This window comes from Setaria viridis, chromosome 5, assembly GCF_005286985.2.
Source record: "Setaria viridis chromosome 5, Setaria_viridis_v4.0, whole genome shotgun sequence".
NCBI classification, from domain to species: domain Eukaryota; kingdom Viridiplantae; phylum Streptophyta; class Magnoliopsida; order Poales; family Poaceae; genus Setaria; species Setaria viridis.
In genome coordinates, this window is record NC_048267.2 from 11,803,306 (window position 1) to 11,943,393 (window position 140,088).

At 46.6% G+C, this 140,088-nt stretch overlaps 13 protein-coding genes and 5 pseudogenes across 14 annotated transcripts; 9 read left to right on the forward strand and 9 right to left on the reverse strand.

Annotated features, from left to right (window-relative positions):
• Positions 1-3,698: 3,698 nt before the first annotated feature.
• LOC117858298 (uncharacterized) lies at positions 3,699-4,995 on the reverse strand. Its single transcript, XM_034741344.2, has one exon. It carries the CDS (start codon positions 4,467-4,469, stop codon positions 3,888-3,890), a length of 582 nt encoding a protein of 193 aa, XP_034597235.1. The 5' UTR covers positions 4,470-4,995; the 3' UTR covers positions 3,699-3,887.
• Positions 4,996-7,567: 2,572 nt separating this feature from the next.
• Positions 7,568-13,385, forward strand: LOC140222784 (uncharacterized; annotated as a pseudogene).
• A 45-nt stretch (positions 13,386-13,430) lies between these two features.
• On the reverse strand, positions 13,431-15,807 carry LOC140222785 (zinc finger BED domain-containing protein RICESLEEPER 1-like). Its single transcript, XM_072293919.1, has 5 exons — positions 15,756-15,807; positions 15,409-15,637; positions 14,853-14,988; positions 14,523-14,561; positions 13,431-14,376 (listed from the first exon to the last, which is right to left on the reverse strand). The coding sequence occupies exons 1-5, from the start codon at positions 15,805-15,807 to the stop codon at positions 13,501-13,503; spliced, it is 1,332 nt and encodes a 443-aa protein (XP_072150020.1). The 3' UTR covers positions 13,431-13,500.
• Positions 15,808-19,619: 3,812 nt separating this feature from the next.
• Positions 19,620-30,487, forward strand: LOC117857790 (phosphoribosylaminoimidazole carboxylase, chloroplastic). Its single transcript, XM_034740648.2, has 16 exons — positions 19,620-19,947; positions 20,038-20,253; positions 20,349-20,460; positions 20,791-20,853; positions 20,933-21,071; positions 21,262-21,317; positions 21,803-21,876; positions 21,987-22,134; positions 22,222-22,395; positions 22,576-22,663; positions 22,768-22,881; positions 28,359-28,456; positions 28,555-28,672; positions 29,040-29,134; positions 29,794-29,900; positions 30,130-30,487. Exons 1-16 carry the CDS (start codon positions 19,766-19,768, stop codon positions 30,218-30,220), a joined length of 1,875 nt encoding a protein of 624 aa, XP_034596539.1. The 5' UTR covers positions 19,620-19,765; the 3' UTR covers positions 30,221-30,487.
• Positions 30,488-34,200: 3,713 nt separating this feature from the next.
• LOC140222786 (uncharacterized) lies at positions 34,201-34,777 on the forward strand. Its single transcript, XM_072293920.1, has one exon. The coding sequence runs from the start codon at positions 34,214-34,216 to the stop codon at positions 34,775-34,777; it is 564 nt and encodes a 187-aa protein (XP_072150021.1). The 5' UTR covers positions 34,201-34,213.
• Positions 34,778-42,956: 8,179 nt separating this feature from the next.
• LOC117856221 (clavaminate synthase-like protein At3g21360) lies at positions 42,957-44,971 on the reverse strand (annotated as a pseudogene).
• An 897-nt stretch (positions 44,972-45,868) lies between these two features.
• LOC117857377 (homeobox-leucine zipper protein HOX29) lies at positions 45,869-54,850 on the reverse strand. Of its 2 annotated transcripts, none has more exons than XM_034740014.2 (17): positions 54,714-54,850; positions 49,909-52,225; positions 49,445-49,810; positions 49,234-49,324; positions 49,042-49,137; positions 48,843-48,956; positions 48,657-48,740; positions 48,403-48,558; positions 48,240-48,314; positions 48,048-48,154; positions 47,766-47,958; positions 47,481-47,666; positions 47,310-47,387; positions 47,025-47,159; positions 46,572-46,924; positions 46,391-46,499; positions 45,869-46,304 (listed from the first exon to the last, which is right to left on the reverse strand). In XM_034740014.2, exons 2-17 carry the CDS (start codon positions 50,112-50,114, stop codon positions 45,999-46,001), a joined length of 2,655 nt encoding a protein of 884 aa, XP_034595905.1. In that variant the 5' UTR covers positions 50,115-52,225; positions 54,714-54,850; the 3' UTR covers positions 45,869-45,998. The 2 variants fall into 2 exon arrangements, with proteins under 2 accessions (XP_034595905.1, XP_072150206.1); XM_072294105.1 differs by lacking the exon at positions 54,714-54,850 and having other exon boundaries at positions 49,445-49,563; positions 49,651-49,810; positions 49,909-52,490.
• Positions 54,774-60,792, reverse strand: LOC117857378 (uncharacterized). Its single transcript, XM_034740017.2, has 11 exons — positions 60,533-60,792; positions 60,382-60,426; positions 59,683-59,739; positions 59,430-59,499; positions 58,479-58,520; positions 57,389-57,462; positions 56,773-56,843; positions 56,119-56,204; positions 55,862-55,962; positions 55,149-55,206; positions 54,774-55,064 (listed from the first exon to the last, which is right to left on the reverse strand). Coding segments are annotated over exons 1-11 (816 nt in total). The 5' UTR covers positions 60,743-60,792; the 3' UTR covers positions 54,774-55,062.
• Positions 60,793-60,962: 170 nt separating this feature from the next.
• Positions 60,963-64,615, forward strand: LOC117858284 (nuclear pore complex protein NUP35). Its single transcript, XM_034741325.2, has 3 exons — positions 60,963-61,603; positions 63,001-63,112; positions 63,889-64,615. Exons 1-3 carry the CDS (start codon positions 61,074-61,076, stop codon positions 64,216-64,218), a joined length of 972 nt encoding a protein of 323 aa, XP_034597216.1. The 5' UTR covers positions 60,963-61,073; the 3' UTR covers positions 64,219-64,615.
• A 6,994-nt stretch (positions 64,616-71,609) lies between these two features.
• On the reverse strand, positions 71,610-72,749 carry LOC117856223 (uncharacterized). The gene has a single exon (XM_034738631.2). The coding sequence runs from the start codon at positions 72,629-72,631 to the stop codon at positions 71,915-71,917; it is 717 nt and encodes a 238-aa protein (XP_034594522.2). The 5' UTR covers positions 72,632-72,749; the 3' UTR covers positions 71,610-71,914.
• A 3,450-nt stretch (positions 72,750-76,199) lies between these two features.
• Positions 76,200-82,629, reverse strand: LOC117857726 (probable phosphoribosylformylglycinamidine synthase, chloroplastic/mitochondrial; annotated as a pseudogene).
• Positions 82,630-97,883: 15,254 nt separating this feature from the next.
• Positions 97,884-98,557, forward strand: LOC117856224 (uncharacterized; annotated as a pseudogene).
• Positions 98,558-99,041: 484 nt separating this feature from the next.
• LOC117854660 (metallothionein-like protein 3A) lies at positions 99,042-99,882 on the forward strand. The gene is made up of 3 exons (XM_034736887.2): positions 99,042-99,191; positions 99,303-99,347; positions 99,467-99,882. Exons 1-3 carry the CDS (start codon positions 99,091-99,093, stop codon positions 99,573-99,575), a joined length of 255 nt encoding a protein of 84 aa, XP_034592778.1. The 5' UTR covers positions 99,042-99,090; the 3' UTR covers positions 99,576-99,882.
• A 567-nt stretch (positions 99,883-100,449) lies between these two features.
• On the reverse strand, positions 100,450-103,447 carry LOC117854656 (PTI1-like tyrosine-protein kinase At3g15890). Its single transcript, XM_072294107.1, has 6 exons — positions 103,223-103,447; positions 102,813-102,957; positions 102,052-102,281; positions 101,799-101,938; positions 101,118-101,158; positions 100,450-100,718 (listed from the first exon to the last, which is right to left on the reverse strand). Exons 3-6 carry the CDS (start codon positions 102,144-102,146, stop codon positions 100,656-100,658), a joined length of 339 nt encoding a protein of 112 aa, XP_072150208.1. The 5' UTR covers positions 102,147-102,281; positions 102,813-102,957; positions 103,223-103,447; the 3' UTR covers positions 100,450-100,655.
• Positions 103,448-108,604: 5,157 nt separating this feature from the next.
• LOC140222787 (protein BIIDXI-like) lies at positions 108,605-109,529 on the forward strand (annotated as a pseudogene).
• Positions 109,530-112,278: 2,749 nt separating this feature from the next.
• On the forward strand, positions 112,279-117,730 carry LOC117854657 (probable serine/threonine-protein kinase At1g54610). The gene is made up of 8 exons (XM_034736884.2): positions 112,279-112,874; positions 113,708-113,992; positions 114,392-114,709; positions 114,817-115,044; positions 115,468-115,568; positions 116,254-116,365; positions 116,536-116,973; positions 117,188-117,730. Exons 1-8 carry the CDS (start codon positions 112,530-112,532, stop codon positions 117,431-117,433), a joined length of 2,073 nt encoding a protein of 690 aa, XP_034592775.1. The 5' UTR covers positions 112,279-112,529; the 3' UTR covers positions 117,434-117,730.
• A 1,789-nt stretch (positions 117,731-119,519) lies between these two features.
• Positions 119,520-122,404, forward strand: LOC117854659 (beta-glucuronosyltransferase GlcAT14B). The gene is made up of 3 exons (XM_034736886.2): positions 119,520-121,022; positions 121,236-121,311; positions 121,406-122,404. Exons 1-3 carry the CDS (start codon positions 120,281-120,283, stop codon positions 122,082-122,084), a joined length of 1,497 nt encoding a protein of 498 aa, XP_034592777.1. The 5' UTR covers positions 119,520-120,280; the 3' UTR covers positions 122,085-122,404.
• A 1,000-nt stretch (positions 122,405-123,404) lies between these two features.
• Positions 123,405-127,785, reverse strand: LOC117854658 (serine/threonine-protein kinase STY13). The gene is made up of 4 exons (XM_034736885.2): positions 127,169-127,785; positions 124,917-126,261; positions 124,013-124,468; positions 123,405-123,908 (listed from the first exon to the last, which is right to left on the reverse strand). The coding sequence occupies exons 2-4, from the start codon at positions 126,009-126,011 to the stop codon at positions 123,666-123,668; spliced, it is 1,794 nt and encodes a 597-aa protein (XP_034592776.1). The 5' UTR covers positions 126,012-126,261; positions 127,169-127,785; the 3' UTR covers positions 123,405-123,665.
• Between the last annotated feature and the right edge of the window lie 12,303 nt (positions 127,786-140,088).

The window sequence follows — 140,088 nt, forward strand, 5'->3', positions numbered from 1 at the left end:
CTAGGCATGTGCGACGCGAGGGCGCGTGACGTCGGCAGACGACGACGGCACATGAATTAAAGCCAGTAGCCAGACAGACCCGTCCGGTGTTGCAACTCGCCAACTCGGTAGCCGGCCGGTGGCGTGCCGGGTCCGGTCACTCGGCTAAAAGGAACACAGTGACAATAGATCAGCTGGGTTGGATGGGCTTCGTTCACAGAATACTAACCTGCTCTTTGATCTTTCCAGTCCCTCAAAAAAAAAAAGACGAAGAAGAAGAGGAAGGAAACAAAGAAAAAGTAAGGTGGCTGCCCTCTTGTTGAAGGAAAATCTGGCTCGCGACTACTTGTGCTGTAATAAAAAAGCGTGTCCAGGAGATAAGGTTCAGACAATATTCAGGTCGTCGCGCTCGAGGAGGATTCTGAAGATCCCGGGAGCTCAACGCATGTCAATCACGTCGGCCGACGTGGTTGGCCGATGCACACTAGCCGGCCGACGAATCCGGCGGGTCGTCGGTCCGATGATGTCCCCTCACATGGACGTGGTTGCAGACCCACACGTCCTACATACCCGTCTCTCCGTCAGTTGTCAGATAAACAAACTCTACTACTAGTATAGTATATGGTAGTAATAAACTTTGTACTAGGTGTAGTATGTACAGTATATGAATTGAGGTGTGGACTGTCATAAACTACACGGTTCAAGTTCGTCTCGAATAATAATCAGCGGCGAATTCATATAATTTGAACGCCGTCAGGCAGAAAAAAAGGTCAGAGAGGATTAGGTAGTTGTACCAATTCAGGGGAGCTGCCTCCTGTCTGCATCTGCTCGTGGATCGGATACGGTCGCCCATGTTCCCTTGGCTTGGCTCAGCAACCACGGGCGGACCTCGTGGATTCAATCGGAGCACCTTTATCCAAAAAAAAAAAACCCCTCAATCGGAGCAGCAGAGCAGGGCAAACAAGGCCAACGCCGACCGCCGAGAGTCTCCTCCTCTCTCCTGAGTCCTGACGTAGGTAGGAGCCTAGGACCCATGGGCCAACGGCCTAGCTGGCCAACTCTCTCCACCAGAACAAAAAGCCCACAAGCTTTGCGTACATCTAGGCATTTCAGCGTCCATTTGATTTTCAGGCCCACGACCAAACCAGCCGAATCACTGGTCTTGATCGGCTCCGGCCATGAGCCCAGAGGAGCTTTATGTGCTACCTCTGGTGGTGAAAGGACATAATTTATGAACACCTTGGCATCGCGTTCTTCCAAATATTCCATAGAATTGCAGTGACAGGCCATTTCTAGCGGGGCACGGCTGGGCGGCCCACGCTATGTTCGAGAACCAAAGCTATTGAATGAAATGCCAAACCGCCATGACTTGATTAGAGTGTAGAAACAGTACTCTTGCATCTCCAACAGAGAGCAGAAAGCGCAATGTGACGGTGATGCAGGAGTGCATGAGTGGGTAGTTGCTGACGATAGATGAGCCATGGAAAATATGGACACTTTGGTGGCACCACTGTGGCCAGATGGACGATGCTAGGGAAGATTATTCTACTTTCTAGTCAATTAGGTTGTTTGTGTACAAATGTAATTTTTAAATAAAGAAGACTAAACATAACTTTTTACTCGTCTTATTATTTGTATATTTGTGTATACAGAGAATTGAGGGGCATTGGCCCCCTACTACTATCTACTATTTACCTCCAGTTTATATAGTTGTACGTGCAACCGAAGAATTCTCTATATGTGAATGATACTGTCTCCTTCCTTGCTTATATAGTTTTACCTGCACATGTAATAGCGACTAATTCACCTTACTTATTACTGAGGGCATTGAGTTTGTTAATTTGTACGAGAACGATGCAACCCATCAACGTGGTAAGATACCATAGAATAGCAAAACTGGAGTTACTAAGGCATGAATATATATTGGCTGGTTCGGAATTACATAACTTGTTGTCTTCTTTCAACACGCTAGGGAGCAAGATTGCAATGAGCGTGGGGATTATCCATAAAAAGCTTAATGATGTGCATGGAATGTTGGTAAATTCAGACTTCACATTGTGGCAACATCAGAACAACACCGGCATGGAAAGCTGCGATGCAGCCTACGTGGATTGAATCCGGTAAGAATTTGCTATTTACATACCACCTATTTACATAACTTGCGATTTTGAACACTTGATTTGTCCTAAAGTCCCTCTCCTCTATGTCCGACAACCTCCATTAGCTGGGTTAGCGAGTTAGAGGTTGGGAATGAGAGCAGTCGGATGTAGAGGTTGCTAGCTCGATGTCGGGTAGGACGACAAGGCGTTGTCACCGCAAGATGATAACAGTTAACGAGGCATTGTTGTTACTATGGTTGAGTTATGCACTCATGGGAGGCCTTCTCTCCCTCTCTCTACCTCCCCACGTTCCTTCACAATATCATCAAAAAAAAGGATCTCGTGGAGGAACGGTGGGAGGTGAAGGAAGGGCCGCAGTGAACAAATTCTCCTACTGGTACTGGAACGGCAAATAAGAGGTGACGGATAAAGAGCCCAAGGTAGGAAGGAGGCGTTGCAAGAATGAGAAACCATTAGGGTTTGAGCGTCTCTTATATAAAAGCACTGACACCGTCATTAAAGATCTACGGGTTTCTATTCGATCATTTTTTGCCCCATAATTTATTAATAGATAACTAACACACACAATAAAGGGAAAATTGGTTCAGTACTATTGAAAGATCACGACTTCTGAAAAAATACCACTGAAAGAGTTTGTCCCGTAAAATAACATTGAAAGTTAGTAACGTTAACTAAAAGTAGTATTCCATTATATTTGTTCACTGAGAATATCTTTTCACCACATGGACATGAAATGACATTTCTACCCCTAGGTTCCAAAGACCAACAAAAATCCTCCCAAAATCCTACCGTGGGCGCATCTCGATCCTCCTCACGCGTGGGCCAAGACGCCGCCGTCCCTTCGCCCGACAGCCCTACCGTGCGACGGCGCCATCTGCAACCGTGACGTTGGCTCTTCTCCAACGGCGTCGCCGGACCTCCGGTCCTCTACTAGGCGTGGTGCCGTGCCGTCCCTGCTGTGGGAGCGAAGATCCGCCTGAGCAAGATCTGGTCTGGTTACCTTCTAGTGTCGTCAGTGATCCTTGCTTGCCTGCACGAATCACTTCTGATATCACGTGGAAGAACTAACTGTAGAGGCTAAAAGCCATGTTGGCTTACCTGTTGTGCTTGCAATTTGCTGGAGCATGAATCGAGAAGAGAGATCGAGTCTCAACTCTCAAGGGAAGTGGTTCTATCACTGTCACAGATAAGCATTCAGTCAGCTGAATTAGTCTTTCTGTGTCGCCTATTCCAGATTTAAGGTATGCTGAAATAGATGGTGGAAGAGAGATAATTTTTCTGTTGAAAGTGTCATCGTTTATGTCCTACTACGGGTGAAACGTAAGGTCAGGGGTATTTTTATCCCAACTAACACCTTTTGTGCCAAAATCTAACAGAATGCTAATTTCAGTTACTGTTTCAATCTTTCAGTGGTAGTTTATGGGGACAAACTCTTTCAATGTTATTTTTCGAAAGTCGCAATCTTTCAATACTATAGAACTAATTTTCCCGAGTAATAATATATGCCTCTATATATGATGCTCTGAACAAATTGGATATTCACAACTTTTTGTCAGTATTCATGTGCGTAGTACAACTAAAACGTAGCACACAACCAAGAAAAAAATTTGCTCTCTTAATGAAAAACTGGACGACATCCAACAAAATGCTACAAATTACAAACTTAACTATCATGTCGACACTCGACACATACTACTACAAAAGATACATGCCCAGCCGTGATCACCCATGCCGAGCTAGCTAATGAAGCTGAAGCTTTTATGCGCCCCAAGAAGCAGCAACAGCAGCTCAGTTGAAGTCTCTGGTAATGGCCGGGATGCAGCTGGAGCTCCTGGCGAGGGCGCCGCCCGGGCCGTGGTCCCTGGGGCTGTTGGACCTGGACCTCTTCCTCAGGATCTCCCGCATGGCCTCCGTCTGCATGAGCACGGGGTTGGCGCGCCCCACGCGGTTGAAGCGGCCGCACACGGCCATGTGCGCCACCAGCGCCTCCTCCGTGCGTCCACCGTGGCGGCTGTCGGCCTCGCCGCTGACGGCCGCCGCGCACAGCCCGCACACCCAACGCCCGCAGTAGCGCTCCCGGACGCGGCGCACGTACTCGGGCGTGCACTCCTCCTGCATGCCGCAGCACTCGCACCGCGCGTCCTCCACCTGCTCCGTGATCGCCGGCAGCTGCTGCTGCTGCTGCGGCGGCGGCGGCGTGGCCCTGGCAGCGTCGGCGGCTTTCCTGTCCCTGGCCAGCTCCAGGGCCAGGTCGGACATGGCGCGCTGGAGCCCCTCCATCGAGATCCTCCTCGGCTTCGACTGCCGCCGCGCCGCCTTGGGCGCCGGCGCCGGTGCGGCCGCGACCGCTGCGTCTCCGTTTGGCGCCATTGGTCGATCTGGATCACGCACCAAATCAAAGATTACTCTTATCGAAAGTGGTAGCTAACGATCTCTAAGTATCAGTACAGATCGAGGAAGAAGTTGCCAATGATTAGCAGTTCAGTATGATTGGCTTTGCTCGAACGTAATTTGGATTATGGCAGTGTACAGAAGCGATCTTTATATACAGCCGAGCCGAGGCTACGCAGTATGAGTACGTCATGTCACTGCCGTGCGCAGAAAAAGCAATAGATTAGTGGAGGAGATGCGTCGTTAGCTCGTGACACGATCGATCTGGAAAAAAAAGGCGAGGGGAAGGAGAGGGAACGAGGACGCCTGAAAGCCCTAGATCACTCGGGATCTGCGGCTGGGATCGAATTGGCTGGCGAGATGGTACGCAATCTCATGCCCATCTCATCAGTGCGCTCGTGAGCCAGATGGTAATGTTTCTTGTTGCTCGATTTTTCCAGTCCGTGAGTAATAGTAATATATAATCCTGCTGAGATGAATTCGTGGGAAAAAACATTGATTAACTGTATCGCAAAGGAAAAACGAAGTGCAAGTTGCAACTACGCAACACATCTTCTCTCTTGAAAATGAATGCAAATGATTGCCTGCTTCTTGCCTTCTTCAGGATCACGAACAGCAGAAAGACATGAATATACTTAGCAAACTGAAAAATAAGAGAAATTTTAGAGTGCTTGAAAAAAATAAGAGACGTCCATCCGATGAAATCGAATGGTGGAAACAAAGTAAGTACCATGAAGTACCTACAGAGAAGTACGAAGAAGTACCAATTTGGTGGAACCAAGTAATAAAAATAGTGAAAAATTACTATAATATCCTTTTAATTATGTGTAAATTTATTTAATTTTTTTGGCAAGAAGGATAAGAAAGGAAAGTACCTGCAAGTACCATTGGTACTTTGAAAGCATTGTAACAAAGCAATAAAGCTACTTTGTTCGTTCTGCAAATTGAATGTAACCGCAATTTTGTTTACGCAAATTGGAAGTTTAAAAACCAGCATCTAAAGAAACTGAAAGTAGAGAGAATCAAAGCCATTGCAACTGAGCTCAAGCAGAAAGGCGGCCAATTACACACAAACAAAATTTGCTTTCGTTTTTGTCCCCCCTTGTTAAAACATCGTAGCTTGGCTCAAAATGACCAGACACATGAACGTGCGGTTAAAATCGCAGGGTCCGGGAGAAAAAAAAAAGGCAAAGATCTCCGGGGCGGAGCCCGGGCAATCACGGGCGCTGCTGCTGCGTCCATATGCCGTGGCACCGTACGTGCAACGAGATCCACAAGCTTCTGCGGCGGGTGACTCGGCGGCAAGCCGGCCGGCAAGTGCCCCGCGCCGCATCATTGCGTTGCCTGCGCGAAAGAGACGGCGAGGGAGGGAGGCTCACGGGAAGTTTGGGCGAGGCCTTGATTGGGGATCATTGCCGGGATCGGGATGTGCCGCCCGTGCCTTTTCTTCCTCTCTTTTGGCAGGAAGGGTCACTGCACTTTTCACTGTGCAGCTTCGTGGCCTCGCCTCGTCCCTCTCACCTGATTGATTGCTGCTGCGCATCATCATTTGCGAGCTCAACTTGTGAATTGTGATGGTTACTTGTTGGTTAAGTAGGGTCTTAGCGTAGGCCCTGGGGAGAATTCTCTGGCGGGCCGAGCCACCGAGGACCAGCAGCAGAATTCTCATGCAGCCTAGCTGGGCCGAGACCGGTGCTATTTGAGGCCCGCCCGTATGGCCTCTACTCTCTCTGATAATCTGATTCCATGAACGAGATCAATCAAAACGAGATGAAGAGTTAATGCAGTTTTTTAAAAAATTAATTCGAGATAAAGCAGAGCATAGATAGATTAACCAGGAGTTTAAGTGTCCCACCGCAAATTTCTTTCCAACTGTAAAAACATCACCTCCCGGAAGCCCTGACTTTTTTTTATTTTAGCCCTTTTCGCGAAATTTTTTCACAAATACGCCCCTAGCAGAACTAATTCAAAAAATGGACCTATAGCTTGGCGCTAAGGTGGCTGGCGCCAAGCTAACATGTCTTGGCGCCAGCCTCCATGGCACCAAGGTCCAACCCCTAGATCTTACGTGGCAAGCTGCTGACGGCTTACATGGCGAAGCCTTGGCGCCATAGATCTTGGCGCCAAGGCTTGGCAGCCTGGTGCCAAGCCTGCTACCGCAGGAATGCCACCTCTTTCTTTTCTTGCTTCTTCATTCCAACTTTTCTTGCTATCTTGCTCCTCCATCGCCGCCGCCACCCTCCACACGCGCCGCCCCTCGCCGCCGTTTGTTGGGGCCGGCGGCCCGCCCCTGAGTGCCCGTCCCCGTCCCTGGGTGCCCGGCCCCGCCCCTGGCCGCCGGTGGATGCCGTGTGCGCCATCCCCTACAGTGAGTTAGGTAAGAATAGTTAGTTAGTAGAATAGTTAGGTAGTTAGTAGAATAGTTAGATAGATTGATTAGTTAGTTAGATAAATAGATAAGAAGATAGAATAGTTAGGTATAATTTAGATAGTTAGGTAGAATTGTTAGATAAAATAGTTAGATAGATAACTTGATAGTTAGATAGAATTGATTAGTTAGATAGATAAACCCTAGGTAAGAAGATAGAATCGTTAGGTATAGTTTAGATAAGTAGGTAGAATTGTTAGATAAAATAGTTAGATAGATAAATTGATAGTTAGATAGAATTGTTAGATATGAAAACTAATTTAATTTGGTAGATTTTGTGTATGAATTGCAACGATAGAAGGAATACAGAATACTCATGACACTATTTAGCTAGGTGGATGTGCTTATAGATAGATAACTAGATAAGAAGATAGAATTGTTAGTTAGAGAAATAGATAGTTAGATAGAATTTTCTTCGTATGTAATTTTGTTTATGTAGTTAGATATATAGTTAGTTACATAGTAATATAGTTATTACGATATTTAGTTAAGTAGTTATATATACATATTAGGTGACATAGTTAGTTAGTAGTATTTAGTAGTTAGTAATGAATTGATAGTATCTCATTTCATACTAGAGACTTTGTACTTAGAATGCTTCATTTATTATGGACTAAATGAATGGTGCGTCGTTATGTTTATGTACTAGATGGACAACGTGGTGAGCATATATCATGGAGGCACCATGGAAAGGGATAACTATGGATGTGTTAAGTTTGTTGCCATGCAATGCGAGGTTGTGATATTCGATGAGAAGCCCTCGTTTAGTGAGTTGGTTGCAAGGGCTCGGGAGGAGCTACATTGTCATGGAGATCATGACATCGCAATCAAGGGCATACTTCACCTAGGTTCCCCTCTCAACATTCAAAAGAAGATGGTCCTAATTCGGTGTGCAGACCAGTGGGAGAAATATGTGAGAACGGTTATGAACGGCCATTCCCCAAGTATGGAAGTGGTTGTTCGTCGGGTGTTAGTTGATCCAATTCCTCGTCGGTTTTCCCGACCAATGGGTTAGCGGGCACACTTCGACCCTCCCATCCCGGACCTGTTATGGACGTGGAGGTTGCACCTACGGTTCCCGATGCTGAATCTGCCCCCAATAAGGTAGTTGGAGATGTTTGTCGGACTGTTGATGATGTGACAGATTCTCCTCATGAGATTCTTTTGACATAGAATCATCCTAGTAAGTGTCTTATCAGTTTCTCTTGTTGGCAGCTAACCCCCTTCATTCCATCAATTTGTTCTTTACTCATATTTCTACTTATGTTGCAGCAGACATTCCTGAAAATGTGGATGTGCCTCCAGTTGCTGCGCAAGTGCAATGTGGAGATGGATTGCGTGGCTCCAATAGTGTTGAAATTATGAATGATGAAGATGCATATGAGATGGGAGTGGATCTTGATTCTGATGATGATCGTCCTATTGGAGAGATGACAGAGAGTGATGTTGAGATGTTCAAGCATATCTTCCCCGGCCGCCGTGATCCGAGAGTTCACGAGTTCAGCAATCTTACCCATTCCGATCAGACGTTTGCAGAAAGACGTGATGATGAGCTCCTAGAAGCTCCTGAGACCGGCCCTAGTATGGTGATTGAGGAGGGTAGGGTATTCAAGGACCTCCCCGAAATTGAAGAGGTGGTTGCAGGCGTTTGCTGTGATACGGAAGAGACCTTACAAGATCTTGCATTCATATGCGCAACGTCGTTACAGAGTTGTGTGTGATAAGAAATGGTGCCCATGGAGGGTTTGTGCAAGGAAGCAAAATATCACCAGGAAGTGGAAGATCACAAAAGTTATTGATCCACACAATTGTGCTGACCATGAGCTTACAGTAAGACATCGGCAGTTGACATCTACCCTAATTGTGAAACGGATGATGGGAATATTGCAGGAACAACTCAACATGAAAGTTAGGACAATTATCAGAACCGTTGCGGAAATTTATGGAGGTTATGTGATAACTTATGGTAAAGCTTGGAGGGCTAAGCAGCAAGCGTGGCAGATGATATATGGGGACTGGGAGTCTAGGTATGAGCACCTGCTAGTGCTTTTCAATGCAATCAAAGCGGTGAATCCAGGCATGCATTATGAGTACATCCCAAAACCAAATGCTTGGAAGGATGGGAGGCAGATATTCGGGCGTGCGTTCTGGTGCTTCACTTAGTGTGTCGAGGCCTTTAGGCACTGTCATCACGTCTTCTCTATTGATTGTACATTTTTGATTGGCAAATATAGGGGCACACTTCTTATAGCCATATCTTGTGATGCAAACAACATGTTGGTTCCTTTTGTATTTGCATTGGTTGAGAGGGAGAACAATGACAGTTGGGGATGGTTCTTGAGACTAGTCCGAATACATGTGGTTGGACCTGGCAGGGAGGTTGGTGTCATATCTGATAGGCACCAGGGCATACTTAATGCCGTGCAAGAGCAGATAGAGGGGTATGCACCTTTGCATCATCGTTGGTGTACTCGGTACCTTGCCGAGAACCTACTTCAGAAGGATGGTGTGAAGGATAATTTTGAGCTGTTTCAGGTTGCTGCTCGTCAGCTTGAGGACTATTACTTTCAACGCAAGTTGGAGCAGGTCAGGTCCGCAACAAATGCAGAAGGTAGACAATGGCTCGCAGGTTTGATGAAGGATTTGGATAAGTGGACTAGATCTCACGACGCTGGTGGATTGAGGTACGAGTTTCAGTGCAGCAATGTGGCGAAGTCATTCAATAAGTTGCTATTGGGGATACGTGGTATGCCCGTGAACGCAATCGTTCAATTCACCTTCTACAGGCTTGTTGCGTGGTTCAATGAAAGACACGCCTAAGCAGAAGCGTTGCAGAGTGTTGGGGAGAGATGGGCTGAAAAACCAAAGAGACACCTAAGCATTGCAAATGAATGGGTTGCCACACATGAGGTTCAATGTTTTGACCTCGCCACATGGACTTATCAGGTGGAGCATAGGGGTGGGACAACGTCCGACAGCGAGATCCGAGAGTCGAGGATACATGTGGTAGTCCTCCGAGATTTCAAGTGCACTTGTGGTAAGCCAAGGCAGTACCACTTCGTATGTTCTCATTTGGTGGCAGCAACTAGGCATCGCAACTTTGATATCGAGAGCATGATACCTCATGAGTTTAGTGTAGACACGCTTGTGCGCACATGGAGCCCCCGCTTCGTGCCTTTTCGGGATCCTAGAGAGTGGCCTTCATATGATGGGCTAAAATACATTGCGGATCCAGCTTACCGTTGGAACAAGCGTGGATCAAGGAAGAGGACGAGGCACAAGATGACTATGGATCAGGTTTCCAGAAGAACGAGGCATGGTAGAGCAACACCATTTCTTACTGACCCCGAGCAGAACGAGTGCGGCAAGTGCGGTAGACTGGGTCATAATTCACGCACTTGCCATTGGCAGATTAGTGAGGTGCGACTAATGGTTCTTTTGATTATTTCATATGTATCTTCTTCATTCAATGAATTATGTGTGTATTAATTTATGATTGTAATTGTGTCATTTACTTGTACATCTCTAATTTTATGTTTCATTGTTTACTAATTTTATATGTCATTGACTTTTTCTAGGATGACACAATTCCACCTACTTGACCAGGCGTACAACCAGACCCACCGAGGACGTCTCATAACAGGGGGGAGGTAATAATCTACACATATTGATCTAATTTTTGTAAGCGTACACGTGTTGTTCCTCAAATAACGGAAGACTTTATTTGTTTGCATGCAGGTCCTTCCGCTCCTTCGCTCTAGAGCCCACGATAGGTTTTTGGCAGTGCAGTACGACAACGTCTACACTCCTTTACTGGAGATGGCGGGCCTAGATGTCATCTCATTTCAGGTTCGTAGTGGGTTGCCCAAGTTTAACTCAGCGGCTATAACTGCGTTGGTTGACAGGTATTATCTTGCGTCTAGTGCCTCCGTTCATGTTCAATTTTTTGGTGTCCTTACCTATTTGACAAGTAATATTTGTCTACAATGTAGGTGGCGGCCCGAGACTCACAGCTTTCACCTACCTTTTGGAGAGATGATAGTGACGCTACAGGACTGCCAGAAGATGTTGGGTCTGTCGATTCGCGGCAACCCAGTGACTGGGCCGTGCGTGTCAGAGGGTTGGAGAGCACGAGTAGCGGCCTTCCTTGGTCGTGAGGTTGAGGATCAAGGGGCTCGCACATCTGGAGTACTAATCTCCTAATTGCGAGAACACTTCGGACATTGCCCCCAGGACGCGGATGAGGAGACAGTTGGGCACTACTGCAGGGCGTGGATCATGCACCTGTTTGCCTGCGTTCTTTTCCCAGACGCCATGGGTGACACTGCGTCTTGAATGTGGATCCATTGCCTCACTGACTAGCAGTAGGCGGGTTAGTACAGTTGGGGCTCAGCTGTGCTGTGTTTCCTTTACCGGCAGCTGTGCAAGGCGTGCCGTCGGACTTCGACCTCATCATCAGTTGGTGGGTGCGTGTGTACCTATTGCGGTTGTGGATGTGGGCCCGTCTACTAGCTGCTCATCCCGAGGTTATGGGTCGTCGACCGTGGTTCCCAGGTCAGCCACCGAGACGGCAGCCGACGTGGGCGTACCTTTGGGACCAGGTTAAGGTTGGCCACACGAGGTTGGAGCGGGCATACCTAGATTACATCAACGAGCTAGATACGCTCACAACTTATAGTGTAAGTAAATTTTATTTCTAATGATGCTTTCTATTATTTTAGTATAACAGCTAACATCTTGTTTCAACATGTTGCAGGTAGAATGGCAGCCGTACGAAGGAGAGGGGGCACTTGCTTTTGCTGTGAGTGTCATGTGTGTGAGCGACGACGATTTATACAGGATGAAGTGCACTTTGGTATGTTTCTATGCTGTTGAGTTCCACATGCCTAATCGAGTAGCACGTCAGTTTGGGATAAGGCAGATTTGACCAACTCCTGCGATCTCGACTAGAGTGGAGTTACATAAGTAGGTGCTTTGCTATTTCAATTATCTCGTGATGGTCCATTACCATTAAGTAAAGTTTGGCAACTCATAACATCTAACGTGACGTGCAGGGTGGATCGTAAGAAGAAGAGGAAGGTCTCTGAGTGGCACGAGTTCCACCAAGCTTACATTGAGCAATGGGATTAGTTCCACGACAATGTGGACGAGAACAACGACCCGCACACAAACAGTGAGTACAGGCGATACCAGACTTGGTACCAAGGTGCGACGCGTAGCAGGCTGAGGGTACAATGGACACAATATGACTACGCCGACATCATGTCGTCCGACGATGAAGACACGGTGTACGACCAAAGTACTCGTGCAGGAAGGCAGGTATAGACATGACCAATCTTGGATAGGGTGGTAAGTCAATTGCCTTACTTTTCTATGTTAAGTTACTTAGTGATTAAGTGAGTTAGTTAGTTAGTTAGTGACTTAGTGCCAGTCATCATTTATTGATTTAGTAGTTTAGTGGCTTAGTGACTTAATCATTTAGTGAGTTAGTGAGTTAGTAAGTTAGTGACTTAATTATTTAGTGGTTTAGTGACTTAGTGACTTCATCATTTAGTAGCTTAGTGACTTAGTGACTTCATCATTTAGTGGCTTTGTGACTTAATGAGTTAGTGACTTAGTGAGTTAGTAAGTTAGTGACTTAATCATTTAGTGGTTTAGTGACTTAATGGGTTAGTGACTTAATCATTTAGTGGTTTAATGACTTAGTAAATTAGTGACTTGATCATTTAGTTATTTAGTGACATAGTGACTTAATCATTTTGGAAATTTGTTGCAGGGCCGTACCCTCCAAATATAGATGTCCATTCGGGCCGCCCGGCCCGGTCCAGCACGGGCCCGGCATGGCCCGTTCGTTTTCGTGCCGGGCCTGGCCCGTCACGGTAACACCGTCGTGCTGGGCCGGGCCAGCCCACGGGCCGTGGGGGCGGCCCATGCACGGGCCCGTGAGGTCTTTTTCGTGCTGGGCTGGCCCGAAGGGCCTGTCCTTTTTTACGGGTCGGGCCAGCCCACAACCCGTATTCGAATGTTGGCATTAAAAAATCACAGACACAATCACAATTCATTAGAGCTGTTAACATGGAATCACAGACACAATCACAAAATCACAGACACCATCACAAAATCACAGACATTCATCACATGGAATTATTAGAGCTGTTTAACACTTGATCTGTGTGATCAAGTGTTGGCTGCCTCATTAAAAACCTTCCTAGGTAAAAACTCACCCTTGTGAGAAAACCCTAGGAAGGGAAAAAGAGTACAGCCAGCTCATTGTTTCAATTCAACATTACAAAGAGTTTGCGACACACCCACAGACTGACAGACACATAACATATTAACATCTAATGAACAACTAGGCAACTGGCCAAGCTCCAACAGGCATTCAAAGTCAAGTCTCCAAGTCTCCAAGTCCAACAGGCAACAGGCAACAGGCTTCAGCCTTCAGCTTGCTCCTGGTCCTGGGGTAGGCCTAGAGGTGCACAAGCACAATAGGGCAACAGGCCAACAGGCAACAGCATTAGTTGATTAGTGTTTGCAATTCAAAGTATTTAACAAATGAACAAGATGAGTAATGAGTTGTACTTACTGACTAGCTTGGCCTTCATCCATGTCTGGGTAGGGGCTTTTGTAAGTTTCCTCCAGTTCATTGACCTCCTTCTCAACATCATGTTGGGCCCTTGCATCTCCCAACTCCCAATCCTTGAGGCAGGTCAGCATCTCCACCGTCTCAGGCAACAACCGTCGGCGCCGCTCCTCAATCACCCTGCCAGTTAGACTAAAACAAGATTCCGAAGAAACAGTGGAAACTGGAACAGACATAACATCTTTAGCAAGTATGGACAAAATAGGATAGGATAGCTTGTGCTCATGCCACCAACTAAGTATGTTGAAGTCATCGTCATAGCAAGAAATAGTATCACTGTCCAAGTAGGATGACAGCTCTGAAGCAGGAGATATAGGAGGTGTAGATGAAAAAACAGGAGAACCACATGTACCAGGACCACCAAAGATCTTACCCCATGCTGTTCTTTTCTTACCAGTAGCAGCTGAAGGTTGAGCGGGCCTTTGCGATCGAACTGCACCAAACTTGTTTTCATACTTGTTAAACAACTTATGTAATTGAGTTCTTACCTCAGTGAAATAAGAAGAGTAATCAACACCAACTGTTTGAGAAAGAAGTTGGAGAACATTATGAAAACCTCTCACCTTGGCTCTAGGATCCAAAATGAATGCAAAGGAATACAACAGAGGTATGTTCTGCCAATACTTGAGAAACTTAAGCTTCATAGGAACAACAATATTTCTGAGCAATGGATCAGAATCTTGACCATGCAAATGGCCAGCAATATCAATAATATGATGCAACATCAAAGGACTTGTAGGATAGTAAACACCAGATAAAGCAACAGTGGAATCATAAAATATTTCAAGGAACAACAAAATTTTCTCAGCAATTACCTAATGGTTTTCAGTCAGAAGTGGCTGGCCATTGTGCACATAATGAGCAGAAATAAAGACAGAAAAGACATTCTTATATGGTAGTAGATGTTTGAGCATGAGATATGTAGAATTCCATCTCACATCCATATCTAAACCAAACTTACGAGGGCGTACCCCCTTGAGAATGCAGAAGTTATGGAAAGCTGCAATGCGTTGATTAGAAGAGTTCAAAAAAGAGATTGCAGTCCTAAAAGCCTCAAGATAAGCCTTGATCCTCTTCAAACCAGACTTGACTATGAGATTGATAATATGACATGCACAACGTTGATGCAAAAGACCAACAAGTGCTTTATCAGAATCAGAATCAGAATCAAGAGGTTCAGGATCTGGACCTAGATAACCAACAAATTTGGGAATAAGTGTGGACATGGCAGAAGTATTAGCACAAGTGTGATAGAGAAAATTTTATCCTGTAAACCAAACTCAGAAACAACTTGTTCAATACGCTCAGTAATGTTAACACCAGAATGGGAGCAATCAATCAACCTAAGAGCAATGACTCTCTTCTCTAATTCCCAATCAGCAGAAACAAAATGTGCACCAACACTAAGGTAGTCCTCCTTGGCATTCCTTGACCAAATATCAGAAGTAAGACAAACAGAAGAAACATGAGACTTCAAAGTATCAACAAGAGAAAGACGACGCTCGGTAAAGAACTTGGCAAGATCTCTAGAAGTGGTCTGTCTAGAAACTTTAGCAAAACGAGGGTTATGAGCATGCTGGATGTACTCCACAAATGCCTCTGTCTCACCAAAGCCTAGGGGAAGATCAAGTCTAGCAATCAACCGGCACAATTCTTTGCGAGCAAGATCGGGCTTGTATTCCCAATTAATAATTGAGCCATCAGAATGGAATTGTAGTTGCGACTGAACAAGAGAAGAATGGTTTTGTTTAGCCAAGCACATCTTCTGGTGCCGGAGCAAATGGCCAGTACCAGCACAAGACCGGCCAGTAAGAATGTGAGAACAATGACGGCACTTGGCAGCGTACCTTACCTTCTTCCCGTTGGCGCCTTCCTGGAACAACTCCTCAAAGTCATTCCAGGCAGCAGACCGCCGCTTCCCCTTGCGGACATTGGTGCCCGTTGATGTAGTTGGGGTAGAAGATGGGGTAGAAGGTGGAATGGTACCTCTGGCACCGGCAGCATCCACATTGACGGGAGCAGCAGAGCTACCGACGAGTGGCACGGCTCCGGCAGCCACGTCGTCCTCATCGTCGCCTGGTAGAACAGAACAAGAAGAGGAACAGGAAGACAGGAACAAGAAGAGGATCAGGAAGACAGGAACAAGAAGATGATCAGGAGAATAAGAACAAGAAGAGGATCAGCAAGATGTTACCTGGCAGGCCACAGGCCCTTAGGTCGTCGTTGATGGTGTAGTTCTTGTCCATCACGACAACCTCCTGGGGCAAGCGGCAGCCGGGGCCGGGGCGTCCCTCAGGTCTCACTGTCTCAGGCCTCAACCGCTCCGTCGCTCAACGGCGCGCGGCACCCGACGGGGCGACGGATACCTGCGACGCCGGAGCCCGGAGAAGGAGAAGAAGACAGTTACCTGCAAGAAGAGGATCAGGACAACAAGAACACGATCAGGAGGATCTACATCAGGAGAACAAGAAATGGATCAGGGGGATCTACTCATGTACATACCTGCGACGCCTCAGCGGCTCAGCCCGGGCTGGAGAGGACGACAGGAACAAGATCAGGAGAACAAGAAGAGGATCAGGAGGATCTAGATCTAAGGATCAGGAGGATCTAGATGTAGATCCAGATCTAGGGAGGCGGGACGAGAGGAGTAAAGGAGCGGGGAACGGAGGAGTCGAGGCGAGGAGGCGGTGTGCCGGTGCCGGTGGCAAGCCGGCAAGGCAGAAGGCACCAGGGAGGCAGTCAGGGAGGCAGGCAGGCGCCAGGCGGTCAGGAGGTGAGCCGGGAGCCGGGAGGCGGGAGCGGAGGACAGGAGGAGTCGAGGCGAGGAGGCGGCGCGCCGGTCGCCGTCGGCCGTCGCCGACTCGCCGGGACAGGAGGAGCTGAGGAGGCGAGGAGCCTGGAGGCTGGAGCGCGAGCGCAGCGCGCAGCGGAGGAGACGAGGAGGCGGCGGGCGGAGGGGAGAAATGGGGGTAGGGTTTGCGAAGGGGGGGGGCGTCGCCGGCCGCGAGGGCTTATATATGCTCCCCCTTCCGACCGTTGCTGGGCCGGCCTGCTGGGCCGCTGCTCGTTTGACGGGCCGGCAACGGGCCGGAAATCATTTTCGTGCCGGGCCGTGTCGCCCGTCGGGCCGAGGAGATGGCCCACGCCCGGCACGATGCTGCGGGCCGGGCCAGCCCGAGTCCGAAGAATTACGGGCCGGGCCGGGTTAGGTACGGGCTAAAAAAACGTGCTCCGTGCCGGGCTCTCGGGCTGCGGGCTGCATGGCCAGATATACCTCCAAAGCTCGATTAGAGACATTGAGCATTTCCGTCCTAGAGTTACGGACCACGAGACGTGAAGTTTTCTAGGCGTAAAATTCAAAATATTCTTTCAAATACTTTGTTAGTATGTTACATTCTTTCATTTAACTAGTTTTTGCACAACAGCGACTGTCAAGTCGGCTTCGTCATGCGGCTGCTCGTTGTGGTTGCAGGACAACCATGATGCTAGACGTGCACGTTCCATCCCTACACGGAGGAGACGTTGGTTCGTCTAGGCAAGGCCCGTCAGGGTCCAGAGCAACTGCGTCCGAGGATGAGGATGACGACGATGATGACGACAACGACAACGGGGACTAGAGGAGCTTGACCCGTCTTAGCTCCAGGACGCTCCCTTGACTCAGCCTACACAGGTTGTAGGCACTAGACTACGTCGCCCACGTTCTCCTTACACTCTAGGCATCAACGCTCTTGGTCACAAGGGTAAGGGTAAGACTAGGAGGCGGTGAGGGTACTATTGTTGACTTTGTGGTAGATGCTAGTGTACTATTATGGACTTTATGGTAGATGCTACTGTATTATTATGGACTTTCATTATAGTTTTTATGGACTTTCATTATTGAGTGTTTGGAACTTTCATGGACTTTGTGGACTTTTATTATGGACTATTGTGTATATGTTGTGGACTTTTATTATGGACTACTGTGTATATGGACTTTCATGTTTGACTATTGTGTGTATGAACTATTGGGGACTTTGATTATGAATTTTATGGATGTTCATTATGAACGGACGTTAATTGTTAACTATTCTGGACTTTCTCGTTGTGAACTATTGTGTATATGGACTTTCGTTGTGAACTATTGTGGATTTTTATTATGAATGTGGCATATGCTTGTATGTTTGTATCTAGGTTAAGTATTCATCTCATAATTGTGTATGGGTTGCATCAAAAAAAATAGGGGAAATTCTGCCAAAATTTCACTAAAAAGTACCTTTTTCATTTTTTGCGAAAATTTCACTAAAGAGTACAACTTTAAAGTGCATTACGTCGCAAAATAAACATACATCGTCTACCACTTGCATGCCCATACTTAACGTGCATTACATGACAACATAATAAAAAGTCCCACAGTAGACAATATTATTGATAAATAAACCATAGAACTAGAAACTAATGAAGACTACTTGAGTGCAACGAGCCCACTTTCCTTTTCTCAAGGCATCGGGATTCTCCTTAATCGCTGCTTTCGCTCAGCGCGCACGCTCAAACTTTCTCTCCCTGTCTTCCCTTTCCGCAACAACACACCTCCTTTCCTCCTCTTCCTTGTACTCCTTTTCTGCAGCCTACTCTCTGAGACTCTTCTCCATCATCTCCTTCCTCTATGCATCCTAGCGCAACATATCCTCCGTCTCCTCCTTGTCTTCAGGATTGATCTCAGTGTTGATCCACTGCTCAAAATCACAGAGCGGTGGAGGGGTCTGCAACAAATGCAATTGTTAGAAAAAAATATGGAAAATAATTATAACACAACAACAATTCCTTACCAACTTGTTAATGCGGCGCTGACGAAGTGTAGGCTCAAACTTAAAGTTGGAACACATCCAATACCTCTGCCTATACATGTCATGTTCATCGAACTTGGCTACCTTGTAAGGATCGACGCAAAAGCACATAGGCACTGGAACACCACTAGGCCGAGGCAATGGGTCGAAGGCATTTCCGGTCAGCTTGTTGCCATAACTACAATTTAATTTATTATGTTGTAAGAACCAAAAACAATTAACAATAAACCTACAATTAGGGTTTTCCATTTGATCCACAACAATGAACACATAACATAACTACGTGCGTTGAGGTTACCTTAGTTTCCTAGCTTTTCCACACCTCGGCATCCTACGGTTGCATGAAACCCTAAGTTCAAAAATCCAACTAATATATAGCAAATCGATGTGGAAAAAAGCTATTAGGGAGAAAGGATACCTTGCTCTTTAAGATCCACGGACCAAATCAAAGTTTTTTAGATCAAATATGCCGATTCGTAGTATAGGACGAAGTGGGGAGAGAAAAAATCCGAGAGGGAGAAGAAATAGGAGGAAGAAGGGTCGGGCAGGAAGAAGGGACGCGGCCCTTATGTTCGAAGCTTGGCGCCAGCCAACCTGGCGCAAGCCTCCACCACGTCAGATGCCCCGTCAGTCGCGACGGCTGGACCTTAGCGCCATGGAGGCTGGCGCCAAGATGTGTTAGCTTGGCACCAGCCACCCTGATGTCAAACTATGGGTTCATTTTTTGAATTAGTTCCGCCAAGAACGTATTTGTGAAATTTTTTTGCGAAAAGGGCTAAAATAAAAAAGTCTGCTCGGAAGCCTCATTGTATACTCTCTCCGTTTATATGTATAAGGTATCTTTGACCAACAAATTTTTATTTTTATGATGTAAACTTGGAATGGTTGAATTTTTAATGTGTACTTTTCAATATTTAAATCTATAACCATAATTAATATATTATAAGATAAATTAATGATCAAAATGTAATTTAGGAGATCGTGCTATGTCACGTCACGTCCTATAGAAATAAACGGAGGGAGTATTTTATTTTATAAAAAAAAGTTAGAAGGCTCTATCTTGAAACAGAATCATCCAGAAATTTATCTTTTGAATAAAGATCCGGAAATTTATCAAGAACAGCCTTTCTTTTTGTTGAAATTCAGGCACAAAGATTCTGCGTTGCAACTTGCAAGGCGGAATCCAGCCGTATAGGGCGAACGCGGAAAAGCGGATGCCCATGGCGTTACCGGAGATAAAAGCAGCCTATCGCTTTCCGCGCCGCCGCCACCGCGCCCGCGACCGACCGTCCCTAACCTCTCGCCCCCGAGGCCCGAACCTGCCCCCCTACTAAACCCCCTGCTTGAACCCTATCCACCGACCCCTCCTCCGCCAGGGAGCATGCACGCCAGGCTCCTCAGCGCGCCGTCCCCTGTCTCCACCGCCTCCTCCTCCTCCTCCCTCCCCTCCGCGGGCGCCCGCCCGCGCCGCGCGTCCTGGAAGCCCCGGGGCTCCGCCTCCGCGCCGCCGCTCTCGCTGCGGGCCCGAGCCTCCATGCAGGCCGCCGCGCCCCTGCCGCAAGGGTGAGTGGAGTCTCTCCGTATCGCACCAATTCGCGCCGATTGGCGATGCCTAGCGGGGTGTGTGATGCTGATGCTTGTGTTGTGTTCCAGGCAGGGCGGCCCGCCGGTGCACGGCGTCTCCAACACGGTCGTCGGGGTGCTGGGCGGCGGCCAGCTGGGGAAGATGCTCTGCCAGGCCGCGAGCCAGATGGGGATTAAGATTGTCATCCTGGACCCCCTTCAGGACTGCCCGGCCAGCTCTGTTTGCCACGAGCACGTCGTGGGGAGCTTCAACGACGGTGACACGGTCCGGGAGTTTGCGAAGAGGTAGGTGAATTTGCAATCCTATCGCGCTTGTTTGGAGGTCGTATCTATGCAATGTTGGTGGTCTGGTGTGATTTCATCCTTTTTAATTCTGATAGGTGTGGGGTCCTAACAGTGGAGATTGAACATGTTGATGCTGTCACCCTTGAGAAGCTGGAAAAACAGGGTGTCGACTGCGAGCCTAAAGCCTCCACGATAATGATTATTCAGGCAAACTTTTCCTGCTTGTGCCAACCATCTGTTCATTTTTACTGCTTTGAAATTTAAACGCAAATTCATGAAGTGCTGCATCTAGCTCACCGGGGATGAAAGATCTAATTGCAGCTGCACATTCAACTGATTTTTGCTATGCTTCTCTTGCAAATTATCTATGGTTCAATCTCTTGATCCTGCAGAATCAGTTGTATACTTTGTTTAGTTGTAAGTTCAGTTCTTGTTTAGTAGATTATTTCTCCTGGAATATCCTTTTCAACAACTTCATTTATCTGAACATGCAGTTTGATTTACTGATAGTTCTTGTGCATTGACACTCAATTGCAGGACAAATACAGGCAGAAAAATCATTTCTCAAAATTTGGGATCCCTTTGCCTGACTTCATGGAAGTAATGCACAAACTCCTAACCAGTTGATATTATTGGAGTTTCGACTGTCACTAGATAATTTCATAGTTTTGATTTGCAGGTAGATACTTTACACAGTATAGAGGAAGCAGGGGAAAGGTTTGGCTATCCTCTAATGGTAAAAAGCAAGAGGTTAGCATATGATGGTCGAGGCAATGCTGTTGCCCAAAACAAAGAGGAGCTATCTTCTGTTGTTGCTTGTAAGTAGACAAGTATTTTATTTAGATTTCTTCTTTGGATTCTTAAAACTGCACTGCTTATTCGGATTAAACTGTTTACTAGTTTTGAAAATTAGCTTAATAGGATGCTATTGCTGGCTATTTTGTTAGCCATCATTCCGAGGTCCATACTTTTATATTTAATGTTTCTTGGCATCCTTACTTTTTGCAGCGTTGGGTGGGTTTGAGCGTGGCTTGTATGTTGAACGGTGGGCTCCTTTCATAAAGGTTAGTTGAATTCAGTTTTATTTGGTTAAGTAGAAAATTGAAACTCTTTAGGTTGTCAATATTTTGATCATATCCTGCAGCTATTTTGATTATTTTATCCTGCTTGATCTCAATGATGCAACTCATCTGTATGTTCTGTAAAATTGAACCTCTTATTATTTGGCCCTGTTTTTGTATTGAAAAAAAAAATCCTCATAGCTATTTTTCAAGCCATGCTAACTCCCTGGTACCACCACTGTGGTTCCCGCATATGTGCATTATTCTTGGTCCTTGTCCTCACAGTACCATACTGATGACATGAATATAGGATGTGTTCTGCAAGTTAGCTGGATGATATATTTTTTCTTTTTTAAAAAATAAAATGTGTTAAAGGATGTCATCTTAGTATAAGAATGACTGGTGTAATCACAACCTTGTTGTTTTTTCAGCACCATAAGGTACTTATGCTAATTATCGTTTATTGGATTTGTTGTCCTTTCGTTTAGGAGCTCTCTGTAATTGTGGCAAGGAGCAGAGACGGTTCTACAGTCTGCTATCCTGTTGTTGAAACCATACACAAGTAAGACGTTCTTTTTTATAATGATAATTCTCCATGTTTCCTTGCTTCCTTTTCTTTGCAGTTTGCTGTCCTTTGGAAATTTTCAAAATACAACATGTTTGAAATTACAGGGATAACATCTGTCATGTTGTCGAAGCTCCTGCTGATGTATCTGAAAAAATAAAGAAGTCAGCTACTGGTGTGGCTGAAAAAGCTATCAAATCATTAGAAGGAGCTGGTGTTTTTGCTGTAGAGTTATTTTTAACAGAAAATGATCAGGTTTGTCGGATCACCTACCTTTTATTTTATAATTTAATCCTCCTGGAGTAATATTGACATTATTCTCCTCATGTTGACATTCACTAGATTTTATTGAACGAGGTTGCCCCTAGGCCTCACAACAGTGGGCATCAAACAATTGAGTCATGTTACACCTCACAATACGAGCAGCACTTACGTGCCATTCTTGGAATTCCCCTTGGCGATCCATCGATGAAAACACCTGCTGCATTAATGTACAACATTCTGGGAGAGGATGAGGTAGATATGATTCCATATTCTTTTGTGTTCACTTATCATCACATTTTGGACTATATTTAACATTAATTAGGTTACCATTGGGCTGCCTTGGCAGGTCTCCATGTTCTTATTGTAATTATTGTAGTAATTAAGTAATCTAGTAATCTTTTAATATGTTTGATGACTTTGGTTGTACTGTAGGGTGAAGCAGGATTCTTATTGGCTCATCAGCTAATTGGTAGGGCATTAAATATTCCAGGTGCATCAGTTCATTGGTATGCAAAACCAGGTTAGTTCAATCCACACACTGTCTGTTGATACTTTACACAGTTAACAAGTCTACATGCTTCTTTCCCATGTCCGAAAGTGATGTTTAGAAATTTATTCTTTCAGAGATGCGAAAGCAAAGAAAGATGGGTCATATTACAATTGTGGGGCCTTCTAAGATGAGTGTAAAATCACGCCTGGACAAGTTGCTGCAAAGCGACACATATGACCCCAAGAAAGGTATTGTATTCACTATTAACAAATATCATGTCCTGCCCATTAGGGCCCATGTGATGTAGGAAGAATCAGCACCAAACCTCCCAACTGCTGGCCCACTGTTCACACGAGATACTGTTTACCTAAGTTGTACCACATCACTGTTTGTGCCAGGCGCCGGGTGGGTTTGTTACGTTAGAGATTATATTTTATCAGATTGATTTGTTATTCCCTTAATTCTAGAGATAGGTTTCTTATGGGTAAATCCCTTTGCTGACGTTTCAGTTTCCCCTAACCCCTCATTTGGCACTGTCAGTGACATGCGTACCACTGAGAAAGCGGTGTTTACCTAAGTTGTACCACATCACTGTTTGTGCCCATTCGTGCATGGATGGGCTCTGATCCACACCACTTTCATTAGGCAATATCAATGTTCCCAGGAGTTGCTCCTCTAGTCCTCTATCCCTTCAATTGTGGTGCAGCCTTTGTTAGTCAGCATGGTCGCATTGCTTGGGTAGGCGATCTTAGTATGCCCATGATCCAAAGAACTCATTTGAATTAGGGGGTGTTTGGATAGCAAGGGCTAAAGTTTAGCCCTGTCACATCGAATGTTCGGATGCTAATTAGGATGACTAAATATAAGCTAATTATAAAACTAATAGCAGAACCCCTAGGCTAAATCGCGAGACATTGGAACATGAAGGACTTGGACCTGTCCCAGGTGACCTTCTCGCGGATGAAGTGGATGTCAATCTCAATATGCTTCGTGTGTCGATGATGAACCGGATTGGCTGTCATGTAGACAGCACTCACATTATCACAGTAGACAACGGTGGCCGAAGCAAGGGGAACGTGGAGCTCCTGAAGAAACTGTTGAAGCCAACAACACTCTGCAACAGCGTGAGCCACAACCTGGTATTTAGCCTCAACATTGGACCGGGACACTGTGCTCTAGTGCTTGGAGGACCAAGACACCAGGTTGACCCCAAGATAGATGCAGAAGCCGAAGGTGGAGCGTCGAGAGTCCGGGCAACCAGCCCAGTCCGCATCGGAGTAGGCGGTCAGGGACTGGACAGGGCCGGTGCTGATGTGGAGCTCGGAGGAAAGAGTGCCCGTCACGTAGCGTAGCATGCATTTGATCAGTGAGAGGTGAGGCTCGCGGGGATCATGCATGAAGAGACACACCTGCTGGACTGCATACGCCAGGTCAGGTCGAGTCAGGGTGAGGTACTGGAGGGCCCCTGCAAGACTGCTATACTCAGAGCTATCCTTGAGCTTGACACCATTGGTTGCCAAGAGCTTGGCCTGAGTGTCAACAGGAGTCGCCGTAGAGTGACACTCAGCCATGCCGGCGCGTTGGAGAAGGTCCAGGGTGTACTTTCGTTGGGACAGGAACAGTCCGTCGGGGGAGTGCGTGACGGAGATGCCGAGGAAGTGGTGAAGATCGCCGAGGTCCGTCATGGCGAACTTAAAGTGAAGATGAGCCATGATGTGCTGGAGGAATGCGAGAGCAGTGAGGACAATGTTGTCGATGTAGAGCAGCAGGTAGGCGAGGCTCGCTCCCTCATTGTAAACAAAGATGGAGGTGTCAACAAGGAGGGAGGTGTCCAAGGTGGAGGTGATGAATCCGAGTTGTCTGATGAAGGAGGCAAACCGTTGGTACCAAGCTCGGGGAGCATGCTTTAGGCCATACAATGATTTCTGTAACAAACAGACATGGTCAAGGACGGCAGGGTCGACGAAGCTGGGAGGCTGCTGGCAGTAGACGGTCTCCTCGAGATGGCCGTGAAGAAATGCGTTCTTCACGTCCAGCTGGTGAATCACCTAGACACGGGAAGTGGCGATGCTGAGGACGGTCTGTATCGTCGCCGGTTTGACAACTGGGCTGAACGTCTCGTCGTAGTCGATGCCGTGTCGCTAGGAGAAGCCGCGGACCACCCAGCGCGCCTTGTGACGAGCAAGAGACCCATCGGAGTGGAACTTGTGTTTGAAGATCCACTTGCCCGTCACAATATTGGCGCTAGGGGGCCGCGGGACGAGGCGCCAGGTGTTGTTGTCAAGTAGCGCCTGTAACTCATCAGCCATGGCTACACGCTAGTTAGGATCGGCCAAACCGCTGCGGTAGTTCGTCGGAATGGGTGAGGGCGATGTCGAAGAAGTTGTGGCTGTGAGGTTCCTGTACTGCACCCGATGGATGGCCCCGGTAGCTGAGCGAGTGACAGGGTGGTGCGGCACAGGAGCTAGTGCAGGGGCTTGCATAGGCGTAGGCGCAGGAGCTGGTGGGGCCGGCGCAGGAACAGGCGCAGGAGCTGACTGAGGAGGCTGACGACTGTAGATGAGGTGAAAGTCGCGCCGTAGGGGAGGAAGCACCCGCTGGTGCACCCCAGTGGAGGGAGCTGGCCCGCCGCGGCAGGTGGTGACGCCGGCCGGTGTTGAGCTGCTCAGCTCGGCAACAGACCCGCCTGGTCTGAGCTGGGGTGGGGCAGTCCGGGGCGGGGGGCGCACAACCGGGCCGCGGACTAAAATGGCAGGGTCGTTGTCGGTGATCTCCTGCAAAATAGTGGGTGAGGGCCGCGGCTGCTTAACGTCCGGGGACGGAGCGATCGAGGCAGCAGTAGGAAGACTGAAGGGGCTCGACAAGAGAAAATCTAGCTGAGACGGGGGAGTGGGGTGGGAGGAGAAGGGAAAAGATGACTCATCAAAGAACATGCCGGGAGATGATGATGTGGCGAGTGGTCAGGTCGAGGCAGCGATACCCCTTGTGAGAGGCCAGATGGCCAAGGAAAACACAGGCGGTGGAGCGAGGAACAAGCTTGTGACGTGCCGTGGCAGAAAGGTTGGGATAGCATAAACACCCAAAGATGTGCTGGTGGGATTAGTCGGTGGAGGGGGGCTGTGCATGGAGGAGGCGAAAGGGAATGTCATTCTGAATCTGCTTGCTCGGTGCCTATTGAGCAAATATGTGGCGGTGGCTAGGGCTTCGGCCCAATAGGTGGCGGCCATGTAGGAGTGAATCAGCAAGGTGCGAGTTACATTATTTAGGGTGCGGAGGACACGTTCAGCTTTCCCATTCCGTGGAGACGTGTATTGGCACAAGAGGCGCAGGTGAATACCCTGAGAAGTCAAGAAAGATGTGAGTCTTGTTGACAAACTCGGTCCTGTTGTCGGCTTGGATGCTCCTAATGAGTAGGCTGAACTGCGTGTGGGCATAGACAAAGAAGGTGGTAATATGCATGGCGACTTCGGACTTGTGAGCTAGGGGAAAAGTCCAACAGAAGTGCGATTAATCGTCCAGAATGACGAGGTAGTAGCAATAACCAGATATGCTAGCTACAGGAGAAGTCCAAACATCGCAATGCACTAGCTCAAAAGGTGTAGAACTGCGGGAGCTAGAATGGGAAAAAGGTAACTGCACATGTTTGCCTAACTGACACGAATGGCACAAAGTATGAGTCCTTTATTACAAATAATGGAGGAATTTTGTCTAAGTGTGTCGATGGTAGCGGGACCAGGATGACCAAGACGAAGATGCCACAGGTTGGAGGAGATGGCGAGGTCGGCATGGGGTGCTGTGGTGCTGGCGGCTGAAGGTATGGTGTAAAGGTCGCCGGCACTATTGCAGCGAATAATCACACGTCTGTCCCTAGTAAACTGACGAACAGAAATCAGGTTACGGATTAAGGATGGAACAATAAGAACATTGTTAAGGTGAAAGTGGGAGGTGGGGGTGGTAAGGGTGGAGTTGCCACGACACATGATGGGTAGGGTTTGACCATTGCCGACTGATGGAGGAATGAGAGGAGGGGGGGAGGCGGGAAAGGAGAATACCATCCGAGGATGCCATGTGGTCGGAAGCATAGGAGTCAACCACCCAGCCACTGTTCTGCAGCACCGTCTGGTTGAGGGCAGCAAGCAGCCTGGCTTGGTCCCATGTTGGAGCCAGAGGGGATGCCTGGAGGGGAGCGAATGCCGTGTGAGCCTGAGGAGGTGGTCCGAGGAGGCCATGGGCAGAGGCATGCCAGCCCCTACCGCCACTCGTCGGGTACTAACCGCTAGCCTGCTGGTGGCCCGGATTGCCATAGGGGCTAGCCCCTAGGCTGAAGCAGAACCATGGGCCGGTGGGGCGCGAGGGGCCACCGCTGGCGGGCGTTTGGTAACCGCTGCCGCCCTTCTTCTGCTGCCACCACTTCTTGCTGCCGTTGCTGCCACCCTTCTTCTGCTGGAAGCCGCCACCGCCGATCTGGACAGGACCAGAGGCCGGGCGGCACCCGCTCGTGCAGCCGGAGGACGAAGACGATGAACCGGTCCTGGCAAGAAGGACGGTGGTGTTGGAGACCTTCTCCTCGTTGGCGAGGCGAAGCTCCTTCATGGCGAGCATGACGCGGGCTTAGGTGAAGGTTGGGAAGCCGGTGGTGGAGTTGGCGATGTCGTCGGCGGTGTTGGAGTGGCGCAGGTTGAGGCCGCGGAGGAGGTTCGGGACCAGCTAGGAGTCCTGGACGGGGTGACCAATGTCATGGAGAGCGTCGACGAGGTTCTTCATGCGCTGGCAGTACTCCGAGATGGAGGAGTCCCCCTAGGTCATGGAGTGGAAGTCGTGGCTGAGGAAGATCACCCGGGATTGCTTGTTAGCGCGGAAGAGACCGTCAATGGAGAGCCAGAGAGCCCGGGTGGTCTGCTCGTCATCCTCCATGGTGAGATCGAGAGAGTCGTCGACGGAGCCGAAAATCCAAGAGCGGATGCAGCAGTCCGCTTGATCCCAATCAGGGTCGTCAGGGCGTGGTGTGACGGTGCTGTCAATGTGCGACTTGAGGCCGAACTTGCCGCACATGGACTTGAAGAAGGAAGCCCACTTGGAGTAGCTGAAGGCCTTCATCGTCAGCGTCATGGGGACATGGGACTTGACGGAGATGGTGGCGTAGGGGTGGACGACGGCCGACGGCGTCGGGTAGAGGAAGGGGCCGCCGCCGTTGCCTGGCGTCGTGCCATCGCCCACGCCAGGGAAGGAGCTAGAGCCAAGCACAGGCTCAGGGCCAGCGCCTGTGGCGGGCGTGGTGGCGGCGCTAGAGGCCGGCAGGGTGCCAGCGCCGGTTGCCGGTGGGTAGGAGGCCGCCCTACATGGAGGACTCAGCAGAGGAATCCTGGGCCATGGAAGCAGCACAGGGGAGGGAGAGGGGTGCCGGCGCACAGGAGGTGGCCGCTGCACAGGGGAGAGGTGCCGCCTAGGGTTAGGCGCGCCTAGGAGGTGGAGAGGAGCGGAAGGAAAGTCCCAAGACAGATTGATCCCGGTCTCGTGATACCATATAGAGAGATAGAATATGGAGAAATACCACACACCCTAACGAGGGGGGTGGCCTTTAATATGGCTTGGTATACAAGAAATACAATCAACTACAGCTATACACGGCTATACATTGCCTAATACTTTGTTTTGAAACAATCCTTCACATTTTCATTCCAGTTGATTGAAGGAGTGCTGAAACAATGTAACCTTATTTTTGCAGCTAGCCCTCGTGTTTCTATAATAATGGGGTCTGATTCTGATCTTGATGTAATGAAAGATGCTGAGAAGATATTAAAAAAATTTAACATACCCGTTGAGGTTTGATTTCTGAAACTACTCTCTTTCCAAGATAACATGCTTGCATACATAGTCAAGTTTGGTGAAAATGTAATATGATGGATATCTGAATATTGCAGACTACGATTGTTTCAGCACATCGTACACCAGAGCGGATGTATGATTTTGCCAAGTCTGCGAAGGATAGGGGTGTGGAGGTCATAATTGCTGGCGCAGGCGGAGCAGCTCACTTACCAGGCAAGTATCAGTTGACAAAAACACACCCATGAATTCACTATGATATTTTATTTTAACTTTCGAGATCAAATCCTGTGTGTGCTGGTATACTTCTTTTTCTTATTGTGGCAATTTAGCTATAAGCAATATTTTAATTGTTCAGTATTCTGCTGCATTTTCTTACAACTAAGTAAGGTGGAAGGGTGGTATAGAGTCGGAGCACTCATTATTTTATATTCCACCAATTATCAGTTATGTTGTGTGTTGGAGAGTCTGAAACAGGGTAGTATTTCTAGATGAAATGGGTTCAACATTAAACTGTTGACCTCCATAGCATAAAACACGGTTTGTCATTATAAATCAGATAACGTCAACTGTGTTGTTGCAGGGATGGTAGCTTCATTGACTTCTCTTCCAGTAATCGGAGTACCCATCAAGACTCAGTCACTTCTTGGACTTGATTCCCTCCTATCTATTGTGCAAGTTAGTGTGTTAACAGTTCTTTCATTTAAGATTCAAATTGAAGTAAATGCCATAGAGATTTGATAATTGTAGCTGTTTTTCAGCGCGCACTCTTATACGTTCAGATTCTTTTTGTTTGCATTTCTTATTGTCTGATTTTTTTCCCTTTAAGAGCAGATCATTGGGGGTTTTAGTTTCTCATTTCTCATTTCACAACACCGCCCCAAATTTTGTGTTTCGATGCTATCATAGAATGTTGGCTGTTGCATTCTTAAACATGCCTGTCTAGTTGGACCTCACGATGATAGGCATTAAAGTTTTCAAGCCTGATACTTTCTTTTGTAGACTTCATTGAATAGCACCATTTACTTTTATTGCAGTGTTTAGCGAGTGATGTTTGACATTACGCAGTTAGGTGCTCACCAGGGCCTCACTAGCGCAAATGACATTCATCGCTACTTGAATGATAACCACCTAAGGGTGTTCGCATGTTTTGCTAATAACAGCATACCAGAGCTCCCAGATCAATGAATCACAACTTTTAGTTAATTTACTATTAATTATTTAGTTCTATAGAATGATTGGTTTTGTCACCATCTTTGTACATGGTTGTCCTTTATTTTTCACCACTAATTTATTATGGACGAAGTTGATTGTTGATATTCTTTCCACTTCCACAGATGCCAAAAGGTATTCCTGTTGCGACTGTTGCTATTGGGAATGCTGAAAATGCAGGTCTGCTGGCAGTTAGGATGCTGGCGTCAAGGGATCCTGAGCTTTACGACAGGTATGGTTCTTTGCTAGTATTGTTTTTTGCATGCAAAATTTGTAGTTCTGAATGGTGCCAGTGCAAGTAATATCTGCCCTGATTGGAATTTGCATCGCGAGCCTGTGTTGGGTCGGCCTTGCATACATTAATTCTTCAAATCTTACCTGTTGTGTGGGAGTAGCACTCATTTCTCTAGTAAGTTTTGATGCTGATACACTATACCATTCTAACATCATATTTCTTTCAGGGCAATTAAATACCAGGACGATCTGAGGGACATGGTCTTGGAGAAAGCAGAAAGGCTTGAGAACATAGGTTGGGAGGAATATCTGAAGTGAAAGGCTTGAGGACCAGCAGTTCTGTTTCCGGTGGCATTCTTTCACATCCAATTTTGATGGGGGTGCAATCTAGTCCAAGTTGGGGGAGATAATAAAAATCCTGAAGTCTGCCCTGCATTTCTCTTGCTAACTGTGCTATCTTCAGAAGCTGTGACTTGGCTTTAGAGGAAAAACGATTAGGGTGATTGGGTGAAGCTCAAATCCTTCCAGTATGGAAGATAAGAGTATAAAGGTTTCGTTCGTATAACATGCCCGGGGATTTTCGCATCGTGTTCGTGCGGGGAGGGACCCAGGGAGCCGTCGGTGCTGCGCCTTGCTGCTGCGCGGCGTCGTCGGCCTCGTGCGGCGCCGGGGAAACCCATCGTCATCGTGTGCTCGCTTGATGATCTTTTTCTTTTTTAAAAAAAGGGAAACCAGTTGTGCACGCGCCTAGCAAAATATATCAAGCTAATCATAGATCTGATGTCAATCTCTCCGTCCGTATCCGTATCAGTGAAAGCAGGTAGCTCGTGAATTGGTCTTCGTAAAGCGTAGACGGTCGGTTTTGACGCGTGGCATCATTCAGGAAATGAGATAACAAAAACAGGGACGATCAGCAGTGCAACCCACACTGCCAGCAGCCTATTACTGTAGCCTATTACAAGTAATATGGACTATGAGATCCTGTTTATTTGAGCTTCTGCAAACAATGAACTTCTCGTGTAGCTTAGCTTTGTAAAAGTTGGAAGTCCAGAAAAAGTTGAGTTTGTATGGAAAGTTGGAAGTCCAGAAAAGCTGAGTTTGTATGGAAAACTGGAAAACTTAGTTTTATGCTTCGGAGCTTAGAAAGTTAAACATATCTTCTAAAAACTAGTGTTGGCTTTTTAGAATAAAAAAAAAACTAGCAACAGCGTTCCGAAAAACTCAAAAGCTAAACGAGCAGGGCATCAGACGTATTGGCCGAAGAACAGTACTAGTACAATAATACTGCTACTATAGAAAACAAAACTTGCCCGAAATGTTCAGACAGGAATCTCGACGGGTCCTTCATGCTGGATAATGTCGTGAAAAAGCTGTCTGCTGCGCTGCGCAGGAGCCATTTTTGTTGAAATGAGAACAACAAAAATACATGGACGGTTCATTTCAAGACATCGCTATCCTGATCCACCGAGCTAGACGTATGTGTTTGCACACTTGCAGCCTATATCAGTGATGCAATTAGGCTACTAGATTATACTTTTGCGCTTTTGTAGTATTACTTTCCAACTGCTGGCCCGCGCGCTGCGTTAACGTTGGGGTTATCTAGAATGTCCGGACAGTGCTTGTAACTGGCCACTTGATGCCTGTCATGATGATAGAGAGGCAAGTGCGTTGGATAGAGAGGCTACACGAGTACGTCTGCACACGAGCTTAACTAATTTCACGCAAAAGTCTGGTTATGAACCTCGAACTTTACCATACAATATTTGGCATTAAACTTTAGAAAGTACTCGTCAGTTTCAAATTGTAGATCATTTTAATTTTTTTAAATTTATAGATGCTTGTATGCATCTAGACATACATTATATTTAGATGCATAGTAATATCTATGCATCTAAAAAAGTCAAAACGACCTACAATTTGGGACGGATCGTTTTGACTTTTCTAGGTGCATTGATGTTTGTATGCATCTAAATATAGTGTATGTCTAGATGCATTATAATATCTATGAACCTAAAAATAACTTACAATTTGGAACGGAGTGAGTGCACTAGTTTATTGCTGAGTGTTGGCTTTGACACCGTACCAGTTAGCTGGACACAATGTATGGAGTTGATTATTAACTAGGAGTTATATCATTTGCACAATACACCTACCAGCTATATATGTAATATACATCTATATATGTCAAACGGGACTATATCCATTCGCATAAAGTGAGATTAGGTGTAAGTTCACGGGGACGGTATATGCATGCATGGCCTCTGCCCCCTTGTGCTTATTACTTGCTCTGGGGATTTAGCTACCTTTGCTAGCTGCTGCATTCGCATGCATTATTGTGAGGGAAGTGCACGTGTTATGGCGTGCCTGACATTACTTTACTATGTACCACTGCCTCCCATTCCATCGAGTGATCGCGTGTGGACGCGACCTTTACATCTTAGCAAGCACGGGATCGGAGCATCGTGCATTGCTGCTTGCCCCATTTGAGCACTTCATTTACTCTCTGACAATGATTGATTAGATCGATCGAAAAAGGGACCAGCAAAAGAGTGCATAGATGGCGAGCTCAGTCGGTTAGGATTTTTTTTAACGGTGGAAACTGTCCACTTTGATTTATCATCTAAGCACGTGTGCTCGTAATTTTTCGACTTGGTACATGTGTATTTTTTTAGATTTATTTTAAAATTCAATGGTATTTTTTTAATGGTTTGTAACATGACTATCGACAACGAGACGCGTGTGGTGACTTTATCAATCCCGGCTTAGTCATTTAAAGATATTTATAGAGATAGTATTGCATTTGCATGTATGTATTTGTAATGTGAGTGCACGTGCGTGCATGCAAGCTTCTACTCGTTTTGGGGAATAAAAAAGAAAGTGCATAGGTACATGCTACAAATGCACGCATATACTTCTTATGAGCAACTATATAAGTTAAAGAGTCGAAAGATATTCTTGTGATGCAAATCTTTGCCGAGCATGGACGATAGTTTAGCAATACGATTTATGCCTGAGGGCCCTGATGTGTCATCTTTAATAACCACATGGTCGATCATTTGATATTAACAACGCTTTCTTCTCCTCTTCTTTTTACGCCTTTTGCTAGATTCATGATTGCCATAACTCTAGCTAGTAGCTACTCCCTCCATTCCAAATTTTAGGTTATTTTTAACTTTTTTAGATTCGTATATATTATTATGCATCTAGATATAGTGTACATCTAGGTGCATAATAATATTTATGAACTTAGAAAAATCAAAATGATCTACAATTTGAAATGGAGGGAGTAGTGTCTAGTGTTTATGAAAACAGCAGCTGCAGGCTATAGTTTTTGTGTGGGATGCATGAATCCGATCCTGCGAACTTCGCTTTGCGGCGCCAGTTGGGGGGTGTTGTACAGTGACATACTCACGAAGTACTGGGGATGTTGCTTGTTGCTCCCCTCAACCAAAGATTTCTCTTTCACATGCAAGATGTTGCCCTGGATGAAGCTGGCCGCATCCTCATCTGCAAATTTCTTCTGTGGTGCAACTAGCTTGGAGTAAGTGTTCCCAATCTCCTGTACAAGTTGCAAAAAGGCCATGCAAGTTGTGTGCTTTCTTTGAGCACTACTTGTGAGCAAACAACCATGCATGCATGCATGCCATCTGATAGAGCCTATAAATATGATGTGGGATCGCATCCTGTCGCCATACATTGCTTCCATCCTAGAAACTTTGTGTGGCAGATAGAGAGACGCAGTAGGAAACCGCAATCATCCAGACCCAAACGAGAGCGAGCTCCCTGTGGCAAAGGTAAATTCTATCTTCATTCTTTCTTATTACTTGCCGTCATAGAATGTGCACTATGAATGAAACCTAACTTGAAGAGTGTCAAGCTAGATGAGTGATTGTCACATGAAATTGATTCCTAGCTTGTCTGTGATTCGTGAGCAAATGTACTTCCATAATATCATTATATAGTTTAATTTGTCTATAATTTGGGGCACATAAGACACAGGAGGGGAAGTATATATCAAGCAAAATTGAGTTTTCTTTTTTAAAAATATAAGACGCATGCATATGATCATTACGTTGAATAATTGCAGAGTAAATTGCTGAACTTACGAATGAAACAAGGTGAGAGCAAGCACGGCAATGATCATCAGCTTAGCCTTCCTTCGTAGTTGTAGTATGTTTCGGAGTGGCAAAATTACTAGAGTCGTTTGTGTTTGGAATTTGATGCGTTTGTTTCCTGGAATTAGGCATATATGGAATGGATAAGCACACAAAATTTGACATGTAACCTGTTCAATTTTTTGTATTTCAGACGATGGAGAGCCAAGACAACCTGCGACGGGCCTGCTCGGAAATCGCAAACAAGCTGGAGAAGTTCGTCATCATAGGCGCCGCCAGCAACCCACGCCCCGACGTCGCCGCGGCGGCCAAGAACGCCGACCAGCCGGCGGCCGCGGTGGAGACGGTGCGGTGCGCGTGCTGCAACGTGGGCGAGGACTGCACGGCGGCGTACATCCGCGGCGTCCGCGCGCGCTTCTGCGGCGACTGGCTGTGTGGGCTGTGCGCGGAGGCCGTGAAGGAGCGCGTGCGCCGCGACCCGGGCGGCTGCGTGGCGGCGGCGCTGGGCGCGCACGAGGCCGAGTGCCGGGACTTCAACGCGACGACCAGGCTGAACCCGACGCTGTCCCTGGCCGGGTCCATGCGCCGCATCGCGCGCAGGAGCCTGGACCGGAGGACGGCGTCGTGCCAGGAGCGCGGCAGCCTCGGCGGCGGCGCGCCGGCGTCCAGGGCGGCGGCGCTCGCGAGGTCCGCCAGCTGCGACCCGCGGTTCCTGGCCGACGTGGTGGACGAAGCCTCCTCCGGGGACCGGCGCAGATGATGGATCGAGCTCATCTCGGTCTTTGGCCCTTTGCTAGATACTCATTCTATAGTTTTCCTACCTTGGTTTGTATAAATTTCATGCTGATGCTTGAATGTGCTTGTGCTATGCATCTTCACTTGGTCTGTCGGTGCTCCTGAGAAGAGATAAATGCATGGTATTGTATACCACCGAATTACTCGGGCTATCACTGACACTACTGAATGTAACTCACAATTATCTTTTGTTCTATGCCTTCCAACTGCATGAAAGACAAGAGATAAAAAATCCGTGCAACGGTAACTGCAGCGATCATCTCTCTAGTGTTTGTAAATCACATGTCATCTCTCTAGCTTCTCTCTAGCTCCCGCACCCCGCCGACGGCCACCCAGCACCGGCATCCACCAACCCGCCGGCCACCGCTCCTGGCCCCAGCGTCCACCCTCGCCTCGTCAGCCGCGCCCAGCACGCATGGGCACAGCCGGATCTGAAGATGGGTGGGGCGACGCGGAGGATTTGGATCCGCCCCCTTCCCCCCGGCACCGGGCACAGCGGGACCTTCAACGGCGACGCCCTCCACAATGCGGTCGCTCTGGTCGCCTCCCCTCAATCCTCTGGCACCTCCATTTGAGCGGCGAGCTGAGGGACCACCAGGAGGGACCTTGGACTAGCTGAGGTACAACACTTCCTCTTCTTCATCTTCCTCGGATGATCCGCGGTCAAGGTCGCTTAGGAAAGATAAGGGGAAGGCAGTATCAATGGATTTCTCGCCGGCCGCCCACCCCCTTGCGCCACCTCCCGACGGATTCATGGCGGATGCCCCGCAGACGGGCCCAACATTCGCTGCCCGAGCTTGCCGCTTCTGGGAGCAAGGACGGCAGGGACAGCCGTAGCACGCACCCCCAGCCGCTCAAGGTCGCCGGATGCCCACTGTCAATGAGGAGGGCCCCTCCGAGGAAGGTTGGGTGGAGGTACGTCGCCACCGCGGGAGTCGCAGGGAGCAGGTGGGCCCGCGTCGCACCTCCCGCCCGGTTCTGGCGGATTTGGTCGGTCGCTGTTTCAACTGCTTCACTATGGACCACGTCGCCGCCGTCTGCAGGAACCGGTCCAGATGCATCCGCTGCAGACAGGAGGGTCATAGGTCGCGTCAGTGCAAGCGAGGTTACTCGCTAGCGCACCCAGCCCGCTGTCCGCCACCTCCTGTCACACGACGGCCCCTGATGGCTCAAGCTCCAGCAGCGCGGGCTCAAGCTCCGGTGGCGCGAGGTCGATCCTCTTCTTCTGATGCAACAAGGTCAGCACGCTCCCAATCGACAGGACCCACTGGCCCCCATCCACCAATCTGTGCGCCACCATCGTCGGGTTCGGAGGACATGAGCTTCTCCTCGCAGCCAGTGTCACCTAGGGCGTTTGGCCACACTGCCCGCGGCCCAAAAGCCAAAATGTGCGTGGTGCCAAGGTTGCAAAAGATGGACACTCGAGAAGCACGTCTTTCATCCTGTGCCCTGGTAGCAATGGTTGGAGGGTCGCACCCAAAAGTCTCTATCTTCTAGGTTGGGCGGCTCCTTGAGGAGTTTCTTAATCTCATACCTGAAGACTTTGAGGTGCAGGGGTCACAGCCAGATGATTTCCTGGTTCAATTCAATACATATGAGATTGCTGAACGCATTCTGCACTCACAGCTGCCAGCAGAGGTGCCGTTTCAGCTGATTTGGCGAAGGTGGCGGCGTCAATCTAGGGCCAGCCTGGCCTCAATGAGGTTTAGGGTGTTGATTGAGCTACATGGAGTCCCGGCACACGCCCGGGATTTGGAGACGGCGCAGATCATTTTGGCTTCAGCTTGCTCTGACTTGGTTGAAGCACCACCACAACTTGCGGGGGATAACAATGCGATCTGGTACCTAGCTAGCATCTCATCCCAAATGAAAAATTGATCTTCATTCCTGAGCCACCAACACCATATGTGGAATGTGGCTTATTCCTGAAACCACATGAACTCATTCACTCTAAACATGATGAGTTGTGGTACAGAGTAACCATCCGAATCGTTGGACCGACACCATATGTGGAATGTGGCTTATTCTTGAAACCACATGAGCTCATTCACTCTAAACATGATGGGTTGTGGTATAGAGTAACCATCCGAATCATTGAGGTCCAGGACTGGAATGTCTCTAATGATTCATCGGATGATGATACCCCACCAGACAATTATGACAGTACTGAAGATGAAGATTATCCGGTCTTCACACAACAGAGCAGGAAGCACCCATGGCCAAAAAGGATGCGGTTCATAGATGAGACGGGAAGCTCGGGAGGTGGCCCAGTCTTGGGCCCAGGTTGGGGACTGCCATTTTCCAAGGCAGCGATAGTGGCAAGGGAGAGCTTGAATCATCTTGCCTGGTCGTTACCCTCGCTGCTGTGCTTTGGTCGTTGGGCGCATAAAGTGGTTGGGAAGGGCCCAACACCTCCTCCACCGACAGAGACAGGCCTAGCCACCGCAAAAATAGTGGGAGGCAAGGCAGATGATGCCCAGGCAACCACCATCAACCTCCCTATTCTTGGCGACAGCGCCTATACGAGAACTGTGGACCCAATGATCACAGAGGTAGATCTGCAACTACGGAAGGGAGCATAGAACAGAAATGAGAACATAATTCTACTGAAACCTCAGGAACAAGATTGGGCGCTGCATGAACGGCCAATGGTTGAACAAGACCCAATGAGGCAAGAAGTGGAGCTGGTTTTTCTACTCACTGCAGCCCGTCCTGATCACCTGTGTCAGTCGCAGATAGCAGAAACAGCGGGGAGGCAGCAGAGACAGCAGCTTGTGCTGGATAGTAGGTCGCCTATGAATGAAAATGTCCAGGATGAAAGGCCTGAACTTCAGGCTTCACCATTGGAGTATGCTCCCAACCCCCTGCTATGGTCGCCTCCACGCCCCCTGACTCTGATCAGGCAATAGTTAACCTTGAAGCGTTATGCTTCAATGAGGTTTCAGTTTCTGGAGTTGATACCACAACACAAAACACTTTTGTGACTCTTACCAGAGGCTCCACACAAACACTACCATTCTATTTTCGATCAGAAACATCAACGTCGGTTAAGAACGCCACGATTGACTTTGTGAACTCCATTTGTAGGGTGAGGTCGCCGGCTGCCTTGCAGCAAGCAGCATCCAAGTGCAAGGCACGCACACCCCAACCTTCCACTCCAACGATTAGGAGAAACGAGAGGCTGGCCAAGAAGTCGCGACACCGCATGACCAAGCCTGCGCTGCAAGCACAGAACGTGCTCATGAAGAAACTGGGCATCACATCGTCTACAGGACCTCCGGACGTTGTGGCCTTCCAATGTTTCAGGGAGGTCTTCACAACATCCCTGCCCATTTCCCAATGTTAAGCTCTGGATGAACTCATCCCTGATGGTCGATTACTGTTAAGTGCGACGGTAGTGGAGATTGAGCCATAAGCTCCTCCCTACCTGGTTTAACACCCTTGGGTCGCAAAATTATGTAATGATGATTACTGAAAACATACTGGTGTGGAATGTTAGAGAACTTGATGCTAGAGCTAGGAGATTTGTGGTTCGTGACTTGGTCACTCAAGAACGTGTCTCACTGGTGATGCTATAGGAGACAACACTGGATGTCTGTAATAACTTGATAATTAGGGAGCTGCTTGGAGATGACTTTGATTACCTATCGTTACCTGCAATGCACACATGTGGTGGGATTATTATGGCTTGGCGCAAACAGGTCTGGACTATATCTACCCCTTTGGTAGGCGAGTTCTCAGTGACTACAAAAATACAGTATCTGGTAGGCAATGTGGATTGGTGGTTAACTTACGTGTATGGTCCCCAGACTGACACGGAAAAAATTCGGTTCCTAACCGAATTACAGGATATTAGACATGGGAGGCCTAGCTCATGGCTCATGGATGCTATGTAGGGACTTCAATCTCATCAACAAGGCCGAGGACAGGAACAACTTCTAGCTAGATCGACGAATGATGGGTCACTTCAAAAGGTGCATTGATGATTTGGAGGTCCAGGAGCTACACCTAAATGGTTGCCTGTTCACCTGGAGCAATGAGCGGCTAGACCCAACCTTGGAATGCATTGATAGGATATTTGCCTCTGAGGAATGGATGTCCATCTGCCCTGACCATAAATTGTGTGTGTTATCATCCCAATGCTCAGACCATGCTCCATTGCTCTTGCAAACAACCTGTGCCCTGGCATCTTTCAAGCGTTTCAGGTTCGGAAACATTTGGCCCAAGTATGACGGCTACTTGCAGACTGTGGAGCAAGTTTGGATCTGTCCATGGCAACACGTTGATGCTTTTCGCATATTAGATTACAAGCTTCGAAATACGGCAACCCACGTTGATGCTTTCCGCATATTAGATTACAAGGTTCGAAATACGGCAACCGCGTTAAAAAGATGAGAGCCAAGCATGTTGGGGGTGTACGGCTACAATTAGAAATAGCCAAAGAATTGGTGCTCAGATTTGATGAGGCACAAGAGAACATAACACTAGCTCACCATGAGCGGACTTTACGCAACAAAATGAAGCTCAAGTGTCTCGGCCTCGCATCCTTACTCCGGACAATCATGTGGTAGAGATCACGGATCACGTACTTAGCAGAGGGGGATGCCAACACCAAGTTCTTTCACCTTCAAGCGTGTCATCGAAGCAGAAAGAGTCATATATATTCCCTTAAGGTCGATCAGCTAGAGGTAATACATGAACAAGCCAAAGCTGAGGCTATTTTCCAGCACTTTGACACCATTCTTGGATCAGCCACCACACCAATGGTCTCTCTAGACTTTCGGCGTCTTGGCATTCCATCCTCTGATATCTCATTGATGGATTATTGCTTCTCTGAGGAAGAGGTTTGGAGAACAATTCAAGAGCTGCCACCAGACAAAGGTCCTGGACCCAATGGATTCACAGGCCTCTTCTACAAGACTGCCTAGCCGGTTATTAAAGATGATATCATGAGAGCTTTCAACGCTCTATGGAGCCTTGATAGCCGCAGCCTATACCTGGTCAACAAAGCCTACATGGTGCTAATTCGCAAGAAGCCTGATGTAGTCACAATTGGAGATTACCGTCCAATAAGTTTGATCCATAACTTCTCCAAGCTTTTCACAAGAGTTCTTGCTAACAGACTTGCACCAGAGCTTCACGACCTAATTGGTCACAATCAGAGTGCTTTCATAAAAGGTCGTTTGCTACATGATAATTTCAGGGCAGTCCAATTGTCAGCAAAGTTCCTCCATGGAAAAAATTACCGTGTGCACTGCTCAAGTTGGACATTTCAAAAGCCTTTGATTCAGTCAATTGGACTTTCTTATTAAGTCTGTTGCGGCACATGGGCTTCACAAGGTGGATCAATTGGATTAGTATGCTTTTATCCACAGCAAGTACTAAAATCATCCTGAATGGGCACCCAGGTAAAAGAATATGCCATGCTAGGGGTCTCAGGCAAGGTGATCCTCTATCACCAATGCTCTTTGTCCTAGCAACAGAAACTTTAAATGCCATGATCAGGTTGGCCGACAGGGAAGGCCTTCTGGCGCCACTAGGAGATAACATCATGCAGGATCGTGCTTATCTATATGCAGACGATGTTGTGTTGTTCTTGTCACCAATGCAAAGGGACATAGTGGCTTCGGGGGTCATTTTGGACACCTTTGGGGAAACAACTGGTATTAAAACAAACTTGGACAAATGCCTTATCTCACCAATTCAGTGTGACTTGGAACACACGGTGAGGCTACTTCAATTCTTTCTAGGCCGCCTGGAACCCCTACTACGTAGGTATTTGGGCATCCCCCTATCTGTTAAAAGGTTGCGGAGAAATGACTTAATTCCCCTTGTTGATAAGATCAGTGATGGCTTACCAACATGGAAAGGAAAGTTAATGAGCAAAGCAGGTTGGGCGGTTATAGTCAAGGTGAAGATGTCAGCCATTCCTATTCACACGGCTATCGTGGTTGCCATTTCCCCATGGGCAATCAAGAAAATTGACAGACACGGGAAAGCTTTCTTATGGAAAGGAACAAAAATGGTCTCTGGGGGTCACTGTCTACTAGCTTGGATGAAATACTGTCGACCGTATATTTTGGGAGGGCTTGGAGTTACAGACCTACACCTCATGGGCTACGCTTTGCAGATGCGTTGGTTGTGGCTCAAGAAAAGTGACACCTCGCGCCCATGGCATATATTGCCTGACTCAGTAGATCCTAAGGTCGCCCAGATGTTCTTCTATTCAACTTCTGTTCAGGTGAGTGATGCAAAAACACTCTTTTCTAGGTAGATAGATGGATTGATGGTCGCTCCATTGTGGAGATCGCTCCATATCTACTTCAGGCTGTTGGTCCCAGAATCCGCAAGAAAAGGACTGTCCAGGAAGGCTTGCAAGATAGAAAATAGGTTAGAGATATCACAGGCACCTTAACGGTTCAGGTCCTGCTTGATTATATAAGCGTCTGGAACAAGCTGTAGTTGGTCTCGCTTGATGAGCCTACCCCGGACAAGGTATTGTGGAAGTGGACATAGGATAATATTTTCTCAACGGCATCAGCATACAAGGCCTTTTTCATTGGACAATATGAGATACCCGTGGCAAAAATCCTCTGCAAGACTCGTGCACCTGCTAAATGCAATGGCTTGCTCTCCATGGGCGTTGTTGGACGGCATCAAGACACAAGAAGCACAACCTTCAGGATGACGATACCTGCATCCTCTGTGCTCAGCAACCGGAAACCATCAATCACCTAATGGTAAGTTGTGTCTATACCAGAGAGGTATGGCACCTCATTCTGTCCAAAGTCAATTGGCAAGATATCTCACTGTCGGCTTTAGAAACATCTCTTCCTGATTGGTGGATGATGACAAGGAAAACAATGGACAAAATGGCCAGAAAAACTTTTGACTCTCTGCTCGTACTGATTTCTTGGTCAATATGGCTTGAGCGTAATGCAAGAACTTTCAATAGAGTTGAAAAGACAGTGACCCTGCTGATGCAAATGATCCTGGACGACATGCATGCCTAGGTAGCAGCTCGTTTTCACAGCCTGGAGCCATTTACTGCAGCTCTTCTTTCCAATGTAGCGACTGATAATCTGGTAGCTAGGTCGCAAGATGGTGCTAGTGTAATCTTCGCTTAATTTTTCTGTTGTTTGATAGGTCATCAATCCTTGATGACACTGCGTGTTCATGTAGCCTAACTTTTCTCCTCCTCTTAATGAAATACGTGCTGAGGCATGGTCGCGAAAAAAAAAGTAACTGCATCGATCAAAATTCGTTCTTGTCTGACATAAGCCACCAATATTCACTAGTAGAGAATTGACCTTTAGTCCTGGTTGGTAGGGTGCAAATCTCCCGAAAATCCATCCGGGATAAACCAAGCGGGATAGGGGGGGGGGTCTTTTATCCCGGGTCACTCAACCGGGACTAAAGGCCCCTTTTATCCCGGTTGGTAATACCAACCGGGATAAAACGGGTCACCACGGCAGGTGCTGCAAAAAAAAAAAGAAATCCTAGGCTCCCAGGAGGCCACCCACACCACAAGTCACGCGATTTTTCACGCGAAATATGCGTGTGCGCGCTGCGTGGGATTCGAACCACAACCTCCAGCCTCGCGCGTAGCTTCCTTGCTATCCCACCTACACACCACATCTGACTATGTAGGGAATGCTATCCTTTTGTATTAACTCGTGGGGAACCGGGATAAAAGGGTTCGAGGGATTTAGTCCTCTTTCAGTCACCTCGTTGGGGACCCTTTTATTCCGGTTTGAAACACCAACCGGGATAAATGACCCCCTTTTATCCCGGTTGGTATTACAAACCGGGATAAAAGGCTCTCGACCCTTTTATCCCGGTTGGTGTTTCAAACCAGGATAAAAGGCCTCTCAGGATCTTTTTTTCCCACTATCCTTTGCAACCAGGATAAAAGGTCCCGGTTGGTGAGCCCCCCACCAGTGACCGAGCTTTAGTCCCGATTGGTGAACCTTTTGTCCCGGGCCAACTTTAAACCGGGATAAAAGGGGGCGCATCGAAAGCCAATTCTCTACTAGTGATTCAACCACCGCACACGAAACGAGTGCTACAAGCACATCTGCACTTTCCTTTTATTATCGACGTGCTGTTCGGCATTTCAAGCCTTCTCATCCCAGCGCATGAGATTATTCCCATTCCAGCTTCATGCCGAGCTTGGCAGCCCTACCGAAGAGCAGTTGAATCAAACTTTCAGTTAAGAGCAGAAGCAAGGTACTTTCAGTTCAATTTCAGTTGGCGATTCGGAAGCAGTCCGCTAGAAAATTCATTCGTTGTTTGGACTTAAGAAATGGCACGAACGCATACCTGCAGTGCCTACACCGATGTCAAAGATGAGACAGAGATATTGATTCGGTGCTTGGTATGGAGAGGCCATGATCAAAAGATTTTGAAACGACCCAAGTTGATAACGCCATTTAAGTACTTCAGTTATTATACTAGAACTAGATCGTTACATAGTACATTGGTTTAGGTCATTCATGGAATACTGATGGAATGGAATAATGATTTCAAAAAGAAAATTACATGGGAATTTTTGTATGCAGATGCTCTGAACTCATGACAAAATTATGATAATTTGGAATGGTGTTACCTTTCCTCAGCGACAGCTTTATCTTTAGTGAGAAATGTTGATTGCCATACACTGACCGGTTGGAGAAGATGGGTCGTCACCTTCTCCTAAGACCCTCGTATATATCAGTCCATCCTTCTCCGATTTCTCTACGAATTCGGGTAATTTTTCCTTCATCCTGCTGTAGACGTAATGGCTCAATACCATCGGTGTTTCCCCGCCACAGCCACTCTTCGGTTCCACTTCACAGAAGAAGAATAGCTTTGACAGAAATGTTGGAACCTAAAAACAAAGTGTGCTCTGAATCTAAAAAAAAACAAAGTGTGCTGTTCACCATAAGTCCATTGCAGTCACGAAAGTCTACTCGACTCGATTTGTAATGGCTCAAAATTCTACTCTACTCGAGCTTATGTGCTCAAAATGAAAATTTGCACTCAGTAATATTTTTAATCCTAAAATGGGAACAAAAGTACTTATAGTTGTCGGTACATCTCGTTACTGTCAAAACACTGAAGTTTCAGCATGGCAACGGAATAACAATTTGTTTATTGCTTAGCACTGACTAACTGATATTTAATTAAACGGTTTGAAGACTTCAGCTATGAAAATACTACTGTACTTCAATTATATTCCCCTACTACGTTAGTGAACCTCCAGTTACAAAGTTGCTCGTCAAAGTTGATAACTACTTTCATTTATATTTTCTAAGCTTTTACCACAGTGGAGTAGTAACAGAAGAAACTCTATTCAAATGCGATGGGCTTCAAACTGTAGGCTTGCCCCGTTTTGTGTTGCCTCCAGAATTTTCAGTTATTTTGCTGCTTGTGTTGTGCAGAAGAGGAATCCTGAATTGCATCCTGAATTTCAGTTATTCTGCTGCTAGTGGTGCGCAGAAGAGAGAATCCTCATGAATCACGATGAACTTGGCCCTGGGCCAACGGCGGCTTGATGCTGACAATCAGGTCGTACGGCCATGAATCATGATGAACTTGGGCCTGGGCCATCTCGTGGTGGAAGGGGATCTTCTGGTCGGCCGGCGGCGACTCGTTGGCGGTGAACACCCGCCCCACCACGTTGGTCACCGGCGCGGCGGCGCCGACGTACGGCAGCTCCTCGTACCCTACAGCGCCGTCGAAGTCCGACGTCGTCCGCGCCGGAAACTCCCGCAGCAGCAGCGCCCCCGCGTCCCGCACCAGCGGCTCCAGCCGGGACGCCCGCTCCGACCGTACGGCCGCCGGGAACTCGTCGACGTCGCCGGTGGCGACGGACGCCGGGGCGCTCGGGACGAGCACCGCAGGGAAAGCAACGCCCTCGACGACGCGCTGCTGCGGGAGGCGCGCGTCCTGGAAGAAGCTCGCCATCCCGGTTTCCTCCGTTGGCGGGCGCGTGAGACAGTGAGCGGCCAGCGAGAGCGGTGACGAGGACGATGGACGCGTGATGAGCTCGACCTTGAGGTCTGGCTGTCGCTGCTCCTTGCGGTTGCGCGCGCGGCACAGCGCCCGCCTAGAGAGCGCTCCTCGTCCGCTGCCGCCGCCGCCGCCGCCATGGGACCCCTCCTCCCATCTCGTCTCCTACTTCCTCTGCTTCTCGTCGTTTGGGTGCGCGGAGCGGCGAGCGGAGCGCCGTGTACTGCAGGCGGGGGGCACGGGGTGGATGCTGTCCGAGCACGGAGCCGGGATCCTCAGTCCTCGGCGGTGGGTGGCCGGATTAGAGCCGCCATGGCCGGTGAGGTCGTGGCCGTGCGCGTCGGAGGGGCGGGGCGACGTGACCTTTTCAGAGACCCCCTAAGTATTTTCATAAACCCCCCTGATTTTGATCGCGACTATTAATCACGATCCGGTATTTTACATAAACATCTCTACTTTGGATCGCGATTATTAATCGCGATCCGATATTTTACATAAACACCCCTAATTTGGATCGCGATTATTAATTGCGATCCGCTTTTTTTGCATAAAACCCCTAATTTGCGCTCGCCATTTCCTCCCCCAATGGCTCCGGCGACGGTCGGCTGGTCGCCCGGGCGGCGAATGCACTTCCAGTTCCAGCTCTCGGCTCCCCCTTCACCGTCGGACGTCGCCCCCTCCTGCTCCGCCCACCTCAGCGGTGGTCGGACTTGGGTCGCAGGCGGCAGCCTGCCCTGGCGGCGGCGGTTTTCTCGCAGAGGAGCGGTGGTGGGCTGGCCTGAGGCCGGGGGGACGGGACGGGAGATAACCGAAGCCGTGCTCGTCAGGCGGATCCTGCTACTGCCAGCTCCTCTCCGCCACGCCTAGTCTGAATCTCACTCTGCTCAGTGCTCCTCCATCGATCTCACCATCCACTCCCAATCTCCCATCCTCTCTAGTTGCTGTTCTTCAGTTCCATCACCAGAATCTACAAATTTTTGACAACGCTAGTTTCATCCCTCAATCCACTGTCATATACCAGTTCCTCCAAAAGCTTAGCAAGTCCAAGAAGAAATACAAGAGATACCAAATGGTAACTGCATTGAACAGAATCCATCCTTTGTCTGACATAATCACCCGTGCAAAATACCGTACAGCACTATTTTAGATTCTCCAACCATTTTACATTCGTTTTCAAAAAGAAAAAAAACATTTTACATGGACGAGACGAAGGACCAGTTGACGAACATGAAGCAGATGCAGTGCGCGCCGCTGTCGTCGTCGAGCACCTTCCACGCCAGCGCCTTGTCGTACGACACAGGCCGGCCGAGGCCCGACACGCACAGCCCGCCGGGGATGCACGCGAACCCCTGCTCCATCACGCCGGGGAGCTCCGCGCACAGGTTCTTCCTCCCCTGGTCGTCGAACACCTTCTCCAGGGTGATGTCTTGCAGCGCCACCAGCGTCGTCTCCAGCATGTCGAGCCCCGACTGGTTCGCGAACGTGAACACCGGCATGGCCTGCATCATCGAAGACGTGTTAGTCCTTCCTTAGTCGAGAGGAGAGCAATCCGTCGAAGCAAATTTCAGATGTGGTGGAGCAAAACCTTTAACGAGCAGCAGAGTATAGCACTGGCATGATTCCAAAGGGCTTTTAGCCCAGCTTCACAGCCACCGGCGTCAGCAGATTTGATCAGCTCAGCCCCAAAATGAAATCTGCACGAGCAAGCAGCATCAGCACAAATTGAAGCGTTCAAATCTATGCATTTACAAGCACAAACCACAGACCTGTAACTCTGGCAAATCCATCTGGAGAGCGTGGCCGCCTCCGGACTAGCCGTCGCGGCGGCGGCAGGGGCGTGGCCGACGCCGACGCCGACCTGGGGGACGAGGCGCGAGGACGAGAGCGCCAGCGCGATCCTCTGAACCGACGCGATGATGCTGCGCATGTACTGCCTCGCCATGGTCGCCACGCTCTCTTGCAGGTGGCTCTCGAACGCGAACTGGAACGCGATCGTCATGACGGCCTTGGAGCCGGCGCATGCAGCGTTCCCGGAGCCGCCGACGGGCATCCTGCTCCGGGGCGTCCCGACCTCGAGGGTGGAGGCGAGGTCCAGCGTGCAGTTGGGGCTAGATGTGTCCTGGCAGAAGAATGCAGCAGGGTAAGCCAATCAAGCGGAGTTCATTGATTGGTGGTTGAAGCCGAAATGGTACTGCCTTTTTTGGGTGTTGTATACTTACAAGAGGAGAGTCGATGGGGATGATGCGGAAACCGGATGGCAGCAGTGGGGAGTCATCGCTGAATGATGCGTCTATGGGTGCAAAGATGAGCTCTGAACATGTGCCTACGGTGTTCTCGTCTACACCATTGTACATCTGCCAATCCGGTATAGAACACATTTTTACAAAGAAGCGCGAGTGTTGCAAAGTTCAATCAGGGAGATCAAGCTTTATGACTCAGGATATCTTGTTCAAGGTCAAATTAGAGTCAATCACAAAAGATGTAAAAGTGGATCTGAAAGTTACCTGCAACAGGAACAGATCGCGATGCATCAGTGCATCCTGGTAGGTACTGGCATTTCCTAATTTGATGACTTCCAGGAACTGAGATAAGAAACAACAGATCAAGCATTAAGAACAAGAACTTTGTTAAATTGGGTAGGGAGTATTGCGGTTCAAAGTAGAATAGGAGCTTACTTCTTCAGGGTCAAATGTGTGGGCTAAAGGAAGTATGACCTGACCACCAAATCCTCCAAGGCGAGACATAGGCAAGTTGCAGAAATTAGGTTTCATTGCGGAAGCAAAGAATGCATCTAAATTACTGTCAGCCCACTGCGACCGCTGTTCCCTCATAAAACGTAGTAGCGCTGGCGGAGAAACATCCTAACAAACAGTAATGCAGTTGTTGTAGAAAAATCAAAATTGGAATATCCTTATAGTTCGGAAGGAAAAACAATATCTTAACTGCAAGATGAAGCTAACCTGCAGCAGCATCGATGCCTTTGCACAGAGAACACTGCTACTGACTATGGGAAGTCCATTATTGAAAGTTGCATTGCAGTTGATCACTTTACTCGGGGATGAGTTAACTGAGATACAAACATCGTCAACTCCATCGCTTTCAATCACAGACCATCCATCATCAGCAAGCCCATTGAGAGCTTCATTGAAACCTCTGAAAAAGTGAAAAAAAAGGTAACCGTTACTAAAGAAGATTCATGACAAGAGCCATCAGCAATCCGATGTTCCAGTCAAGAACCCAACCTGGTGAGCTTTTGGCTCAGAGCCCGTAAAGCAGCAGGTTGCCGTCCCCATCCAGTTATTACAGAATGGTTATCTTCATGTGCAACCTGCCTAAGGTAGCACAAAGCCTATATTATAAAAGAATAATTAGTCCATAATTTGATCTGCTATTTACAAGAGCAGCAAGAAAGATTATAGTTCATGGTTCTGTACCGCCATAGATATCTTCTGGGCAACCATTGCAGAGGATTCATAAAGTGGACGCACTACTTCAGGCACACTCCAAGGCTGAGAACACATGAGTAGCTTAAATTTCTGCAACAGATGAACTTAACTAGGCAACTGCTATTAGTTTAATTTTTTTTAACCGTGTTACCTCTAAGTTCATATGATCAACTATGTGTATGATACTGCCTCCACCATCACTAGGCCGGATCAAGAACCCACTAGGAAGCATCTCACCCCTGATAAAAGGCTGGACAAGAGGCATGCTTGGGCCACCTTGCTTGCTACTGAGCGACCTTTCACACACCTTAAGAGCGAAAAAAAGTCAAGCAGCTGGAAGATGGATACGTACACATGTACGCACTAATTGCATATGTCTCTGTAATATGATGCTCAGAAACTCACCACTAAACTTCCGTCATCAAGAATGGAGGTGTACCGCAGCAACCAGAAGTCGCGAGCTGGTGCCAGTGTCGTGGGGGCATAGAGCTAAAGACGCCACACAAAATAAATAAATTGAAGAACATGATATTATCTAAGAACGAATTTTATCCTCTTCCAGTTAATAAATTTTGAAGAAGCAATTCGTACCTGCATGTAGAGAAGCTCAATCGTGCCATTGTTACCGGCAGGCAGAACATTCACCACTTCCATGGACCGGCAATCGCGTAGCCACAACGGTAGATCCTTGAGGATTTCAGCAACCTGAATAGAGACAGCTCCACACTGAGTTACACATACTCAGCTACAAAGGGAGATGCAGGGAAGTGAAGCAAATAAAGACGCTTACTTTCGCAGGCTCCATGCCCACGAGGCCGCAAGCTCGCGCGGCGACACCCGCGCAACCATGCGAGATGGCAATGATTCCAATGGAATCCGGACCAGGCTGCAGGTGACCATGGAAAGAAAGGCTGAGCAAAATCTCAAACTCAAAGCAAGAAGAAGAAACTAGCAAGAAGTAATTCAGAGGTAAGTAACCAACCTTCATCCCAGGCATCTGGATCCACTCGACGGCGGTCCCGGTGGCCTTGGACAGAAACTCCGTCAATGTCTCCTCCGCTATAGACATCAACCTGCACAGACATCGCAATCGCATACAGGTTGCAAGGTAGGCCAAAGCATGGCAAAGGCAAAAGGAGCACGGGCTTGCAAGCCAAAGGCTAGTTGAGCGAGCCAAAGAAAGAATCGCGTACCCGGCAGGGCTCGCGTCGCGCGGCTGAGCCTGCGGTTGCGCCGCCGCCGCCGCGACGTTCTGCTGGCCGCCGCTGGTGACGACCGACTCGCAGCTCGTGTCCGTCGTCGCCAAGCCCGCCTGCAACGGAGGGTTTGTTGGTTGGTTCGCAGTGGGTGGGAAGAGGAGGTGGTGAGGCATAATCGGAGAGTGAAGAGGGGCACGTACGCTCTGCGTCTGCTGGCGGTAGTAGCCGTTCTCGTAGACGAGCTGCGAGACCTGCTTCTGCAGGCGGTCGTTCTCCTCCATGAGCAGCTTGTTCATGGCCGTCAGCTTCCGGTTCAGCGCCTGCAGCCGCGACGACTCCTTCCGCTGCTTCTCCCGGCACCTTCCATGGCGACATGATAATATTTCGTATCAGGAACAATATATAGATCGATGGCGTCATCGATCCATCGCCATGAACGAACTAATCAATTTAATTACCTGCGGTTCTGGAACCAGACTTTGATCTGCTTGGGGTCGACGTTGGCGAGCACGGGGCAGTCGCGGACGAGCTGCTGGCGGCGCAGCGAGCTCGGCTTGGGGCACTCGTAGTAGAGCCGCTCCAGCGCCTCCACCTGCTCCGGCGTGTACCGCACGTACTTGCTCGCGTCCATGGCCGCCGCCGCCGCCTCCTTCGCCGTCACCATAGACACAAATTCTCCCTAGCACAGCTAGCTCCCCGGTCACGTACACGGCCCCGCCGGCCGCCGCAATGCCACGCCAAGAACTCAGGCACCCACCCCAACTAACCTCCTAGTCGTCCTATTAGCTAGCTCACCAACGTCTTTGCTAGAGCTATGGCGGGAGTAGAGCTTGGTAGCTTGCTAGCACTACTTGTGCTCAGAATAGTAGTCAGCTCTATCTAGTAGGTAGCCCCCGTGCGCTGGTCGTGGCACGCAAGCATTGGGGACGTGAGGTCAAGTTGGGAGCGTGTGTGGAAGAAGCAGGGAAGAAGGACGGTGCATGTGTCTGGGGCGTTGGTAGGAGTAGAAGAATGGCATGGGGTCATGGGCGGAGGGGGCGAGAGGCCATGGCCGGAGCACCGGTGCCGCTGCTTTCCTCTACCGCCCCGACATCGGCTGCAAGCACGAGGAGGATTGGTGTGCTTTTGGAAGCGGGCCGGACGGAGCTGGGGGGCTTCGCTTCGCTTCGCAGTTCGCAAGATCGAGCAGCTGCTTCGCCTTCTTTAAACGAGACGGCTGGGGAATGAATCGGCCGTGGAGCCCCGCTGCGGCTTCCGCCAATAATTTTCTCGAAAACGATGGTTCCGTGCTGCCTCCTACAACTTCAATTCTGCCGCCTGTAGGACTCTACAATTTTTTTTAAGTAATATTCGCCGAAAGCAACAATTTTTAAGTACGTGTTAATCTTTTTACTCGCCACTTCAGGTAGTTTTAAATTGCTTCATAAGACCCATTCAGAACGCAGCAATTTCACAAGAAACCATTTGAACCTTACAGCATTTTCCTTTTAAAATAATCATATGTATCCTGGAATTAAACGTAAATTCAGATAGCGGTGTTTGGACTAACTGAAGGGATCAGAGTTGAAGTGGATTTTTGGTTAGGGTTCACGCATGACAGATTAGCGAAGCGGCGAGCTGGTTTAGCACAAATAATTGAGAGCTTTCTGCACATGCTTTAGGAGAGATTCGAAGCCTTTTCTTTTCTTTTCCATTTCTTTGTTTTTCTATCGGTAGAATACAACCTGCATCTTTTCCTTTTCCCGTCACGCCGATAGAGAGAGAAGAGGAGAGAGAGGAGGGAACAAAATAAAAATAAAAATTCAGCAGCAGTGCTTAAAGGAATCCCTTTCCCTTTTTCTTTTAGCTCTCCTTTTAATATTTTTACCAGCGTTGTACTCAAGACATTCCCCCCTTACCTGACTCAGGGCGTGAATTCTCGATCCCCTAAAGATATTCCCCCCCATAGAATTTCGTGAATTCGACAATATCATATTGCCTCCTTGCACGAGCTACCCCTGAATTGACCGACGTCTTCTGTACACACACACACACACATAATACACAACTGAATTTTCTACTGTCTAAAAAAACTAAATTTTATATTACCGTTTCATAGCACGAATAATGAACTGTTTAATCATGGCTTTGTGCTGCTGATTAAGCACTTACTCTTATTTTAAATTTTAATTGTGATTTTACGAACAAACTAAGCTAGCTCAGTTGATTAGGTTCCTCATGGTAGTCTGTTAGTGGCACCGGGTTTTAAACGATTTTTTTTAAAAAAAGAAAAAAACAACTGAAAAATTGCAAACAGACCAAAGCACCCATCCCTCTTCTCCTTTCTCCCCGTGACCATTCAACGTGCCCGAACCCTCGCGCCACAGCTCAACGGCAAGAGTGATCGGGAGACCTGGGGAAGACCAGAGGATGTTCCTCGAGATTGGAGACTCTGCTGTTCTTTGCCTTGGATTTTTGAAAGGCACGAGGGGGGAGGCAGAGGCAGGTTAAAATACATCGGGTCGGGTTGCGCGGACGCAGAAGACCCGGGTGGGTGAAAGACTGAAAGCGGATTTTTCTCGGCATTTGGAGCCCGATTAAAGGACCCACCCGCCATGCAGATCCACCGCATCGCCACGCCGCCTCGGTAGAAATCCGCCCAGGCTTCTTTTCACTGACACCCAAACTACTGCCCGGCTTGGTGATTCACTTTCACAGTTTCACCTGCACAGCAGCACAGGGTGTTCGAGCGTGTCCATTCAGAGGTGTTTGGAAACACCCGCTAAAGTTTAGCACCTATCAAATCGGATATTTAGATGCCAATTAGAAGTATTAAATATATGCTAATTACAAAACTAATTGTACAGATGGAGTCTACTTGAGGAGATGAATCTATTAAGCCTAATTAGTCCATGATTTGACAATGTGATGCTACAGTAACCATTTGCTACATCCGATGTGACACTGCTAAAGTTTAGCACTAATATCCAAACACTCCCTAAGTATCCAAACACTAAAGGGGTGTTTGGATATGAGGTGCTAAACTTTAGCAGGGTCACATCGGATATTCGGATGCTAATCAGAAGAACTAGAAATGAGCTAATTACAAAACTAATTGCACAGATGGAGTCTAATTCGCAAGATGAATCTATTAAGACTAATTAATCCATCATTAGCAAATGCTTACTGTAGCACCACATTGTCAAATCATGGACTAATTAGGCTTAATAGATTTGTCTTGCAAATTAGACTCCATCTGTGTAATTAGTTTTATAATTAGACTATATTTAATACTTCTAATTAGTATCACACATCCGATGTGACATGTCCTAAAATTTAGCGGGGTATCCAAACACCCTTAGGGGCTGTTTGGGAGGCATAGGCTAAACTTTAGCCCCTGTCACATCGGATGTTTGAACACTAATTAGGAGTATTAAACATAGACTAATTACAAAACTAATTACACAAACTCTAGGCTAAATCACGAGACGAATCTATTAAGCCTAATTAGTCCATGATTTGACAATGTAGTGCTACAATAACCATTCACTAATGATGGATTAATTAGGCTTAATAGATTCATCTCACGCCTTGGAGTTCTGCTATTAGTTTTATAATTAGCTCATGTTTAGTCCTCCTAATTAGGATCCGAACATTCGATGTGACAGGGCTAAACTTTAATCTCTGCTATCCAAACACCCCCTTAAGCTCCCTCAAGCTCACATTGCCGACATCTCCATTATGAAGTGATTTGAGGAACACCCCCTTAAGCTCCCTCAAGCTCACATTGCCGACATCTCCATTATGAAGTGATTTGAGGAGTACACTGTACATTTTCCTGAAACGGACGTGATGTTTTCGTCTGTGGCACACGTGTGACATTATTTTGTAGGAAGCACGGCCCCTCCAGCATGGATCATGGATGCATGAAGATACAGAAGAATTTCATTATGAGCATGCGATTCTTTTTTTTTCCTTTGGGTATTGCATGATTCAGTGCTTGTTTTCGGCGGTTAGCTTCCTGGCCCCTCCAATACATGGGAACAGCTTAGCTTGTTGTGGCAGGCACTCGGTCACTCACTCAGGTTATGATTCTATTTCTTTTATTTGCAACTCCTGTGGCTATGATTCTAAGCCATCATTAATGTCTTTCCAAGAGTTTTTCTTAAAAAAGCTATTCTGCTGCTGGTATATCCTTTCATAAACCAAACTAATCAGTGTAAGGAACATGTATTCCATAGCTGGAAACAAAACCAAGATTCTTACAAAAAGAAAGCAACATTCTACTGGCTAAATTTCACTGGCCACCCCCCATCATATATTCATATGCAGTGCGAATATGCCCTAAATTGTTTCCCCCTTTTTGTTAGCACTCAGATCGGCGGAAAAATACAATTCTTTCGCAGCAATAAGTGTCCCTAATGATTATAATCGTCTCTAGAATTCTCGACTTAAAAAGCACTAGACATTTCTGTTTGAATCTAACAGAAAACGAATTGACAGTCATTTATTATTTTCCACCTGAACAAGTATACTTCACAATGATGAGGTATTGGTACTAGAAATACGACAACAGCATACCTACCCTACATGGTCGATCGAGCTTGGACCCTGGAAGGAGGAAAGTTGCAGGCTATCAGCCTGACAGCTGCCAGCCAACCCACTATTCAATACTGGTCCACATGGCACTTGCCAAGACCACACTTTCTCTCATATCAAAACTCAAAAAGGGATCCTCCATGTTTTTCTTTTCTGTGAGCAGGGGAGATACTCTACGCTTGCAAACATAAGAAATTGCAAAAGCTGGGCAAAGCTAAAAAGCTAGGGCTTGTCCTATCCCACTACCAACCACTTACCTGGGTCTGACGTGTCATGGCCTGGATATGCACACCTTTTGTGTTATTCTAAACCAATCACCTATCCAACCCAACCCTCCCAATTTGGCCTCCCAAGATTTGCTACACCACCCCATGGTGACCTTATCAAGGGACCCCACATGTTGAACATCCAACTAACCTAGCTTTTGCACAGTATTATTCTAAGTCCCCAACACATCACCAATCCCTCCTTTTACTGGGCAATCAAGCATTCAGACCTTCTTAACAATAGCACCAAAATCAGACTTTTCCTACACTTGATAATGGTGGCGGCCAAATCAAATGCTTTGGGTTTTTAATTAGGGTTATCAGAGAGCACTAGGCATATTTAAGGTGTAAATCAGCAAGGAAAAGCATCAGGCATGGAAGATAATGAAATGGAATGGAGGGGAGCCAGGGAGACCTACCGTGCAGGCCACTAACGAAAAGGCAGGGAGCCGAACAAATTCCGGGGCACCCCTGCTCAGTGGAAATGAACGGTGTCTGAATTGACTGCTGCTGCAGTGACAAAACATAGTCGGCAAATCATTACAGAAAATCTCTGCAGGGCAGTGAAAATTCCATAATTCAGTAGATGACTGATGGTAACTTGCAATTCGTGTTTTCCACCACAAAACAAGGCCTTGATTAAAAGGGCATAAGCAAGCCACAAGCCTCAAGATACCCTGAAGTGATTGCTGCCATACAGATGTCCGGTTCAACGACAAAAAGGGAAATGTCCCCCATCCTTTTGAGACATCTGGGATAGATGATGGATCCTGTGACAGGATGTATTTGATTAACAGGTGTTTCATAGACGGTGAAGTGAAAAGGACGGTGAAAGTCATCTCTGACTGACTTACAGGTAGATAGGTATTCAATCAATCGTCTGTCAAGATCAAAATGCTGGCAAAGAAGTTTCTGCAAGAAATACACAAGCACAGTATTAACCATCTTGCGCAAAAAGCGATACCACAAAGTAGGAACACATCAGCAAGACTTGATATAATCGAGGGTTTCATGCTGGGCTTGAGAATGACTCAATAGCTAACTGAAGAATCAGGAGTTCTATCATTGGCGCGTCAATAACTTGATCACATCAGTACTTTGATTGAAGTACAGAGCCAGATAATTAACCCAGACGTTCTATCAAAACTAAAATGAAAGTGTAACTGGAGTGTCAGACTGTATTTCTTCTTGTCTTCTTGCACACAATTCTTTAGGTAGGCCATATTTCATAACTTCACTTTCACCCATTTCTTTTGTGTTTCCTTAAGCCCCACCATCCAAACTAGCTTATCTCCCTGCTACCTTTTCTATTACAGGATCATGGTTATCTGTTATCCGTTAATTAAAATAACAAGCCGCATCAATAATATACTACTACAAAATGGATATGTACTTCAAGAGAATATATGAAAACAATATGTTTAAAGTTATGCATATAGTTGCATAAACAGTAGAGTAGCATTAAGCTCCTTATTGAAGGACATGTTGATCAAAATGACAGAATTCCAGAGCTGTGTAAAATTTTCCGAACCATAAGAACAAGAAGTGACGAGAATAAGTAAATAACCTTGGTAACTTTTGGCACAAATACTTTTGATTCACTTGTGACTTCCGGAAACCGAGCAACTTCAGTCGCCTTGTCAAACAATATGTAAGTGGGAAGATGATCTGTTCAATGAAATCCAACAGATGGAAAATGACTAAGAAAGTGCTCAGTGCATAAAGTGAAGAGTTAATGTAGCACATACGACTGGAACGCAAGCACTCTCCAAACGAACAGATAACAGTAAACAACAAAGCTGACAAGTGAACCAAAAAAATTACCCCACATGGATATGCCAAACTTTGCTGCAGCATTTGGAAAATGGCCGAGGTCAATTATTCCAAAAGAGATGTTCTTGTTGGAGTATCTGCATTAATATAATGTCAAATGCAATTACTAGAACATATGAACTGTGCTATATTCAGGACAAAAGGAAGGTATTGAATAATGTATTAAACTAATTTGCAGATATTGACTAGGAAGCATGACAGTAAAATAGTATATTTCTTTCTCAAATACTAAATCGTGTATTTCTTTCTAAAATACTAAATAGTGTATTTCAAGGGCAACTAATGGTTAGTGGCATGTTTTTTCCTCGAACTAGCAATAAAACTGCCCACCCATTTTAATAAGCAATATGTGATCCAATTACATTCAAGAAATGAACAAACAATGACCACATGGCCCCTGGACAAAAGGAAAACACGTCAATAAAGTAAGAACCACAACCCGTGAGGTAAGTCTCAAGCCAACAAATGGTTAGTGGCATGTGACTGCAAGAAAGGATGACGTGGAAGATTTAATGCTTCCAGTTGACTCTCAAACTCTCATCACACAAGGAGATTTTGCTGTAGAATCTCAGTACTACCATACAGCAAAGAATAATGTAAACTCCACAAGGAAATGGACAACCAGAAAATTCAAAGAACACTTACATATTAGAGAGTTCAGGCAGAACACTGCTTGCTTGTATACATGTTGCTGAAAACGAAGTTCGGAATTCAACCTGTTTACATTAAAATAGCAATATTCAGTCATTTACAGAAGACTCTCCACTGCTTATTTGCTGGGGCTGTAAGTGTTTAAGGTGATCAGATATCTATGCTATGGCTGTCAAAAGAACAAAAAAATATTTTTAATCATAGGTACTAAATTTATATAGCAAACAGTTGTATTTTCAAATTCAGTTGCGCGTGCACATTGACTCAAGGAATTCAACTGATTGCCATCATTCTATATGAAATTCTTCCAAGGATCCTCCTCACTTTATAAGGTGAGAGCGACGCATCTGTACTATTGTAGGTACCTACAAGCTACAAGTCTTGAGCAAAAAACAAAGCAGGAAGAATTTTGCCGATGAACGGAAGTGGTGAGATAGTGATTAATATATGAGAAACATGTAAAAAGGGGTACCAGCCAAAATTGTAACTATAGCTACCTACAGGCTACAAGTCCTGAACAAATAACAAAGCAGGAAGAAATTTGCTGGTGAATGAAAGTGGAGAGATGATAAGTTAATAACATTAGATGAGAAGCATGTAAACAAATTACCAGCCAAAATCGCGATGTTGGCTCTTCAGTTAGCAGACTTTCAAGTTGCAACGGGGTCAAGTGATTTGAATGGCCTAAGGGAAAAAGTAAAACAAAAAACAAAATCTCAGTTAACAGAAAACACAGCGTATTTGAAATTGGAGTAGAAAATGAAGGATGGAAGCAAATACTTCTGAACTAGGGAAAAAATATGGCAAGCTATTGATTTAACAGATAAAAGAATCTTTTTCGCTTTCATACTGTCATATATATTTCAGAGACTTTTAGATCAAAATAATATCTTAGAATAGATGTGTCATATATTATTACAAAGTTTATCCAACTATCAAAAAAAAACTAATACTCATAAAAATGTTAAACGAAAATAAATGCTCAAACGTAATTTCAATCATTAGTACACATGCTCGCTCTCTATTCAGCTGCACGTTTTATTTATAGTACCAAGGTTTGTGAATATTCATAATCCCATATTAAACTGAATTTATTTAGAACAATACAGTCTAGGGACTTCACATTAAAAACTGGTCAATCTAGTTGTGAACACATATGCCTTATCAATTGTACCCAAAGTTACAAAGAAGAAAGACACCATCGGCCAAAGTCCAGTCCAACCTCAATCTAGGACAGAGGACAGTGTTTCATTCAGTAAAGAGCCAGTTACCACCATTGTAAGCAATGCATTACTATGGCAGATTAGGTAACCAATTCAGGACTCCGAAATTCTTCCTTGTACTAGAAGTTCTCTGAGAAACTGGTAAATAAAATGCAGATTCAGTGATTGCCCCATGATCACTTTGCAACCTCTTACTGAATCAGATGTAAAACTTATACTGGTATTAAAGCTCATGGCCAGCCATTTAACCAATTGATTCCAGGTGGTTTAAGTCTCATGGAACAAATGAGCAAAATTTTGTTAAAAGAGCAAGTTGCAAATGACCATATCAAGGGTGCATAACAAGGATACAAACACAAATTAAAGTATAACATCCAATATTTACGAATACAGTTTTCAGCCATCAGAGAGTTACTTGATGTGAACACTCTAGTCAAATCCATAATTAATGTAGAATATGAATGTATAAAAAAATACCTAGGCCATCATAAGGTGGTTGTTGAGCTACAGCATATATAACTGCAGGAGAAAAGAAAATAAGCACAAGTTATGACAAGCTCAAAGTATAAACATTTGAAGGGGGAGAAAAAGTGAAGCAGTTGAAAACTAGATATTAGCAAGAGCATTGCAGACAAGAGGTGTCTCAAATGCTGTCAAGCAATTCTTGTATTTACATGGCATAAACTGGGCGCATAATACTATACAGTTGTAATCTCAGAACCTAACAGCAGAATATTGATAAGCCTAAAGCTGAGGAAATCGGGAAAAGTAAGGAGTGTTAGACAGGCATTATGTGCTGTATGTGTGTGTGTGTGTTAGGCCTGAGCCCAGGCGCCTAGTGCCGGTCGGCCAGGATTGGTTCGAGAGATATGAGATCTTGATTGGTGTTATTTCTATAAACCTCAAGATCTCCTCACTCCTATATATATGTACACATATCCCTCTATCAATCTAATCTACTATTCCATGCAATCTTGATTGCTTTTAAGGAGGAGCAATAAGCTAATCTGCATCCAGCACGTCCCATACTAGCTATAAGAAGGCTGTATTATTGCACCTTCTACTTTCTGGTATGCCTAGCTTAAGGGCTCATATAACAAAATCATACACTTCATATTGTGTGGCAGTAATTGACTAACTGCAAAACCAGTCTACCGACAGTGCTGTTGTACAGCAATCGGTTCAGAAGGAAATCCATAGCTTCAATATAAACAGTTTGACATGTGTATTAGATGATTAAGACAGCATACATTCCCCAAAGGAGACATCATAGGCATGAACTTGATAGATCCAGAATTCCAGTTATTCAGGACAAGATTGTAGTGCCTATGGTCTAAAAGATTCAAATTCAGATATGCTGGCTAAGGGTAATAATAGCTACATAGATCAATAAATATCATCTGTGATTCTGTGATAAACTAAACATACCAACAAATCCCAGAAAGTAGCCAAGGGTCAACCAATAGTTGATAACCAAAGTAACTGCCAACAATAAGCCCTACAGCACATGGGGAAAAGAGGGCAAGGAATCAGATAGTGAATTCAGCACCATTAACTGCAGTAATGGACCGGAATACTACAGTAACTGATTTTATTAAAGAAAACAACAAGCAAAGATTTATTTCATATGGGGTCAATGATCAATGGATACGAAACCAGGATCATCCCACTTTTAACACACCTTCGCGTAGAGCAGTGAATCAGCAAGGAATGTTTCCCATGTTTCCTCTTTCACGATCTGCCAAGCATTAACAGTTTAATTAGCAAAACAAGCATGTTCAGGAGCTTATACAGGATTCATCATCTCATATCAAGTAAAAGAATGTGCTCCCCTTTTCTTAGAAAGAAGTACAAAAATAAGAAAAAACTGCCTAGGCAAAATTATTTTCTTAGGAACCAAAGTGCAAGTTCAGCAATGAGCATTCCTATAACATGCAAATAATCCACTTCCACCAACAAAAAAGATAAGGTCCATGCAAGCCTCTTTACATATTTGCAATATGAGGAAGTATCCCACAATGAATAGTACAGCATTGTCTCTCACATCACAACCTGCAATGGTACAACTTTTATTGGCCACGTTTTCTTCAAATTTAGCACACCAAGTTCAGCACCTCAGGTTGCAGGTTAACAGATTTAAATACACAACATGTTGCCCCATTTAACATAATGCATATGAAGACACACATAACGCATTGTAATCCACGTTTGAATCACAGGGCAATTCCATCTCCCCATCTAGTGATCTCCTATGACCATCAAATTCCCATTGAGAACAGGGAAGTTTACACATATCCCCACCAATTTCATCACTAAATCCCAGCGCAGTACTCAGAAAATAAGTTTACACAGAAATCTTAGCTGGCATTAACCATCGCACCTTCACTACGAAGAGGACGAGGAACACGAGCACTGCCTGGATCTCCTGCAAAAACAAGCACACCAACAACGATTCGCATGAGCCAGCACAGCTTAATCAGCAACCAAATGACACGATCCGGATCGAGCACTCGGGGATCTCTGAAGCTTACCCGGCGGAGGAGGCGGTCGTGGAGCTCCCCTCCGTCGTCGGCGGAGAGCGCCGCGCTGCGGGCCGCGAAGTAAGAGAAGAAGGCGAGGAGGTGGAGGAAGTAGTAGGGCTCTGAGATGGCCGAGTCGAGCCACGGGAACGGGTGGTTCTGCCGCGCCGCCGCGCCGCTCGCCGCCGGCGCCGACGCCTCCGTCGCCGTCGCAACCTCCATTTTTTTCGAGCGAACGGCTTCTCTGACACTCCACGAAACGGGTCTAGGCCTCCGTTTGAAGTTTAAACCCGACAACAAATACGCCTCCGCCGCAAGCTCGCGTATTTCTTTTCTACGCCTTTTGCGTCGGATACCAACTCCACACTCCGACTTGTGGGCCCTACTAAGTTCTGGGTCCACATGTTGGTAAAACAAGCGCTCTGCTCGCCTTCACACGCTACGCTTTGCTCCATTAAACCCAAGGCGGCAGGGCACTCCGTTCCGCTCGCTCTCCTCTCTCTAGGGTTTCTCCTCGCCACCGCCGCCGCCGCTGCTCCTCCTCGTCGCCGCGATGAGCGCCGCCAGGCCGGACCACCGGCGCTACCACCCGCCGTTCCTGCGCGACCTCTCCTCCCCCATATCCTCGTCGTTGCGCTTGCCCCCAGCCTCGGTCCGGCGCGAGACACAGGCCTCCACCCCGCCGCCGCCTCCCCCGCTGCTCTCCCTCGACGACCTCTCCCACCTCTCCCCTTCCCCGCAGCCGGCCACGCCTCCTCAGGCGACGATGACCCCCTCCCCCACGCCGCCGCGTGGCGCGGGCCTCTTCGCATCCCCGCTGCGGTCCAACGGCTCGCCCGCCCCCTCGGCTTGGTGGTCCCCGTCGAGGGAGGAGAAGCCCAGGGAGGGGTCGCCGATGGATGGCGTCATGCAGAACCAGCAGCAGTCCCCAACGATGCCGTCGGGGCAGCAGTCGCAGCAGCAGCAGAAGGTTGCGCTGATCACGCTGCCCCCGCCCAGGGAGGTGGCGCGGCCGGAGATGCCCAGGGATTCGGCGCCTGCTGCTGGCCGGGTTGACGAGGAGGAGTGGGTCACCGTTTTTGGGTACGTGGCCTCGCCCCTAGCTAATTCGATGGAATGTATGTGTGAATTGTTGTATAATTTGTTGCATTGGATACTTATAGTTGCATGTTCTGTGTTGGGAATAGATTAGATATTCATTCTTAGGAACTGGTTATGACAAAGTTTATGTGGAATTGGCAATGTTTCTTCTTTAGTTGTAAGAACAAAGATGTCAGCATGAGTGTTTGTTCGAAATTCATTTGTTTTTGAGTTCAAACTCATCATATGTTGCCAGTGTGTTTCCATGTTAATAAAAACTAATAAAGATTGAAATGCAGATTTCTAAGAATTTGTACTATCAGGATGTAGACATTTGACCAAAACAACATAGCTCCAGAGAACATAGTACAGTAGGGCTGCCTACTTAGCAACATTACCTTAGCTGGAAACAAGAGATCAGTTAGAATTAATGCCACTTTGACCATTTAGGTTGGATCTTCATCATTGATGCTTGAACCACACAAGCAGTGTCAAAACATGAGATACTTTCTAGCCAACTATATCAACTAATCAGCAAGTGGCAAAGAGGAATGTTGGAATGTTTGCAGTTGGGATTTGTTAGCCATTCTGGAACATAATATACTAATACCTTCCCTCTAGCGAATTTGGAAATCAATGTGGTCTGATTTACTTTCGGTGATTTTTTAATCAAATTACAGTATAGTAATTTACGTGATTGACAAGCTCAATGGCAATTGATGGACTTTATTACATAGTTTGTGACAGTCGTGATAGCTTCATCTGTTGAAAGCTAACATGTGTCAAGAGGAATTAATATAGTTGTCTTTATGTTCAGTTTTATTCTAAGTCTACTAGTATAGTTGTAAACCAGGATGCCTTAAGTTGATCTGATGGTGTATGTTGATATACACTCCCTCAGATCATATTCTGCTAAGCCCATGTGATAGATTTAATGCCCATATCCAATGGATTGTTTCCCTCCCCCATGATGATTCTCTCCTTTTTGTTATCGTCATACTAATGAAGTTGCCTACATGTTGGTGGAAGTGGGAACATGAGTTGTTATGAATTTATGGTTTTTTAGTGCGCAATTTTGGAACTTAGGAAAGGAAGATCTCAACAAATATTGATAAAGTGTTAAAATCTCTTCCCACTGATTCAGCATGTGGTTTAATTTCTCACCTGCATTTACATGCACTTCTGCGTGATGCAGATGCCTATACTTTGGTTGATCATTTTGTTTTAAAAAATTATAGCGTACCCCTTGTGCACTTGATCCTCTGAATATTTGTTAAGCTTTCAATAGTCAGACATGTTCAGAATGTTGTATATTAAATGGCTATAGATTGTTGGATGCCAGTGTTATTAGGATTGTGATATATTTCATTTTTATTAGCCTTCCATCCTTTTTCTGCCAGATTTTCACCTGGTGATACTAACTTGGTTCTGCGAGAATTCGAGAAATGTGGGATAGTCCTGAGACATGTTCCTGGTCCAAGGGATGCGAACTGGATGCATATCTTGTATCAGGTAATCACTTGCAGCTCTGCTGTTTGAGCACAGACAACACACTGGATCTATGTTCCCTACTTTTTACTGAGTTGTCCTAGAATAAGCCTAAAATAAACCAATGGAGTAGGTGTCACTGTCAAGTGTGATGTGCTGGACTGCTAGACTTCTAAGTTTTTTTATTTGGGAAAATGTTGAATGGAAGTGATCCCTGATCAAGTTTATGGGCTATTTCGAAGTCCTGAAGATCTGTTAAGCTGCTCAAACCTATTAACTATGATTTGTGTTATCCTGTCATACTGTGTAATTATAGAGATAGGATATTAGATAATGTGATGTTAATCTGGACAGCGTAAACTTTTTTGAACTATCCCACAAATAAGTGGTGTGCCTATATACTTTCCAATGTGTAACTGTTTTCCTTTCTGTTCCTTTCGTTATCCTGATAGTTCCCTACTTTATTTCTGTGTACAAGATGGCACAAATTTCCATGTGTTGGGTGGTTTTACACTTTTACTAATATTTTCTATTTTATCAACACATGACCAGTGTTTTTTTAGATTAGATACAAATTCTGTTCTGTTATGGGGAAGTAGCAGTACCTTATGTGACGCAATAGTTTTCTGCCAACCAGTAATAATGTTCTCATGTTGGACTCGCTATATGCTTAAGATGATTCATGGACAGGAGGTTTCTCAGTGCAAAGAAATCAGCTAGATGTCCCTGTTCTAGTGTTCTATCACTTTTACTTTGCAGCTATCTTTTCTGACATGTTCTATTGTTCTTATTATGTTTAGAGCCGGCATGATGCACAGAAAGCACTTGTGAAACATGGGCAGCAGTTAAACAGTGTTCTTATTATTGGGGTGAAGCCAGTGGATGCACGGCAGCAACAGTACCTGAACGAGAGCATGAACGAGAACTATCAGGGCAGCGCAACAGTCCCATTTCTGTCACCGCCTGTAGCACCTAGCGGATTTGCCACCAGGAACGCACTAGCACCTTTGCCTAGCAACTCGATGCCAAATGGCAGCTGCAACGAGAGCAGTCGTGGCGCTTCTGGAGCCATTGCTTCACCTTCAAAATCCATCTTGTCCAAAGTTATGGACTTGATGTTTGGCCTTTAAGTTCCATCATTAAATCAAATGGTGGCAATGCGTTTGTATTCTGTTGGAAATTCTAGGCCAAAATGAGGATCATGGCGATAACATTTTTTGGTCAATGGGGTTTTCATTGGGTATCAATGCACGGATTGTGTATCATACGGCATCTGACTTTGGTGTAAACTGTAATAGGAGTCGTCCCTTGCAAAGGCTGGTGTAATTGACTCACTCGGTGGCAAATGTTCAATCACAAACTTCACCGATCTATTGTGATGATATGGATCTTTTTCCTCCAGAAAAGAAAAGTGTGGAAAGTGATATGATTGCATAGAGATTTTTAGGACGCCAGCTGAGTAGCTAAAGTCAGACGGTTGTATTTTTGCAGTGTATGTTTTGTCAGATGGGTTCTGAATTTTCAACACATCTGAGGTCCAATGATTCTGACTTTTTTTGTTAAACACGCATTGCATCCTTATATAAGGGATTTGATCCAATGGATGATGTCCTGTCTCCTAAAGTCAAACTGGGAATGGGATATGAATTGTTCCCCTCGCGGAAACAACGAATCTGGGTCATCCTTTGTTCCGCTGTTCTCTGTACCTTGCTCGAACAAAAAGATCTGTACCTTGCTCGAACAAAAAGATCTGTACCTTGCTCGAACAAAAAGAAAGAGGGTTTGACCTCTTGTTTTTGTCAGCTCGGCGTAGACTTGGGACAGACATTCTCAAATCTCGCCGCTGCATAATAAAGAAATGTGAAAAAAAATGTGAACATTAAAAAACAGCTGATAGAATTAAATTAAATGGTCAATGGTGCGTTGGGTGATCGAGAGTAAGGCTTGAAATGCTCGACGTGCATAAGTCAAATCGCCTCACTAATTAGCATTACTAGTACTAAGAACCAGTTAGAGAAAAATATATAGCACTCAATTGAGGACGCACATTGCAATTAACAAGCTCCAAGTACGTCCTTGTGCTCCCGAGTCTGAACGCCAGCACGTTGTTTGAGCAAATCAACAACAAGTAGAGTACAAAAAAATGTCAAAAGAATTCTTTTATAAAACCCAAACGCTAGCCTTTGCTGCTGCTGGAGATAAAATTAGATGTCAACGGATAATGGCCAAACGGATACCTGTTTGAACCAAAAGAAGAATATCTTTCCAAATTAAGTACGTACTAAAATCGAAGAAAAAAATAAATCCAAAGCTGGAGTACATACTTTAATCAGGAAGCCTGCCTTCTCGTCTTCAGATTCCGTACACGGCAGCTTGTATTTTTATAGATTCATATGTTTGTCTCGTTTCCAGTACATTATATGGCTTGCAATTTTTTAAACGTGTGGAAGCAGTTTGAGCACGTACTTCGATCCTTTAGTTTAGTATACCGCCAGAGAGACAAATATGTTTAAAATTATTGAAGCCTTGCTGTGACACAAACCTTCCAACAGAAATGGAAAAGGAGGCTTCAAATCACTATTTTCATATACTTCAGATTTCATCATCTCTCGCAATCAATAAGAAGTTTGCCAATTGGGAAGTGAGAGGTGGACACGTTGTCTTTCTTAATCAAGTTTGTTTGGTCGCTAAGGCTGAACAATCTTTGTCAAGCAGGGTAATTAACGACCTGATTGAAAACATAGCCATCATATAGTTTAGCTCAAATCTGCATGGCCTACAGTATTAAAAGGACACTTCAGAAACTCTTAAGGTAAAGCCAAAATTTGAGCATAATTAGATACATTTGCACACATCAAGGCCAAACAGTTGGTAGTACTATTGGAAATAAATACTTTTATGTAATCACAATCATTTAAGTTTTCTCATTGATGGGGCCGGAGTCATTTGATCGTTGCAGTTATCTATCAACATTAAATCACTGTGAAGAAAGCTAGCTATCAAAGCTGAATCAGAATATTAATTTAACATTGACATTCTTCATGACCCAAACGGAAATGCGGCTGGTGACACCATTTCTGCTCTACAGAAATAGAATAGTGCATCCATTCGCAATTAACACATTATTAGTACATACATGATGGTATGTCTTGTTATATTTTATCAAAAGCAAACTCAAATGAGCATTCCTATAACATGCAAATAATCCACTTCCACCAACAAAAAAGATAAGGTCCATGCAAGCCTCTTTGCATATTTGCAAGATGAGGAAGTATCCCACAATGAATAGTACAGCATTGTCTCTCACATCACAACCTGCAATGGTACAACTTTTACTGGCCACGTTTTCTTCAAATTTAGCACACCAAGTTCAGCACCTCAGGTTGCAGGTTAACAGATTTAAATACACAACATGTTGCCCCATTTAACATAATGCATACGAAGACACACATAACGCATTGTAATCCACGTTTGAATCACAGGGCAATTCCACAATTCCATAACTGTAAGAGACAAACCAAATCAGACCTTGAAAAATATATATAATTTTTTGGACAAGCAACATTACAATAAGTATATACTTCTGACGTACAACTTCAAGTGAGCGTGTTTCCCATCTCTTTTATTTTTCGAGCTAGCATTTAAAAATAAAACTAAATAGCTTTTCACTATGCATATATGTACAGCCTCCACTGGATACTCCTTGTTATCGTGGTTGATCGAAGCATAGTCTATATCCTAAACTCTATGAGGAGAGCAAGAGATCAATACACCAACCTCATAGACATGCTTAACAGAGTATGGGCTCGCTTCCGTCAACATCACTCAAGTGAATTCAAGGAGCAACTTCAGATCCACTCTGAATTACCGGTATGTATTGAATTTGCGCATCTCGTGTCACTTCCTTGAACACAACAAATATTTCATAACTTCTTTTGTCATATATATAGTGTTTGAGACAGAATCCGGGGAATAATTTATGCGGATACTACGTATGTGAGTTCATCCATGACTTTGTAAATCCCAAGCGTATAACAGACCACGAATTCAGAGTATATATACAAATTTCTTAATAATAAATTAGTTCTAATTATGCAGGTCCATTGATCTAATATAATAACCTTTGCATGGCATAGATGGTAGATTATGCATGAAGGAAGAACTCCTCGAGACGGAAAAAATTAGGGTAATTTAAGAACAACTTAGTGGATTTCTTTTGGACGAGGTAGTACATCCAGCGAGAGAGTTCCATAATAATGGATCAAATTTGTATCACCGTCAGAACTTGGATTCGAAATAGTTGATCCAAAATGTTAAACGTGGAAAGTTGATGCAATGTAATATTATTCATATATGTGTATGCATAATATGTGTATGTATAATATTATCTCAGATGTAATATTATACATCAAATATAATTTTATATATATTGCATATTAGAACTAGTATATGTAAAGGAAACAAATACGAAATACTAATATAGAATAAAGAAACAGAAAGAAAATGAGAGAAGAAACATCAAAGAAAAAAGAATTTAGTACCGGTTGGTAATATCAACTGGTACTAAATTAACCTCAGCCACGCGTGACGTGGCAGCCAATTTAATACTGGTTGATCTCCCCGACCGGTACTAAAGGTCCCCCACAACCGGTACTAAGAGGGGTTTGAACCCGGTACTGAAGGCGTTTTTCCCAGCACTGACACTTCAGAAACTCTAAAGGTAGAGCCAAAATTTGAGCATAATTAGATACATTTGCACACATCAAGGCCAAACAGTTGGTAGTACTATTGGAAATAAACACTTTTATGTAATCACAATCATTTAAGTTTTCTCATTGATGGGGCCGGAGTCATTTGATCGTTGCAGTTATCTATCAACATTAAATCACTGTGAAGAAAGCTAGCTATCAAAGCTGAATCAGAATATTAATTTAACATTGACATTCTTCATGACCCAAACGGAAATGCGGCTGGTGACACCACCTGTCTGATATCCCATGGCGCCAACTAAGCGTTGACCGAGTCATGGAGTCACAAAGAATGATGATGGCACGACTCGAAAATGAAAGAGGATGGGAGAAGAAATCTCTATGATCAAGCATTTTCTTTTGCAGAAATACGATCAAGCATGTTACTAGTTTGATTTTGTTAACCATGTCCTTGAGGTGAACATTTCCATTGTCGTAAATAAAACGCGCTTTGTATCACATCTAGGAGACAGACTGCTTAGAATCAACACTAAGTACATATGATTAGGTCGTCTGCGGATACTTGCACGAGCATGAGGGTGTACTATAGTATTATCTTCCCACGTCTTGTTGTTTATCTTAGTTAGCAAACCACAAATAACCATTTGATCAGTTCTCAATGCATGCCTACTTATTTACTACAGAAATAGAATAGTGCATCCATCCGCAATTAACGCATTATTAGTATCGGTTCCTAACCCTTTTAATACTAGTTGTGCAACCGATATTGCTACTTCGATACTAACCTCTTTAGTACCGGGTCAAATAACCAGTACTAAAGGGGTATTAAAAAATTAAAAAAAGAGAGAGAAATCCGCTGGCCGGAGCCCCGGTCGCACCCCGCCACCGTCCGCCAGAGAGAAAGAGGGAGGGAGAGAGGCGGCATACTTACGCTGCGCAGCCATCGCCGCCGGTTGCCGCCGCTGCCGCTCCTCAGCCCGTCGGTTGCCCCCGCCGTCGGATCTGAGGGAGAGGTGGCCGCTACTCCAAGATCCACGCGCTCCTTGCTCTGTCACGCCTGCCGCCGCTCCTTGCTCCACCACGCCCTACCGACGCTCCGCCGCCTCGCCGTGCCCTCCCTTCTTGCCTCTGCTGCTCCTTGCCCCGCCGCTTCTCCTCGCCACATGTAAGAGGTGAGGGGCGACTGGAGGGGGGAGGAGAGGGGCAATGACAGGAGGGGCGGCAAGGGGATCGATCTGTGTGGGGGGGGAGAGGGTGGGGATTCGGCTGTGGAGAGAGAGGGGATTCGGCGGGAAGAAGAAGAGAGAGAGCCGCAGGTGAGAGGCCGGATGAGAGGGACGAGCGGATAAGTACGTGTGGGGAGGTACCCCTTTAGTATCGGGTGGAGGCTTCACCCGGTACTAAAGGCCCTCAGGCACATTAGTACCGATTGGAAGCTTCAACTGGTACTAATGGATGACCTTTAGTACCGGGTGAAGCCTCCACCCGGTACTAAAGGAGATCACGGGAGGTTCCTCGGGGACTAACCGTTAGACCCGGTACTAATGCTCATATTAGTATCGGGTCAAAATGCAACCGGTACTGAGTCTCAGGACGAATACTGAGTTTTCTAGTAATGGTACGTCTTGTTATATTTTATCAAAAGCAAACTCAAATGAACATCATCCCTGTACTTGTTTTAATGTCAACCCCTTGTATTTGGACTTGGCACTTTGTCAATTTGATATTGCAAGTCAATTGCGTTGAGTTCTTCATGTAACTAGCTAGCTTCAAAGTACCATGCTAGAGCAAGAAATGAGAACTAAAACTGTTTTCTCTTAGGATTGATTTTTTGTCGATACATAAAAAGACAAGGATTTTCTAAGTATTAATAATTTGGGAAAACTTCCAAGCATTAACATCTTCGCTGTAGCTGATCTTGACTCTGTTCCCTCACAACACGTGTAACTATAGCTTGCGTTTCTCGATTCATCCAGAGCAGCAAGCAAAGAAATCATTGTAAAATGAATAGCATCATCTGCATCATCCAAAGTACTGATTTCCTGATGAGCTCTGCATCCTCTGCATCACCCCCAGAAAAAATAAAATCATAGCAAAATAGCCGCCGCCTACCATCTTTCTGAGCTGTTTCATTCATTCAGCTAGGGATATACACATTGAGACAGCCCACAAATAAAAGGGCATGACATGCAGTTAGTGGCAGTCATGTAAACAGAATCCGGGTAATCTTGATGCAATCTATGGCCGGCTTACACGTGTAGTAGTAGTGCCCAGACGGCAATGATCGATGTTCCTGTCGAGCCTACACACTGTCCCTGCACGATAGCACAGCGGTAACTCTCAAGACCGTTAACACGGAGCTGCACAGGTGTGTGGCTTGCATGTCCAGCCGGGGTCTACGCCCACGCTGCTTCGTCGCACTCGCACGACAGGCGGCGAGGCACTTGGCACCCGGCGACAGCGACCACGGCCCGTTCGGTCTAAACCAAGCCAAAATCTGGGCATGCGAAAGCACGAGGCCATGTCGAACTCGAGAACGAACACGGTAGCATCCGGATCGCGACCAATCGAAACGTCCCCCCAAACACATGAATCAACACGTAATATAACGGTTATAACCAGAGAGCTGGAGGCATTTTTTGCGTCGCGGAAAACAACACCGAGGTGAGTGAGAGAGAAAAAATCCATTTTTGTCTCGTCCGGCGACGGCGACATGTTCGGCATGGCACGGCGGCGAGGATGCACAGCTATTGCGGTTGGGATCGAGATGGGGGTAGGGCGGCGATGAGCTTGCATTGCTCCGAGTGCAACATGTATGGTTTGGCTACCTCCTGAGCACGATCGGTCTGCTGCAACGCAACGCCTCTGCACGGCGCCATTGAATCGGCCTCGCCGACTGCCCGGAACAGGCGACAGAGATGTTCGAACAGCTGGTTCACATCGCCTCAATCATGGGAGCTAAGCTAGCTTCCTTCCAGGCTCCAGCTCCTCCTGGGAGAGAGTGCATCGCATACACCACCCCTGTTCTGTTCGTGCCGCCTATGAATTTCACTCCGACCTGGAGATGGAAAGTTTATTTTATAAATAACTTTCTCTGATTCATCAATCATTCATTCACCAAATCTCCTTGGGATCTCTGGGTTGTACAAACTAATCGGTCAATGCTTGAAGGAAATTGTTTGGTTTTCAGGACCCGACCAGAATCAATGGTTCCATGGCAAACCTGTTGCTTATGATTGCTCTGCTTGCTGACAGTTTCACAAGAAGAGATTGCAAAAACAACTTGACAGATTTAAATTTTCATTGCGTGGTAAAGTTTTTGGAGAAGAGAAGATCAGAGGAGAATGGAACCGCATTGTGAATTTGGCATCCCTGCCAAAAAATTTAATGATTGGTTGGTGCTCGATTAGTCGTTTGTGTGTGTGATCATATCGGTGGCAAAAATGGATAAGTGAACCTTATCTGTACCTCGTAAAGCGACAGGAACCCACACGGATTAGTCGAAACAGATTTGAAGTAAGGAACGATCCCTCTACATACCTCCGAGTTGATGCTGTTTCTATAGCTCTGTTGGCGTCACAGTTGCACTGTGAGAAAAGTTTTCTGGCCATCAAGTCATTCTGACCAAAACACTTGTGTGAAAAAAGTCAATAACTTGTAAGGTAATGTGAACAGTTTCCTTTTCACCAGCAGAATAGCATCAACAACACACTGTGAAAATAGATGGCATGACTTCTCATGGGCATCGATGAGGAGGAGGTTAGTCACCCATGCTGGGCCAAGCAAATGTCACTTTCACATAACTGGCTGGATTATCTCTCTATGAGTAACTATTTTTCTTGAAACACCAAGGCATTGCCAAAGTCAGCAAATGTCGTATCTCCAGCCTCCTACCATCATTTTCATCGGTTGAGAGGTCATAACATCGGCAAGCGTCACTGTAAAACTCGCATTTTTTTTTTACATCAGTCTCGCACTTTCACATACTAGCTAATATACCCCACATCAACCTCGAAATCCAAAAAAATGAAATGAAAACCACACACTTGAAGCAGCACTAGTAAAAAAATCACAAGCCAAACCACAAAGGGGAAGCCCATGTACAAACAAGAGAAGCCTAGTACTCCCACAGGAGGGGCTGGAAGCCGACGGCGTCGAGCCCATCGTACGGCGTCCACGGGTGATCGGACGGCCCGAACTCCACCACGTCCTCCACCCAGAGCGGCGCCAGCTCGTCGAACACCAGCTCGGCCACCTCCACCTGCGCCGGCTGCCGCTCCTCCCGGCTCGGCTCCGGCTCCGGGTCGTCGTGACGGTGAGCAGCGGGGCCAGGTGTTCTTCGTTGGGCGTCGTCCGCCGCAGCAGCCGCAGAACCCGCGGCCGGCGCGGCGGAGGACGACGACGAGGAGGAAGAGGAGACACCGCCACCGGATTTCTGGTGCTTGTGGTGCATGAGCGCGGCGCGGGCGGCGGCGGCCTGGACGTCGCGCGGCGCGAGGGACTCGGGGCGGGGCAGCGCGGGCGCGAGGTCCGGGAAGTTGAGGACGGCGCGGGCGCCCTTGATGCTGAGCGCGGCGACGTCGTGCGCGCGCGCGGCCATCTCCGGGCACGGGAAGGTGCCGAGCCAGATGCGCGACTTCTTGCGGGGCTCCCTGATCTCCGACACCCACTTCCCCCACGCCCGCATCCGCACGCCGCGGTACGCCGGGACGTCGCCGGCGGGCTCGCGCGGCCGCTTCTTGCCTCCGCCTCCGCCGCCGCGGGAGCTGGAGGACGTGGAGGGGGAGGGGGAGTAGGACGACGTGGACGAGGTGTCCGAGCTCAGGTCGCTCATTGCCACACCGAGACGATCGATCAGACGACGTAGATGGCTTGCTGATGAGGCGATGAGCTCGATCAAGTAGCTAGTCGTGTATGAGAGAAATGGAGAGGCGGTGGTGCAGATGCTATGGTGGTTAGTTGCAGAGAGAGAGAGGAAGGGGGCGGGGGTTGCTGGCTGTATAAGTAGCAGGGAGGCCGCCGCAGGGAGGGGGAGAGGGGCGTACGTAACAGTAGGGTAACAGCGACGCGTGAGCGGACAGACAGAGCTCCAGCTCCCCATGGCATGATTACACGCCCGGCCATTACTGTCCATGGGGATCCATCATGGATGCCGCGTCGTCTTCTCGTCTGGGTGTCAGGCTCTCAGGGCCTGGAGTCCGCAGCTGGATGGCCGGCTGGCGGCGGGAGTACGTGGCCATGCGCCTCCGATCCGGCCGATCCCGGGCGCTGCTTATTTACTAGCTAGTCAACTCCATCGGCCGGCCGGCCGGCAAGACGACATGCGTGTGCTCGGGGTGCACGCTCTCGCCATTCCGCCGCCATTATTCACCCATCCTTCCATCCACCGCCGCCTGCCCATATGATTCACTGTTCGATCAGACGCGATATATACTATTATTGTTAGCTGCAGCTCGCTCTAGGCGGTGTGACTGCGATCTGTGAATTGTTCGTCTAGACATTAAATAAACCGGGCTGCAACTGCATGATACTAGTAAACTCTGCAGATGCACGTGACGGCGGAAATGGCTTCCATCTTTTGTTTGCAAATCTGGAGCATTTTTCAGACATGTTAACTGTCTGGAAAATAAATAATCCAGACATAATATGAGTAAGCTGTTTCATCTTGTATGACTTTTGGCCTTCGAGAACATTTCCCTGCTGGAACTGATGAGAGCACCAGTACGTCGTCGTCGTAGCCCCTAATCGTATGATGCAACAACTAACAAGTGCACTTGCCCAACTGTTTTCGCACAGTAATGCAGCACTGTTTATTGATTAACTGATAGGACGTTATGAGATCTTTAATAAAAATATAAGAAAAACATGTTCCAGAAATTGACTCCCTCCTGTGGTGAGTGGTGACCCAGATGAACTGTTGGTGAGCAGTGGCATGCACCCGCATCAGCAGTGCCCATGCATGGCCTCTGGCTTCCATCCCTGCGAGACAACAACATGACCTGCCTGCCTCGCCGCCTAGCTCGCTCGCTCACAACACAACCTCGATCGACGGCAATCATTCATGGCCTACCAACCAAAACCCTAACAAGATCCATCCAAGCACGGTGGGCCCGCGAGAAAATCTCCATTTGTCACAACGCGAAGCCAGGGGAGTGGGGATCGACGATCGGACACCGGCGTAATCTCCGGGACCCGGCGGCTGATGAGACGGATCGATCAGATCAGGAGCGAGATGATGATACGAAGGACACCTGCTGGTTTCATCTCGCAGGCTGGCATGTCTCCCCCTTTCACTTCATCTCGGATGTCTGAACTAGCTCTGAACCACGACTGGATGCATGGCCCTGTTGCACTTTTCCTCTTCCGGGCTCCGCGCGTGGCTGTGATCTTGGGCTCCCCTGGTAACTCCGGCCTCTGCGAAGGGGTTGCACGCGCGCCGGGGTAATTGCTGCGGGGGCTCGGTGATCGATGTGGCGGAGCACGGCCTCGTGCTTCAGGGTTCGTCGGAGTAAAGGACGCCTCTGGTTAATTAGTTCTTACCGCGCGCAGGCAGAAATGGTTCTACCAGCGGTAACATTACATTACCGGTGAGGATTACGAAATTTGCAGACTACAAGCTGATTCAGATTTCAGGAGGCAATGATTTGGAATGGACGAGCCAACAATTCCCCGCATACGAAGAAATCCGTTGCTTTTGCGATCATTGGCACGGCTCGTGTAGCACTCGCCACGGCGGCGGTGCACATGATTAGGCGCATTAACTCGTTTCAGTAGCCAGTAGGGTGCAGCTATCTTCCACGGCTAGGCCGGCCTCCGTCAGCTTCTTCTTCGATTGCAAGAAATTAAGAGAAAAGGTACGGTGAACACATGACATGAGCTTTGGTGATCGATCGATATATTGACCATCGAGAGAGACGAAACCAGAGAAAAGATTGGCTAGCTGAGAGTCGGGTAGTTAAGCAGGTTGGGTAGGATACTGATGAAAAGGATGGGGAGCTGCGGTTGGGGGCGCGCGAGAAGATACGGACATCTCTGGAACCTGTAACGGCATGGATGCTGTGTGGTGTGGCATGCCGGCCAGCGGCAAAAGCGACAAAGCCCGCAGCCTGTTGACACTTTTTTGGCCGTCAACAGTTGAGCTTTTCATTTGGACACACCAAACTGAGACTAGCTTGGGCACTCGATCGGCATGACAGCTAGCTTTTAGACCGTACGTATGTATCATGCATGCATGTGTGTGTGTGTGCATAGATGCATACATCTGTTAGTCGTTAGGTCATGAAAAGGGGCAGGGCCACAATTGGCAATGCAGCTTCTTGTTGTACTTGCAGGTCACGGGGGCAGAGCTAGCGGCCAACGGATTCGTTCTCGTCTCGTCTGTGCACGCGACTCCGTGATGCGAACAGAACTGATCGAACTCGATCGATCTCTGCATCAACTGCAAGTCTGCAACTGCACCTTAAATGCAGTTTCCTGCGTGCACGATGCAGTACAGTTGCGGTTGTTTTGTTGGTTTGGCTCTCCCTCGATCTTGTCACATGGTTCATGATCGAGAAGCCCCTAGCTTGTATCCTTGGAGTACTAGACTGTAGGCTGCCCTCGATCTTGTCAGATTGGCCGAAGTGCAATCACGATCCAGCGCACTTGTAAATGGGTTTCTCTCCACATGCATGCATGCACTGGATCTATTATACGAGTACTCGGTTGTCCATGCCGTGCCATTAATTGGTAGCGGGCAAAAGCACTGACGACTGACGAGCGAGGTTGAAGGCGGGTGTATGTGTGTATGCATGGCGGACCATCAGCGCAGGCAAATGCATCCGAACAGTGAGACCGACCGGCCGGCCGGCGGACGCAGCCGCTGCGGCGTTGCAGCTGGGAGCGGCGGGCAGCGCCGCGTGCAGGCGGGAGGAGAGGAAAGGGAGATGCATCCATGGAGTGGAGCTGCCGGAGTTATCACTTGCTCCCTCCATCCTGAAATAAACGCTTCTCGCCACTTATCAGGCGTCGCCGCCGGGTGGGTCCTTCGACAACTCGCCATGGGCTGCAGCTGCAGCGGCGGCACATGGGCCCATGGCGGAACAGGTTTTTTTTAATTTCAGTGCTTTGGACATAGCCCATCAACATCTAACGGAATCGACGGGCCGCGCCCTCTCGTCCGGTTTTGGGCCTGATGACACTCCAACCAACTGATGGACAGCACCTAGCCCAGCCCACAACGCCCGCACTATTATTTGTGTTTTGGGCTTCCGCAGAATGTTATTGGGCTTTAAAGCCTAGTAGCTTATCTAGCTAACGGAAGCCATATAAAAGCCCCGTACTTGTAGCCATTAAATCATCAAGCTGCGAATATCTCGCAGGCTGCATCTAAAGATATTCGCGTAAAGCTGTGCACAAACTGATGAGATGACACACAACTCTAAGTTGAAGCGTCGTCGAGTACCAATACTATCCATCAATGGTGAAAGCTCAACAAACGCATATAGATGTTCCTGAACACGTCCAAACAGGACAGCAAAACCTTTTGACGTTTGAGAAGAGACTGGCGCTCATTCTGGATAGCGTCAAAAAACAGCCCCAGCCGCGACAAACACGTCCACGAACTTGCCATCATTTGCGGGTCACAGCGAGTAGCTCGAAGCCAGGTGGCAGAAACAACCGTCCACAGCTGCATTTCACCAGTGGAAGAAACACGTTAGCAAATAATACAGCTTCAAATGTACTGCACAGGCATGTATACATTAAAAAGGCTACAACCTGCTAACATCCTGATATTGGAATATACTCCCTCCGTTCCAAATTATATTGGAATATACTTCCTCCGTTCTAAATTATAAGTCATTTCAACTTTCTTGGAAAGTCAAACTATTTTATTTTTGATCAAAATTGTAGAGAGGATCACAAAAATTTATGAAAATATGTTAGTACTTTATTATAGATATACTATGAAAATATGTTTAATGAAGAAACTAATGGTACTTATTTGGTATCATAAATGTTAGTACTTTATTGTATAAATTTGGTCAAACTTGAGATGTTTTGACTCTCAAGACAGTTGGAATGACTTATAATTTGGAGGAACGGAGGGAGTACCTAGTCAACAAGAATGCGTAGCATCCATCAAAACAAACTTTAAACCTTGGAATATAGTGAAATGTGTTGCTAGAACTTAAAAGCTACTGGGCATCTAATACTTAGCTGTTAATAATGAATCAGAATAACAAAACTCGCGCGCAAGTGACACCCAAGCAAATAGCACAAGCAACCATGTATGAGGTGCCATGGATGCAAGCAACATGATGCACTGGGAATGTCATCTAGAAAAACAACTGTTTCAAATATAGATTTTTTTTTGTTTCAATGATGCAGCTGACCAGAGGTCTACTAGATGTAAAACAATGAAAGAAAAAGAAATGTTTCAGCTTTCAAAGCCAGATTTACCTTTTTATGAACACCATTCACGTGCATTTTGGAACATGCGCAACCAAGGACTGGGGCCACTCTTTTCAACCTGCCACTCCTTTGGATACCACGGATATTGCCACATCATGAAGGAACGCTCGGGGTGTGGCATCATAGCGAGATGCATTCCATCAGGGGAGCAAAGGGCCGCAATACCAAGTGGAGAACCATTGGGATTGAAGGGATAGACCTCTGTTACATTGTTAGAGTCATCGCAGTATCTCAGAGGAGCTAGGTTGGACTTAACAATACCGGATAAAATGTTTTCATCTGGGAAGAATGCTCTCCCTTCGCCATGAGCACTCCAAATGCCCAACGTAGAGCCTTCCATGCCTTTAAACATTATAGCAGGAGAATCCCCTATAGCCACACTGGTAAACCGGCACTCAAAACGCCCAGATTCATTGTGAATGAACCTTGGCTGAGAAATGTCTCCACCTACACCAAGGGAACCTCCAACATCTGGTCCTGGAACCCAACCAAGAAGTGCCATGAGTTGACACCCATTGCAAACTCCAAGGCTAAATGTGTCTGGCCTATTGTAGAACTCCTGGAACTGTTGTATGAGGGGCTGATTGAACCTGATAGATGCAGCCCAACGTTTTGCTGAATCCAGAACATCTGCATAGCTAAAACCACCAACAAATGCAAGCCCACGGAATTCAGTTAGAGAAATTTTCTGAGTCAAGAGATCTGACATTGTTATGTCCCATGGTTCAAAACCTGCAGCATGGAATGCAGCAGACATTTCTCTGTCACTGTTGCTACCCTCTTCACGAATAATAGCAACCTTTGGTTTTATGGCTGTGGTCAATAGTTTCTTCTCTGTGAATTTGGGAGTAAAAGACAAACGCCATGAAGGTGATGTTCGGCTTTTTAAGCCTTCTTTCTCAAGCTTGACACAAGACTTCAAAGGCGGAAGCTCCTCAAGCTGAAAGCTTGTTTCCTCCCACAGATCTCTGAGATCTGAAGTTTTTTCCTTCAGTCGCACCTCACCATCAACAACAAGATCTGTTTGTTGAGCTGTAGTTACTTTGCCAATTACATTAGTGGAAACACCTGCCGCATGAAGCTTTTACTTTACAACATTAAGGTCATTTGAGTGCACTTCAAGAATGAGACCAAGCTCCTCTGCGAAAAGTACTGGTAAAAGATCATAATCTCCTAAGCCTATGTTCAGGTTAACACCACAGTTACCACCAAATGCCATCTCAAGAACAGTAACAATGGGCCCACCATCACTGATGTCATGACCGGCAGAAATAAGGCGTTCACTGAGCAACTCCTGAACAGCATCAAAGACTTCCTTCAAGTAGGGAATATCTTCAATGTCTGGGCAGTCGTTTCCAATTTGGTCAAACACTTGTGCGAGTGCAGAACAACCGAGTCAGAGCTTTCCTTTAACCAGGTCAATGTGCAACAACACTCCGTCATCACCAAGCTTCAAATCTGGAGTAACTGTCAAAGTTATATCAGGACATGCCACATAAGCACTGATCACCAAATTTCCAGGAGCCTTGACTACTTCGCCATCACATTGAGCTGCCATAGATAGACTGTCCTTTCCTCCATCAATAGCGATGCCAAGTTCAATCATGCAGTCAGCCAGCGCAACACCAGCATCATACATATCTGCTCCCTCTCCATCAAGCTTTGCAGCATACATCCAGTTACCGCTCGCTTTGACATCAGCAAGGGATGAAACTTTAGCCCAGACCAGATTGGTCAAAGCTTCACCAACAGCAAGCCTTCCCATGGCCTTGGGGTTAAGTAAGCCCTTTATTGGTTGTTCTCCAATGGCACAAGCACCTCCAGTCAGATCTGTATATGTCTGCGCAATAACAGCCACATCAGCAAGTGGAAGTTGAAGAGGACCAACTGTCTGCTGTTGTGCAACAAGACCTGTAACACATCTGTCAACCTTCGTCGTCAAGAAACGTTTTGAACATACGGAAGGGAGCTTCAAAAATCGCTTCAGAACATCCATTACCATGACCTCAGGTGCAATGTCTAAGGGTTTACCTAATCGAGGAACTCGGTTAAATTCGAAGGTCTTCTGAGGCATATCTCCTAAAACCTTTTCAAGTTCAAGATCCACAACAGGGGGTGGAGAAGGGAGTCCAGTCAACTTGGCTTGCTCCACAGCAGCACTGTCGGTCAAAACAATTTTCCCACTACCATCTATTTCCCCAAAGACAGCCATTGAAACTCTTTCCCTCTCACAAAATGACTCCAACAATCTTCTGCTATCGGGCTTCACCAATAATACATCCTGTTCCTGATATTCGGCACCCCAAATCTCCAAGACAGACAATGTGTGATCACCAACAACAATTGAGCGTATATCAATTTCAGCACCTTTTGGATAGATTATTTCTTTCACAACATTGCAATTTTCCCCAGCTCCTTGGACATGAATGCTGATGATTGGGTTCTTCTCTCCCATTTCTGCACACGCCCTGATAATACGATACAGTTTCTGAGCCATCTCGGCATCTCCACGCTGCACCGCGTTGAAATCAAGCTCTGCATCATTTGTCCACTAACCATACTTGAGGCAGCACCACCACCCATACCAATTCTGTAGGCTGGACCACCAATTTTGACAACCAGCATTCCAATTTCTGGGTCTCCTTTCAAGATGTGTGCATGGTCAATCTGTCCGATTGCTCCACTGAACATTATTGGCTTCAGCCATTCACGACGCTCTCCATTTGGCAACCTTGTACCAAAATTTCTTGTAAAACCCTGAATTAGAGGCTCACCAAATCTGTTCCCATAATCGGAAGCACCGTCACTAGCATCAATAAGAATCTGCAATGGAGAGGCTAAGTTTGACGGGTATGAAAAAGATGGATTCTCCCAGGGTGCATTTGACTCTTCAATTCAAAGATTACCAACACAATAACCAGCAGTGGAAGCAACAACAAAAGAACCCCTTCCGGTTGCATGTGTGTCTCTTATATGACCACCTGCACCAGTCTCAGCTCCAGGATAAGGTGCCACAGCACATGGAAAATTATGGGTTTCTGCTGTAAATAAAATGTCAAGCTCACGCATCATAAGGGATAGTGCCATAGTGGTGAAGTGGAACCCGGTAGTGCTGGATGTAACTGATTTACTTGATATCCTTTGATTGCACTTGAATTATCCTTAAATCCAATAACAGAATTATTGGGGTTGGCCTTCAAGGGACTCTTCACTAACTGAAACATAGTTCTAGCCATGGTTTCTCCATCTATCACAAGTTAACCATTGAAAAACCAATGTCTACTGTGCTCACTGTTGGATTGTGCTATATCAAAAAGTTCCACAGTAGTAGGATTGTGTTTGATGTCATCTCTGAAAAGGTGGGTGTAGTATTTGATATCTTGTTCATCAAAAGCAAGCCCCATTTTAACATTTATTTCTTCCAAAGCTTCTCTTCCCCTTTCAATCACTGGTATGGCACTCACAGGTTCTGGTACTAAATCTGACTGAAATGATGTGAGCTTGCCAGGATGAACATACTCTGTCATTCTATCATGCAGCAAAGCTGTTGAGTTGGCATTTGTCAAGTGGACCACTCCCAGGCTGAAGGGACAAATGATATCTTCTAGACCTCTCCAAGCGGGCTACTTCTGTTAGTGATAGAGCTTTGCAAATTGAGACAGCATTGGTTGAAAAAGCAGTTGAAAATGCCATACGGGGCCCAACCTCAACAATCACAGAGTAAGGGCTTCCACATACCTCACCCTCCAAAAAACTACATGTTTGTAATTTCTCAGGTTCATAAGTTTCCGCTAGGAGCCACTTAAGTGTTGCAAGCTTCTCAGGAGTTAGTGCCTTCTCCAGTTCAACATTGAAGCACTGCTCAGTTCTGATGCCAACAATGTTGCAAGCAACCTTTTCCTGTACTTTCCTAAGTAGCTCTTCATATTCGTTCTCTTGGAGAAATGGCTTGCGGTAAAAAATGAATAATACTTGGGATCGATTCCACCTCACTAACAGATTCCTCAACCAATGGGGTGTTAATACCCCTGGATACTGCAGCAGTGGAAGTAGGCAGTGGTCGGATATTTGGAACATTAACACTTTGAGTAGGTAATTGGCAGAGGTGTCGTAGGTCTAAGCAGTACGGAGTCATTCGTGACCTTCTGTTTCTTCCAGGGATGAAACCAGATCTTTGGCTCACCTACACAAAGCACACGGGTATGCACATCATCAGTATAAATTACAGAAAAGAGAAGCATCTAAGTGAAACTTCACTGGGTGCATACCATATTGCTAGGAAAGCATCGAAGATGAATAATATTGCTGCCCGTCATTTCCCCAGGATATGACATATTTCAGGTAAGCGTCAGATAGTTAAAGAACCTGCAAATTGTGCAATAGAAAATCAAATATGAGCCAAGGCCAAGTCTATTCTGGAAGGTACATATATATTGCCAGATACAAGGGATGGGGAAAAGAGAATATCTAATTAAGAAAATGTATCTGCTTATTTCGTATCATCTGTAATTGAGAGCTCAGGGATCTATCTCAATTTTATTTTAACTGTGTAAGATCAAAGACTATCATGCACCCGTACACAAGTCAAAGCCAAGATCCTTACATATGGAATATGGACAACAGCTCTTACAGGTGTTTGGCGGATTTGAATAGTACTGTGAAGCTCAATAAAAAGATGGGATTTCATACATGTTGTGTTCTCCGATCAAATTTGAAATCTTCTAGTTTCCCTGAAAATAACTTGGCAAAGAGTTGCTATAGCCAAGCGTATTGTTTACTTCAGTTCCAGTATTGGGTAAAAGGCGGATATGCTTTATTTTACAACATAGAAACAGTACCATCAATAGTTCAAACTACATTCTGTGGTCCATCATCTGCAAGATGCACAAGTTAGATTAACTAGGAGCAAGTCAGGAAGCGTTTAGCACATGAAAGAAAGGCTAGCAGGATCAGGGGACGGACATAGTATAGGACATGGGTTTACTCATGTACAACCGATAATTTTTGCACGAAAAGAAATCGAAGTTTCGCAGGTAACAGATGAAGAACCGAATACAAACAGCACGTTAGGGTTTGGGGTCTTCGTTTCGCACAGCAGGAAGGGAAGGGAAGGGAATAGGCTGGCATACCCGTCGGATGCTCGTCACCGGCGAAGAGCCCGGCGAAGACCTAGCCAATGGCGGCCGCTCGCCCTGTGTCGCCGGCTCGCCGCTAGGAAAGAAAGGCCGAGAGTGAAGCCGAGAAAGAAAAGGGAATGCGGGCTCGGGCCGTCCCGGACCGGAAGGCAGCGCCGGCGGCGGGGACGACTGGTAAGGAGAGATAACCGAGGCGGCGTGACAGAGAGAGACGGCGGCGTGTTGCAACCCAGCCCAGGATAGGGAAGCCCAATATATTTTGTCTATCTATTCTTTAGTGCCTTTCAGGCCTTTTCTTTGTTTTGTTTGGTTGTTGAAAAGATGTGATTGATAGTTGATACCCTAAAGAAGTATACTTAATAACTGTTGTGATTATGGTTGACTGATGCCCCTGATTGAATGATGAATAAGGATTGTACCCAAATATGACCCTGAAAATAGTTGATTCACATCCCCACATTTCGAACCTCCTTATAGCAACTCCAAGAGACTGCTAATCTTAACCCCAATACCTTCTTTAGGAAAAAAATAAAAAATGAACTCCAACAGTCCACCCAAAACTCCTCAAAAGATTGGCGACGCGAAAAAACACCTCCTCACCTCGCATATTTTCGCGACACGCGGTCTTCCCCAATCCCCCAAGCTCCGTTCCCGTGCCCCCTTCCCACGCTCTTTTTTTCCCCGCGCGCTGGTTGACACCTGCTCGCCCCGCCTACCCCGCACCTACCGTCGGTCGCCCCACGCCGACCCATTCCTCCCCTCCCGGCGCCGGTTCCAGGTGGCGGCGGCTATCTCCAGCCCCCTCATCTCTCGGCGGTGACCCTCCCCACTCCGGCGCGCCCCTCATCTCCCGGCGGCAGCCCTCCCCACTCCGGCAGGTCCCAGCTGAGGTACCTCTCCCTCAGTCCCTCTTTCTTCCTCCCCTGATTCGGTAGCTGAAGTTGTCCAGATTTCAATTCCTTTTGTTGCCTGTGCAGATGCAGGCACCACAGCCAAACCGCTCCTATCCAGCAGGGTCAAGTAAGGCGCGGCGGAGGGATGCTTCAACAGCGCGTGGTGCTCGTCGGCGGCCAGCACCCTCAATGGCCCGGCGGCGACCATATGCCTCAATGGACCGGCAGCGGCACAAATTTGCAGAGGTGCAGCGTCGACGACCTCAACCTACCCGGTGGTCCTCCGATGGCAGCCCTTGCCGGCGACGATTTCGATTCCGTATCCAGCAACCCCTCTGCTGCCTTCAAATAAGCAGCCAACAGCAACTCATTTGGGAATAGTATGAATCATAAGCTATTCATTTCAATTCTCTGTGGTAATCCGGATTAAGCATTGCCTGTCGGCTTATCATGGGAGAGATAGTGTAGTTTGTAGAACAGTTACTTAAAATGTTACTAGGAATTCTAAAACTGAACTCTTCGAGTACAAGCATGCATTATAGGTTCAACCTGGCCTCGCTAGGTGTTATGGTAAGAGTCTTTTTCTTCTGAATGTAGTCTTATCTTCTAAATTTTGCACATAGGTTTGAGCTTTACAGATTTTAACCATGGTTGGCAAATCGTGCCCTCACTTACTGACACTGTGATTTTGCACTTAAAATGGAGCGTTCTGAAACTGAAATTTTGCACTGTTCGGGATTCTATTTGTGGAACTGATTTGATTGTTTTCTACAAACTGTAAGGCAAAGCTGTGAGAATAATTACCTCAGACCCTTCTGGAGCAAATTGATTTCCTGTTGCAGCACCATGGTTTCCTATTTTGGGCCCTGGGTCACATACATGGCCAAAGCTTTTAGGCAATAGGGAGGGCAGAGGTGAGAGTTGCAACGTGGAGTATGGTTGCAGCAGCATCTAGCAGTTCAGTGACAGACAGGAACAAGATATGGTTTGTGTTTGCAAGTAGTTTTAAATTGTGCTCAAATTTTATAGATGTGTTGGCATGAGCACAACAAACGTTGTCTCTGTACTTCTATAGCTGTTCATATTCTGGTATGACTTCTTGTTAAATGTCACTGGTAATTTCTTAGACCCCTGCTAAAATTTTTTATGTTTATTTTCTACCCACTGCGCAGAAAATGGATATTATTCCAACATAATGTTGGATGAAACCAATCTAGAGGATTCTGATTATTATAGCAACACATATGCTGACCAACAGTCACAGGCAATTGAAGTTGGTCCAGCAGCCCCTTCCGCGAGGCTAAACCATAAGAGATCAAAGAATTTTAGTGACCACGAAGATGAGATTTGGTTTCAGCGTGGCTGAATGTAAGCTTGGATCCGGTCGTAGGCAAAGATCAAAAAGATGGCAAGTATTGGTCTCGTATATATCAGTACTTCTATGAACACAAGACGTACTCATCAAAGCGTACCATAAATTCTCTCAAGCACTGGTGGGAGACCATACAAGAATGTATGAACAAGTTTTGTGGATGTCTAGCACGGATTGAGTTAAGATGTCAGAGTGGTACTACAATGCAAGACAAGGTACTTACTCACTATGCAATACCACGATTTGTTTAGACTATTTTATTTTTATATATCGTATATGAATATCCCTTGGATGTTGGTTTGTAGGTTGCAGAGCCATGTGCTTTGTACAAGTCCGAAGACGAACATCAGAGAGCATTCCAGTTCATGCATTGCTGGAATAAGCTGAGAACACAACTAAAATGGCTTTCTAAAATTGATGAATTGGTTGCTGCTAAAACATCTAACAAGAAGCAGAAGACAAGTTCAACTATTGATCCGAATGCAAGTTTACCAAGTGAAATAGGACAAGGTGAGGTTCAAGACCTAGAGGATAATGCATTGACAAGGTCAATTGGTAAGAAAAAGGCAAAAGCAGAACTACTGCAAGAGAAGAAAAAAAGTGTGACAGCAACCTTAGAAAATATGTGAGCACAGAAGAAAGAAACTGATGGGGAGAAAGAGCTAAAAAAAGAGGAGAGGTTCAACAAAATATTTGCTCTTGAACAGGATCGAGTTGCAAATGAAAAACTACTTCTTGAGGTGAGGAGGCAGGAGGTCGAGTTGCAGAAAAGGAGGATGAAGAGAGGATTATGACCATGGACTTTACTACCATACCAGATGAGCAAAAGAAATACTATATGTCCTTACAAGCTGAGATTATGAGCCGACTATCTATGCCTAGTTCTTAATTACTATCATGTTTGTGTTCTATTGATTTAGGAACTATTTTGCAATTCAGACTTGTTTTATTTTCTTTAACTATCTACTTGTCACTTTAAACCTATCAAGCTCAATAATCCATGTTGTTGATTTGCTTGAGCTATATGTCTAAATTACATAGGTGAGTTGTTTTCTTTAGCTTGCTATGAATCAAGCATGCTGCAATATCTAATGTGGTTGAATTTGTGGGGAGCAGTTTAAATAATGGGTCGCTTGAATCTGAATATTATCTGAGAGCTATTGTTGATCTAGATTGCTAAAGCCACTGATAGCAAACTATTTTGATCCCAAACTGATTGATCTTGTATTTCATCCTAAGAAGTTAGAAATTGTTACATACGCTCAAGCTTAATTATGGATAAATCTATATTTTTCCTTTGAAGCAGCCATGTCTTTGAAGCAGCCATGTCTTTGCTAGCTGCTTTGCAAACTATAAGAGTAATTAGTAACCACTGTATATAGGTGTAACGACCTTGGATAATCAGCCGAGTTAATCTTCAACCGAAGTCCCTAATCCCATTCTCTCAACTCTCCTGAGCTCAAGCGCTCCAAATCCGGTTCTCAGTCCCGACCCCTGAAAAACCCAATCAAAACCGCCGGTTCATCTCTAAGTTCAAAGGTAGTGTTCCTTCCAATCTTGGAGCAGTGGAGAAACCGAGACTAACTGGTGGACCCGAAAATCTTTCCCCGGATCTCCCGAGGCAGGCGCGCCTGAGCCGCATGCGCCCGCTTCAGAGCTCCCCCGCCGCGTGGCTTGATCCCTCCGACGCCCGCCGCCTCGCCCAGTCGCCCGCCGCGACAGGATGGATCAACGCGCCCTCCTCCCCAATCACAGCGGAAGCCCCCTTCGACCCCTTTCTGCCTCGCCTCATCTCGCTCGCGCCCTCGCCGGCCGCGCCAAGGTGCCCCATCGCCGCCGTGGCAGAGTTTTGCCGCTGCTGCGTCAGACCACCTCGCGACCCGCGCCCATCATCTCGCCGGATCCCCGGCCGTAAGCCCCAATGCCTTCCGGCTTTTCCGCCTCTCCACAGTTGCGCCGCCCACGAGCTCACTCCACGACGATACCTCCCTCGCCAACCCCGACTCCGGCCGCGACAGCTCCTTTTCCCGCCTCGCCAGTAATGTGCCCCGGCAATGCCGCTGTTTCGCGCTCGCCCGCGCCGCCGCTCGCCCTGTCACTTCGCCTGCTGCAACCTCGCTGGTAGCGCCTTTCTCCCTGTCACATGCCAATCAAATCCGCCGCTCGACGCGACCAGACCACGCGCGCCTCCGCCAAATCTAAATCCCGGCAAAGCCGCGCCTGTGCCGGCCTTGTCTCCAGTGCCCAATCGCCGAAGACTCTATCTCCGAGGTCCTGTTCCGCCACCCATCGCCGCTCAATCGCCGCCATGGCAGCGCACTTCATCCTTTCTCTTCCCGGTCTTCATGCTGCTCAAAATCTCTCTCTTCCGTGCAGCTATAAAACGGCATACCAGAGTCCCACCGGAGTTTCTTCGCCATCGCTGTTTCGCCGCCCATACTCTGAGTGCACTTGAGCACTCCCGCTGAGCTCTTGAGAAGTTTCCCTCTCCGCTCAAGTCCTCTTCTCCCCAATCCACCCAGCCGTCTGCTCCTCCGCGCTGTGCTAGAGCTTTCTTGTTGCCCACAAGAAGCACCGCCGCCGCTAGAGCACCGTCAAACCTCGCCGCCGCCCAAGCCTTAGTGCTTAAGTCTTTCCGTCCAAGTCTGTTCCTTCCCAACCCCAAACCTTCACCAGTAGACCTGAAGGTAAGCTGCCGACCCCTTTCCGGTTCGCCCGACCCCTTTTTCCGTCTCGCCCGACCCTGTCTATTTCGCCGACCCTTATCCACCTCGCCCGAGGGCTCGGCTGTATCTTTTCCTTGACCCGAGGGTATCTGTGAAAAATATCGGGGACTTCTCTGTGTTAAGTCTGAGGACCCCAGCACAGTTATTCCTTAACTTTAAGGGTCAGATTACAAGTTTACCCCCACCCGACCCTTTTATCCTATTCTCCACCAACTAAAGTGGAACACCCCCACCTTTTCTATAGTCTTGCTACAAGTGTCCGAGCTTTAACTTGCAAGTGTTGTTGAAATAAACGTCTAAGTGCTAACTCTTGCATTTGCATTCGTGTAGAGTTACATCTCACCGACGGCACCTACAAGCTACACCCGACGCCTAAAGATGGAGCTGTAGCAGAGCCGCCAATCCCAGAAGCTGAAGCAGCACCAGCTGAAGATCAGTTCTCCTCCCCTCCGCTTGAAGGCAAGCCCCGGAGCATGCACCCAACTTTCTAAACTTGCACATGCCTTCCTTCTCACGATTGTGCATTTACGTATAGGAGTTGTTTGCAACCATAGATGCATGCCATAGTTCCTTTGAACTGAACACTAGTCTGTTGGGTCGAGTAGTTGCAATGCTTAATAGGACTCGGTAAAAGTCGAGTGATTCCCTGTCACTCGCGAGTTGTAGGAGTTGGTTGTTCTTTTTCTGGTTACAACTACAAGGACAATGGACAGGGCAGGGTTTGGTTAACTCTTTTGGTGGTCGGCTGATCGCCCCGTCTGTTTATTGAATCTGTTAAGGCCCGACAATGGTGGTGTTCGTGATCAAGTGTTTGAAAGTACTAATCTCATACCCATTATGGGATGGGGAAGCCTAGTACCTGATTGAACCTGGACGTGAGCGGTCGCTCCACTGTCTCTGGAACGGAGTTCCCCTGCGGCCGCACGTGGTGGCAAGTGTGGTCACAGAACGGCAGAGGCCGGGTCTGTGGAACCTTGCACCAAGGGAAGTAGACCCGACACGGGTTAGGGAATTCATGGGGAAGGCCGACACAGAAAGCGATCCTCGGTGGTGCGTGGATGTCGTGAGGTTAGGTTCACCATGCATGGTTAAAGAACTCGAATCGATTTGTCTGCCTCTCACAATTTGAGACTGCTTGACCGCAATGCTACACTGAGTAATGAAGGAGTCTGATGATGACATGGTCTTGATGTTAAGCTTATATACATAAGGTTGGATCTATGTTTGCTTAGAGTAAGTGGCCAACATAGACTGGTTAATAAACTTAGAATCTGAGCTAAAACTTTGAAAGCAAGGACCTAACATAGTCGCTTTTGACAAACAAAACCCCTCAGCCAAAGAGCCTTGCATGTCTAGACGTGGTGGTGTAGTTTTGCCCATCGGACGGTTAAGTCTTGTTGAGCTTAGCAGCTCAGCCTTGTTTGTGGCTCTCTTTCAGGTGGAGTTGAAGCTTTCGAGCTTGCTGTTGGCACTTGGCCGCCCCAGCTTCCTCTTGGGTGGACGTTCGAGTGGGATCCTTCCTCGGACGGCGGGGAATGGGATCAGTGATGTCCTGTCTAGCCTCACCAGGGATATCTGACCCCGACGATAGCTTCCGTGATGTTTTTACCTTCTGTTGTTTCCTTCCTAACTTGTGAAACTCTGATTTTTAACCAAGGTGTCATGAATTGTTAATCAAATAGTGGATCTGTTATATTCTCTGGAACCACTCACCTTCGTGTGAGCTATGCTAATTCGGTCCTGTTAAGTGGTTAAATCGGATGAAATCCGACGGCCTATCGAGTTAACTTGATTAAGGCATGAGTATCGCGTGTCAAGCGATTTAACCGTGCTTTAGTTAAGTTAATCCGAGGTGTTCCGCCACAACTAGTACAAGAGCAAGGTTTAGCAGGACAGAGAACACAATGGGTCCCAAAACGTGTCTTTTTGAATAAAATTTGCAAGAAGCATATTGGAAAATCTCGTACGATCGTTAAGGATGACTTTAGTGCGAGAGGCCCTAGGGGATTTTGGGGTTATTTTAGGTGGCTATTACTTATTGGTTATTTTGCTAACCCCCAGCACTTCGCCACGTGTATCATACGTGTGCCGAGTTCCGCATCACGAGTATGCGAGGGTTGATAAGGAGTTCTATTCAAAGGACCCTATCATCGCGGTTGTTTTGCCCATGTTTATCATACGTGCGCAGGTTCCGTATGTTAATTCATACGAAGGGTGGTATGGTTCGATTCCAACGAGCCTATCATCACGGTTGTTCGCCCACGTCTATTATACGTGCGCTGATTCCGCATCTCGAGTATGCGAAGGGTTATATGGTTCCATTCAAAGGGGACCTATTTCCACGGTTGTTGTGCTGTCCATGCAGCATTAAACGCATGGGTGCCGTTTCTATAGTAAACGGTAATGCTTGGGGACGCTTTCGTGGGTGCTTGCACGAAAGGTTCAGGTGGCTATGTTTTCTGCAGGTACACTAACCGCGTTTGCTTATGGAGACGCTACTAGAAATCGACTAGCTACTATAGGGAGAGACGTACTGGTTGCCTTGCCACCGGCACTGACTGCGTAAGACCAAAGTTTTGGCAGTTGTTTTGGTTAAGAGGATGAAGTAGGTCGTGCATGCATCATAACCTAAAATCTGTGAAACCACCTCCCTAAAACAACCTTGCCTCGGTAAAAGCCCCTCTTCGCTTTAAGGATTTCTAGCTACCTTTCCAGTTCGCGCTCTGGTGAAAGTCCGAGTGTTTTTCCTGCCCGTTCTTCTTGGGGTTTCTATCTCACGTTGTTTCGGTTCTTGGTTCCAGATGGCTACTCCCGGACACGTGTTTTACGGCGCTGACGGCATTTCCCACTCTACGTGCCTACATTGTGAGGGTTTTCCTGCTATTCTGTGGGATACCTTAAGGTGGTTTGGGTACCATTCCCCGCCTCTGTACGTGGGATGGGAGTACTAGGAGCACGGAGTGCAGAGATGCAACGTGCAGGTGGTTGTACCTCCACCCCCTGTACAGCCCGAGTGGCCCCCGCTCGAAGTCTTGACCTACGGTCACGCTCTGGAGGACACCTGGGAGTCGGTTGCCCTGCAGGCCCTCACCTAGTTTTGCCGACTACACCCGCTTGAGGTCACTTTGGACCCAATCAGCTTGTTTCCTGCCAGGGATCGGTTTGACCCAGCCTGGCTTGACCGCGTCAACAACATGGAGGTGTTGCCAACCTCCCATTCGTTGGTCACCATCTCTACCACCACCAGGTGCATGTCAGCCCTGTACCGGCTGATTGAGCTTCAAGGTCGAGCTATGGCTGTCTTGGCTCGGATAGTCGTAGACACCTAAGGGCATTTCAACGCCGCCAAGAGAGATTTGGTGGAGCGGTCATATCAGCTCATCCAGAGAGGCATACAGATCCATGACATGCAGGCCAGGATTACTGAGCTAGAGGAAGAGGTGACAGACATGGAGGATGACATGATCCAGCTTGCAGAAGAGAAGATGGAAGCTGAGATGGAGCTCACAGTTTCTAATGCTCATTTGGACGAGCACCACGCCAAGCTCGATGCGATCCATGCCCTTGAGATGCAGCTGGACGAACAAGAGGATCCTGAGGAGGTCGTAGGAGCGTCCAGCATGGACATTGAAGATGGCGACGCCCCTTCTCCGACTCATAGTGTTCCCTCAGTCGACAACCTAGATAACTTTTAGGTTGAGAACTGTAGGAAGCTAATCTTTTGTTGTACTCCTCGGCAACCTAAGTTTTGGATCGTGGTGTAATAGGTTAGCCTTGAGTTGAGTATTCCTCCTGTGTTTTGAGAACAGCAATGAAATGGTCTTGATGAAATCAGATCTTGATTTGACTTTTGACCCTTTGTGACCTTCCTTGGATGCCAAGTTGTGTGAGTTTTGTGCTGTAACCAAACGCAAGTTTCGTTCTATGGGTCTGTCCAAAGCTTGGCCGACCCCGAGTCGCAAGGTCGGATGCGCTCGACCCCTCAAGGCAGGTCTCCGCCTCGCCCAACCCCTTGTTGCCCGGTTTCGCTTCGCCGACCCGAGCGCCTAAGGTCGGATGTAGTGGAACCCATGGGGTACGGTTTTGGTTCGCCCGAGGTTGTGCAGAACCGAGATAGTTGCTAACTAAGATGGCAAGAAAAAGTGTATATCTCCTTAATGAGAAATGTTGTTGTGTTGCACTATCGGCAAGAGTCGCATTTGAGAATTTAACGTATACGTTCCCGCATAATTGGAATACTTTGCAAGTGTTGTTGAAATAACCGTCTAAGTGCTAACTCTTGCATTTGCATTCGTGTAGAGTTACATCTCGCCGACGGCACCTACGAGCTACACCTGGCACCTGAAGACGGAGTTGTAGCAGAGCCGCCAATCCCAGAAGCCGAAGCAGCACCAGCTGAAGACCAGTTCTCCTCCCCTCCGCTTGAAGGCAATCCCCGGAGCATGCACCCAACTTTCTAAACTTGCACATGCCTTCCTTCTCACGATTGTGCATTTACGTATAGGAGTTGTTTGCAACCATAGATGCATGCCATAGTTTCTTTGAACTGAACACTAGTCTGTTGGGTCGAGTAGTTGCAATGCTTAATAGGACTCGATAAAAGTCAAGTGATTCCCTGTCACTCGCGAGTTGTAGGAGTTGGTTGTTCTTTTTCTGGTTACAACTACAAGGACAATGGACAGGGCAGGGTTTGGTTAACTCTTTTGGTGGTCGGCTGATCGCCCCGTCTGTTTATTGAATCTGTTAAGGCCCGACAATGGTGGTGTTCGTGATCAAGTGTTTGAAAGTACTAATCTCATACCCATTATGGGATGGGGAAGCCTAGTACCTGATTGAACCTGGACGTGAGCGGTCGCTCCACTGTCTCTGGAACGGAGTTCCCCTGCGGCCGCACGTGGTGGCAAGTGTGGTCACAGAACGGCAGAGGCCGGGTCTGTGGAACCTTGCACCAAGGGAAGTAGACCCGACACGGGTTAGGGAATTCATGGGGAAGGCCGACACAGAAAGCGATCCTCGGTGGTGCGTGGATATCGTGAGGTTAGGTATCGTGAGGTTAGGTTCACCATGCATGGTTAAAGAACTCGAATCGATTCGTCTGCCTCTCACAGTTTGAGACTGCTTGATCGCAATGCTACACTGAGTAATGAAGGAGTCTGATGATGACATGGTCTTGATGTTAAGCTTATATACATAAGGTTGGATCTATGTTTGCTTAGAGTAAGTGGCCAACATAGACTGGTTAATAAACTTAGAATCTGAGCTAAAACTTTGAAAGCAAGGACCTAACATAGTCGCTTTTGACAAACAAAACCCCTCAGCCAAAGAGCCTTGCATGTCTAGACGTGGTAGTGTAGTTTTGCCCACCGGACGGTTAAGTCTTGTTGAGCTTAGTAGCTCAGCCTTGTTTGTGGCTCTCTTTCAGGTGGAGTTGAAGCTTCCGAGCTTGCTGTTGGCACTTGACCGCCCCAGCTTCCTCCTAGGTGGACGGTCGAGTGAGATCCTTCCTCGGACGGTAGGGAATGGGATCAGTGATGTCTTGCCTGTTCTCACCAGGTATATCCGACCCCGACGATAGCTTCTGCGATGTTTTTACCTTCTGTTGTTTCCTTCCTAACTTGTGAAACTCTGATTTTTAACCAAGGTGTCATGAATTGTTAATCAAATGGTGGATCTGTTGTATTCTCTGGAACCACTCACTTTCGTGTGAGCTATGCTAATTCGGTCCTGTTAAGTGGTTAAATCGGATGAAATTCGACGGCCCATCGAGTTAACTTGATTAAGGCATGAGTATCGCGTGTCAAGCGATTTAACCGTGCTTTAGTTAAGTTAATCCGAGGTGTTCCGCCATAATAGGCATCATATATTTTCTCTATTTTGGATGCAAGAGTTGAAAAATTGTATATGAGGAGTCCTGGAGAATCTCCAGCCAATTCATTGTAGCAGTTCTCATACATCTAAAATATAAATATAAATATAAACGTCTCCATGATTATTGAAAGTAACAATAAATATAAACTATAGGTAATCATTTGTAGAGGTCTGGATGATGTTGCCACAGGTGCTCAATGAGATCATTTTGAAGCTCATTGTGAATATCTATGTCCCTTATATTCTTGTAATTTTTAGTAAACTCCTCAAGTTCAGGTGTTTCATCGTGAGAAATCTTCACCTTTTCTCCCACCCCATTATAAATTAAATCATCTTCATCATTGCGCTCATTCTCAACTATCATGTTGTGCATAATGACACAAGCCCTCATGATTTGTCCAAGAGTGTCTTGATTCCAAAATCGAGCTGGCCCCCTAACGATAGCGAAACGAGATTGTAGAACCCCAAACGCTCGTTCCACGTCCTTCCTACGAGCTTCTTGGGCAGTTGCAAAATATTTCTTCTTATTACCTTGTGGTTCAAGTATGCTCTTCACAATTGTAGCCCACGAGGGATATATGCCATCAGCAAGATAATAACCCATTGTATATTCGTTGTTATTAATGGTATAATTCACCTCTAGAGCTTGACCTTCAGCTAGTCATGCGAATAAAGAAGATCGGTGCAAAACGTTGATGTCGTTGTGGGAACCAGGCATCCCAAAGAAAGCATGCCAAATCCAAAAATCTCCATCTGCAATAGCTTTAAGTATAATTGTAGGCTCATGCAAATGTCCGGTGTACATACCTTATCATGTCGAAGGATAACTTTTCCACCTCCAATGCATACAATCAATCGACCCAAGCATACCAGGAAAACCTCTACTCTCTCCAATGGCAAGTAATCTAGTAGTATCATCTTCATTAGGTGATCTCAAGTACTTATCTTCAAAAACCTCCACAACATCACTGATAAACTTTCTCAGACTCTCAAGAACAGTACTCTCACCAATACGGATATAATGATATGTAGCATCAGCTGCTACTCCATAAGTTAACATCCGAAATGATGCAGTAATCTTTTGCAGACTAGAAAGGCCAAGTACACCGGCAGCGTTTCTTTTCTGCACGAAATATTCATCATATTGTTCTACGGCATTCCATATGCGTATAAACAGCGTACGCCTCATTCGAAACCTGCATGTCAAGAGTAATGAGACACATATATAATATGAATTTTTTGAAAAAAATGCTCCAAATAAATCTATTATTTACGTACCATCGACTGAAATAACTATGTATGTACGTAGGATCATCTGAAAAGTAATCTTGATACAATCTTTGATGCTCTGCCTATCTATCTCGCCGAAGTACTTGATACCCTAGGATAGAACCACGATGTTTTGTTCGTCATCGAACTCATCCGCATTCACGGCCACATGAGTAACAGAGACCAAGAAATCAGCATCGTCATCATCTGACGACGAATCTAGCACAGTTGCATCGAAAGGCTTCGTCGACTCAAAGAGAATCCTTTTTACCTATCTCCAATTGGAGTTGGAGATAGCAAGAACTGCTTTTTCTAGGCATGGGCGGCGACAAAATCCTTATTATCAACAAGAATAAATAGATTGCAGCCATGAAATAGTGTTTTTTTATTTTTTTTTCATTATCAACCAAAACAAAAACAAAAATAAAAATACAACGTGAATCCTTACTTGGAGGGTGCAGAACGTAGTGCCTGCCGGCGTGAATGTCCTCCGCGCGCAGGGGCTGCCGTTGATGGTGCGGGACGCAGGACTACCGCGCAGGGGCTGGCGTGCATGAATCCTCCGTGCGCAAGGCTGGCGGCATGAGTACCGGACGAAGACCCGTGTGCAGGGGATGCCGGCGTTTGGAGGGCGGAGTGCGCAGCTGGCGCCTGGCGGCATGACTGATCTTACGATGACAAGGGGCTGAAAAAAAAAAGCAACGGATTCTGATGGTTCCAATACGATGACGTGGCCTATTTTGAATCATTAAGTGTAGTTTTTAGCGATATGTTGTGGGCTGATATGTTTTTAGGGAAAAAAATTTAGCATAGCCTCCAATACCTTGTTTTGAAGAAGAAGTTTTTGAGGAACTCTTGAAGTTGCTCTTAAATCGGGAAGATGAAATGCATCAATCTATTTCCCACGTACTCCCTCCATCTCAAATTAGTATTTGTTTTAACTTTTTTTAGATACATGACTTTAGCTATGTATCTAGACATAATATATATATATATATATATATATATATATATATATATATATATATATATATATATATATTTGTGTGTGTGCATATGTCAAAAGCTATGTATCTAGAAAAAATCAAAACGAATAGTAATTTGGACGGAGCAACCCCGTCAAACCAAAAACCTCGTGACATCGGGCAGTGGAGTACTAACTTATTTTAGCAGCCTAAATAACCATTTTAGGCAATCACAAGAGCTTATATTACTCAAACGATGAGGAACGTAGCCCATCCAAGCAAATATGAGCTGGTGGTTTATATACAACAAAGAAATAGAATTAAAACTCCTACGAATCGTTTCCGTTATGCGGTGGAAATTGGGTATCCCGGTTCCAAAAAAAAAAAAAGAAAAGGCGCTGCTGGTGCATGAAGCTAAAAGAAAAATGCTTCATCCCCGTCGGAATTTTAAAAAGGAGACGATGCAGACGAGGGCATCTTGTATGCGTGGTTGGATTTGACGGCAATCCCTCTGGAGAAATTCGTTACTCCCTCCGTTGCAAATTGTACGTCGTTTTGATTTTTATAAGTTCATAGATATTATTATACATCTAAATATACACTATATCTATGCATAATACTATCTATGAACTAAAAAAGTTAAAATAACCTACAATTTAGAATGGATGGAGCACAAGATATTTGGCGACTCTTCACTGATAGAGCGATGATGCTCGCTCTTTAATTTATTCCTAGCGTAGTGCCAAGGGACGGGAGGCGACGGCGACCCATGGACATGAGAGGAGCAGAGGATCGAGAGCACGCACCAGCACTAGCATAATCTCCAGAAGCAATGCAACCAAAGGTGAAAGGTGATAAGGTCAGAGAGGGGGAGGAAGAGTGAGAGATATTATTAACTAATTAGAAAATATGCTCGTGCGTTGTACGGGAGGAAAAAACCTCAATACGTATGATGCAAAACTTGGATGATAATTTGATGTTGTTTGTTTCTGAATTATTGGTTTTTCTTCTTAAATTATTGAATATAATTTTTTTCTTCCTTTATTTTTTATCTTTGTTGTTTGTTTTTTTTAACGAACCGCACAAGACCTTACGAGTTTCTGATGATATAGTAAAAAACTACGGCACTAGGAGGTTATAGGCATGAAAATAAGAAGGAAAAGAAAGCAACAGCCTATACTCCCCCGGTTGGATTGAGACATCAACACGGGTAACACACAACTCAACCGCCAAAGCCGACCAATTGGATTGGGACCTCAGCACGGCCGCACAACTCCATTCGACAACAGCAGTCGTACTAAAAATCTTATCGCAACGCCCACCAACAAACCCACTCTCGTATAGTCACCGAGACCTACCTGCGTGATCTCGCGGGACCCAAGTTTATTTCTTTTATAATGTTGGTTTTTGTTTGATGTAGGTCCCATAGGCTTAAAAAATTGATTAGCACGTTATTCTTATCCCAAATCCCAAGCATTGTGCCTGTTTTCTTGATCTCGCCGGTCTGGAACCACCGCGCAGTTCCCTCATGCTAATCAGGCGAGATCAAGAACTAATCAGGCAAGATCAAGAACTAATCAGTTCCCTCGTGTTTTCTTTTATAACGTTGTTTTTTTATGTTACCACACGCTTCCTCGTTGGGCTCTTGCACTGCACCCCCATTGTCTCCCCGCTCTGTCACTGCTTCCTTACCAGCCTCCTATGCTGCATCCCCACCACCGCTAACCCTCTCTCCAACTGTTGTGCTGTCGATTGTTTGCCACGCGATTCCCTATCATTGGATAGATTCGCGGTCATCCGCTGTATCCGGCCTTCACCGCCTGGCCAAGAGGAGTTGTGTGGTGGTGCTGTAATGCTGATGTCAAATTTTATTGTTGTTGGTTAGTGGTATTCCTTTGTCCTCTATTTTGTTCTTGGGTGTATTGCTTGGTCGGCAGTCGGCGCCGCGCGTGGATGCCGTGGCGGGCGGTGGCGCGGGCGGTCAGTGGATGGCAAGGGGGTCGGCGGTGGCGGACGGCGAGGCCAGCGGGGCACGGGCGGATGATGGACAGCGTGCGACAATGGATTGATTCGTGGGAATCGAGGAGGGGGCGGACGCATCGTGGGCTGCAGAAACGCGCGCAGGCGAGGAAGAAAGGGACCTTATTTTGCAAATCGTCTAGAACTACGTTCGTTTAACTCCAAGAACTGTGGGTTGATTACGAACAAGTTGAGGGACTTTTTTCAAGTTAAGGTGGCTTTTTTCTCTTTCTCTCTCTGCCTTGCTTCCATCCCCCGAAGCCTTCCATCCCCATTCCTCTTCCTCCCCCCCCCCCCCCCCCCCCCGGCCAAAAGGAAATTCCCCAATCCCTCCCTCCCTTCCCCACCCACCCCAAGCAACCAAACCAATCCCCCAGATCGAGGCCATGGAGTGTGAGCCGGAGGAGTTGCAGTTCTCGGGGGTGGCGGGCATCTACACCGCCTCCGTATTGATCCTCCGTGGCCCACACCAGCCCCTCTTCGCCCGTGTTGCCACCGCCTTCGTCCTCCCGCTCTCCTCTCCACCCTCTTCCTCCTCCATGTCACCATCTCCCACGCCCTCTTCACTCACATCAACACCGACGACACCGCCCTCGACTCCTCCACCCCGGGCACCGATGCCCAGCGCCGCCTCCTCTCCCGCCTCGCATCCGACTAGCTCGCCCTCCTCCTCTTCAAGGACGCCTACCTCCTCGCCCTCCTCCTCCTCGCCACCGCTGCCGCCGTCTTCCCCGTCGCCTCCGTCTACTCCACCAAGCACGACGCACTCACCATCCCGCGGGTGCTCTCTGTCGTGCCCTGAGCATGGAGGAGGCTCGCGGCGACGTTCCTCGCGGTCTTCACGCTCCTCTTCACGTAACACGCGGTGTTCATCGTCGTCTTCCTCGAGCTCCTCGCATTCCTCCTCATCGTCGCCTACCTCGTAGGACTCATCTACATCAGTGTCGTCTGGCACCTCGCAAACGTCGTCTCCATGTTCGAGGACTACAAGGTCCTCGCCGCCATGCGCAAGAGCAGGGACCTCATTATGAAAAAGCTGAGGGATTTTTTTTGCAAATAATCAACGAACTACGGCAGTTCAACTCCCAAGAATTTGGATTGATTACGAAAAAATTTAGAAACTTTTTTGCAAAACAACCACGAAAGTTGGAAGAAACAACCGCATAGATTCCACAGCATGCAGATTAAATAATAAAATCCTGGACCTCTCTTATTGTTGATCTGTTCAACTGATCTTGGGTTAATGGGGGGCGGAAAGCGGGCGGCCGGGGTGGAATAATGGGGGAACGGAACGGCCAGCAGGCCGCTCGACACGGCGAAGGGCCGGAGCGTGTGGCAGCCGTGGGAACCTGATGGATTCCTTCCGTGCGGCGGATGGCGTCCTGCTCCTGCTTCTTGGCGCGCGTGCCGGCCGCGGAGCCGCGGCCGGTCGCGCTCGATCGCTCGCTCGCTCCACTGATTATTTGATTCTGATTCCATCCCCAGGCGGCGTCGGCATCTACCCCTCCGCGCGCTAGCTGCAACTGTCAGCGGATTCCGCCCGGCCGGCACGCCCCGGCCTCCGGCTATATATACCCGGCGCGGGCAGCGGCCATGGCTCCTCACCAAGCCATCTCTGCCCATTGCCCAAGCTCCACCAGCAACATGTCGGACAAGTGCGGCAACTGCGACTGCGCTGACAGGAGCCAGTGCACGTAAGTCCTCGTCTGTCTCAGCTGCTACCTTCCTGCATGCGCTAGTTATTGGGATGCCCAGCCATGGATTGATCTGCTCGTGCTAATCTCTGATCTCTGACTGATCTCCAGGAAGGGCAACAACAGCTATGGCGTCGTCATAGCTGACACCGAGAGGTACGTTCTGTTGCCTTTAATTTTGGTTGGTTGTTTTCAGATATGATGCCTTTAATTAACTCTTCTTTCTGGTGATTCATGGTGACAAAAAATTCCATATCATATGCATGTGCATGCAGCCGCTTCGAGCGCCGTGAGGAGGAGGTCGTCGCCGACGCCGGCGAGCACGACGGCTGCAAGTGCGGCGCCAACTGCGCCTGCGGCTCCAACTGCTCCTGCGGCAAGTGAAGCCATGCATCCATATCCATGCTGCCGTGCGTATAAATAAAATAAACCGCCATGCCCGTGTATACCCTTTATCGTTGTGCCTAATAAGAATCCGTCCCTGTCATGTGACCAACTCCTGTAGCTACCTCTCTGCTGGATGCTGCATGCACACGGAGTCCTGGGATCTCGGTTACGTTGGTCTCTCGCTCCCGTGCGCGCGTGCTGTGTACTGGCTATATATAGCTTTGCTTCAGGGCGTGTCCTGTGCCATGTGACGGTGCACCTCTGTTATGTGCAATGAAATCTACTGTGTGGTTTGACTAAGTAATTAATTGAATTCAGTGCCTGCCTACTGTCTGTCCACGGTAACTTCACAGGTAGGTAGTAAACTCTGGAACCAAACACCCTACCCTATACATGATGCAGTAATTCATTGATACCAGCCGCTGGCTAACTCCATATATCGTCTACTACTTAGAATGATGGATTGCTCAACTTTTTGTAAAAAATAAAAGGATGCTGGAGTGGTAATTTGTGACTTTGAGCTCATGTGCGGCCAACCAGATGCGATATGTGCGAGCTTTTGTGGGAGATAATCGAGTATCAATATTGAGTGCACACCTTGAGGGGGATGGTGAATTTTTAGCAAAACCTAGAATTATACTTAGTACTAGGATCATGCCTGTGCGTTGGGACAAAATATTTACATTTTCATTACAATATACGAACCACTAAATAAGACAATAACAGCCTGAAAATAAGCAGGAATATTAAAAAATATTTAATCTAAGAAAATAGTTAATAAATTAGACAAAGCTTGACACATAATGTAATCATGTAGAGATAAAAGCTTTTAACTCATGGCTTACTGTAAAACAATAGAGAACGCATAACATAACCGAATAGCATACTCATAAATACAACAGATAATATTTATAATAGAAGTTACAATAACAAGACAACATTTGCTCACAGTTTATAGTGTTCAATCCGGTCGGTGGATTTAAATCACAGACCAACAAACTGATTCAAACACAATTTATCACATTACATGGCCTTTCCATTGCATTTTCTATTTACAAAATAAAGCTTACTCTTTTATCAAATAAATAATGGGAGATGCCTGATCTCCAATGGGCTATTGAACTTCTCTCCATAGAACTTCTGCAAGCAGACAGATTCAGGTTATCAGCTAAAGCTTCAAAATATTACCCAGATGTATCTCAATCTATCCATCCGAAATTCAATATTTAAATTGCAGTCCAAAGAATGTGGAAAAGGGTCGGCTTCAGTTAACAAGAAAATAGGATATTAGTCATAAACTGCTAAAGGAAATATTATCTCAGGGGTCTGAATTCATATTTCACTCATCTGCTACGTAGTCCACACATGAAAAAGGCAAGGCTTGCGTTTGTAAAGGGCTAACTATCCTGCTCTTGCAAAGATGACTCACACATGAAGCATGTATTGAGATGCTGAAAACAAGCAATTGGTTCTGCAATATGTTCATGTCTGCAAGAAAAAAACATCTGTAATCAAACTCAAGATTTCTCATTCACGTACCTGTACATAAGATACTTGCTTTGACATTTGATCAATCACACCTGGGACAGACAAAGAGAACATTTCAAATTATATGTCAACAGCAAGCAACATGGATTCCGACCAAGTGTGCATCTACAAAATTGGTCACCAGTTTACCAGAAACAAAGTGTAAATGGATTCCGACCATGTGTGCATCTACAAAATTGGTCACCAGCTTACCAGAAACAAAGTGTAATGACCTAGCCAATGTTATTTAAGCTGAAACTAAACAACAGTAAGGAGGTAATCTAGGTTATAATGTTATAATAGAATCGTGTAAACAGACATTCTCCCGGTATCGTGGAAATCTTTCAAGTTTCTAGATTTTACTTTAACTTGGTGCATATAAAAATATCCACGGAGGCATGATTAGTAAACGTTATTTCTGGATGTCTAAAATACTAAGCATATAGTATATGTCTTAATCATAACATAGAAACATTTCATGTGTATACGTAGAATAAAAAATGAACACCCCCTCGGGGCTTGTCCATTGCTAAATTTCATTTGACCAAATTACTTAAGTTATATCTAATACTGAACTGGATCACATGGACACTGTCTCTCCATAAATAAGCAGTCTCGTAGTTTCATGTTTTAAAAAATTAGCAGGCATATACCCTCTAAATTACCGCATCCATAATCAACCAGGATTCAGACCATATATATCCCAACACCAATAATCATAGCAGGTTGGATATTGTCGTTGAACATGTGCCTGGAAGTCTGAATCCAGTAACACATTGGTGACCTTGATGCTCCCATAGATTATCTGAGGTGTTGCATGTTCATGAAGATACCTGTGAGAAAGCCATTGTCAGTGATGTCTGACACAGTGTTTATCAAAAGCAACAAAGTACAAATTATCAGTGCTATTCTGTTATGAGCAAAGATAATAAGACCGTTTACTGACAAGAGTGCCCGAGCAGCACCAATGGCAATAGATGCTCTCCTCCGCCAATCAAGGAGACACTCCGCTGAGTTTGCCATATAGTCATACACCAGCATGCGTTCAGGTCCATCCGCACAATATCCACGGAAACTCAGGAGGTTTATGTGTCTTATTCTTCCCAAGATCTTGACTTCTGAAGCAAATTCCACTTATGTGCCATTCTTTGTATTCTTTAACCTCTTGACAGCAATCTGCATAATAAAAGATTGGCAAAGTCAATCAGTAGGTTGCATGGAGTTCATTGTAGTTTTATATATTAAAACTGGGTAGCAACAATAATGTATGGAACCGCACGTCATCACAATTTTTCCCAGCCACTAAATTTGCATCAATTGGACACAAGTACGCATAAAAAAGACAAAGGTACAAACAGAACAAACTATACTTAAGAGATGGTTGTTCATTTGTCCATCTAACATTATACTAACCCTCTCCACGATGCTAGACATCTTTTTTTGTTTACTCCCCTATGACAACATATCCTACCTACCTAATAATATCACAATCAAAGATCAAAGATCAATGTCCCAAAACTAATCAAGAAAAGTTAACCGATAGCAGTTGCTAGACTATTTAGTGAGACAGGTACCGATAAAATTTGCAAAACTGTGCATAATAATTGTGATCGCCCAGCTGAAAAGCAAGAATTTAAAAGCAATAAAGTTGAAAAAGTTTTAAAAATTTTAGTTCACAGCAAGGACCAAAATGTACAGAGCAGAAACCTGAGAGCCATCCCAAACTTGTCCCCAATACACACTCCCAAGAGGCCCTTCTCAAATCTTGTTATCATAATTGAAGATGTTTGTTGCCGATCGAAGCTCCCTCAACGAGAACACCCACCTCAATGATCCGCTCCCTTCGTCAGACCTGGCAAACCAAAGCCACCAAACACAGGATAAGCTACAAGCCTACAACCAATTAATCTTCCAAGTAGAACCTATAGAATCAACTCATATGAAACTTCTTAAATATGAAACTTGGAAACCAGGAAAAGTTTCAAAGGATGAAGATGACACATGAACTGAAGTAACCTGAATTTCAAATTGGCATTTGATAAGGTAGGAAAAAACATTAATTTCTAAATTGCAGTCTAATATCCTATATTAGACACTTGCACAAAGCAAAGGGCTACCTGTAATGATAACACCCTCCAGGTGTTGTCCAAGGATTAAACTGCCACTTTCAGGTTACTTCTTTTTATTCCTTGTTCATCTGATGCAGTCCGGAAGCTGAGGAAACAAATGCAGCCAATATTGTTCAACACTAGGTGAGCTCATCACCATCACAGAGCCGTCTCTTGGTCAAGTTAATAGAGGTCCATCTGAAAATCTATGTTGCATCCTTTTCTTTCCGAGAATAAAAATCAGTCACCCCCGTCATTGCCAACGCCCAATATACAACTTAGCTTGTCATCCGGATCAATGCTTGCCTCACACATACTCCTGTACATCTTTTTAGCTTGTTTCTCATCCCCTGTTTTAAGGTACCAACGATGAGAGCTGTATAGGTTACTACAGTAGGCTTAATATTCCTTTTTTCCATTTCTTCCATCATCAAAAGTGCACCATCCATTGCACGAACTTTACTGAAGCCACTAATTAGGCAAGTATATACAAAAGCATCTGGTGATAAACCGGAGCTTTCCATTTTTTTGTACATTTCCATGGCGGCCTTCATATTTGAACATCTACAATAGTGCGCAATAATAGATGTGCACAAAATCTTGTCAAGTATCAGGTCCTCCCCAATCATATCCCTCATCAATTTCCTAAATCTAGGAAGTCCATCATCATGGCACAGCCCATTTAGGAGGCTAGTATATGTAAAAATAGTAGGTTTTATCCCTTCATCCAACATTTTATGATACAACCTGAAAGCCTCCTGCAACTCCAAAGCTTTCACAAAACCATCAATAATAATACTGTAGAGGATAGCATCAGGAACGTATCCCCTTTTTATCATGTCTGCAAAAAGTTCCCACACGTCATTCGATTTGTTGATCTTACAAAGGCCGTTGATAATAGCTTTGTATGTGTAAAGATTGGGGGCAATTGCCAATGACTGATGTACTTTATCCAGGAATAGGAAGGCCTCACCAATCAGCCCTTCTTTGCTAAAGCCGTCAACAAGGATGGTGCATGTCACAATGTTGGGAGTTATCCCATTCTCAAGCATGAGTTCAAATACTTCCAATGCTTCTATAAGGCATCGATGTCTACATAATGCATAGATCCGATTGGTATAATCATAAACATCTAGAACAAAATCATGATGAATCATGTCATCCCAAAGGCCATTGACAATATCTAGATGTAAATGTTGGCAGCAGCCATGGAAAAGGATGCTGTACATTATCTGGTCATGCTTGAAACCTTGGTCTTTAAGCCTCTTGAAAAACTCAAACGCAAATTCAACATTTCCAGTCTTGCAAAGACCATGCAAAAGTGAACTATAACTTACATGGTTAGGACTGATTCCATTTCTTGCCATTTCATCAAGCATGTCATAACCTTTCAATAGTTCCCCTTGTTTGCATAACCCATCAACTAATATGCTATAGCTGTGGACATCTGGGAGAAACCCACATTTCTTCATCCCATTAAACACTTCTATGGCTTTGTGGACCTGACCCTCACTACAGAAACCATGAATCACTGCATTAAAACAATAAGTGTTGCAAGGGCACCCTCTCTGACAAAGATTTTGAAGAAAGTCCCATGCAGACGTTAACTGTCTGGAACGGCAAAGCCCATAGAGGTAAGTTCCATAGGTTGCAGCATTCGGTCTCACACCATTCATTTCCATTTCACGAAGAAGCTCAAAAGCTTCCTCTAAGCACAACCTCTCTCCATGTGTATACATACTCATCAAAACTGAATAAGAGTAGACATTTGGTGAAGGACCAGAGCTCTTCATGTCATCAAATAAACTCCTTGCATACACAATCTGATTCCCCTTGACTAAACACTTCAGCAAGAAGTTGCACAAACGCAGCTCAGCACCAACCTTCTTGGCCTCAATGTAAGTGAGAAGAGCGTCCTCAAACATTGACAACTCTACAAAAATCCGGATAACTGCAGCATAAACTTGCAACAACGTCATTGACCCACCCAATCTGCTGACCAAAATAGGAGCCAACTCAAACAACTCCTGGCCAGCATTTTCACAGTAATCAACAATGCTCTGAATCAAGCACCGGATCTCTCTGATTCTCCGCGGTAAGAACAGCTGCACAAGCAATGCAAACAAACCAATTGATTGAGATAGCCCGTATAACCTCACACACTCCCTGAAGCTTATATTTCTGGCAGCATCCCAGTTCGCAGTCCGCACTGCTAGCGTGATGGAGGGAAGGAGACACTGGCTTCTATAGTCAATGTAAGCAGAATTCCATCCGGGCTCCTCATTATCTGAGCTGTTCAAGCAACAAGCCTGAGAGGAAAGACGCAGCACTGGGGGGTAGCTCCTGATTGCATGGGCTCGCCGCAGGAACCCTGGGACTGCCCGGTGCATAGACGAGGGAAGCCGATCCCCTCCTTACATTGACAGTACCAGCAGAAGCAGGAATGAGCTGTGCATAGACTACACTTCATGGAGAAATATTATTTGACAAGTTGATGGAAAGGACCACCTGAGAGATAATGGGTCACACCTTCCAGATTACATCAAACTCTCCTGCAGGAAATACAAAAAGAAACATAATCACTATAACTGCAAGTTGTAGGATGTACCAATGTCCCTTCTGAAGAAACAGATGCAACTTTCTACTACTATAAAACCATCTAGCTAGCATAGAAGTTTCTCAACAACAGTTCCTCTAGACTAAGACTAGTAGAACGAGCAACATATTCGCTGGGCCTACCAATGAATTCTGGGGCAAACAATCTTTTCTCAGTACAATCTAAAATTTTCAACATGGTGATGCAATTTGAGTGGAGGAAGGAGAGCTTACCAGTCAATCAAGGATAATGGCTAGCATCTCTGGAGGGGATTACTCATCAATTGTGTCATGTGCTGGAATACATCTGCCGATGCCAGCCTAACCTCTGCCTATGAACTACAATTGGGATGATTTTTACAGAGCAGCCAGTGAAAATGAGATCTTGGGGATGGAATGGAAAATTTTAGAAACCCTAAGATGAAAGCCACTAATCAGAGAGATCCCATCCCAAATCCATGACAAATCGACAATTTGCAACAACAAGAAGAGGGATTCATGATTCTTCACTGGCAACAAAGAATGAATGGAGGAACAGGGTACCTGCCCTTCGACGATGACGCTGCACAATCGCTGGCACACGGAACAGCGGGTGCCCGACGGCGAGGACTCGCGCGAGCGAGGCCGCAAGGGCCGGGGTGACGGGCGGGTAGTTCGGGTTGGGGCGGCGGCGCGGGAGCGGGGTGATGCGGGGCAGGAGCCTTGTTGACATCAAACGCGGCGGCGGCGGAGGCGATCGGCAGCCGCGGCGCGAGGTGTACGAGCGCGCAGGCAGGCAATGGCGGCGCGCGGGCCTCCGCTGAGGAGGAGGAGGGGAGCAGGGTGTCGGCGTGGCAGGCGGCGAGGAGGAGGCGCGCGCGAGGGCGCGGGCTTGGCACAGGCGAGGGAAAAGGGGCGGCGGCGGGCTTGTCGCAGGGGAGGGGCGGCGCGTAGGGTTCCGCGGGAAAAAAAGCCGGAGATGAGGTGGGGGCAGGCAGCTGCTCGGTCCTCTAGCCGCCGCCGGCTGGATGGATGGGCGGCGACGGGGTGGGGAGGCGGCGGATGAGTAACAAAGTACGACCACGTTTTTTTAGCTGTAGAGACTAAGTACAATTCAGAAAAAAAGAAAAGGAATTTTACTAGTATAAGACAGGCATATTAATTTTTTGGGCCGAAATGCTCACGACAAATCATTGGGCTAGCAGCCCAAACAACCAGGTCGATGTTTCGTTCTCGTGTTGCTAGGGCTCAGCCCGGTCGAATCATAGACGATATGTATGGCCCAGATGCAACGACGACTCCTTGTCCCGCCTGCCTGCCTGCCTGATAAAATTGAACTGCCACGCTCCAACAAAAAAAAAAAGAGAGAGAGAAAGAATTGACTTGTGGTGCCCTGCCACGATGTCTTGTCTGTGGCCGCGACCTACGCCAACAACCTTCTATCCACCGACCTGTATCCATTGAAAGCCAGGTGTACTTGTACCCATGTGCACGTATAGCATCCGAGACTGAGAGAATTACTCCGCAACTGTAGGAGTAGTAGACGTAGAGTACAGTATAGGAGTACGAATACGAGTACGTACGTATTTCTTCCGGGAACGAACGAAAGCAAATAGGCGAAGAGGCCGTGCAGGAGCAGGACGCAGCTTTCCCAGCAGGCCCGCCGGCACACAGTCTCACTGAGTGGCCGGGACGCTGCACTCCGCCAGGCCGCCACAGCCAGCAGCATGGCAATGGCATGCATGTGACTGATCGAGCATGCAATGCAAGCAAGAGGAGCTAGGGCGATGCCATGCAGAGATACAGGGGCTAGCTGCAGCGCCTGCTCGCGCCCCAACGCGTGCGCCATCTAGGTAGGAGCACGTAGCTTGGATTCTCTCGCTGCTGAGATGGCGCGGTCTCCTCGTCGTCAGCAATTCTCTACCCTACGACTTTAGAGTACTGTGCTGGTGTCTCGAGTGAGCTTTTGTCTGCTACCTTTCCTCCCTTGCCCTCTTCCAATCTTCCTTCGTATTAAACCTAATTAGTCCACGATTTGATCATATGATGCTACAGTAAATATATACTTATTAGTATCCAAATATTTAATCCTTCTAATTGGTATTCAAATATCCGATGATCCGAACTAAAAATTAATCTATGAATTCAAACACTCTCCGGGGAACGCAGCAGCACGGGTACTGAAAGCCGTGCATGTGATCTTGCTCGACCAGGAGCCGCAGTAGCACGTTGGGTGTTGTGCGAAGAAGAGGTCGTCAGCCACAGAATTTGGCCGGCCGGGACCCGGGAGGCTGCTGCTGATCCACCAAATTAACAAAACGAACACACGCCGCTCACCAAACGGCCTCCTCCATGGCTCTCCATGTGCATCGCGAGAGATTAGCTAGCTGCTGGTGTAGCAGGATGTATACGAGGTTAATATAGGGCCTGTTTGGTTAGCCTTGCTTATAAATAAGCAACTTATATTTAAGCAAATAAGTTGCTTATGACCCAAACACCCTTGCTTATAGACTTGCTTATAAGTTGCTTTTGCATAAGCAAATAAGCAAGTTTGGAGCTGCTTATTTTGCTTATGGGGTACTCTTTACCCCCTACCCTTCCCACTTTTCTCTCTCTCCTCCCACTTTTCTCCTTTCCCCAAATCCCCTTCTCTCTCCTTCTCTCTCCCGGCCGGCGCTCCCACCCCGCCCGCCGCCGCCGCCGCCACCCCTCCCGCCCGCCGCCGCCGCTCGCGCGCGCGCCCCCGCCGCCGCCGCCCGCCGCCCGCCCTCCCGCGCGCGCCCGCCGCCGCCACCGCCCCTCCCGACCGCCTGGGCCTGGGTCGCCGCCGTCGACTCCTCCGGCGAGGTCGAGGTCTCCATCCACAACCCCGGCGTCGCCGACGACCCGCCTGCGGCCCGCACATCGACTCCGTCGCCGTCAAGGCACTCAACCCGCCCCGCCGGACCAACCGGAACCTGGTGAAGAACGGGGACTTCGAGGAGGGTCCCGTGGAGCTGCTGGCGGGGAGGGAGGGCGCGGTGGCGCAGGTGGTCCGGACCGTGCCGGGGCGGCGGTACGCGCTGTCGTTCACGGTCGGGGACGCCGGCAACGCCTGCCGCGGGTCGCTCGTCGTGGAGGCGTACGCCGGGAGGGAGTCCGTGAAGGTGGCGTACGAGTCGGAGGGGAAGGGCGGCGCCAGGCGCGCCGTGCTGCCGTTCCGCGCCGCGGCGGCGCGCACGAGGATCGTCTTCTTCAGCTCGTTCTACAGCAAATGTGAGGTGCCAGGAGCTCATCGCGCGGTGAAGGCAGGGGTAGAGGGAAATGGGATGGCAGGGGCAAATGTGTCAATAGCAGTCTCATTTATTGCAAATAAGCAACCCAAACCAAACACCTAGACTTATAAATAAGTAACTACAATAAGCAAATAAGCAACTTATAAATAAGCAAAGGTAAACCAAACAGGTCCATAAACTGATGAGACCAGCAACGTAGCTAGCTAGTACTGTATATGTTAATCTCTGCCCGATGAAACACGAATGGTAGCTGGGCGCCATTAATCACACGTGTTGCGTGGTTGGCCGAGGACGAGAGGAGAGGATCTCGGAGAGCCTGGGCCACCGCCCACCGGCTGGCCGGTGGTTGGAATTGGATGTCACCGGCACACGCAGCTGATTGCCTGATTCCAGATCCAATCCCGCAGCCCGGCCGGCCGGGCTCGTCCATCCGATCCGTCTCCATCCATGTGCTCCGCGCTAGGTAAGCAACCGTGCCCTACTACGGACACATGCGTCAACTACTACCACTCCAGGTAATTGCCATGGAAGCAATTGCTTAATTCGGATGTGCTTTGTACGTACGTGCATGGGCTACAGCCCTTCTCTACAGACGACTCGGACGGACCCATGTTAAGCTAGCCATGATCATCGACCGACCGGCCCGTAAGTAATAATGCGAGCTCTTGTATCCATATGACCTGTCTCCCGATCCCATCCTCTTCCTTTTGTTCGCTACTCCTTTCCTCGTCCACGCTGTCCGGCCTCTCTCCTGCACTGCACGTCCGTGTCCCCGTCTCTGTCCCTGTGGTTAACTTAACACTGCGGTCGCAATGGAGTCGGCTGCTGCTGTCCTGATCCTGCCCGCCTTGTTGGTCAATGGCTCAAACAATCCAGCACACGTCACCAGCAAACACGCTTGGGATTAATGCGCATTTGACCGCAATATACAAGCTTTGATTTGCTGGAAGCGTGCATGGATCCTCCTGCGACCAGCAGCTCTGCACGGTCTGGCCTGGTCGCAAATGATTGCTTATGCGAGTGTCCCGCGGTTAACGGCGACGCTGATCGCGCCAGCAGCCAGTCCAACGTGTCGGCTCTGCCAATTTATTTATTATATATATAAATATGTAACGGCTGCTCTTCAAATGCATCACACGCCATCACCTACTAGTCACTTGGCTAGGAAGTGTTTGGAAGATAGGGGCTAAACTTTAACCCTGTCACATCGGATATTTGAATGCTAATTAGGAGGACTAAACATGAGCTAATTACAAAACTAATATCAGAATCCCTAGGCTAAATCGCAAGACGAATCTATTAAAACTAATTAATCCATCATTAGCGAATGCTTACTGTAGCACCACATTGTCAAATCATGGACTACTTAGGCTTAATAGATTCATCACGCGATTTACCCTAAGGATTGTGCAATTAGTTTTTATAATTAATCTATATTTAATACTCCTAATTAGTGTCAAACATCCGATGTGATAGGAGCCCTATTTCCGCAACACCCCGGTGACACATCGAAACCGAAATGACATCATCATGGTTTACCCACCGTGTAGACCACCTACTGATAGCTCACCCAAAACTGTCGAGGCGGGTGGCGGGAAGGAGCTTGGCGTTACCCGCCAAATTTTACCCGGGGCAGAGGGCGGGCGGGCGGGCCCACGGTGTCAGCCTGCGCCGGCGCGGACATCCTGTGTACGCGCCCGGTGGGGGCGCGCAGCAGTCCTGCGCAATCCAATTGGCGCCTAGTGGCCCAGCGCCACAGTCTTAACGGCCGGCGCCGGTCTCGAAGAGCCGCACCCGGGAGGATACCCGCCGCGCACGCGCGCCTCTCGCTGACACGCGGGGTCCCCGTGGGAAGGGCATGCCTTGCCACTTGCCAGAGCGTGTTGGGAGGCGGGTACGATGAAATGCTGGTGGCTGAAGGAATTGCTCCGGGTGCAGAGACATCGCAGCGAAGCACAGTTTCCGTATTTAATTGTGGCAGATGTGCGTATAAGCCCCTCGAAAGTTGGGTTATTCACATTTTGTAGACCTCCTCCAGGCTCGAGAGTCGAGAGCTTGCTTACTGTTGAGCAACTCAAGTTTGAGCCGTGTTGATGACAAAATGTCAGCAACAAATGGTGCACTCCCATTCCACGTTGTATAACTGCACTTGGATTAGAAATCGATAGTGTCGTATTCTTTAGCCAATTTTGCTCACCAGATATCACTAGACTTTTTAAAAAAAAATACAAAGTGTGACAGGGTGAATTGTGATGTCTCAACATATATATATATATATATATATATATATATATATATATATCATCATTTAAATTTGTTGATCAATTTTGAGATGGCATATGAATGGATACTTATAGGTTCCTAATTATCTAGTCCAATTTCTCACATAATTTTTACTCTAGTAGTGATGTACTGTGGAGTAAATATATGAAAGTGAGAATTTTTTATTAACACAATGTAGAAAAAAGGATGTGCATATATAGGAAAACAAAAAACTTGGATTCCATCAATTTAATGCATGCTTACTTTCTTTTTTTTAATAAAAGCGGAAGAGCAAGTGCATTGAGGAAAACAAATTAACCAACATTCATAACTTCCATGACCGATTCATACCCATATGTGCTGGAGTCGTAACTTCTCTATAGAAAATTAAAAGTTTTTGGTCCAGCTTAGTGCATATTATTTTCCACCTGCAATTGCTCAAATGAGTGTATAAGAATTTTTGAAATCAGTGTCTATTTTAGAAGTCCTTGCTCAACTGACTTGGTGCCCTTCTAACGGTTAAGTCCATATCATGTTTCCTTTGTGTAAAGATGTTCTTCATCTTTTACATCTCAAACAACGAAGAAAACAAAATTTGTTATGTATTAACCGTACAAATTACGCTACATTAAATAAATCAACATAACAATTCAATTGATGTGTTTATAGGCTTCGAGGGTTTAGGTCCTCCCCCAAAAAGAATTATAAAGATAAGAATCATGGATTAAAATATTTTCTTAAGGTGAAAATATATGTTAATGGGGAAGTGAAACCAAGAATCATTTTTTTAAGACCTCACCTCGTCTATGCATGCCTTTTTTTTAAAAAAAAACAAACCTCATTTTGTGTGCTGACCCTAGCAATTATAAATCTTCCAAGTCCTCATGTGCATAAAAGAACCCAAACAACATGGACATCCTTTGCATCTACCAAATTTACAAACGAGCCCATACCCTCCGCTACCTTCTCCTGCGAGTGCCGTTGCTGCTCCCCTTCCACTTCCACCGCGCCGCGGCTTCCACTCCTCCATCCTCCTCCCCCGCCACCAATCCTAACCCTAATCCACGCTCACCAAACCCTAGCTCTAAGATCCATCCGCATCCTCCGCATGCCGCGCTTCCCCCGGTGGCTGCACCGGCCGAGCTGAGCCAGACAGCCGGTCCCATCTCTCCGCCGCGGCCGCCGTTGCAGTTGCAGCCGCCGCCATGGGCTGCGTCTGCGGCCGCCCCTCCTCCGCCTTCGACGACGGCCAGTGCCGCACAACGCCTCCGCCGGCTGCGAAGCTCTCGGCGGCGGTGAGGAGGGAGGAGGAGGCGCGGAAGCAGCAGCAGCAGCATGCGAGGACGGGGAGCGGGAGGGAGGAGGCTCTGGAGAGGAGGCGGGCGATGATGGCGATGGCGGCGGCGTGCCAGGTCAGGAGTCCGGTGCCCAGGGCGGTGGAGGGGGAGCAGGTGGCTGCGGGGTGGCCGCCGTGGCTCGTCGCAGTCGCCCCGGAGGCCGTGCGCGGATGGGTGCCGCGCCGCGCCGAGTCGTTCGAGAAGCTCGACAAGGTAGGACTTCCCTTCTTCATTGCTTTGCCCCTGTTAGTTTGTTCTCTTCAGTCTTCCCATTTTGCTCTCGCCTTTCGCCTGTGTTGGAATCTCAGAACAGTAATAATTTGTAAAATTATGCTGTAGATTTTGAGTTTTTTGGACTCCTATTACTTGATGAGAAGATAAGCTGAGGTAGTGCTATCTGCGAACAGATGGGGAGCAGTAAATGGGGAAATGTTGATTTACATGGTATTTCTAGCGACGAGGAAACAATCTAAGATCGCGGATTTTTTTCATTCTCTGGTTTGGTTTTTGTCTATGCTTGGCAATGGCAGCTGGGGACGATAGGAAAATAGTAACATTCCGTTATCAGTGGGGGATGCCTTTTATGCCGGATGCGAGAATGCATTGGCATTTTCTTTCTTTTAGATATTTTGTTTCTTTCAGTGGACCTTGGAACCTAGGAATAATAACCATTGCTTGCATATTTTTCCGTGCGCGCGGGGGGGGGGGGGGGGGGGGGGGGGGGGGGGGGGGGGGCGGTTCTTTCTGGCAATAGGATGGTATCACGAAATGTGGTGTTCTGCTTTTTCTGCCTTTAAACTTTAGGTTTCGCTTTGGACTCTGATGGTAGGAACTGCCTTCTGATTGAAAATACTTAAAATTGGTTTTAAAGAGTTCTGGTTTGCAGTGACTTGTTGGGATCATGTACTCAGATGTGCTTCACGAGTGTTGCCAGGGGTAATTCTAAAGGAATTAAGTCAGTGTGAAGATTGGCATCTATAATTTGTTTATTACCTTCATTGTACTGTTGGGGATTGTTTTTAATAATTGTTCATTTGTTTATTCAGATTGGTCAGGGTACATACAGTAATGTTTACAGAGCTCGTGATCTCGAAAAAGAGAAGATTGTTGCTTTGAAGAAAGTACGCTTTGATAATTTGGAACCTGAGAGCGTGAAATTTATGGCGAGGGAAATCCTCATTTTGCGTCGGCTTGATCATCCAAATGTTATCAAGCTAGAGGGTCTTGTAACATCAAGGATGTCCTGCAGCTTATATCTTGTTTTTGAGTACATGGAGCATGATCTAGCTGGGCTAGCTTCTTTCCCTGGAGTAAAATTTACCGAGTCCCAGGTATGTACAATATTGTTGTGATGCTTAGTGTATCCACTGGTCAATATTCCTGCTACTTGTCTGTCATATTCTGTATTATGATATCTTAGTATCTGAGAAATAAAAAGAGTCTATAACCTTGCATGTTAGTCAGTGCATTTTCCAAATGAAGAGAAGCCTAGCTATTTGTTCAAAGTATTGTCCCAGGTATGTACAATGTTGTTGTGATGCTTAGGTATCCACCAGTCAATATTCCTGCTACTTTTCTGTCATATTCTGCACATGATACCTTAGTCTCAGAGAAATAAAAGAGTCTACAGCATTGCATGGTAGTCAGTACATTTTTAATATGAAGCGAAGCCTAGCTATTTGTTTAAATATGGTCGGAACATCCAGACAATAAGCACCATTGTTTTGCAGGTGAAGTGTTACATGCAACAGCTCCTCCGTGGTCTTGAGCATTGCCACAGTCGACACATTCTGCACCGTGACATTAAGGGTTCCAATCTCTTGATTGACAACCGAGGCATATTGAAGATAGCAGATTTTGGATTAGCGAGTTTCTTTGATCCTGAACAACGGCACCCTTTGACTAGTCGTGTTGTCACTCTATGGTATAGGCCACCAGAGCTTTTGCTTGGTGCCACAAATTATGGTGTTTCTGTAGATCTCTGGAGTGCTGGCTGCATTCTTGCCGAGCTATATGCAGGCAAGCCTATCATGCCTGGTAGAACAGAGGTATGGTAACAAGCTCCCCTCATTCTCAAAGCAAATGCTGAAAGAGGATTTCTTCAGATATGTTTGTTTACAAAACTAAGTTGTTCAAACTTGTCCACTGTTTCTAGGTTGAGCAGTTGCATAAAATATTTAAACTCTGTGGTTCACCGTCAGAAGACTATTGGAGGAAATCTAAACTTCCCCATGCCACCATTTTCAAACCACAACACCCGTATGCGAGGCGTGTATCAGAAACATTTAAAGAGTTTCCTGCTCCTGCTCTGGCATTAGTAGATGTTCTTCTTTCAGTAGACCCAGCAGATCGTGGAACTGCGTTTTCTGCATTGCAAAGTGAGGTATTCAATTCCCCTCTTATACTTTTTTCCAGCCGCATGAGACATTTCTGTCTTATTCTTTCAAACAGGTTATTCTTTTTTATCAGGCATAACATTTCAATTATCATTTTGTTTGCCCCACTAGAAATATTCTAGAATTTAGAATTTGGACATATCAAAATTAACTTATCTTGTCCCTACCACAGTCTACACTCTATAGTCTATGGCAATCAGGAAGTATGAATGCTCAAGTGCCATACATTTCTGTATTTTGCTTTAATTTTATTAGAATATGATGTGTAGGGCCCACTTAGTTAAAGCTTTCTCTACCCTATTTTATCCTTCTGTTAGAGTAATGTGTCCAAAAGTGGCAGTCATAGTTTTGTTCTTCTATTTCATTCTTCCTGCTTAAATAATTAACCATGAGTGTACTGTTGTTTGTAGTTTTTTACAACAAAACCATATGCTTGCAATCCTTCAAGCTTGCCAAGGTATCCCCCAAGCAAAGAGTTTGATGCAAAACGTAGGGAGGAGGAAGCTCGAAGGTAAGCACAGCCAACTTGGTGTTGCATTCTATCAACCAATAACATTCTTTTAATGAGGCCATGTTTTTTATTGTTTGCTGAGGGTAAATTACCTAAAGCATTTCACTAGGTCATGGGCACAAAACATATCTTCGTCGTGGCCCATTAAACTTGATGAACATCATTTTTTTTTCACAAGCATACGATCATATACTACTTCTGTTTCATCAGATGCATCCACTTTATTGGGAATTTCATTCACAATATGTATCTGCACCTCTTGCCATGTGTACCCATGTTGTGATGGTTGTTGCAAAGTTGAGTTACTAGAGCTGAGTCATGTAACAGGGACAGCAATTGTTTTTGATTTTGTCTTGTTGTTCGCTCTCTGTGCCTAAGGTAATTGGACAGATGTGAAGCAGAGTGAATAGGTGAATCTGCCCAATTCTCCCATTCTGTAATTCATTACCCAACATTCCATACGATCTTCTTTCTTCCCGTACCCCAACAAAATTTAAATTCATTTCCCTTTTTCCTCATGTACTAGGCTGTCAGCAATTACTGTTTTCTAGACCTGCATGACTTGTTTCATATTTTCCATTTCCTTTGCCCAGTCCATTTATGTTCTTTACATTTTAATGCTCAAAGCATTGTCATCATACTGCACTGCCTTCATCTTTTACAAATCATATCATGCATTTTCCAGGCAAGGTGTTGCTGGAGGAAAGCAACATAAACATGATCCTGAAAGAAGAACTAGAGAATCAAGAGCAGTCCCTGCCCCTGATGCAAATGCAGAATTAGTGTCATCATTGCAGGTAATACTGCCATTCGTTGACACTTCCCTAAATTGTCCTTTTTCATCTTTAGCTTGGAGATTTGTGTGTATTTGTCTTATCATTTTTTAAAAAAAAAAATTTGTCTTTTCATTCGAAACCACAAGTAACCTGTATTGCTGACATTGCGTCATGAATGTATTTAATTTCAGAAAAGGCAAGCCCAGGCTAATACCAGGAGCAGGAGTGAGATGTTTAATCCCTGCAAAGAAGACTCCGCATCTGGATTTCGAATTGAACCACCCAGGCCAACTCCTGTTACTGAGTCTTCTGAAGACCCACAGCGTGCCTACCCAACCAGAATCTTTCATTCTGGGCCTTTAGTTAATCAGAATCACCCATCAAAGGGTGGAGGTGTCAAAAATGGTGAACTTCAGGTCCCTGGTGTTGCAAACCATCCTGTGGTTGTGTCAACAAGATCGAGTCTCCGAACGGACGACAGCAGCCGGACAATGGCTGCTCAAGCTGAGGCATTTGCTCATGGGCGGAGGCTGTCTGAGTCCATCAACGAGCATTTCAGTAACAGTGGGAAGTACGATCAAGTGTTCCCAAAGAAGGATGACCGGAGCAGCAGGGTTGATGGAGCTATTGTAAGTAACACCCCCACATGAAAAGGGGAAAAAAGGGAACTTATCCTGTTTTAGCCATGGTTACTGCGTTGTTCATTAAGAACTGTATTTTATCATGCATAGTCAAACTTAAAATGTAGCTTAACAAACCCAGGTCTTAGGTCAATGAAACATGAAAGGATAAACGGCAATCAGCTGAAAGAAAAAACTGACCATGTTATGGTTTTGACAACAGGGCTATGGATCGAAGGGCAACAAGATCCACCATTCTGGGCCCCTGACCTGCCCTTCAGGCAACGTCGACGAGATGCTGAAGGAGAATGACCGGCAGATACAAGAAGTGTTCCGGAGAACGCGGGTGGAGAAGTCTAGAGCGAGGAGGGACCATGGACATCACCATGGCGGCATAAGACCTGGCGATTTCGGTGCCATCCCGGTGTTCCCTTCCAGCCGCTCCAGTTACCAGGCTGTGCAGCAGTGAGAACAGGTAAAGATGAAGGTGTGTTGGGACTTGGAATCGCCGGTGATTTCCGATTCCCTCCATTCCCCTGCTGTTTTCAGGGGGGATATGGATAAATAGCACGCTACGCTATGTACAGGGAGGAAGGACTAGCTGTGTAGTGCCTGCTCGTATTGGAGAAACTTTGAAGGAGAGAACGGGGGAGGTGATTTGTTTATTGGCGGCAACTCGAGCGTCTTTATGACGAAGTCGTGTATCATCAGGGTGGGGGTCTCCCTTTTTGAAATGTTGCTGGAATGGTAGGTGTGTTTCAGCTAAGCAATTCTCAAACCCGAATGTTCGAGGAGGCGAAATTTGGCCGCCAGAGGTTTTCGCTTAGAATAGCTGCTGCCTTGTCTTGGTCGGAAAGCACGAGTTGTCGAGTTGGTTCACCTTTTGGGGTGGAAACTGGAGCGGATGGACTTGTTGATTGGCTTCGGTTTTGGCGATTTCGTGGTGGGTGTGCAGAAGAACTTTCTCAAAGAGATGCTCGGCCTCGGTGATTGGGTTCTTCCTTTTCTTTACCTGCTGCTTACATAGAAGAATGAAATTGTTGTCACTGCCTCTAGAGTCTAGAATCGACTACGAACGCAGAGGTGTCCTCGTGTCGTGTCTCTGTCGTCGGCCATCGTCATTCGTCAACTGATGAATCAGCACGGGCGTCCGAGACTGGCAGGGACACGTCCGTCCCCGGCCGTCTTGCCTTGCCGCACACGAGCCGGCCTCGTTTGTACACTCGGAGAAGCTGAGGTGAGCGGTGAGCGGTGAGCTCTCAGCGCCGGGCCGGGGCCTCCACTTGCGCACGGGTTGCGTCAGCGGCGCCGTACGCGAGACGCCGCCCCTTGACGTGCGACGGCGACCGGAGGAGGAGAGGATACAAACGCCAGCGGCCGGGCGGGGCAGTGCAATCAAACGCGCGGGCGTACGTGTCCGAGGACGGGAGGCGAAGCTTCTCCTCCGGCCCGAGTAATGGGTCCACGAGGCGGAGCCAGTGACACAGGGCGGAGGACGCCATGCGCCGCGTTTAGCAAAAGCTTAGCGCGCAAGGGTCAGAAGCGACGATGACGCGCGTGGAAAGTGGAAGAAGAAGTAAAGAAGAAAGACACCGTGCCGAGGTCAGCGACGCCAGTTTTCCACTGGCGCCGGTACACGAGTCGTGGGGTGCCCGGCCGTCGTCCCGGACACATAGTACACCAAATTCGGTCACGTGCGAGTCGCGAGATAAATCTATTAAATCTAATTAATTCATGATTAACACATATTTATTGTAGTATTACAGGATCAAATCAGGACTAATTAGATTTAATAGATTCGTCTCGTAAATTTATCTTCATTTATACAATTGATTTTGTAATTAACCTATATTTAATACTGCTAATTAGTATCTAAACATTCTATGTGTAACGTGGACTTAACTTTAGTTAACAAACCAAACGGACTTGAATCAACGTCTCCCAACCTAGCTGACTGTGCAGTTACAGCTTGGTCGCTTGAATGGCATGGCAATCTGCAGGCCTGGCAGACAGGGGCGGACGACACGTCTCTTGTCCGGGCATTCTCAGCCAGGCAAACTCCTAGAACAAAAGCAGGTGTCTTTCCGGGGGGAGACAGGAGGGAAAGGCTGGACAGTTTTTCTTTTTACCTGCTATGGCAATGACGATTAACAAATTTGATTATCTCGAGAGCCACAACTAGGCAAAGCAAATCTTCAGTTCGCCTCAGCAAGTACTCTACCTATTTTTATTTCCTTTGTTTATCTTTGTTCCCACAAGCAAAGCTAAGGAACTGGACTTGCAATCCCAAGTAACAATAGAATAGTAGTAGCGATGATGACAGGTGCTGCAGGGATATCGTGTTGTGCCTGTGTAGTCGAAAGAGAAGCAGCGCGTGGTGTGCATGGCATCGGCATGGCGGGTTGCGTACGGAGACCTCGTGAGAGACCTGAGGCGGATGGCCGGGGAGGTTACGGCCGTGTTGCCGAGGCCGTTGCCACTTGCCGCCACTCCATATTTTTTTTTGTTTATTATTCTATTTTTCTCCCGCACACCAGCCTACCTGTATAAAAAGGTTTCGCCTTCTCGCGGCATCCCTGCAACCAACAACTGTTCTCCGAAAAACTTGCTCTCGTCGCCACCTCCTGCCCATCCTCCTCCTCCTCCTGGACTGGATCGAATCGATCCAAGCTACTTCTCTCTCTATCCCCGGCCATCCTCCTCTCTCTCTAGACTAGATCCATGCCAAGAAAACCACAGGGAATGCAAGTTGGTGAGCGTTCCGAGTAATTGCTGATGCGAGTTGATCTGCTCGTCTCTCTGTCGTCAATCTCCAGGTTGTTGGACTCTCGATCGCCGTTTGAAGTGGTCTCATCTTAAATTTGCTGCATCTTTTGAACCGGTTCTCTTGCTCTATCTCTCTCCCAGCTTACTGGTCAATAGGCAAATAGTTTCTCGATCGGAATTATCCTGGGGCCGACCGGGTCATCTTCATCTCCTATCGCAAGGTCTTTTCGGTTGCATCAGCAGCAGCGTCGTAACCAAACCGTCTTTGATCGATCCGCCCCGCAATTCAATCCCCTTTTTGACATTGGTCGTCGTCTCCCTCCTACCTACGAGTTCGTTCCTTGCATCTTCCTTGCTCCTCATCGATCGTCAGGGCTCTCCATCAAAAGGGCCGTAGCGTACGTGGGCGCGTGATCAGCCATGCAGCAGGAGCTATAGCACCCCCATCGGTTGTTCCGTAAGATCGAATCTCGCCGCTGCTCGATCGATCGTTCGGTCGGTCGCTGGTGGTGTTGCGCCGGCGGTAGATCGAGAGGGCGGCGCCAACGCCATGCAGGCGAGCGCCCGCGGCGAGCAGCACTCGCCGAGGTCGTCGGCGGCCAAGTCGCCGTCCCCCCGCGGCGTCGGCGGCGGCGGGGGCGAGCATTACTCGCCGTCGCCGTCCAAGACCCCGCGCGGCGTCGGGGCGTCCCTGAAGCTGCTGCCGAGCAGCGCGGCGTGGCTGCTGGACAGCCGGTGGGCGCTGTCCGCCGCGCTCAGCCTGCTGCTGTTCCTGGCCGTCGCGCTCGCCCTGACGTCAACCTCGTCGTCGTCGCCGTACGCCTCCGCGTCGTCCTTCTTTTCCTCCTCCGATTCCGTGGAGGCGCACGTCATCCATGCGAGCCAGCAGCCGGAGGCCGCCGCCGCCGCCAACGCTTCGCCGCCGCCGCCTCCGCCCGGCGCCGGGCTGCCGCGGCTGGCGTACCTGATCTCCGGGTCGAAGGGTGACCTGGAGCGGCTGTGGCGCGCGCTGCACGCGCTGTACCACCCGCGGAACCAGTACGTGGTGCACCTGGACCGCGAGTCCCCCGTTTCGGAGCGGCTGGCGCTGGCGGCGCGCGTGGCCAACAGCACCGTGTTCCGGCGCGCCGGCAACGTCCACGTCATCCGCCGCGCCAACATGGTCACCTACCGGGGCCCCACCATGGTGGCCAACACGCTGCACGCCTGCGCCGTCCTCCTCCGACGCGGCGGCGCCTGGGACTGGTTCATCAACCTCTCCGCCTCCGACTACCCGCTCATGACGCAGGACGGTATGTACGTCGCCGTCGCCATTGTCGTCGTCGTGCGTGCTCGAGTACACACATACACACACATCACAGTCAAACCGATTCACCATTCACCTATATTATACTATACCATTAGCTTGACGCTTTCTTCTTTAGCTGACGAATTCGACCATCGATTTTTATGACTTGATTGAATTGTTTATACCTGACTAATGCAAACAAATTGACTGGTGGCAGATATCTTGCACGTGTTCTCAACGGTGCCCAGGAACACCAACTTCATCGAGCACACCGGTTACTTAGGCTGGAAGGAGTGAGTAGCTGCTTGCTTTCTCCATGGCTCTTGGCATATTTCCTGTGTCGAAACTGAAACTGAAACTGAAACTGGATGATGATGATGATGGCAGGGGTCAGAGGGGTCGGCCTCTGATCGTGGACCCTGGGCTTTACGGGTCTCGGAAGCAGGACATCTTCTGGGTCTCCCAGAAGCGTGAGCTCCCGTCGGCGTTCAAGCTCTTCACGGGTTCGGCGTGGGTGGCGCTGTCGCGCGACTTCGTGGAGTACACGGTGTGGGGTTGGGACAACCTGCCCCGGACGCTGCTCATGTACTACACCAACTTCGTCTCCTCCCCGGAGGGCTACTTCCAGACGCTGCTCTGCAACGCGCCCCGCTTCGTGCGCACCGTCGCCAACCACGACCTCCACCACATCCAGTGGGACGTCCCGCCGCGCCAGCACCCGCACGCGCTTGCCCTCGCCGACATGCCCGCCATGGTCAGCAGCGGCGCGCCGTTCGCCAGGAAGTTCCCCAGGGACGACCCCGTGCTCGACGCCATCGACGCCGACCTCCTCGGCCGCCCGCCGCGCGCCGGCCCTACTAGTGCTGGCGGCGGTAATGGCACCGTGGCGGCGGCGGCGACGACGACGCAACGGTTCGTGCCAGGAGGGTGGTGCGGCGGCGACGCGAGCTGCGGGGGCGTGGACAACGACTGGGTGCTCAGGCCGGGGCCCGGCGCCGAGAGGTTCCAGAGGCTCATGGACAGGATCGTCAGGTCCGAGGCCTTCCACAACAGGCAGTGCAAGTAGTAATACTACAGTAGATCATATATATACTTTGTGTTTCGTTGCAGGCTCATCTTCTCGATAGCTCACCTTCTGTGTACAAACAAAGCACCAACAGATTGGAACATGTAGTAGAGATCACGGATCATCATAGTATACAAACATAAACCCTAGTCGATCTAGTTTTCCGATTTCAGTCTCATGTAAGAACAGGTTGTGTGATCCTTGCATGAGACTGGTGTGTGAAGCGTCTTCTTGACCTACTGCAGCTGTCCTGATTGATTCTTTTTTAAAGGATAGACTTACAGGAATGGTATCCCCTGTCCGTATGTTTTATTGCAGCAGGACCAACCTGTTCCACATTGTCTTACAGCACAAAGAAGCTTCAGCAGCAGGGAGCATCGCTCCTGCTCAAATTCATACAGGTTCAGAACATAGCCATCTGCTACCCCTAGCATCTACTGAATGCAACTCTGAAAAATAGAAGTCAGACCTGGTAGCAGCTTGGAGCCACCAGCACCAGTAGCTCCAGCAACTCATCAGATGCTAAGATCAGTCATCAAGAGGCACAGTTATGAACTTGATTCCCCCTTACTCGTCCCGTCTTCAACTGAACTTTGAAAAAATGCAGTGATGCCAAAATAGCACAGTGCTCACTGAAACTCCCTGGAGGTTTCCACGACACATGAAAGAAAAGTTCCTCTGTTTCTGGATTCAGTTTGTGCTCTGTTCTTCGAACAGCCTAAAACCCTTCGTGGTGATGCTGAATGCTCCTGCCCCCCATGCTGAGGAGTGATGTCTATTTGATTTCATCGGCTAAAAGCAAGCTTCAGCTCTTAGTTATGGCAGGGGAACAAGTCTGCAGAGCTGATCTCCCCAGTGAAGAATGCATAAACGTACAACACCACAAAGATATTTGAGTCGAAATTTTCTCCCAGAGCTAATCCAAAGTCTCACCAAAGACAATAATACTCTGAGCATGGCCAACACTATAATTTCAGAAACAGGTATCCAAACACACCTTACCAGAATCTCACCCAAAAATAATGAATTCACCAAAATAGTATGGTCTATACTATAATCTGCGACCTCAAGGATAATGGAACCCTAGCAAAGCAGCGACCAGATGTCGCTGTCTCAGGTACCAGCATCATGATGAGAAGAACGGCAGCTGCTAATAATAGAAGGGTACAATAATTGAATTAACAATGCCCTTTCCCAAAAGACAGCCTCTGAGTCAACTCTGCATATGCTTTTCTTTTGCTATCTTCGCCTCAATTAGTGAGCATTATATAGAAAGACTAATAATGATGCTCTATTTTTCCAAACGATGCTATAGTGTCATAAGCATAACCTGCAGGTAAATTTAACAAGGGGCCATACCGAGTGCAAAAGGCACGATCATATACAGCTATGAGCTATTGTAAAATCTATATTCAAAGACCACTGGATAAACTCCTGCAAGCATCCTAGAAAACAGGTTCCTTGAATCAAGGATCCTTTCTTTTCCAAAGCACAAAAAGATAAAACTTAAGCTAAGCTACTACTGAGCATACCCAACCGGATAAAACTACGGCTGCAAAGATGCTACAAGATCTCGGGTACTCAGTTGCTCTGCGCTGGTTTCAGTTTCTGAATCCACTGCAGGAGACGCTTCTTGGGATCCTGGCAGGTGCCACTCTTCGGTATGTCGAGGCAGCCGCCCTGCGAGAGAGTGGAATGGAACTGTTCCAGGACTTTCACAATCTGCCAGAAATCGGGCCTCTTGTCAGGCTGCAATGCGCAGCACTGCTCAATCAGGGGTCTGAGAGCCGATGGACATTTTGGAGGAATTGTTGGCCTCAAGTTCTGGAAAAAAAATCAGTCATGTGAGAAATGCATACGCTTCAACAGTCATTGTGCCAAGAAATTCTCTTTAGTTGTTGTACTCAAAGCAGGAAAGAAATCATTACCCTATTGGCGACGGCATAAGCCACCTGGAAAGGGGTCAGGTTCTCGTAAGGAATTCTCCCAGACACCATTTCCCACAGGAGCAACCCAAAGCTGTAGACATCCACCTTTCGGTTGTATGCCTTTTGCTTGATCATCTCAGGAGCCATCCACCTGTAAGTGCCCTCATCATCCACTAGCACATCACATAAAGTCTCCTCACAGGCGATACCAAAATCAGCAATCTTCACACAGAAGTTGTCATCAAAGAGAATGTTTTCAGGCTTAATGTCGCGGTGAACAATCCCTTGAGAGTGTATGTACTCCAAACCACGGGCAACATCGAGAGCAATGGATATGATCTTCTCCAGAGGGATGGGGTGGTTCTCAGTGCTGTTTAGGTATGACCTTAAGGAGCCTCCAGGAAGGAACTCGGTAATAATGTAAAAAACTGGTCGGCATTTATAGGCTGCCACAAGCTGCATTAACAGAAAACTGATCAGAGAAGGGTAGTTGCATAACAAAGCAAATCAACTCTGCATGCATGTGAAAGGCGTAATCGTAAGCTCAACTCATTACAAACAATCAACCATAAACATACTCATAAATATTCTAAGCACTAGAGTACACTACAACAGTAAGATCAGTTCTGATGTTCCTAAGAATACACCAAATATGATCAATTTAATGTTCCTAAGAGCGGTAACATCAGCTTAAGTTGTTTCTGAAATAGTGTGAACAACTTGACAAGCCATTATCAGCAGCACTAACTTAAACTGGTCAGATTAAAATGGTCACGATAAGATAAAAAGTAAAACCAACACACACGCACTTGCACATATATGTATTAGGAGATATAAGTTAAGACTATGCAGCAACTGAGCTACCAACAAAAGGCTGACCACACATATTCATGTTAATGGTTACCTTGATTACATTCTTGTGGTAAAGGTGAGATAGTGAATTTATCTCACTGTTATACTGCTTCTCAAGTTTTGCAGCCATCTTCCCATTGTCGTCATCATCAGGTTGTCGGATAAATTTAATTGCAACTGGTTTATCATCATAGACGCCCCTGTACAGCCGGCTATATGCCCCACTAGCAAACCTGTGCCCAACGAGCAGCTTGGATGGATCGAGTGTCCAATCGACTGCAGTTTGCACCGCCTGATTCATTCTAACCATTTGGGCCCTCCGATCATCAGCAGGGTTGACTGCACTGACCCTCCTTCCACCACTGTATTTCCTTGCCCAAGAATTGTCCTTTTGAGACTTGTGCTTACCAGATACCACTGGAGTTGAGCACCAATCAGGACTTTTACCCATATCAGACACCTGCCTAGCAAATGATTTTCCATATATGCTCTTTTCGGATCCTCTTCGCTGTGGAGGAGGGCTTGAAAACCTCTGGCTGCTAGACTTTGCTTCCCTGAACACTTCAGAAGGCGCAATACTAGGAAGGGGGGACTTCGATCTCGGTCGCTGCTGGGGTCCATAAGCCTTTTGCGGACTAGAGCTTTGGTTTGAGGGAGCCTTGTTCAAGTAACTGAGGAGCATCATTGAACTTGGGCTCTTGACCAGGCTCCTGGCTCTTGGACCCCGGCAGTTCTCTGAGTTCATTGGAGGGCTTGAAGGAATCTCCAAAGTCGCCCTCTTCGGTTTGTTGGACTTGTCCCTATCAAGCTGAAGCGAAGATCGGACTAGAGGCAAGCTATCACAGTGCTTAAGTGCAGTCCCTGTACCTTCATCATCCCGATGAACGGGCATCGACACAGACTTCCCCATACTCACAAACTTCTGCAGTTTCCGCTCAACATCCTTGCCAAGTGGAGCGAAAGGTACCACCACATCCTTGCCAACCGGAGCAACAGGTACCCTTCGAGGATCCACTCTTGTGTAGACAGTGTGGGAGAACTTGGTCCTCCTAAGCCATGAGTTCTGCTCCTCCATAACGACAAAATAAGGAAGCCAAGAAACACTGCCACAAGTGATCAGATTCCAACTTTGGAAGTCTGGATCCATAGAAACCACATGTTGAAGTGGAATTTTGAGGAGAAAAAGAATCTGTCACTGGAAACACCAACAAAAAGCCATCAAACCAGGAATCGCGGGGGCGATTCCTTGGCCCATTTACAGTCGAATTCTTGCAACAAGTTGTGTATCATACAGGTAATCTACAAGGGCCCGGAGCTTGCCAAGTACAGGCAAATGGATCCTAGAATTTGCAGAGCTTGTTGGAGGAGGCAGTCACATAGAGGGTTCCCCAAGAATCCTAAAATACAACAAGAGGGAGGCACAATTGTAAACTGAACCGGTTGAGCAACAGCAACTATTATATTGGCAATTATTGTAATAGAAACATGTCTAGTTCAATGAACAGAGCCAAAGCAAGTATCCAATATTTGGTTGGAAAAAATACACACACAGGACTTGACCCTTTCTAATGGCACTGTGAAAAAAAAACATGCATGAAAAGGGGTGCAAACGCACGGTTTTTGACAAATGCATTCGTTGAACCATGAGAAACTGCGAGAGCTAGGACGACCAGATAAAGCAGGACATCTGAACATCAGTTGGATTTGTCTGTGGTTGACCAATTGCTAGACGGCGTACAGATCTATCATTGTCAGGTTAGTGACTTTTCATGGGACGACACATCAAACAGTGAGCAATTCTTGCGGGAAATTCTTGAGTTAAACGCAAATGCCAAACAAAGAACAACTTATCCAAAAGTAACGTTCAATTATGAGATCGTGACTTCTCTTCTTTCTACAAAAGAAGGACAGCGAAAAAGATTGTGACTTCCTCTAAAATCATAACCATCAGGCAAACACGTCTTATGTAAAATCATGAGGCAATTTTAAAATATTTCAATCCGTCAGCAAATGCAAACCTCGAACAGGGTTGCGGATCGAAACTCAAGGCGTGTAAACACGATTGCCCCCAAGGAAACCAATCCAAAACATAAAGGTAAAAACTTTAACAACAACAGAAAAGATCAGTCACGAACAGCAAATCCGCAATCAAATAGCTTGCCTTTTCAGCGGAAAATCGATCAAAAACTCAAGAAGAACTAAACTGTTATATAGAACACTGATCGGAGCAGAAACCTCCGGACTATCCCCACAAACAAATAAAAGTCTTTACGCCCACAAAGATAGGACGAGAAAGAAACTAACCTTCCAGGGATTGCGGCGGATAAAGCACGCCGGAAAACCGGATCAAAATGCCAGCTTCCACACCGCTGTTGCCGCTCGAGGTAGGCGCGCAGCAACCAGAGCAGAAGAAGTGGATCGAAGAGGACAGGAGGAGCCGGTGGGGCGGGGATATCAAGAGCGCATTGAGGGCGCGCACCAGAAAAGGGCCCGTGCCGCCGTGCGTACTGCACACCCTGTAACGCGGCCTCGTGCCGGTGGGATATACAGGCTCCCTCCCAACTCCACTGCTCCTCCTCCTGGTCCAAGCTCTCTTCTGTTCTACCGATCTCTAACGCCTTGGAGGGTTTCGTTGACAATATTGGGAGGCGCAGGGGCTCGTACCTGAACGGGGGAGAAGAACTGAAGAGGAGGAGGAGGAGATGGGATTACGCAAGGGCGGCGCAGGCTACAAATCCAGGGAGCCGCGGATTTTTCCTCTCTTGTTGGGGGTAGTCTGGACAAATAGAGATAGCTTTGTGTCTTTCTGCAAATACGGAAAGACTGGAGGTGAGGGTATTGACGTAAATGCGTAAAATGTTCAGGGTGGAATGTGAATAGAGATTGCAGAGGAGTCAACGTCTCGCTGCAAACCGCAGAGGCAGCCAAGGGGAGGGGATTTGTGGTGGAGTGTAGGGCAGGGGTGGCGAGAGAGGGACTTCAGAATTGGGGAATGTCAAGCTTTTTTCTCACATAAAAAGTGGTTAGGGTTTTTTTTAGTCCTCGTGACCTCTCCTTTTCGACATTCTTTGCGTCTATTATTGGTGCTATTGGTAGGGATCCTCCATGGCAAAGGATTTAGTACATCACCCTTCGTTGTTGTCTCTTCTACCATGTTATCTTCTTTTATCTCGTTTTGTTTGAGTTTTTCTATTAAAAAAGTTATCAGCTTTTTCATAAAGGTACCAGTATCGGTTTGCATTGACTTGCAAGTAATTTATTTTGTATGTTGCTCAAGCTTTTGCATCCTAAAGATAATTTGACCTGCGAGACAGAGACATGATAAAAGGAATGTCCAAATACACTGAATTAGCAAACAACTTTAGGAAGATGGTACAATCGATTAAAATAAGAATTTTAGTCTACAGCTTTACGGATCATGATCACATCTTCCTACAGTACTTCCTAAAATACATGTACTTCAACCATATCACACTATGCTCTTAAAACATTAATGGCTAGTATCATACAAAATGTGAGGCGGCGAATATGTCAGTAATGACGTTGAGAACTAGGAAGCTCTGGATCAAAGGGATGCGAATACACGTGATGAGGAAAGGAGATTGAGGATGGTGTTGATACTGGCTAATAATGGTGACAAATCCACAATAAAATGTTGACGCGAAGAATACCCAAAAAAAGAGGATAGCCACAGTTAATCCCACAGATGTAGAAGAAATGAGGTATTTAACATATTAAATTATGAAAGTAAATTGATCAATCTAGGACCAAAAAAATATTCTTTGGAGTACACGATCATCATAGTAGGAGCTTGTGCCAAATCTGTGGTCACACATGTAGACTTTTCTAACTAATGAAAACACAAACAACAAATATATGATAACGCTAACGCAGATGATTACGTGTAGCATACAAGAGAGAGTGTTGAATAGTAGCATACAATATTCTACGAAATAACATAGCATAACTATTGAGAATATATTGTACTACTTTGACCCAATCCCAATCGCATCTCAGACTAGGTCTAACTAATTGCGCAATCACATGCTCAATTTTAGGGATGCCAAAACTGTTGGACCTGGGGATCACTCAGCCCAAAGATTCCTGCTGCACCGTTCACACCTCAAAGTCCATGCCACGGAAGATCCCCAGCTCATACATTTGCCTTTAGCTTTCTTTATCTGCCCAGGCATTTTTCTATGGCCTGCCCGGCCTTGCCTCACCTCCAATGGGACCTGGGCGCGTGGCAATTGGCATCATTTCGAGACGAAAGGAGAACAAGGAAGCAAACACTGCCGCCGCTGTTTGTCTATTTCGTATGTGCCTCCCAGTCCGTGGCCACTACTGGGGCAGGCAGTGCCAAAAGGCTGATAGATCCTGAAGAATTGACAGTTTCAGAAATGGACAAGTGACAAATTCAGAGACAGAAATGGTTGTGGCACTGCCATTTGAGGTTCAGAAGTGTTTATTGAAATTGTTTTCACATGTTTCCATGACGTGAAATTGTCTGGTAGGAAGCTTTGGTGTGTAAATCTAGGAATTCTCGCAATAACCTAGTCCAAGATTTCATCATGAAGAAATAACCGAGCTTAAAAAATAATTTGAAGCATGAAAGCCCCCAAATGGAAATTTCTGCATTCCCATGGCTCATGTATTGATTCATATCTTGACCACAGGGTCACCTCTTTCCATGCATGCAACTCAGTCTCAGTGCGTAATTGTTATCAAAACTAAGAATTAGATAACTGTGCCAGCAGAGTGTCGTGGGGTTGAAACTCCTCTTACATCTAATGAAACTCTCCTCTTAAATGACCTTGCCAAGTCAACAAATTGCTGATGTGGTATAAAATTTAATGCCTATAAAACTCCACCGAAACTAGCCTTAGGCTCAAGGTGGAAATTATCTTTAAAATAGGTCCTTGTTCAATTGCTTTGGCGAACAAGTCTGATCAAGATTTGACCAGCGTGGCACACATATCTGACATCTACATCTAGCTACAAGTACTCTTATAGCATCCTGATGCATGAAACCAAATGCGTCTTCACTTGAGTAACCAGTGATGATAGGACGATCCAAAACCAATTAGCTACAATCCCGTATCATCTTTTTTTAAAAAACCTACTATCATATCATTTCATCCATTCACCGAGAGAAAGCCGTCCAACTGAAGATCAGATCACTAAAATCATTCTACGAGGTCAAACGTGTTACTCTGCAAATAACTTTATAAAAATAGAAAGATCTCCATCAACCAAAGACTAGTTAATCATTTGTGAGAAAGCCGGTTATTATTAATATACCGGACGGAACTTGGGATCCGACATGAAACGCACATTTCGATAAAATTACATTATCGTACCGTGGGGGGAGAAGAAACGGAGCACCGACGGTCGCCGTCATCGTGGACCGAATCACCGACCGATGACCGATCCCTTGGTTGACTCACGGCCGGCTGACTTGTGGCCGGGTGGTCAAATGTACCGCAGCGTCCATTTCTCTTTTTACCGTACAGGCGTGCACGAGAGGGGGCAAAAAAAAAAATCTTTCAGTCTTGTCTGCCAAACGAAATAACGTGACATGTTACCCACGTACAGTACAGTAGTATTAGTTTTTTGTGAGTTGTTTTCGATCGAAAAGTTATTGTTGGATCCACGGGCCTAGGCCCACTGCGTTGTTGCTTTGATGATGGGCCATGGCCTAGTAATATGGCCAGTTCACTTGGACATCCAGGCCCATTCTGGTACTCTCTCAGCCATGTTCCATCCAATTGGGCCAGTCATCATCTTTGTGTTCGTTCTCCCGTATCAGGGCTGCTGCTGCTGCTGCTGGGCTGAAAAAAACCATTTTGATGATGAGATTATGCTGGTGCTCCAAAATCCAAATCCCCAACCAATCAGTGAGCGGAGCAATTATTCAGGCATGCGAACTGTTGCTGCCGACGCATCACTGTCGCAGAGGAGGCTCCCCTCCATCAGTCCGCTGCTGGTCCTGCAGGATCATGCGCCATGGCAAGTGCGTGTGGGGGCGAGCTGTGCCCGGTGGCCGCCGCCCGCCCTCCCGGCTGGAGCTCGCGAGATCGATGCGAGGGTCACATGGCCATGGCGTGGTACTTGCGCTCGCGAGCACCCCCCAGTCCGACCTGGACCACCCCGCCCCCAGCGACTCTCATTGGACACGCTACCGCATCGGCGCCCTGGCCTGCATGTCCATTTCAAAGATGAAAAAAAAAAACCCTTTTATTTTCCCTTCCGCTCTTTCAGAAAAAGACGGGACCCTCTCATCTCAGTATCTCAACATCTCATCACGCAAAATGGGATGAAAAGCTACTGCATTCCGTAGTAATTTCGCAACAAATTCCTACTCCGAATCCTTATGTTCCAAACAGGCGTATTTACACGTGGGGCCTCGAATCAAAACTTTATGGTAGCTGTCTGTCCTCCATGCGTTGACCCCGTCCTTTTTCCGCTATCTGTATCGTGCAGGTCAACCGCTGGTTATTAGGCGCGAGAGCACACAGTGAGATCCTCGCACTCGCAGCAAACACAGCTTATCCCCGTGGCATGGCATCTCTACCTAACATTTTTTTTTCTCTGCTCTCGAGCTTACCTTATTCTTTACATGTCAGTGTAGCAACACTGTCAGGTACTACATGATCACATATTCACATATATAAAAATATGCATATATATATATATATTATTTATGAATCTCCTGGCCGGCCGTGTTCTTCATCTTGGCTGTGGGTGCGTGCTGACATGGGCGAGATTCCGAAACATCCGCGGAAGGCAGGCAGCAGCAGCAGCAGCTTTGAACAACCTGCTGCCCCGGTTGCATGCATCAGCACGCAGCACACTGCGGCCTCAAGAACAAGGATTGAGGTGCTGCGTGGAAGCTTTGGTGCGTCCCTGCTCCCCACTCCTTTTTTGCCGGATCGGATGCCGAAATGTTAGTTTAATCAGGCAGACGTCGTCCGCACTGCCCTCTGCCCTGCCTAATCTCGCAATGATTTGGAATTTTGGATCCTTAGTTCTTGCCTCTCATACTTTTCAACAACAACAAAAAAAAAAGTTCTTTGCTTCTCACATTGACAGTTCAGTAGTTTGTATAACGAAAAAAGACCTGCTTTCGGCAGTTAAATTCATCCTAGTAGATGCCAACATAATTTTTTCTATATCAAGATATGCATGATATATAGTCGATGTCTGGTTGGTTTGGTTTGATTTGATCCAGTTCGAGTGGAGCAGCCGGCTATTATTGCAAATCTCACTCGATCGAAATGCTGTTTATTTTAAGCTGTAGATATTTTTGTCCTGCTTTTTGGACAGTATCAGAGCACTTCTTCGGTTCTTCCCTACTAGTATTTCTATCTTGTCCAGGGGAATGGAAATAACTGAACAATACATTTTTTTTTTACTCTCAGTACGTTTTACCATCATGATGGCAACAACGGCTCGATCGATGTTGCGATTCCGACCAATTTAATGGGTACATTTGATACCATCACGTAGCTTTTATGTGATGACTGACCGGTACACAGCATGGTACACAATAGTACGTACGTATCCGGAATTCAAATCAACATGCCACTACGTAGCAGTTAGCACGCCCTTTTATTTGTCGAAAAATGCGCACGATTTGAACAAACTTTGTGAAAAAAAGGAGCTGTACTTTGTATTCTACGCTGCAGCATAGGGAGTTCGAATTTGAGATGCAACGCGGCGGCAGTACTTTGTATTCATGTGATGCGCGCGCCCGCTGTAAAAGCGAACGCCATGCAAAGCTGACGGCGGCGTCGCGTCGGCGATGTGACGGCGTCGGCTTTCGCTGTGCACGCGCGCTGCTAGCTGCAGCCAGCGTGCCGCCGTCACCCGTCAGCCCTGAAACCGAGTCATCCTGCAGTAACTTTTGCGCGTGAGTGAAAGTAACCCACCGAATCAAGGGCATGTTTTAGTTGGAAATTTGGGAGGGGTAAAATTTGCATTTTGTCATAAATGCGTAACTGTAGCATTTCGTTTGTATTTGTAAATTATTGTCCAAATATTGACTAATTAGGCTCAAAAGAATCGTCTCGCAAAGTACAACAAAACTGTGCAATTAGTTTTTGATTTCGTCTACATTTAGTACTCCATGCATGTACCGCAAGTTTGATGTGATGAGGAATCTTCTTTTTGCATAGTGCTAAAGTTGGGAATTTGGGAGTAACTAAACAAAGCCCAATATGCAGTCGATTCCTTGTTTACAACGTGCGGGATAGTCAGCACTATAGTCAGCGTGTGCCATGGTCCGTTATTTTTCATGCGGGCCTGGTCAGTCACGACGACTCCGTCGTGCCATACCGACCCACAGGCCTCACCGGCGGTCCAAGCACGAGCCCATAAGATCTTTTTCGTGTAGGGCCGGCCCGAACAACCCGACCATTTTGACGTGCCATGCCGGCTCGCAGCCCATTAAGAGAAAAAACACTTCACCAAGTGACGGCTCCATAGACTCGGGGTTCTCAATGGGACTGCCTTTCCGCAACTCATAGCCCAACAAGAGGCACAACGACAATGCACGCCTGGGCCAGCCTAGATATGCAACGCTAGGCCAAGACCTCTATCCGACCACCGACTGGCGCCTCCGACCAGGAGGCCTGGTTGGGGCCAGGACCAAAGTCCGACCCAATCAAGCTCCCCCAACTGGGGATATACCGAACCGACTCACACCGCTCTCCTGACCGACATGGTAGGCACCGATCGGGACGACCGACCGGGGACGCCCGCTCAGTATGGGCCCGGGAAGTAGGTGAAATGGATAAGGAAAGTCACTCAGGTCAACTACCGTATAGAAGACCGTACCCCCAACTGGGGATATACCGAACCGACTCACACCGCTCTCCTGACCGACATGGTAGGCACCGATCGGGACGACCGACCGGGGACGCCCGCTCAGTATGGGCCCGGGAAGTAGGTGAAATGGATAAGGAAAGGCACTCAGGTCAACTACCGTATAGAAGACCGTACCCCGCCACGCCCTATGCACATACCACACAGTGCCATCGTGCCATGTCAGGCAGACATTGTGCTACTTGCCCGCCACAACGGAGCTTGAACAGGGATGGAGGGCGATGGCCATACCGTACTCGATGACGTGGGCAACGACAAGACTAGGCAGCACCCGTACACACACTCTCTCTCTGACTGGTAAGGCTGTTTGTCCCCTTGAACTATAAAAGGGGACGGGCCCCTCCACATCTGGATAGGCGAGACACACGAGAGATCGCACGAGATCACACACGAAGCACATCAAAAACCTATTGACTCTCTCCAGCACATAGCGCATGATTCAAGCCCACCGTCACTCTCTTCCACTCGGATTAGAGCACGACCGGGTCTCAAACACCCCCTTCTCATTCCTTACTCGTTTGTATCCCCACTGCAAACTTCGAGCACCTGGGCTATGGGCTCAGGAATACAGTCAACTGACCGACCCCGAACTGGACGTAGGGCCCATTACTCGAACCAGTATAAATCCTGTGTCATTGTGTGCTTGGCCATATCCGATCTAACGTGCGGCAAAACTACTAACATTTACTTGTCGGCCAGATTCCGCACCGACACCAAGTCAATCAATCAACACTAATTCACAATCTTAGACTTTGAAGTTCATCAAACATTCAAAATTTCAAGTTCATCACAGATCACACATTCATCACAGATCACACAGAAATTCATAATAAATATAGATAGAGTTGTTAACACTTCATCTATGTGATCAAGTGTTGGCTGCCTCATTAAAAACCTTCCTAGGTAAAAACTCACCCTTGTGAGAAAATCCTAGGAAGGGAAAAAGAGTACAGCCAGCTCAAGTTCAATGTTCAAGTTGAATTCAATATTACAGACACACACACAGACATAGAAGTATAGAACAAGAACACCAACAGGCAGTCAGGCAACAATCCAACAGAACAGGGTTCACTTGCTCCTAGGGCAGGCCTAGAGGTGCAAGAAGGAAAAGTGTTAGAAATTGAACAAAGTGTTTAGCAATTGGAGTTGAAGAATAGTTAAGAATTGACTTACTGACTAGTTTGGCCTTCATTTTGGTCTAGGTAGGGGCTTCTGTATATTTCCTCCAGTTCATTGATCTTCTTCTCAATATCATATTGTGCCCTTGCATATCCCAACTCCCAATCCTTGAGGCAGGTCAACATCTCCACCGTCTCCGGCAACAACCACCGGCGCCGCTTCTCGATCACCCTGCCAGTAAGACTAAAATAAGATTTCAAAGAAACAGTGGAAACTGGAACAGATATCACATCTTTAGCTAGTATGGACATAATAGGATAGGATAGCTTGTGCTCATACCACAAGCTAAGTATGTTGAAATCATCCTCATAGCAAGTAATAGTGTCACTGTCCAAGTAGGATGACAACTCAGAAGCAGGAAATATAGGAGGTGTAGATGAAAGAACAGGAGAACCACCTAAACCAGATGGAGTACCAAAGATCTTACCCCCATGCGGTTCTTTTCTTACCAGTACCAGCTGTAGTTTGAGAGGGCCTGTGCATCCTAACTACACCAAATTTGTTTTCATACTTGTTAAACAACTTATATAATTCAGTTCTTCCCTCAATGAAGTAAGAAGAGTAATCAACACCAATTGCCTAAGAAAGAAGCTAAAGAACATTATGAAAATCTCTCATCTTGGCTCTAGGATCCAAAATGAATGCAAAGGAATACAATAGAGGTATGTTCTACCAATACTTGAGGAACTTGAGCTTCATGGGAACAACAATGTTTCTGAGCAGTGGATCAGTCTCTTGGCCATGCAAATGACCAGCAATCTCAATAATATGATGCAACATCATACGACTCGTTGGATAGTAAACACCAGAAAAAGCAACAGTGAAATCATTAAACATTTCAAGGAACCGCAAAATTTTCTTAGCAATTATTTAATGGCTTTCGGTCAGTAGTGGTTAGCCATTGTGCAAACCATAATGAGCAGAAATAAAGACAGAAAAGACAGTCTTATATGGTAGTAGATATTTGAGCATGAGATATTTAGAATTCCATATCACATCCATATCTAAACCAAATTTACGAGGGCATACCCCCTTGACAATGCAGAAGTTATGGAAAACTGCAATGCGTTGGTTAGAAGAGTTCCAAAAAGAGATTGCAGTCCTAAAAGCCTCAAGATAAGACTTGATCCTCTTCAAACCAGACTTGACTATGAGGTTGATAATATGACATGCACAACGTTGATGCAAAAGACCAACAAGTGCTTTATCAGAATCAGAATCAAGAGGTTCAGGCTCTGGACCAAGATAACCAACAAATTTGGGAATGAGTGTGGCCATGGCAGAAGTGTTAGCAAAAGCATTATCAAGTGTCACAGAGGAAATCTTATCCTCTAAACCAAATTCAGAAACTACTTGTTCAATACGTTCAACAATGTTAACACCAGAATACGAGCAATCAATCAACCGAAGAGCAATGACTCTCTTCTCTAATTCCCAATCAACAGAAACAAAATGTGCAACAACACTAAGGTAGTCTTTCTTAGTATTGCCAAACCAAATATCAGAAGTAAGATAGATAGAAGAAACAGAAGACTTCAAAGTTTCAACCAGAGAAACATGACGCTCAGCAAAGTACTTGGTAAGATCACTAGAAGTCGTCTGCCTAGAAACTTTAGCAAAATGAGGGTTATGAGCACGCTGGATGTACTCCTCAAATACCTTTGACTCACCAAAGCCTAGGGGTAGATCAAGTCTAGCAATCAAACGGCACAATTCCTTACGAGCAAGATCAGACTTGTTTTCCCAATTACTAATTGAACCATCAGAATTGAATTGAAGTTGCGACTGAACAAGAGAAGAATGGTTTTGTTTAGCCAAGCACATCTTCTGGTGCCGGAGCAAATGGCTAGTACCAGCACAAGATCGGCCTGTAAGAATGTGAGAACAATGACGGAACTTGGCAGCATACCTCACCTGCTTCCCGTTAGCGCCTTCATGGAACAACTCCTCAAAGTCGTTCCATGCAGCATATCGCCACTTCCCCTTGCGGACACTGGTGCCCATTGAGGTAGTCAGTGTAGAAGATGGGGCAGAACCTCCGGCACCGGCAGCATCCACATTGACGGGAGCAGCAGAGCTACCGATGAGTGCCACGGCTCTGGCAACCACGTCGTCCTCATCGTCGCCTACAAGAACAAGAAGAACAAGATCATGAACAAGAAGAGGGTTAGGATCAGAACAAGATCATGAGAACAAGAAGAGGATCAGGAACAATGGTTTACCTGGCAGCCCACAAGCCCTTAGGTCATCGTTGATGGTATAGTTCTTGTCCATCACGACGACCTCGTGTGGCAGGCGGCAGCGCCCTCCGGTGTCCCTCAACCGCTCCTCAACCGCTCCGTCCCTCAATAGCGCGCGGCTCCCGACGGATACCTACAAACAGGAGAACAAGATCAGGAACAAGAAGAGGATCAGGAGAACAACAAGAGGATTAGGAGGACAAGTGGGTACCTATGACGCCGGAGCCCAGAGTAGGAGAAGATGACGGGATGATGAGATGCCTAGAGGATCTGCGAGAGGGCGAAGGCTAATGGTCATGACACCACAACCGCTCCGTCCCTCCTCAATGGCGCATGACACCCACCACCCAACGGTCGATGGATACCTGCAAGAAAGGGATCAGGAGAACAAGAAGAGGATAAGGAGCATCTACAACTTACTAGCGACGCTGCAGCCCGGAGTTGGAGAGTATGACGGGAAGAAGATCAGGAGAACAAGAAGAGGATCAGGAGGATCTAGATCTAAATCAGGAAAACGAGAGCGGCGGGCGGTGGCGGCGGCTGGCGGAGGGGCCGAGGGGGTGGGGTTTGCGGAGGGGGCGCGGCTGGGCGCGGTGGCGGGTTATATATGTCCCCTTTCTCGGCCGTTGCTAGGCTGGGCTAGGCCGCCACGCGACCGTTCGGTAGACGAGCCGGTAATAGGTCGGCCATTCGATTTCATGCCAGGCCGTGCCACCCATCAGACCGAGGTGCCGACCCACACCCGGCACAAGCCATCGGGCTGGGCCAGCCCGAGCTCAAGGAGTTACATTCCAGGCCGAGCTTAGGACATGCCAAAAAATCGGGCTTTGTGCCGGGCTGTCGGGCTGCATGGACATCTATAGTCAGCACCAACTATGTGCTCCCGCACGGGCTAATATTTTTAAAAACTATTGAATCTGAAAATTATTTAGAAATTAAACTCCTAGCTAATAATTAAAATTGTTTACCTACTACTCTCTCATTTTTCAATACTTCAACATAATACTCATATAGATATGTACTTTATATAGAGATGTACTTATCTCTATCCAGCTGTGATTGGTTTTTAATTAGTAATTACTCTGTAAACTTTTGTATTCACATTCACACTTTTTTCATGTTATATCGCACCTCCATACATTGTGTTTAGCATAAAAAATTGATATTTTTCATCAATTCCTCACATACATGTATAAATGGTCTAAATGGTGACACTCATCATATTTATATACTTTAACTTAATATTTTTATATTAACAATGGTATAAATAGGTCATTTGGAATCATATATTAGTTTATTTTTGGATGTTTCTGTATGATGCATATGAAGATAATTAGATTAAGTTTAGGTGTTTACTTTATGTTATTTTATAAATAACATATGTGGGTAACTTAGGTACAAATTTAGAATGAAATTTTAAATTATGCTTTATAATGATATGTACGAGTAAATTGGATGAAAATTATGAGGTTATTTTAGATTATTTTCAATAATGGGCGATCTCAGTAATTTAGATATAGGGTTAGAGTTTATTTTTGAATATTTTCTCAATGATAGTGGTGGGTAACTTTTTAGAAAATATAATATATCAATGACTATGATTATTAGAGTTTACAGGATTGGTGCTTGATATTGTTGATTTTTTTTTTATAATTTCAAGGATTTTGTGTTTTTTTTCTAGCGTGTCTCATGGGAACTAATGCGTAGTCTCCAATGAAAACAAATGAGACCACATTGCTACAAAACTATTACCACGAGCGACATCTCATTTGTTAAATATTCGAACGAATACTTATATAGATATATACTTATTATCTTCATCCGATTGTGATAAATTTTTAGTTAGTAATTACTCTATAATATTTTCATCCACATTTATAATATTTAACCTTTACTTTTCATCGTAGGTATGCGCTTGAATTTGTTTAATGGACCTAAGTTTGCGCTATAATTGTACCATAGAAACATATATTTTCATCACTTCATCTATATCTTTATAAATGGTGGCGCACATCATGCACATATACCTTAGTTATTATATCATATACCAATAGTGTAAGAAATAGGCGATTATATCATATACCAATAGTGTAAGAAATAAACGATTTAGACTCATATATTGTTGTATATTTTTAATTAAGGTGATTGGATTCAAATAAAGGGTTACCTCATTTATTTTTAATAATGACATATGTGGGTAATATAGAGCAAATTTAAGGGGTTATTTTAAATTTTTTAAGTGTTAGTGCTGGACAATTTAGTTGCAAATTTAGGGAGTTATTTTAAATATTATTTATAATGGCATGAGTGGATAATTTTGATGGAAATTAGCAGGTTATTTTAGTTAATGTTATATAATGGCAAAGGTGGGTAATTTAGATATAGATTTAGAGGGTTACTTTTGCTTTTTTATAATGGTATAGGTGGGTAATTTTTAGAAAACAAAATAGATCCAATGGTTATGATGATTTCAGTCTATCGATTGATGGCTAGATATTCCTTTTTTTTAGAATTTTAGGATTTATCTTTTTTTCTAAAATGTCTATCAGGAATCCTAGGTGGCAGAAGGCTTTGAAAGATACCCAAATATGAGAGAGAGAAATTGGCCATCGACGTCTTCCTTTCTCGCCAATGGACAAAATGCACTCAAATTTCACTTTCGTCTACTTTGATTGAAACATAGGAACATCTTAACCGCTTCTTTGCGTCGTGTCAGCCTATCCATCCTCTCAAGCAAAAACGCGAATCAGTGAGTTAACCGGTGTGATTAGCTAGCTAGTGAACGAGTGGCGACGGCCCTGTCCCCACCTGGCAGTGGGATGTGCGAGAGGCAGCGACAGATCTGACAGGCGCGCTCATTTGCCTGACAAGCCGGAGCAGCTCAGCTCCCCGCTGTTGCTACAGGATCCATATCCGTGT

Coding starts and splice junctions, on each gene's coding strand:
- LOC117858298 (XM_034741344.2), bottom strand. CDS start 4,469: ATGGCGCCAAACGGAGACGCAGCGGTCGCGGCCGCACCGGCGCCGGCG.
- LOC140222785 (XM_072293919.1), bottom strand. CDS start 15,807: ATGGACAAGAACTACACCATCAACGACGACCTAAGGGCCTGTGGCCTG. Junction 15,638..15,755: donor AAGGGCCTGTGGCCTGCCAG/GTAACATCTTGC, acceptor CTGTTCTACCAG/GCGACGATGAGGACGACGTG. Junction 14,989..15,408: donor GCCAACGGGAAGAAGGTAAG/GTACGCTGCCAA, acceptor TATTTGGTCAAG/GAATGCCAAGGAGGACTACC.
- LOC117857790 (XM_034740648.2), top strand. CDS start 19,766: ATGCACGCCAGGCTCCTCAGCGCGCCGTCCCCTGTCTCCACCGCCTCC. Junction 19,948..20,037: donor GCCGCGCCCCTGCCGCAAGG/GTGAGTGGAGTC, acceptor GTTGTGTTCCAG/GCAGGGCGGCCCGCCGGTGC. Junction 22,882..28,358: donor CACATATGACCCCAAGAAAG/GTATTGTATTCA, acceptor TTATTTTTGCAG/CTAGCCCTCGTGTTTCTATA.
- LOC140222786 (XM_072293920.1), top strand. CDS start 34,214: ATGGAGAGCCAAGACAACCTGCGACGGGCCTGCTCGGAAATCGCAAAC.
- LOC117857377 (XM_034740014.2), bottom strand. CDS start 50,114: ATGGTGACGGCGAAGGAGGCGGCGGCGGCGGCCATGGACGCGAGCAAG. Junction 48,559..48,656: donor TTGATGACGGAAGTTTAGTG/GTGAGTTTCTGA, acceptor TTCGCTCTTAAG/GTGTGTGAAAGGTCGCTCAG. Junction 46,305..46,390: donor TACTCTGCTGCTCGTTAAAG/GTTTTGCTCCAC, acceptor TCGATGATGCAG/GCCATGCCGGTGTTCACGTT.
- LOC117857378 (XM_034740017.2), bottom strand. CDS start 60,742: ATGGAGGTTGCGACGGCGACGGAGGCGTCGGCGCCGGCGGCGAGCGGC. Junction 58,521..59,429: donor CTACTTTCTGGGATTTGTTG/GTATGTTTAGTT, acceptor TTTCTCCTGCAG/TTATATATGCTGTAGCTCAA. Junction 55,207..55,861: donor TTGTGCCAAAAGTTACCAAG/GTTATTTACTTA, acceptor TATTTCTTGCAG/AAACTTCTTTGCCAGCATTT.
- LOC117858284 (XM_034741325.2), top strand. CDS start 61,074: ATGAGCGCCGCCAGGCCGGACCACCGGCGCTACCACCCGCCGTTCCTG. Junction 61,604..63,000: donor GAGTGGGTCACCGTTTTTGG/GTACGTGGCCTC, acceptor TTTTTCTGCCAG/ATTTTCACCTGGTGATACTA. Junction 63,113..63,888: donor GGATGCATATCTTGTATCAG/GTAATCACTTGC, acceptor TATTATGTTTAG/AGCCGGCATGATGCACAGAA.
- LOC117856223 (XM_034738631.2), bottom strand. CDS start 72,631: ATGAGCGACCTGAGCTCGGACACCTCGTCCACGTCGTCCTACTCCCCC.
- LOC117854660 (XM_034736887.2), top strand. CDS start 99,091: ATGGCTCCTCACCAAGCCATCTCTGCCCATTGCCCAAGCTCCACCAGC. Junction 99,192..99,302: donor GCTGACAGGAGCCAGTGCAC/GTAAGTCCTCGT, acceptor ACTGATCTCCAG/GAAGGGCAACAACAGCTATG. Junction 99,348..99,466: donor GTCATAGCTGACACCGAGAG/GTACGTTCTGTT, acceptor ATGTGCATGCAG/CCGCTTCGAGCGCCGTGAGG.
- LOC117854656 (XM_072294107.1), bottom strand. CDS start 102,146: ATGCTGGTGTATGACTATATGGCAAACTCAGCGGAGTGTCTCCTTGAT. Junction 101,939..102,051: donor GGTGCTGCTCGGGCACTCTT/GTCAGTAAACGG, acceptor GCTTTCTCACAG/GTATCTTCATGAACATGCAA. Junction 101,159..101,798: donor TTGGTGTTGGGATATATATG/GTCTGAATCCTG, acceptor TGTCTGTCCCAG/GTGTGATTGATCAAATGTCA.
- LOC117854657 (XM_034736884.2), top strand. CDS start 112,530: ATGGGCTGCGTCTGCGGCCGCCCCTCCTCCGCCTTCGACGACGGCCAG. Junction 116,366..116,535: donor AATTAGTGTCATCATTGCAG/GTAATACTGCCA, acceptor ATTTAATTTCAG/AAAAGGCAAGCCCAGGCTAA. Junction 116,974..117,187: donor GCAGGGTTGATGGAGCTATT/GTAAGTAACACC, acceptor TTTTGACAACAG/GGCTATGGATCGAAGGGCAA.
- LOC117854659 (XM_034736886.2), top strand. CDS start 120,281: ATGCAGGCGAGCGCCCGCGGCGAGCAGCACTCGCCGAGGTCGTCGGCG. Junction 121,023..121,235: donor CCCGCTCATGACGCAGGACG/GTATGTACGTCG, acceptor GACTGGTGGCAG/ATATCTTGCACGTGTTCTCA. Junction 121,312..121,405: donor GGTTACTTAGGCTGGAAGGA/GTGAGTAGCTGC, acceptor TGATGATGGCAG/GGGTCAGAGGGGTCGGCCTC.
- LOC117854658 (XM_034736885.2), bottom strand. CDS start 126,011: ATGGATCCAGACTTCCAAAGTTGGAATCTGATCACTTGTGGCAGTGTT. Junction 124,469..124,916: donor ACCACAAGAATGTAATCAAG/GTAACCATTAAC, acceptor CTGTTAATGCAG/CTTGTGGCAGCCTATAAATG. Junction 123,909..124,012: donor CTTATGCCGTCGCCAATAGG/GTAATGATTTCT, acceptor TTTTTTTTCCAG/AACTTGAGGCCAACAATTCC.